Raw genomic sequence first — 144,179 nt, 5'->3', positions numbered from 1 at the left:
TGCAGTGGTGCCAATAAGTTGGAATCTAGGTGGGGCAAGTCATAGGGCCTCCAAGGGATAGCAGATAGCCTCCTGTTTGCTAGCACTCTCCAGTAAAAATATGATTTATTGCATATGGTCTATCACCTGCTCACTCTTCTGTGGTTGCTTTGCTGGTCAAGAGGATCCCTTTGAACCAAGAATAAGAAAAATGCACCCAATCACGACTGTCCGATCTGCACTATCGCTAGCCTTATGAACTCCCACCTTTCTCTTTTATGTTGTTATTTCTGCATCTCCTGTTGTTCTTGCCTCACTCTGTTTCACACACACACACACACATACACACTCTTTACCTTTACCTCATCTCAGCTAGCGGTGGCTAGCTGGGTTCCGTCTTGAAGTAAATCAGAAAGTGTGGGATAATTCTGTAACTAATAAAGAAAAAGGGATTGAGGGGGAGTGCTTTGATGGATCAGGCTGAAAAGATATTTCATGTTTTTTGTGAGCAATGTGTGATTCTATGGAGGCCGCGTGCACCCCTGCTGCTCCTCTCTGCCCACAGGCGGCCCCCCTCTGGCTAACGTTATGGAGAAAGGAAAGCATTTTATGGCGACCCCTCTCTCTCTCTCTCTCTCTCTCTCTCTCTCTCTCTCTAACTTCTCTCTCTCTCTCTCAATCTCTCTTGCCCCCCTCTGTCAGACCCCTTTCTTCTTTTGTTCCCCTTTGAAGAATGACTTTAGACATTGTATTTACATATTTAACCATGGATGAAAGAAAGGAGGGGTGAGGAGAAGAAGGCTTCCTGGGCCCTTTTGGGAATATAGTTAAGTTGAAATGAATGGAAATCTTATTAGTTATTTTTTCCTGAAGCATATGTTTTTTCCCTTTTTTGTGAAGTCTAAAATGATATGATGGAGAAGTTAAGAAAGAGATCAGAGATCACCTGGACGGAGACTCTGCCTTCTGTCTTCTGAACACTTCCCACATTATTAAAGGAAGAGTTTGGCGAAAAAAGGGAAAAAAAATGAAATCAAATCTCCAAAGTCAAATTTCCGCTTTACCCCAAATGCAGTCGATCAGTGAACATATTGGAGGGTCAGAAATCTCCTTTTTTTTCTCACATTCACACTAAATCTACGAGACAAGTAACAATAAATCCCCAGTATGAAACTATTAAAGCAAACCTCAGACACTATACATTAACTATATTTGGTGTAAGGGGGAAAAATTGGGTAAATCTGATTCAATACTTAAATTTCATACTTTCATTTTATCCTACGTGTCTCAAAAGTGAGGCAAATTCAATCTGGACACGGATGTGAGCTTTTGAGGGTTAAGTGTCTTGCTCAAGGACCTAACACTGGGTCTGGGGCCTTGTTCAAACCTGGCAGTTATCCATCTCACAAGTGGACAGGGTTAAATATAGGTGTGTCCAGAGCATTTCTGGAGACGCTGTGACTGGAGGCCTCTCTTGGAGATGGTCAGGAACCCATGCAGAAGCAACATTTGAAGGGTGAACGGTCACGTCCCAAAAAGGGAAGGTAGTTAAGTATCTAAAAAGTAAAGCACCAGGTTACTCGCTAGACAGAATTTTAACATTTTAAAATACCAAATAAACTGACAACCTTCTGGTCACCAGGTCATGACATTAAAGACTGATTTGTATGTATCTTTACTTATTATTCTCTCTCACCTAAGAAGTTTGACTTTTCTCTACTTTCTACTTGCTACTTTTTCAACCACTATATCACTACATTGCTCTATAAACATACACTTTTTACGTTATAAAGTGATTTTTAGCATCAGACAGCTTCAAAGAGTCGATCTAAATTCCTAACTAATCTAAACCAAAGCTAATGCTCAACACTGTAATCTATCTGCTGCTACGTACACTTTGTATCTATCACTGCAGTTCAGCACTCAAGTAGCTTGTATTAGCAGAGTTATCATGCTAGCTAACATTTGCGAGATTAGTGATAAAGAGAAGAGAGGAGAAGAGAAGCTGAAGCCTTTGTCACATATACATTACAGCACAGTGAAATTCTTTTCTTCGTATATCAGAGCACAGGGTCAGCCATGATACAGAGCCGCTGGAGCAGAGAGGGTTAAGGGCCTTGCTCAAGGGCCCAACAGTGGCAGCTTGGCAGTGCTGGGGCTTGTACTGATCTTCTGATCAGTAACCCAGAGCCTTAATCACTGAGCCACCACTGCCGAAAAAAAGTTAGTGAAATAGGCACTAATTTACTATTAGTAACTAAAAACATTCTTCTACTTTTATTTTTTTTGAGTTATTTATTTAGGTGAGTATTTTATTAGATGTGTATTTTCACTTTGCTTGTGTAACGACTTTTATCATCTCTGTGTATTTGTATTTTTATGCACTTTTCATTAGTCTGTATTGTTCTATTTTAAAACGTTGTCCTCTTTTACTTTTGTAGTAAATATTATTTTACTTTTGACACACACACACACACACACACACACACACTACTGACAAGTCAGTGGATCTTTTGCGCCAGACTTTCTGGCTATTGACTTTGCATACATGGGTTTTGAATGTGTGTGTGTGTGTGTGTGTGAGAGTGAGTGTGAGCGTGTGTGTAAAGGGGGCTGGTAGCAATGGTGGATTTTGGCCATGTTTCGTATTGTGCTCTCAGACTGAAAGGGCATGTTGATTAAATGTATGGGAGGGGCAGGAGCTTAATCTGCTTACCACGGGCCTCTTCTCTTCTCTTCTCTTCTCTTCTCAAGGAATCTTTGCGGATGCATTTTAGCATTTTAGCATTTTAGACAAGCGATGGAAAACCGGTCAGTCAAGTGGAGGAAACTCTCATGAGCTCCCTGATTAATCATTTAAGCCCTTGGCTACTTCAAACGTGTGCTGCGTTCAATGAGGACATGCGCTTTTAATGGTTCAATAACAGATCATTTATTAATGACTTCTAATTGTCCCTTTGTGTATCAGGCCAAACTTTATCAACTGTCTCTCTAAAGTATATATTTTTTTCTTTAAGCCTTTCATGCATGCCTGGTTTTAAGAAAACATTTTAAAAAAAAATCACCTCCAAATCCCTTGCTGTAATTTAGCACAAACCGCTGATTTCTCTCGCTCTGTAGACTATTTGCATTTCTCAGTGAAGCATGTCTCTGGTACCTGTCCAAACTTTCTACACAAAAGCCTAAATCAAATAAAAACACTTCTGTGACTCTTTTGAATGTTGTAGCCTTTTAAAATGAAAGATTTTTTTATTTAATCTCTGAAATCAGTTGCATTGTGCAACAAACTGCATACATTTTGTATATGTCAAGAATATTGCTGTATTTTGTAATTATGGTCATCAAAGTTAAATATTTCAGACCTGAATGTTAAGAAATGAGTGAAATGTGTTTATGATCGCACTGGAATTTCTCTTTATTTCTAGGTATAATGTTTTTACATCTTTTTACTGATGCATTGTACACAGAGACAGTCTATTTATTTATTTTCATTAACTACATGACAAAATGTATATGACATGCAAGTTTAAGTACTAAAAACCATCTATAGATTCTGGATATGTTTTTAAATAATTTGCACATGAAAGGGTTAATATTGGCTTTCATTGGGATCACTTGACTGCCACAAAACACGCCACTTAAACATTTAGTTACGTGCAATGAGCAACCCAAGCTGCCATCCCCATTTCTGAAATTATTTTTATATTTATTCTGTATTTGTTTCAGTTATTGTGTCAAGAATCCAATGAGAGAAACGCTTTAAATGTGACTGATCAACATTACAACATGTATTAAACATACATAACATATAAAAAAGTACAAAATGCTACCAATAGATGTTGTCACAAACTACATTTAGAACTAACTTTTTGTCGCACTATGTACTGTGTAAATGAGTAAGGGAAATAAATTTGAATTTAAAAAAATTGGAATAAGGTTGAATTGAATTGATAAATTAATGACCCATGTTTAAGTTATAACAGGTCTTGAAATTAACCAGTTAATATTAAATAAATGTTTGACTTTTTTCCAAATTTTAGGTGGCAAGATTATATGGTAATCGTGATCAATTACATCATGATACGCTTTTCTGAGAGCATCCGAGTTTTCCCTTTTCACCAAATATAGCTGATTAGCTGAGAGCTGAATGTGGTATTGCAAGTTTTTCTTTACTTTTGTACTGAAGCTACGAGGCTAATATAGTTAGCAAATAGTGGAAACTACATACCTAAATCATCACTAAAAGATCGTTTGGCTAGCTAATTTAATTTGTGCATAAAGTGTGACAAAATAGCAACAAACGTATGTTGTTAAAAACAATAAATATTCAAATATTGGAGTTTGCATAATGCTAAACTAGAGGCTGTTAGAGGCATAGAGCTTTCCTTACTCCTTAGCTACATTAGCCTCTTAGCTCTAGTAAAAAAATAAAGAAACAAACTTTGGATCACAAACACGTCTCGGCTGATCTGTTTGTGTTAAGGAGAGAATTGAGCACATTTCATGTTTGGCCAAATTGTTTCTTTGCAACCCTAATCACTGTAATCAAGTGTACATTTCTAGACACAACAACCGGTGATGTCACACTGTCAAACTACAGCTTCATAGTACCAAGTGTCTGAGTGGATATTAGACAATTATGCTATTATGCAATATTAGTTTGACATTTGTTTGATTTTATCTCGTTCATCTGGTTAATTTCTTGGTAAACCTTGCTTAGCTTTTGCTTGTACTCTATGTTTGTTAGAACACAATATGACATATTGTGATATACATCATCTATCATAGACGCCTTCTAGCATTACGATTATATTTTAAGCCTTAACTTTGTAAATTGATACACTTTTAATCACCCATTGAGCTACATCATGATCAAATGTTGGAAGATCAGAACGTTACAGCTTTTATGTGAATCCTGGTGCTTATAGTTGGCTTTAGTGGTTTATGTACAGCTTTTCCAGTTCATTTCTCATAGCGTAATAGAAACCGTCCACGTTGATGTAAACTGGATCACTCGACCAGGCCATAAACAGTGCAGCCACAATAACAGGGTTAAAACTGAGGAGCAGACGGATGAGCCTCTCCATCACACAGTATGTAAACACAGATGACTTCATGTGCTGTGTCTAACAACGTGCTGTCAGAAGCTTACACTTAACTACTGAGCTCCTCCAGCTTTCAACTAGCCATCATTCAGCATGGCTTTGAAAGCCAAAAATAGCTGAACAGCCAATGAAAGAGTAGAAACACGACGCATAGCGGAAGCTAGTGTGATGTAATACTGTGTTATATTCCTACTGATTATAAAATAATGTTGTTTCCAGTGTAGAAATGATATGCTCTCTATTACACAAGACAGTTTCCTTCTGAAGTCGGCTTCTTTAGAGTCGCACTAGAGCTACTGCACTAATCTCAATCTGGATTTACGCTGTCGAGGACAAAAAAAAAAAAAAAGTTGACACTAGCTACTATAGGTTTTGGGACGAGTTTGGGTTTACATGCTTTCTGACACCACATGGCACAGTGGTATCTATAGAAATGGATCACAGAGCTGAAAACAGTCTTGAAGCTTAATTACGTTCCTGCTCAGAGTTTTACAAAACTTTAAAGACGAAATTATATATTAGAAGTGATTTTGGTGATAATACAGTTCCAATTTGGACTCTAATTTCATATCGATTTTTAATGACATACTTATTCTTCTATTTTATAAAACTTTTCTTAAGTACAACTGGCAAAAATAAAGTAGCAAACTTCAGACATCAAGCACGTCTTGGCTGTGCAAATTTAATTTTCGGCCAAACTGTTCCTTTAAAGTCGTCCTCTTTGAAAACGTGAACTTTGATGTACTGAGGACCATGATATTGAATTTTTTATATCGCTTCAGCCCTAAGAAAGACATCCCACTCTTGGAATGAAGTGCTAGCTAAAGTTTGCTAAATGTTAAATTAAGAAGTTTGCAAACATATCGCATTGCACCAGATGGTAGAGGTGGTGCGGTCCTAGTGTGTCCGGATTACGGAGGTGACCAAAGGTTATAGGAGTGAATGAAACAAATAGATCACTTGTGTGTTCCTAAGAGATAATGAAGTGATTGAAAACTACCCGAGGTCCTTGTAAGGGCACTTGAGTGTGAATCACTAATCAGGAAGGAGTCTCTCTCTCTCTCTCTCTCTCTTTTCTCTAATCCGTCTTTGAGTGCCAGGACTGGATTCAGCAGTGTGTCTGATGGGGGGAAGGGAGTGAGGGATAGAAAGAGGAGAGAGAAAGAGAGAGAAAGAGAGAGGGATAGAAAAAAAGGGGATATGGGGACACCCCGCTGATTTTGGCTCCGGAGGATCCATTCATGCGGAGGGCCTTCACGTACTATTCCCACAGTTCACACAGACGCACACTCTCTCCACCTAAATTAGATTAGACTCCTCTTCATTCTCCTCAGTGAGAACGCTGGCCTTTCTCTGCCAGAGACCCCTCACTCTTCGGTCTTCTTCAATGCAACGAGAACTCAGACAACCCCAGTCAATACACTCTCATGTATACACACACATACACAACCCAAAGCTTTAAGTATAAACCTCTATTGTGTGTCACCCTACACACACACACACACACACACACACACACACACACAAACCTGCAAACTCCGTCATATGAATGCATCAAAACTCATAATTTAATCTCAAGTGCGAAAAAAAATGCACTGTCCCTGGTTAGTATTCAAACAATGCTGTTATCAGAAAATGAGAAAAAAAAAAAAACAATAGGGTGGACTGATAAAGAATGCTTTACTATTACTATTACTACCCTGAAGTTGATTATTTTCCTGCAACAGCACATTCTGAGGTGTTTTGTTCTTCTTACACTACAGCAACTTGCCAGCAATTAGAATTTTTTATTTATTAATAAACAACACATCATACTTTTTCTCCATTTATATTTATATTTAATGTTGTGGGACAAGGTAGCTCGTGTTATTACATTTTAGCAACCATAATCTGTCGTTCCCTCACCAGCCTCTCTTTTTCTTATTGATGTATAAATAATAAGGCATAAAATGAAAGCTTATCATGTTACCAAAGTCTTTTGCCCTGAAGACTTTTGCAGAAAACATACTATTACAAAGCGTTGACACTGGAGACTCCTTCCATAAACGTTAAACAAATACCTCCTTACAGAAATCTCCAACAATCTGTCTTTCTTTGTTAAATAACATTTTATACAAAACCCCATGACTGAGTGGGTATGATAGAAACTATGAAACTTTTGATTTGAATTATGGAACTACTGTCAGAACTGCAGTTATAGAAAATAAATCAACACACTGGGTCATGTTTCAACATATTCTAAATTGAGAATTCAGCGACGCTGTTCTTGTATTGAGATTAACTATGAGTAATGTTAACAAATTAAATTAACACGTTTATTAACTAACGCTAACGTTTATTTAAATGTTAACGAAATACACCTGCATTGACTAATGTTTATTTAATCCATGACAACTTACTGAACTCCAGGTGTAAATATTGGAACTTGCTTTATTGTCAGTTCTGAATTTTAACACAAACATGGCCATTAAAGTGTTGTTCAAGCTGGTCATGGTGCGCTTCACGGTCTTCACTAACGATATGAACATTGGTTATTGCAGATCTTGATTACTTGGCTTATTTGCTTTAGTATTTAAAAAATATCAATTAATACAAGTGTTAATTTGTCATTGCTAATGATGGTGTATAAACGTTGAAGCACATGGCACATTCATGTTAAATAAACCACTAAAAATATCAGTTTAAGAATTTTTTTTTACAAATCAGGTTTTTTAGTGTTTATATTGTGTGTGGTTTTTTTTATATAGTTTAGTGTTTATTATGATGCATGTTAGGCTATTTCTAACCAATCAATTGCAGACATTGCTGCTAGCCCCACCCCAAGCCGCATTCAGTCTTGACTGCTGATAGAAAAAGTACAGTTCCTGTTTTGTGGTGCTAAAAGTTTTGACACTTTGTGCACAGACATAAACACACACGCTTAAGCCAACCCCTATCAAATCTCACTACACAAAACCCAAAGTGTAAGTTCTAATTTAATTGAAAAACCACATGATTCTCAGTGCAGATGGCTCAGTGCCGCTGCTTTCTCTCTCTGTCTCTCTCTCTCTCGCTCTCTCTGTCAGATGGGACGAGGCCTTAGCGAGTGAGAAGGGGAAAGACAGGGCAGGAGAGATGGGGGGGGGTGTCAGTGAGAACTTCACCAGCTGTGCTGTGTGTCAACCTGTTGTGTCTCTGAAAACTGAAGAGCCGTGTCCAGAAATACGAGAGAGCAAGAGGAAGATAGAAAGAGAGAGAGAGAGAGAGAGAGAGAACCATCACTAGTGCTATTTTGAGGCAACTTGTACGTAAGGAATAGTTCAGCCAAAAATAAATTCCACATAATTTCCCTTCGCACTCAGTGTTGCTGAGTGTTGTTGAGTGCCTCGTAATTGTGTGCTAACTCTCCTGGTAATGCAGCTCAGCCACTGCAGCAAAGTTAGTATTTGTATAACGATATAAATTTGGGTTGCACATTTGGTCCACTGAGGCTTGAAAGCCCAGGATGATGCGCTTTCCTGAGCCAGCAAGCAGGACTAGTGTATGGGAATGTGTTTGTCTGGATGACTCACGCAGGATGCGGCACAGAAACCGAAAACATATTGGTGAATGGTTCACAAGCCACAACTGTCATCCATCTGCTGTGAGAAGAAAAGGATCATCAAATGCGATCCAGGTTCAGTGAGCAGGTTTGAGTCAGAAACGCTTGAAATGCTTGCTTTGCCACTTTGTGTCATGTACACGGAGGTCTCCTTCATTACAGAGAACGTTCAGCGTACACACACGATGCAGTAACAGATCGGAGAAAAGGCAAACCCTGAAATAAAAAGCAGTAATGTTCATATAATATAATATAATATAATATAATATAATATAATATAATATAATATAATGCAGTCTAGCAGAGCTAATATCATTAACCAGGGTTGCCAGGTTTCAGCAAAATTTCCAGCTAACTACAGCTCAAAAACCACACAAAAGACCTGAAACTAACCCCCCAAAAATGGTAATTGTTAAAATGGATACACATTTTTCTTCTTTTTCTCAGCCTTTGGGTAGGAAAGGAAGTCACCATGGTGCACATGCATTTCTGTTGCACCAACGGTATCCACTCCATAATTCCCCGTTCCCTGTCCCAATCTGTGCAAAATATCTTACAGTAGCAGTGACCCTGCACATGTTAGACACACTATCTGCGCTTACACTTTGCCTTTGTTTGCAGAAATGTATTCAATTTAATTGTGATTTATTTTGGATTTATTACAAAACAGCTTAGTGATGGACTAGCGTCAAAATCCAGGGTATATTAAAAAAAGGACAATTCTCAAGAAAATATTTAAACACAAATATCTGGGTTTAATAAAAGTTTAGAGCAGGATAATATATCTCATTTGTGTCCTTAAGAGCTCAAATGTGGTGATTTGGAGTCCCCTCAGTCCATCTTGAGCAAATTAAACAAGCAAAACTGATGGCATATTTGGAGGGGGTTATTCTGGTTTATTGCTGGAGCGAGAGACTGAGAAAAAGAGAGCGAGAAGATGAAAAGCGAGAGCTTGAGAAGATGAAAATCCGGTAGAAAGCCTTCCTCTCCAGTCATCATGGAGGAGAGAAGAAGATCCGTATACGGCAGCAAATTGAGATCAAAGCCAAATTAAAGCTGACTCGTTCAAAGGCAGATAAAACTGTGCGAGCCTGCAGCGAAATTTGCTCCATTGATTTCTTTCTCTCTCCTTCCTTCCTGGTCTCTCTGTTTCCCTCTCATTGCTTGGGATGTCTACTTCCTCCTGAGAGACACAATGATCCTACAGTTACAGATGGAGCGATGGAATAAAGACGCCGTCAAATCTCCTGTGCTAGTTCCAATAACAATCATGCGGGATGAGAATTATGACAGCAGTATTTACTTTGGCAAACAAGACCATTTTGATTCGGATAGTTTTGTATCATGATCAGAATTAGAGACACAAAAGCCATCAGTATGTATTAGTAAAGTCTTCCACTGACGTTTAGCTAAGCTTTCCGAAAAAACGTTTGAAAACACTCTACTTGCTGAAAGCTGTCATTACCATATTAGTCAGCTTAGCTATGATAGCTAGCTAGCTATACAGACAACAACTTCATGGATATCATTGCTAGATAAAGTAAGCTAGCATGTTCTTATCCTGCTAATAAAATAAACACATATATACTGACCACTGAAATTTTTTTTTTTTAGATAACTAGTTTCCACTGGATTTTTCTGTAACATCTCAGAGAGTTTTGTAGAACTCCTAAATGAAAACTACAGCATTTCTGGACGAAATCCTGTTTTGAATTTCTACCATACTGCAAGAACCGTAACACAGTGACACAGCAACAGAGCAAACATGGAGGAGGTTGAGACTGAAGTTGTCCTTAATTGCTTTTGGTTTGTTATGTGAGTATATTAACATTAATGGAGCTTTGTGAACAAGCTGAATACAGCATGTAGCAGTACCGTTTAGCCGTTGCTATGACTGCCTTGCCTTTACCAGCCTGTACAAAGAAACAATTGCATCGCTTTTGACTTGCCTGACAAAGCCTAGAGGAAATGATCCGTTTTACCGGATATGCTGCACCACCTCCGCTTGTTGGGTTTTTTTAAATGGCATGTAATAGGCTTGGTCAGTTTGTAAAGCTCAGTGGTGTACAGAAAACTCCACCTCACTCACTACAGGTCCCCAGAAAAAACACATCTTTGGAAGCAGGAACTAAAACAGTTACTAAAACTACAGTCAGGTAACTAAAACTGACCCTTGTTTCTTTGTATAAAAATGCTGGAAATATTTCTGAGGTAGAAATGCACCTAATATGATTAGAGAAGGAGTATAAATAAAGATAGCAAAATGTACTATTCCTCATCGCTGGAAAAGTTCATTGATCCTCTAAAAATACACTTTCCCAAGTAAAAGATACACACTAAAGGTACAAAAGTTACCCCAGCAACAAGGAAGTGTACAGATTGCTACTTCTGATAGTATTGTAGAACAAGGAGTGTTGTGGTGCATCCAAATGGTGACAAAAAGACATTTTCCATCAGGGCCATGGCTCTGTATGGTCTGTGAAATGTTGTTATAGTGGTGGAAATCATGACTCACCATTATCAACCATATTAAACTTATTATTGAATTCTTATAGTTATTAGCATTTTTGATTGCTCAGTCGAATTATTAGTCAGTGGGTTTAATCCAAACCCCAATAACTCAAAAACAAATGGGACTATAAAGTCAACTTGAATCTAATATAAATGTAAATGCACTTATATTCTGTAAATTGTGTTATGGCTTTGATAAATATGCAAAATATTATTATTATTATTGCAAAAAGTTTGAGAACCGCTGATTTAAGGCCCCTAGAAAGTTAGAACCAGCACTGCATTCAGATTAAGATTCTTAAACCGAACCTGCCGTGAAGCTCAGTGTGTGTAATTTATGCATTATAGACAGCCTTTCTTCTTTCACTCCCTCCAAAAAAACAGTGAATATTCTGATGATGTGATTCAAAGCATCAGCTAATCCTGCGGACGCCATAATTGACAGATTGTGTTTGGAAGCTGAAGAGTAGAGACAGGCGCTGCAGGCGTTTGCATAGACACACGAGCATTTTTTTTGCATTTTCCTGAAGTTCGGCATGGGCCGAGACACGGGGAGGTGTGCTGTGTTTTTTTTTCCTCCTTTTTTTTCTTCTCAGATGTTGTCTCTTCACCCGAGGCTTGCCGCTCCCTTTCATGCAGCCACATGCGGAGAGCTTCTCCCTCTGAAGTTGTGTTTGGATTAGCCAGAACAGATGAGCGCCACTGAGGTAGCTCACACATACACACACACAATTTCACTGTCACTCAGTGTTTACCCAAAACTGAACTGTGAAATGAGACAATGCTGTTGGGAAAAATAATGCAGTGGAGGAGAAAAAGCGGAAATGAAATACGAGCGAAACTGTGTGGCGGAACAGAAGAGAAATGGAAAAGAACTGACCAAGCTCTCGGTCCACCTCACGTCATCTCCTAGAAGGAAACAATGTGAATGAGTTCTTTCTAGGAGAACCAACCAAGTGTTCATTTGGCATATGCTTTTATTTTAATGTTGGCAGAATACAATCCAAGCACAGAGATCTGTGGTTGAGGGTCTTGGGATTGGGACACAATGCTTCGGAAGTGTTTGCCAGATGGAAACCAGGGTGCGAGTTGAGTGAAAGACCATGATGACAGAACGGGCGGTCATCCAGCACTGGGTTACGAAAACGTGTTGGACTTTTGTGATGTCCGTGCCAATAATATTCAATGCAATTCAAACAGATTTATGTGCAGCAGAACCCTAAGGTCTCGAGGAGTCCGCTTGCCAAACCACACTGTGATGCATCCTGCCAGGACAGTATGGTATAGTGGTAAAAATTGTGGTTAACAAATCTTCAATTAAGAGGAGAACTGCTGCTGAGAGCTGTCTCTGCCGTGTGTGAAGATGTGTGTAGTACATGAGTGTATTTGTGTGTGAGAGAGAGATAATCAGCTTCATTACACATCCAGGACAGCATTACAAATTTGACAGCTTTACTATCGTAATAAGCCTCAGTGAGTACGCTGTGTGAGACCTGTTTTCCTTTTAGCTACACAATAAAAAACCTTATAAGCTAAAATAAAATTAAAATAAAAGTTGTAACAACCATTAATGGACATACAGTACATCTCCCTCTTACCACACTGATCAGCTAAGCATGTTCATTGCTAATTTTTTAAAAAATTTGGACCCAACAATCTCACCCAGAATCTTTTCTGTAAATATCTGCCTCAATCTCTAACTCTGAAGCAGCTAGAGAGATCCACAGCACTGATTGTAGGAGCTATTCACAGGACAGCCAAAGCCTGAACACACCACAAAGCTGGGCTTGATGGAAGAGTGGCTAGACAAAAGGCAAACAAAGGTTCTGGTTTGATGAAGGCACAACTGACCTTTTTTGGCCTTCGCACAAAACACAGTGTTTGGTGGAAACCCAGCACTGCTCATCACTCTGAGAACACCATCATTATAGTGAAGCATGGTGGTGGTAGCATCCTGGTTGGTTGGTTCTCTGACCAATCCACACCTTACCCAGTCACTGATTTTTTTTTTGGTAGATGGCCTCCTCTAGGCAGAGTCACGGTCGTACAATATATTTCCATTTTTTTAAATAATGGATTTAATGTTGTTAATGTTGATTGATCCCGGACATGATTTGATGGCCCCTTGGTCTTCTTGAAACTGTTTGTTTAGGTATGTTCTCTAACAAACAAGTCCTGAAGAGTTGCCAGTATAGGAAAACTTTACAAAGAAAAAGTTATAGCTATAACTATAACTGTTACAAAGCTGACAAAAGAGACTCCTTTTATTAATGCTACATAAACTCCTCCTCACAGAAAACCTCACCTTCAGTAGTTGATAACTTCACCTTATCAACAATTACGTACTCAGAATCGAGAATTCAACATAACTGTGGTATAATAAGCTAGAGTTAATTATGAATAAACTGTACAACTGGAAGCAAAAGGGTCAGTTTCAGTCATTTCACACTTCACTATTAAGGTCAATACGAATTCATTTTTATCAAGCGTGTGTATTTGCACTTCCTTTGTAGCTATACTTTGCCAAAGCAAATAAAGCATTTCCTTGCGGCAGATACAGTTTTATCAGGAAGTAAACAGAATAAGTAAACGTTGAGCTTTGTACTTTGGTGAAATGGTTTTAAATGAGCTATAGATGTTTCACTGCAATGACACAAAGAATCTTTACAGAATATAACAAATATAAAAGAGTGAACTAATGAGTCACTTTTTATACCCAGATAATGTAGGTGTGCTTCCACTACCTCAGAGCGACACACACACACACACACACACACACACACACACACACACATGGAAAGAAACATCCAGGACTTAACACCTGGCTACGTTGAAAAGAGCAGAGGAAAATGCCTTTTAATCTGTCTCAGATATGGTTTCATAGCTGTGAGCGCTTACCTCATCGCTCCCCCTACACTCGCTCAGACACGCACACACATGTACACACACACACACATATATATATATATATACACACACCTGTGCACATTCCTCTGGCTCTCATATCAAAACACCCTCAAATCACCTTTACTCGCACACACTCACATATACACTGCAAGAAAGACCTAGCGGCTCATTCTTGAGGTGAGAGGAGGAATAGAGCCCCGTAGCCATGACACCTTAGAGAGGCTCAGCTATTCCTTTACGAGAAAAGTACACTGATGCAAAGAGGTTTCTAAAATCTACTAGGTATGAACAAATTGTGGACAATTGAGTTTTGTGAAATGTGGATTTGCTAAAGTGCTTACACAGGCAGACTTTAAGACTGATGAATAATACTGCTACATTTACAAATGTACGTTTTTTGTTAGTCCAATTTGTGTTTATATTTCAATTCGTAGAGGATTGTCTAATGCCACCTCACACCTTATGCAGTTTATACATTTTATAACTTGCTAGTTAGGTTAGTTAGCTAGCTAGCTATGCGTTTTTAGAGGTACTTATCTAATTTACTGTTTGTCAATGAATTAGCATGCAGTACTGAATAAACAAATGTCATTACATAGCATGCTGAATGTTATGACAAATGATGCCTGAAATGTTGCATAAGGTGTGGACAAATCATAAATTCATTAGCTAGCAAGTAAGTGTGCTGCTTAGTCACATGTTTTGGTGACCTGGAAACCTGATTGAAAATGGCAGCTAATATAATATATTAATAAGCTGTTAATATAGTGTAATATAATAGCATATGCTGAGCTCATTAGCTAGTTAATGCATTAATGCTGACTAAAGGAAACGAATAAGCTTATGATCATGTAGCACATTGTGTTTGCGTTCTCAACAAAAAGTCAGCAATGTTTCAGCTATGAAATGTGGTGTTCTCTTATTAGCGGTCATGTGATAAGTCAAAGCTAGCTAGCTGGAGAGAATTTACATTGACCATTAATTGACAATTAGAGGAAATGAGGTTAAAAAATGCAGGTGTTGCATTTCATCAGTGATAATTCATTATAAACTGAAACATAAGCGAAAATTCCTATTTTAGGACCCTAATTTCCTTGGAAGCATGTCATGATTATGTAGTCAATAGCCTAACTTCTGTCTTTTTTTTTTTTTTTTTTTTGAGAAACCAGTGCTGTCAAGGTTATTTCCATATGATATGAATGCAGAATGAGCACAACACACAACACACTGTCAGATAACACAGAAAACCTTTCAGCATGTTTGGTCTGGAATTGGAATTGACCTTACAAATTTTGCAATTTTTTGATCTTTTCTAAATAAATTTTGTTTCACTAATAAACACTAATAAAATGAAGATGAATGAATGAGTGTAGGTATACATGTTTTTATTTGTTTATAGAATGTATTTCTTTGTGTTCTACTATTTTTTAAATTGATATCTGTTGCATTAAAAAAACATCATCCATTTTCTGTTGTGCTTCCTTTATTAGATATGGCATATACAACACGCTGTTTTAATTCCTCCTCGCTCTTTCTTTCTGTCTTTTCCATTCTCCCTCCCCTTGTGTGAGTGCATCCTCGAGTGAGTCCTCTTTTCAGGAGAACAGCAGATTTATCCTGCGTTCTACACAAGCACCTTGTATAGAGAGACTCGAGTGGTGAACTGTGTGACACTGTCGAGTGAAGTCAGTGGCTCAGAGATTGAAAGAAAAGAGAAGAGTTTTTCAGATGTGTGCAAGCAACAGTAAAACAAATAGCAAGGCTAAAGAGCTGAGCGTCCTTTCCCCTTCAGTGAATTTTGTTTGCGTTTGTTTTGGCTGCTGCTTTAATCAATGTCTCCCTTATCGACGTAGCAAAGGGTCAAAAATTGTAAATAGCAAGTCAAAAGAGTTAAGCATCCTTTCCCCTTCAGTGAATTTTGTTTGCGTTTGTTTTGGCTGCTGCTTTAATCAATGTCTCCCTTATCGACGTAGCAAAGAGTCAAAACTTGTAAATAGCAAGTCAAAAGAGTTAAGCATCCTTTCCCCTTCAGTGAATTTTGTTTGCGTTTGTTTTGGCTGCTGCTTTAATCAATGTCTCCCGTATCGACGTAGCAAGGGGTCAAAAATTGTAAATGCTACACCTTAATGTTGGCACCACTGAGAAGAATATACCTTATGGATTATTTCTTACTTCCTATGTGTCTCTAATATACTAATGATTACTAATGTAATCAGTACACAGGGTGGGTGGGGCAATTTGGAGCACCATAAAATCCAACAGCTACTGGCTAAAATCATGTTTAGTGATATTTAAATTAAAATTTTTTGCCTGATTACAGCAATCTTTGACGTATCACATTGTATGAGAAGATCCCAATATTATCTTTATTAGCTGAATTTTATACCTGACTGTGTGATAAAGTGCGTTCTCTATGTCAGATTATCTTTACGAATGATTTTTCTTCTGCTACAGCAAAATCAGGCCAAAAATCACACAACGTAAACCGGTCTTAAGGTGGAAATAATTCCAATTCCACTTTCATTCAGGAGCTAATGGCCTCCATCAGTCCCCGCTTTGATTGACATCTGTGTGACACAAATCACACAGAGACAAAGACCAAAAAAATCAACAAACCACTCTTATCTGTCCGGAGCTGCTGACAGCGGAGTGCCACATCAAACAAAACGAGGGATGACACTCATTCACGGACGAGCAAAAGATGCCACTTGTTTGTGTCAAGATTGAACGAGAGAGGCTGGATCTCGCTCATGGAGGACAAAAAAAAGAGAGAGAGCGGGGATTTCTGTGAAAGTGTTTCCGCTGGCACCTTTGACTTGGCGTCTCTCCCGAGTGTTACTTTCTCTCTGATCTCCTGAGTGGTGTCTCTCTCTTTCTCTCTCTCTTTCTCTCTCTCTCTCTCACACACACACACACACAGAAAGCCGTTAACCCTGTGGGCAATTGTGTGTCTCTCAGAGCTAATTGCTCTGCTTGCAGGCCTTTGCTAGGTGTGTTTACCTGGTCTGAAAGACAAGCTGTAAAGAGCTTTATCCTCTTTGGTGTAAATGTAGCCGTATGTGAATGTTACACTTATAGAAGAACCATTTTTTTTGGTTCCCTAAAGAACCTTTCTTGATACTTGTTCCATATTGTTGCCACAATAAACAAAATAATAATTTTGTAACATATATAGTTGGATTTTTTTTTTTTTGCTAGAAATGATGACATGGATGACTTTCTCCAAGTCATTTTTACATAAGAAATTTTAAATCTTCTATTTTTTTAAATGGCCCATTTAATCCCTTTAACACTGAATGAGGACAAAATGTGCACACATCTGAGAAAGGCCCTAAAAGCTCGTGGTTAACCAAATTTGTCAAAACACCAGGCCATCAACTGAAGAGGAAGAACAGAACAAACGGAACAATATTGTTGTCACATCTGTGGTGGGGGCGTCAGAAATACCCAGGAGGATGTGCAGTAAACATTGTGTTCTGGTGAATTTCATTCACACAGAAAATCTAGACCGCAGCACATAATCAAATAAGTCAAGTTCCCAAGAATCCAGTAATGGGCTAATAGATCAACAAAGTGTGAAGCGAACGTTATGCCTGAATAAGGACATCCAGATGAAGTGACTAAAACACGTTAGAATGTAGTGCATTAGGAAAAATAATAGGAAATAATAACAGTAGGAAAATAATAACACATTTGTGTTAGTAACTTTGCCTTAGACACTTTTCCTTGTGTGCAATCATTTCTATAATTCTGTAGGTGTCTATTTACCATTTTGGGAAGGAGTCTCCAGTGTTAGTGCTTTGTAACAGTCAGAGGTAAGTTTTCTGGCACAGAAAAGTCTTCAAGATGGATGAATCTGTGATTTCTGGGTAACACGACAAGCTGCATTTTTTTGTATTTAAATGTAAACATAAGTGGACAAAAGTTATGTGTCATTTTTAATTCTTTTTTTTTTTTTTTTTTTTTGCTGTGGATGTGCTGTTACAGGAAGATAATCAATTTCTGGTAGTAACAGTAACTCTGCTTCGTCATACCACCCCATTGTTGATTATTTCCCATAACAGCACTAAATGTTTGTCTTTTATGGTGTGCAGGGCGTGATTAAAATGTCTGGCATTGTGGAAGTGGTTTCTCAGCGATTAAAGCTTTGTGCTAATGACCTGAGGGTTGTGAGTTCAAATCCCAGGACTGTCTGGAGGGTTGAGTTGGGGGTTGAGCTAGACCCTGAACTGCTGAATATTCAACTTGGTGCTTAGACAGGATGCTACCTCACAGATCAAATAAATAAATGTCATGATTTTTCACATCTAGACAATTAGATTAATTAAACTACTATAATTAGCAGGTGTTGATTTCTAATAGATGTACTTCTTATACACAACCAAAATAGAACCAAGCCTCTCCTGCATATACACATGTACACACAGGACAGTCTGTAAAGACTATGAGGTTAAAGGGCTTTAATTTTAGGTTATTTCCAGCCATACTGGATGAACCATATAGCAATCCCTTCCTCCACACTTTCCTTAAGCAGTGTATACATACATTTCCTTTCTTTTTCACAAGAGCTGTGGCTTCTCTTCAGCGCACGCTCTTGATGGCATCCTGGCCTGCACATGAAAGCCTTCCCCAATAAGAACCTTCTTCTTTTTTTCATATTCGAGCGATTGTGTTTAACGACCGACTGGAGAAAAGTCAAAGATGTCTGCCGCACTTTGGTTTTTATCCCGAGGAAGAAAGATAAAGAAGCCGGAGACTCTTTTTTTTTTTTTCCTGTGAACCCATATATCAGACAGGATGTGACATCACATGAGAACTGCTGTCATGTGTAATCAGTGGTGGCGACCAGGAAAAGCAATGAAAATGTATGATGAAGCATGGGGCGGAGATGAAACTGTTTCCTTCACCCCGCTGAGATCAGATCTGCTCATAAATTATGAGTAATGCTTTCTTTATTTAATTTTAACTAAAAATATTACCCTTTTCCTCAACTCTCATGGAGCTGGAGCATCCAATCTTGTCATTTCTGCATCTCTTCTCCAAAATCAAGGTTGTTAAAGAATTTCACTTAAATTCAAGTTCATCTGAATGCCACTTATGACAACAGACATTGTCACAAATCTACCAGATGTAGATTTAGATCACTAATGAGTGATAGTGCTGAGGAAAAACTCCCTGAGATGTCATAAGGAAAAAAACCTTGTGAGTAACCAGACTCAAAAGTCAATCCGAAGTAGAGCATCAGGATGAATCAGGTCGATCCGGAGGGTGAGAAGAGCCACAGCACTGAAAGTGTGTCAAGTTCATATCAGTCAACAGCTCTTATTTTAATCTTGTGTTGTCAAAGATTGTGGGGTTTTACTAGTGTTTCTTAGAAAAAGTCAACTTTAGTGCTATGACATCACCATGAACTGAGGGCACGGTTGATTTGATTGACAAGCTGTCAAACTCACCATGGTGCTCGTCTTTCACATACAATCTAATGCTCACGTGTCCAAACAACCAAAAAGAGATGGAGGGGAAAAAAAATCTAATTTCCATCTTTGGATAAAAACAGACAGCTCAGCTAAAGATCTGTTAGGTACAACCATAAAAATTATACAAGGAGTGTGTATATATATATATGTGTATATATATATATATATATACACACATACTGTATGTAAATGTGATCTCAGCGATTTTTGACCACTGTGCATATTTGTTGGTTACTGTGGGCTGGTTTAAGTATTTCAGAAACTGCTGATCACCAGTGGTTTTCTCTAGAGTTTACACACAGTGGTGCGAAAAACAATAAAACATCCAGTGAGTGTCAGACTTGCAGGCGGAAATGCCTTTTTGATGACAGAGAAAAATGGCCAGACTGGTTCGAGCTGACAGGAAGGCTACAGTAACCACTCTTTTATATCCAAGATGAGCAGAAAAGCATCTCAGAATGAAAACATATAACCAAAATTTTTAATGATGTCATTTTACTGCTTAATATTCAAAGTGAAAGTAATGAAAGGTTGCAAAGTAACGAATATATTTTTGCTTTGAAATGATTGACACTGATGAATCGTGTACAACATAACCCCATCAAGTGATATGAAAACTGAAGTAGAGATGCTCATTGAGTCTCTTTTTTTTAAAGCACACTATGGATTCATACTGTAACGGAAATTACAGCACTGACATGCTATTTTCAAAAAACTCTTTTTTGACTTCTTTTCATGGCAAAGAAATCAAATCACGAAAGAATTCAGAATAATATTTTACTCAATAAGTGAATACAGAATAGTATTTTACTCAACACGGTGATGAATACTTGATTATTTTAATAACAGATGCTGGAATGACTTTTAAAATCGCCGACCCCACCCTTTCAGTAATATAATACTTCATGTCAACTCCTCTGGAAAGCACATAATCAATCACTAAATCATCACTTTAATCTGAACCATGCTGAAAGTCCGTTTTAAATGCAACTCTAATGGAAATGTTATGTTTCTGCATCACAGTGCAAAATAGTATAGCCAAGAGCTCTCTGCACAACTCCATTATAGCCTTGCTGAAAACAATGTTTGGGGTTTTTTCTCCCTGAGAACAAATTATTCCTAGGATGAACATGTGTCCTTAATTTCAGCAAGGCTTTTGGCCATATGTTTTTGAACCCTGAGGTCGACGTTTGCCGCTGTGGACACACACGGGGACACAGATGCTGGGACTTGCTTTGATGATGCTTTAAGGGGGGCGTCGTTTAGGGTGACACACATCTGACTTATTGGGACGGCGGTAATGATACAGAGTTAACAAGGATATACGGACAAACACACATCAGGTACAAACACACACTCATGGTTCAAAAGAAGCAGGAAGGAAGCTCTGGCTGCACCACCATAGGCTTTAGCTGGCTCTTTTATGTCTTTGTGGCTTTATTATTTGTTGTCATTAGAGTTTTTATTGTCGCTATTTGCCCCGTTGTGTCTCCTGTTTATGAGCCATGGCTTTTGGGGCCAGCTTTTTTTTCTTTTCTTTTTTTTTTTTTATTGCGATATGATCCCTGTGTTGCCTGACTCTTTTCAATGAGCAGCTGTTCAGATTTGAACTCTCCTGAGACTCTCTGATGTCTTTTCTGTCGCTCTAAGGCCAGTAAACACTCTTCTGTCCCTCTCCGAATGGGAATAAATATGCTCTGTTTGTTTTTAGGGTAGGAATCTCCTCAGGGGACGGGTTGCTTTTGAAAAGGCGACTCCACCCAACAAAAATGAAGTTAAAGTTTGCATAAGCCCGAGATGAATAGAAGCCGGTGCAGAACGTTCTGTCATCATCCACATACACATCCGCATGACTAGGTGAATTCAAATGAATGTGTCTTTCAACAACATGGAATCATTCTGTCTTGTGAAGACTCAAAATATTGTCAGCCTTGGTGTGTGTTATGCAATCCTATATTGGTATTAAGCATGTGCAGACGATCACATTTATATCAAAATATCTAGCTGAAATCCTATTATGGTTTATGGTTTAACAGAAAATTACATGTTCACCTGTATTTGTTCTCACTGAGCTACATTAGCCACATAGACCAAGTACTAAAGAAATTATGAACAACTTTGGACACCAAACACATCATGGCTGAGTTTTTAATTAGATTTTTGACTGCGTCTGTCAACCAGTCATAAATAAGTATTTTTGTACAATGCAATAAGTTTTTTAACTGTTTATTGGCACATGCCCAATGGCCTTTAATCTTGTCTTTTTACTGATGAGTCACAATGTCAGAATAACTCCAAGAGGGTGAGTTAAGCATTAGCATATATTACAATGCTCTCTGTCCAGTGATTCTCTGGTAAAAGTGTGTGTCTGTAGGGGGGGAGTGTGTGTGTGTGTGTGTACGTGCCATCATGCTCACACTTCCAATAACGGCGGCGAACACAAAAGAGGACTTCTAGCAGTGTGTCATTCCAGAGCGAATACCAGGCCATAGCAACCTGCAGGAGAAAGAAACGGGGGAGTCGGAGTTAGCTTAGCCGCGCCGCAGTGATCGACCCCCATGTGACCCTTCAGCGCCTCAACAATCGCTCTCACCCAGCTGGAGATGAGGCCTGTGAGTGCGTGTGTGTGTGAGACAGAGTGTGTGTAGGGGGGTTATGGGTAGGCTAGTGAATGAAACCCAATCAGCTCAAGTTCCTGCTCAGCGTGAGTCCCGGACACAGAGAGAAAGAGAGCTGTGAGGGACTGAGCGCTAACGCTGCCATGACGAGACGAGAGGCCCTCTCACACTCTCACTGTTAAACACACACTTTCCCTCTCTGTCTCACACGCACACAATCACGGCAATCTGATTGATTGGTATGACAGTTTTTCAAAAAACAAATTGTTTTTACCTTATAACAAATGTAGAAAATCAACCAAGACATGTTTGACCTCTAAAGTTTCTTTAGTTTAGCACTGGAACTATGTGGCTAATGTTGCTAACAAGTACTGGAAGTAGCTACCTGTGTAGCCTTGTGCAAGCTGAATGCCTAAAAACTGAACAAGTGAAAACGCAAACTTAAGACTCCAAACATGGGAAATGACATAAAAACAGATTTTTCTTTCTCTTTTCCTGCAATTTTAATTTGTCTTATAATTATCACCATACATTTTTGCTAACTCACCTGAATTATGGTCATGTCTTACTGTACTGTTATCTGGATAACTGTAATGCTACATAGCAGCTGTATCTAAGCCAGCCTTCGCACTAGCAAGCAAGTGATATTTATTTCGCTTTTATTTCAGTTTGTGGCACAAAGATGATTCCAGCAATGAACAAAATCAGGCTTTTTGGCTACTTTTTGGCTACTACGGTTTCAATTTTTAAAAATAAAAAGCTAGACAGGCCACGCCCACAAAACATAACCATAGTGGTTATTACACGTACAATACAAACAAGCTGTTGCTTGTATGAATGCAATGTATGGAAGTAGAATAATTTCAAGGAAAGAGAAAAAAAGAGAAACCAAGAAAGAGAAACATTGAAATTATGATTATAATTATTATTCAAGTCATAGTTCAAGTTACTTTACTGCTGATATTACATTTGTGCGTGCTCGGCTATAGATTTAAACTTTAAAGCTTCTCCTTTCCATACTTTGGCAATATTGTACTTCATATAGTTATTCGAATAAAGCTATTTTGAACCGAACTGCTTTGAGAGAGAGAGAGAGAGAGAGAGAGAGAGAGAGTATTAAAGCGGCTGTGTGGGTATCGGGCTGTAACGCCCCGCTGATCTATTAGCATATCAGAATCGTCACGCAGCGTGAGGCTGCCGCGCATGCACACGCTGCTAGGTGGCACTTCTGAGAGATGCTACGCGCCCTTTGAAGGCGTGAGCAAGAGTGTGTTCTGAAACCCTTAGAACATCCAAAAAAAGCCACAAAGTTCAAACTCAAAAAAGAAAAAGGCATAAAAGTTTAGCTTTTTCTTTATATTATATTATATTATTTTTTCCTTATGTTTTTTCATGGCAAAGAAGAACCGTTTCATCTTTCGCTCTCTCGTCTTTTTAAACTAGTGATTTGAAAGTTGATGTTTAATAATTCTCTGTGATGCTGTTTATGGGGCTGTATTGATGAATCCTGCAGGATTCCCATTTGTAAAATATCCGAAGGGCATAAAAGTTCAGCTAATTTTCTTTAAAAAATTAAGCAATTACAAAGTGACCATTACTTTACATGAATCCCAGATGAAGTTAGAGCTAATTTATTCTGATTGGACGCTGCCAGAGATGCTATGAGTAGAGACAACATACCTGATGTATTACATAAGTTCTGTCCTCAGTAGAAACCGTCAATCATCTTTTTGCTTAAGACATTAACAAAAAACATCTAGCCTATCAGATTCTTACACCGATGCAGAGATAGGCCACTTTGGAGAAATTCACTTGCGCAGTAGACCTGAACTTTTTTTTTTGTGAGTAAAAGTCCAAGCATTTTCCCCTTTTTGGTCAGATTTTAAAATCCATTTCAAATCTATGTTTGGAACGGTTTATTTGCTTCTCCCTGTTCATGTAGACCGGAGCCTTGCCAAGATGGCTCCCGAGTAGACAGCGATGTGTAAAATGCACATTAGCATACACAAAAGTGCTAAATAGTCTGACAATATAAGACGAAACCATGCTTATAGGTTGTTCTTCCTTTTTTTTTTTTTTTTGCATCAGACAGTAAATGGAAACTAATTGCAGAAGGTTGTGAGTGGGGAACTGAAGAAACATCGGACCACTTGGTCTAAGGAATAGTTTGATTTGTTGCTTTACAGCTTTATACCTAATTTGCATAGAACTGAGAAAACCTAAAATCAAATGTCGCTTTGTCGATTTTGCCGAAATCGTAGCTACATGTTGCACATGTAGGTAGAAAACGAATGATCGTCTTGTGAACGGAGGGTGAAATAGACCCTCTCCACTAGGGGGTTTCATTGACAAAATGGCTGAACACCTAAAATAGTTAGCTAATGAATGACACCGAGAGATAAACAGCTTGGCGAAAAACATCACGCCACCTCACACTAACAAGCATCTTTATCAGGCTTACGGCCTAGGCCTTATTTGGTGAAAAACAGGTCAGGTTTCTCTCATCTCTCTTCGTTCACCCCCTCTTTTTCCCTCTCTTTTTTTTCAGGGTTAGCCTTGAAGTTGGTCTCCCATCAGTCACGAAGCGCGGCTCTATTGACGGACTCCGGGGTGGGTATTGACGGCTCCATAATTTGGGCAGGGGAGCACAAAAAAGCCGTGCCCCCTGCTGTGCCCAGCACGGCACCACGGGCAGCGGGAGCCCTCGCATTTTATTAGCCTGGGAGTGCAGCAAATAAAGCACATTCAGCCAGCTACTGATCTCTGTCACCGAAACAATACCGCCGTATCTCACAGCGCTCCCTCGCTCACTCTTTCACACACAGATGGAGAGAGAGAGAGAGAGAGAGAGAGAGAGAGAGAGACAGAGAGGGAGAGAGAAAGAGAGAGTTTGTGTAACTCTATTCTCAGCACTACTTTCACCCCGTTTTTTCTCCTCTTGTTCATCTGTCTTCTGTACATTACTTCAAATATTAATCAATCTCTATCTCAGGGTCTTTCTCTCATTCTGGCTACACCTTTCACTCCGTTGCTCAAACAGTCATTCTTCCCAGCATCTCTCATAGTTTCTTTTTCACTAGCTGTCCAGTGGCTTGGCTTAATATATTGCCGCTTGCCGAATTAGCCCGAAACTAGCTGATTCAAAAGCGCTCGTGTTAAAAAAAAAAAAAAACATAAAAAGGCAGACGTATTAATTTAGCTCTCCACCTACTCAACCCTCTGTGTGTTGTGTATAGGAGACAGAAATGAAGATTATTGCATGGGAAACTATATTTACACAATATACCATAAATCACGCTATCTCCTTTTAACAGTAATTTAGCTAACACCTTTCATGGATATTTTCTGTAGCTGAAAATGAAAGCTACACACTTTAATGCCATGTTCAGTGTCCAAAGTTTGTTTCTTTCCTTTTGCACTGGAGCTACAAACTAATATAGCTAGCAAAGTAAACAAATCTTACTAGTTTAGCATAGCTAGCATCAAACTGCTGGTGTAAATCATCATAATCCCATCATTTTACAGTAGTGATTTCTTAACCTCAAAAAAGATTAGCTATGTGTATTTTCTGACAAAACATTAACTATAAAAATGGACAAAAGGATCTCACAGAGCTAAAAACATATTTGTCAGAGCTCCAGCTTAAAGCTGAATCCCTTTTTCCCCCTCAGTTTATAGCTTGGGATCATTTAATACAGCATTATTGTGGCCTAAAGTTTGAAGGCAGTATTGTACATCATAAGTGATCTGGATGATAATTGCAGTTTGGTTTATATAGAGATTTTGTAAAACTATTTAGCCTCCTTGTGCTATTGAATATGAATCAGTTTATGTACAGATGATGTTTCTGAAAAAGATGACGTGATGATTCAGACTTGTAGTTTGCAAAATGCTAAACAGTTTGCAAAATGCTAAATGCTTTCCATTAATTGTTAGCAACTTAAGTCTACGTAGCTTTAGTGCACAACTGAAGAAGCACCAAACATGACCTCGCTGACTGACACAAATCACCAGGTTTTCTATGAACACGCATTTTTCAGTATTGTTTGATTTACTAACCCTGTAAAACAAGGATATATTTTCCAATGCAACAAAACCATCTGTTTAGTGTGGTTTATGATATTAGATTTTTTTTTTTAAAAAATTCACTGCTTAAAAATAGCTGTTCTGTTCACTATGCTTTTCAAACTGTTACTGAACTCTCATCCAGTGACCAGAAATAGGGTATTCCCCAAACACTTCTTCAAATTTGGTTGTGGTAAACAACATTAAAAGACATTATTGTGGTCCATAATCTGTCTTCTGAGTTGAACAGTATTTTATCAGAGAACTCATTGGAACCACTGAAGTCTGTTCCACACATGATTTTTTTGTACATGCATGGGGTACTGTGTGTTTATCTAAAGAGATCGCCTTCCTGCTTCTTCCTGCTGCAATTACACAGCTATCCTTGTGAGGACCTATTAATGCAAGAAACCATTGGGTCTTTTAGATTTTTTATAAAAGCTGCTAAAATAAAATAAAGAAGCAGTTTTCCTTTTGGGGACCAAGGATTGTTGCTACAAGGTCCTATCCTCGTGGGGGCATTTGGTCCCCACCAAGATATAAAAATGTGCTACACGCACACACACACACACACACACACACACACATATTGGGTGAAGTTACAGAGGTGAAGTGTGTCCCTATAACTCTGGCGTCTCTGAGTCCATTAAAAATAAAGATACAGACACACAGACAGAGGGCACGGGGCTCGATTTTTACACCACATGGCATCTTCCTAAAGTATTATTGGTAAAAGGATCCTGCCTATAACGCACTGTGTGTGTGTGTGTGTATGCATGCTCATGCTCACTGAAGTCCTACTCCACACACTGAGACAACTGAGCAAACAGTGACATGAAACTCCCCTTACGTGACCCGGGGGATTTATAACATGCACATGCTTGTTCGTGAATTATGAGCGGAGATGACATGTATCCTTTGTTTCCTGTTGTTCTCTGTATATTGTGTAGATCAGGTGTGTCTTTTCATGCTTATATTCAGTGTGTTTTTGATCTTTATTGGCCATAAAAATGTAAAGTAGCGTCTAATTATGTTGATGCTCCCCATAACCTGATTTAAAAACTTGTGTAATTGAAGGAAGGAGTCTCCAGTGTCACTGAAGCTGTAACTAAGTTTTCCAAAAGTTTGCTTCTCAGAGTTTCTCGGTAACATGTCAAGCTGTGTTGTTTTTTCCTATTAAATTCAAGAGCTGAGAAAAAGTATGATGTTTCCTTCTTTAATATTTTTTTTAAACATCAGAATATAGCCATACTTTCAGGAGGAAGCTGACATGTTTTAAAGAACAGCTGCCTTTTAACATTAAATTGGTTATATTTTGAAGGCAGCATAATTAGCTTCACTAGTTAAAGCCAAAAATGATGCAACAATTGGGCAAAAGTTCAAAGTCTAGGACTTTAAGGCAGTGAAGAACTGATTTACCTTTAATTATGGAGCAGGAGTGCAGAGTAATTACAGTAACTGGATAATTAGCATAAATAGATCATTTTCAGGTATTAAACCATCATAGTCAGTTAAGAATTTAAGAGCTTTTCACATACAATTAAAGAAAGGTATTACAATATTTATTATTACTTTAACTTGATAATAATATCAAATGTAGCCAATTCATCAGTCAGGTCCCCAAATGATTTCGGAAATATATATAATTATTTTATTATTTATTTTTGTTATATATATATATATATATATATATATATATATATATATATATATACACACACACACCTGTATAGGTATATACAGTATACCTGCCTTGTGTTATTCTAATCCATGTTTACTCTTGTTTCTTTAGTAATTTTATTGCTTTTAACTTCTAGTTAAAGGTATCAGAGTTCTTCCGCTTTAGCATATATATATTTAGCAAAATATGTATAGTTGTAAATATAACAGAGATATGAAAATGAGTCTTATTGTTGAAGGAACAAGAACTCTAATCTAATAAAACTCCAATTTTGCCAAGTGAGCTTTTCTGACATGGACTGAGAAGACATCACTGTGAGCGTTTGTGTGCTGTAGAGGGAGAGAAGAAGATGGCCTTCACAAAAGCACTCTTCCAAAGGTGCTTTAACCGCTAACAGTATACAGAGAAATTAAGAGAATACATTAAACAGAAATCAAAGTGACAGAGAACAAAGAAAGGTTAGGGCAAGAAAGATGGAGAGAAGTGGAGTACAAACGGGGGAGAGCGAGAGAAGAAAACATGAGGAAAGATTAAACAAGAGCTAGGGAGGTGTGAAGATAAAGAGGGAAGATGAATAAAAGACCTGGCTACTGTTTAATGAATAACTTACAGAATTAACAAAAAAGTGATGTGTGCAGAAATTCAAAGTCAGATACACAGTCATAATATTCTTGCTTTACAGCCATGTTATTCCTAGTAGGCATTTAAATCCTAGCGCACATTTTATTTCTAACAGGCATTTTACACCTAGTAGGCATTTATCTCCTAGCACACACTTTGCGTCAAACAGGCATTTTATGCCTAGAAGACATTGAAGTCCTAGCACACACTTTAAACTTCTAATAGCCATGTTAGTCCTAGTAGGCATTTAAATCCTAGCAGGTGCCTTTATGTCTAACACAGGAAATATTTTATTCCTAGCAGGCACTTTATTTCTAACTGAAATTATATTCCTAGAAGGCACTGAAATCCTAGCATACTCTTTAGTTCTAACAGGCATTATATTCTTAGTAGACATTTAAATCCTAGCAGACACTTTGTTTCTAAGAGGTGTTTTATTCCTAGCAGGCATTTAAATCCTTGCACACATTATTTTTAACAGGAATTCTATTCCTTGTAGGCGTTTAATTTGTAGAACATGTATTATTTAACAAGTATTTTATTCCTAATATGCATTTAAATCCCCAAACACACTTTATTTGCAACAGGAATTTTATTCCTAGTAGGCATTTACATTATAGTTCACACTTTGGTTCTAACAGGCATTTTAATCCTAGTCGGTTTAGATGCTAGCAGCCACCTTTGTTTCTATCAGGTGTTTTATTCACATGAAGTATTTTATTCCTAGTACACATTTCATTCCTAACAGGCACTTCAGTCCTAAAATGTAGTCTATTTGTAACAAATGTTACTCCTGTAAGGAACTTTAACAGTAATTTTCATTTACTGATCAGATGTACTGTGTTGTTTTCCTAGCAGTGTGTGCCTGCAGCTAACTGCAAAGCACAGCGCCCCTAGTGGAACCAGTGCAACCAAGAGACATTTAAAACAGATTTAAATCTGATCACTCAAACCAAATTAGTCTCAGAAGTCAGTGAACCTGTGAACCTGTACACCTTTATCGCCATCTAGTGGCCAAACTCTGTCAACAAATACCAGAGAAACAAACATCTGTGTATTGTTTCAGCATTTAGCTATTATTTACTCTATTTTTCTATTATTCTAGTTTTGATATGGCAAAGGTAGCAAAAATGATTATTATTATTATTATACCTTTCCTCTCAAAGTGCTTTTACTTCTTAGTTATTACTTTAATAGTACATTAGTTATTATTATTAGTAGTTATTATAACCTATAATCAGTGTAATAAAAAAGTTATTGTTTTCTTTTGTCGTTACCATTTAGTATAATGTCCAGCTTATGTTATGACAGTATATTTATTTAATGTAGCAAGTAGCATGTTCTACATGCTAGTCATACAAAATGGCATATTCTACATTGTTTTGATAAAGCAATGAATACAAATCTATTTTAAACATTAATGTGGAAGTGATCTGCAATGATGCGTAACATTTAAGATGTGTCTATGTCATAAACAGATATTGTATTGTAAGTTTGGGGGAAGTGGTGACTCTGTGGTTAAGGCTTTGGGGTAGTAACGGGAAGGTTGTGAGTACAAATTCCAGCCACAACAAGCTGCCCTTGACCCTCAACTGCTTGTATCATGTGATATTAGGCTGGGTGTTCATCATACCCTGTATTCATCATACTGATAACAGACGACAGATGACAGCTGAGCTTCCATGCACTTTCCCATGCACTGCAACATTCAAAACCGTAATCCTATGAGCAGTAACCATTAAACTGCACCAAAACTGGTTCTAATAAGATATCCAGAAGTGTATTATGATCCCTCTGATGGTTTACAGAATAAAACCCACAGAATGTACGTCACTTTTAGTGAGCAAGCATAAGCAGATAAATGTCTAATTTGCAACAGTGTTTAACTAAATATCAACAAACAACAGGCAACAACAAGCAACGGTGCTGGTGTAGTACACGGATCATTTCCTTTGTTTGCACATGTTACTTAATGTTGTTGATTTGGTTTTTATTGCTACAGGTATACTCCTCCTCCTCCTCCTCCTCCTGTACAAAGATGCATGCATCAGCTTTCTAAGTCGCAATATACAGTATATCTCCCCAAGTGTTAAATTACTGTATTTTCTGGACTGTAATTCCCATAAGACATAAGCCCATACAGTATATTGCATAAAGGTCACATTTACCTATATACAAGGCAATTGTTTACATAATGTTTATTTAAAAAGTAGCAGGAAGTGTGAGGGGTATGATTAACAATTAAAAGCATTAAACTTGCTAAATGATCTTTAGCAAAACTTTGGTTCCTTGTAGTCTTTCCCTGTCAGAATGGTTGGAAACTAAGAACCCTTAATTATCCAATGAACCTGTCACAAATTTCCTCCTCTTTTGTTTCTACTCTAGTCCTATCTCCACCTTGTCCTGCTATTGGTTGTTTACCCTAAAGTGTTCACCTGTTCTATGTTAAGCCTTGGATTAGTTTGTTTATTGTTTCTGTCCCTTGTTTTTGCCAATTCTTAACCTCACATTTGTCTTCTTTTGTGTTTCCTGGTTTTGACTCTTGCTCTTGTTTTCGTTTTCTGGCCTGTGGACTTTGACAATGATTCATGTATTTTTCCTTAATAAAACACACATTGAGTCTTGTCTCATCTAACCGGACTAAGTCGGTGCTCCTGCTACAGAGCAAAAAATAAAAATAAAAAATACGTGGTAATGCAGAATCGGCTTCAGATGATGAATATGTGCCACCTTTGTGCTGCCACCTTAACCCACTGCATTGGATTTTAAAATTAAAGAGCTTAACCTGATCATGCCACTAAACCTGTTAGACCTGAACAGAAGCGGATCTGTTCTCAGTTTGTCTGGCCAAATTCCATTTTAGATCATAATCGACATTAGCATCTAGTTGGCATTGAAGTAAAATTTGACTATCCATCACAACACCTTAAACATCTGAAATGGCAGTGTTTAAAATATGGTAAAGAAAATGCTATTGTAAAGAATCACACTTTTTTCATTTTTTTTGTATTTTCAGTATTATCTGTGTTATGGCATGACAAGAGCCTAAACCTGGGGAATCTTGACCTGGAATGTTGCCCTGATGCACCTTCCTCATTTGTGGTTGGGAAAAAAAACAAAAAAACAGCACCTTCAGGGAGGAGTTTGACTGTGGAAAGATGAAAAAAGATTGTTTTCATTTTTTTTCGCAGAGCTTTACAGTGTGTTGAGCACACAGGCAACATGAAGAGACTCTACGTTTTACTAAACCTTCTCACAGTTTTATCATCTGCCAACACAGGTATGTTCTCTTTCAAGTGAAATAAAATTTTAAATAAAAAATATATTTAAAAAACTCAATTTTAATTAAAAAAAAATAAATTTACATTTTTTTTAATTTAATACTGTCCTTGTGTGACTTTCAGAGTCTCAAACTTTTCATGAAACTCCATACAGCACTGAACCCTAAATGTTTGATGTATATTATATTTATCTTTATCACATTCAATATATTTACATCATAAAATGATAACATGTAATGCAAGAAAATATATGAAATACAAAAAAAAAAAAATTCTTAACAAATATTCACATACTTTTGAAAATAACCAACAGTTAAGTAAGGAATAAAACACTTCCAGGCACGCTGTTATAGGAAAATAATCAATGTTTCTACTGGAACCTCAGTATACTGTATACAGAATTGTTAACTAGTTATTGTGTTAACTAACAGGCTCATTTCAATGCATTCTGGGTCAATTTAGCTTAACACTGACCCAATTCACTGGGACTCTCATCTAACTAAGTATGAGCACATAGGGGGATAAGAAGAAGTCAATGAGTGCATGTCAGAAACAATATTTGAACGCAGCCCTGATCTCTGGTTCTCACAGGTTCCCACTCGCTGTGCTCGGTGGCGACGTTCATCATAGGAGAGACGCCTTTCCCCGAGTTCACCGTCCTGATGATGCTGGATGATATAATAGTCTCATACTATGATTCAGATAAGCAAAAGACAGTTATGAGAGTAGACAGAATGATAAATGATGAAGAGCAAGATTTTTCTGATTTGATATTTGGAGCACTACACAAAGAAATGCAGAAACGAGCACATCTTCTTAAGCAGCACTTTAACTGCTCTAATGGTAGGTGACATAACGTCAATATATATGATCTGTTTTGTGCCTCTGTATACTGATATAAACCAGTTTCCTCAGTTTTAACTTAATCATGAAACAGCCTGTAAAATATTGTAACATCTCTTAGGAAAAATATGCCACTGTAATAATTCTTTTTTCATAGGTGTCCATGTGGAACAAAGGCTGGAGTGTTGTGAATTGCTAAGCAATAATGTGCAAGGACAAATGAAGATGATTGATGCTTTCAATGGCTTAAGTGGATTTGTGATGGACTATAATATACACCAACATTTGCTCCACACCGTTGTAAAATGGCCAATAGGCTTTGACACGCTGAAGTATGAATATCACAAGGCACTTTACCTCCATTTTCTGCAACCTACATGCACTACAGCTTTACACATATTACTTAAAGATTTGAGGAATTATGCACTGAGAAAAGGTAAATTCACTCTCAGGAATTCTGTGTTTGTTTAATCTATGCTTTTTTAGAGTTTCATTATTGTGGTTTTATCTTGGCCAGTTATCTTGTATCATATACAGTATTTATATTTGATGGATATAGATTAGATTACATGTATTATTATCAGGATTTCTTCTTCTCTCCTATACCAGTGAAGCCCAGAGTGAGACTCATGAAGAAACTCAACTCGCGCTCCGGAGGGGCTCGTCTGACCTGCCTGGCCACTGGTTTTTACCCACGACACATTAACATGACCCTGCTGAAGGATGGCCAGGGCATACCCGAGCACCTCATCACTGTGAAGGATCGTCTGCCCAATGGAGATGGAACCTATCAAATGAGGAAGACTGTGGAGATCAGTGAGGAAGAGCTCCAACAGAAACACAACTACACCTGCACGGCTATGCACCTCATCCAGGACAACAAGATGGATGTCTACTGGGGTACGACAATATCGCTCTATTCAGTGGCTGTCAGTTCCCCATTAATTAGATCAGTCTTTGCTGTAAAAGCGCCTTATTTTCTTGCAGAAATGCTGCTCGCAGACGACAGACCAGGTCCAAACATTACTATCATCGCCATCAGTGCACTATTTGTGTGTGTGATCGCACCAACAGCTGCCTTCCTTATATGGAAGAGAAGGCGTGCAGGTAAGAACGCTGGTATCATGAATACGGTCATTTCACAGAATTACTATAAAGTGCTTTCTATAGGCTATAAAATGTAACAACTGACTTTTGCCTGCATTTTATCTTCCAGCTTCTCAAGCGTCCTCTCAGACGGACTACTCTGCTACCTCGAGTGAGTGCTGCATTCGTGTTTGCTAACATTACATAAAACCATGAATTATCAACATTTACACAACACTAATATTTTAAATCTTGGCTTTGAAATAAGAAATTTGATCATGCACCTGACACCACCATGCACACATACACAGTCTACTATTTAATTATCTGTCTCCAGGCTTCCAAAATGTGTAATAAAACAAAAAGTCCTTATAGTCTGTCCACTCGGCGGCCATCTTAGAAATGCTCCTGCATAGTTATTTTCAGTCCTACAGGACCAAGCTGACAAGATAATGTTTTAAACAGGGATTTCTTCAAATCTAACAATAGGTAAACTTGGCTCTAATAACACACACACACACACACACACACACAATTCAGGTTTGCCCCAGCTACTGTGTACACGTTTCTCCATAACTAACGGAGCAAAGTGTCTGCACATGTGATAGTGTACATAAATTTAGGTGGAAAATAGCACTAGTTTAAAAAAAAAATAGGCAAACTGCTTAAAAGCAATAGGTGCAATTTGCAAGTATAAAAACTATTAAATGAATATTTACCTGTAATGGAACTCCATGATAATTTCCATCCTGTCCTTTTTTATTATGTTGGTCTGAATGCAAATGTGGGTACATATATACGCTGAATGTTTTACTGTAGATTTTATAGATATTTACTGGCATCCTGGGTAAAATTTACAGTAAACAACTGTAAAACATTTACAGCAGAGTGCAGTAATATCTTACACAGTATAAAATAACACATAACCTAATATTTTTGCCTCATTTGGCTTATGCAAGATACAACCATGCTGAAGGTTAAGGGTCAAGGTTAAGGACACAGCCATGCACTGATTCAATGCAGTCATTTAGTGGAGTTAATTCAGGCATGGTTAAATCAGTGCAAGCTAGTTGAGCTAGAGGTTAAAGCACTGAGTTACAAATCAGAAGGTCATGTGTTTAAATCCCAGCACCACTAAACTGCATGGTTTGGTCCTTGAATGGTCCTTAGCCTTCAGCTCAGTTGTGTCCTGCATCAGCTGAATGATCAAATCTACTGGATTATGTGTTATTTGATACTGCGGAAGATATTACTGTGCTTTACTTTTAACATGCTTTACGGTTGTTTACTGTAAACTTTACAGTTCCCAGGTTGTCAGTAAATTACTGTAAAATGTACAGCATTTTTTGAACAATGCAATATAAAAATAAATTCCAATCAGTAACAGAACCAATCATACACATTTGTTTAACTTACAGAAAGTTTTAATTTTGGTTTTTACACATTTGTAAGTTTAAAACTTTGACGTTCATCCTTGTGTGTTTTTACATTTTTACATTTCAGCCACGGAGCAGTAGACCTGTGAAATGTAGGACAAGAACGTATGGGACACTGCAGTATATATCCTGTGTATGAAGTTGAAAATGAGTTTTGTATTCAATTATATTTTTTAGATATATACTTTTTATTTTTTTAATGAGTAGCATATAACTTTATGTGGAATCATGTACACTACCTTAACTTTCATTTGGTATTATGTGCTTGTTAATTTTTTTTTAATCAGTAATAGATTTAAGCATAAATTTGGCCAACAAGATTTGCACTAAACCATACTACAACTATTTTGTTTAGTTCCCTCTTTTCTTCCTTCAGCTGTCTTGCACTTGTATCTAGTCACTTGGTGGATATTTACGTCTGCAACACCTGTACTAGGGCTTCACAATATTGCTTGTGAATTGTTATCAATATTGGTGTTTGTAATCCTGATATTACAAACCACAGACACAGCACTTTTGTTTTACTTTGGTCCTTGAGCATCTTCACTTTAATTAATTATGTATATGTACAATGACAATAAAGTTTTTTTCACTTTAAAAAAAATGTAATCCAAATTGTTTGTCCTTCTAAAGCATCAGTATTTTACTTGCTGTTTCACATTTTAACAACAACAAAAAATAAGGATAATTAAAAAGAAAACTTTTTCTACTTCTGTAGATTTTAAGTCTTGCTTCTGACTGCGCGTCTGACTGTTGCCAAGCAACGGTCGCTGTTACCTAGGCTACGGGTATCCAGGTAGTTGGTTCGCTAAAACTAGTCAAGGTGTTAGCTTGTTAATAGCTGGGATAAGGTGTCAAAACAATACAGAAAACTGCTTAATAAATAAAAGACTCCTCTAAATCTTTGCATTCTTTTTTTTAAATTTTTGTCTTTTTTTGTATGTTTGTTTTTTAAGTAAGAGGCTAATTAGCATCTCCAAGTTTATAATCGTCCCCGAACTTCCGCCTTTCGATTCATATGATTGGTTAGAACGCTACAAAATGTCGTGACGTAGGCACTTTTTTTTTTGAGGTCGCCAGATTGATTAATTGGATGCGGCTCTGTTGCCTGGTATTGCCTGGTATCGTAGCAACGGTTTAACATCAGTTTAAATGTTTATATATATATATATATATATATATATATATATATATATATATATATATATATATATATATATATATATATATATATAAAACTCTATATAAATATATAAACTCTATATATTTAAAACTCATAATTCTCTTCAACTCAAACAATAATTTCCTGTATTAGATTATACAGTGATAGAAGGGATCAGTCCCAATCTGGCAACACCGGATGCAGCGTAATCGCAGGGTGAAGCACCTGTAAGGCGGGGCGCCAGGTGACTCCCACTTGTTGTGATGCAGGTTTATCCCTCGGGAGAAAGCAGAAGTCGCAACAATGAGCTCAAAAACAGCGACACGAATCGTTTATCTGTGTGTTTGTAAGGGGAAGAGTTTCATCTGAACGCGAAGCGGCTGTTAATAACAGTGTACAATGAGTGCAAATGATGAGCGACAGCGGCGAGAAGGAGGGAGATAACGGTAAGGGATGCTGTGATTCCGCCGCAGGCCTGGACCACTCCATTCAGCATGTTTACCGTCACTCTTCCGCTTAAATGTCGTCTAAAGACGGGCTATTATTACTTTTTTAATATACTGTTACACGGATAATAGATATAGAGTTTAATTTACAGTGTACATTCTTTAGTTTATTATCAAACCAACAGTTTATTCTGCAGTGAATAGCTGCATCTTGTAAGGTGTTAATGGTGTCGGCCATTTTTACCAGGCCTTAAGGTTTACACCTTTATTAGTGTCTCACAATTGTTTCATATTTAGGCTAATAGTAGGTTAAAATATTAGTATAAGGTTGGAGGGATACATCAAGAATACACCATAATAATATAATATAATATAATAAGGCTAATAATATCAAAAGTTTGGAGGAAATGCTTTTTATAATATTCATATTATCATGTTTTGCAGTGTTTTTTTTTTATCTAGTTTTGCAAACCTGCTAGCACTGCTTGCTAACTTCTTATCCTTTCTTCAGGCACTCAAAAAAGTTGTTATATTGTATACATTCAAATATACTATATATATATATATATATATATATATATATATATATATATATATATATATATAGTAAAATACTACAGGTCACTCAAGAATTAGAGTCCACTTGACTCCTAATTTAAGAGCTCGGGGGTTTCCTTCAGGTACTCCGGTTTCCTCCTCCAGTCCAAAGACATGCGTTGTAGGTATCTCTAAATTGTCCGTAGTGAGTGAATGAGTGTGTGATTGTGCCCTGTGATGGGCTGGCATCCCGTCCAGGGTGTCCCCCGCCTTGTGCCCCGAGTCCCCTGGGATAGGCTCCAGGCTCCCCCTGACCCGTACAGAGAAAGCATGGATGGATGTTCCAAGAGCAGAAATTGACTGGTCACCTAATACATTTTAATTAATAAGACTAATATTTGCTCCACCAAAGTTGAACAGTGAAATGTCCTGTATTTGGAGTTTTGGTTAGCGTATTGAGATTTAGCAGCATGTACACTGGTTAGCTGATAATTATCTCTGTTTGAATGGACAAAGGAAACAAAATTACATTCATGCACATCACAGCATCACAAATATCAAGTTATATGCTATGTGTTAACCAATTATTTAAATGCTAATGGAGACCAGAACAGTTCTACCCCTTGTTGCTTCGAACATCACCATGAAGTACATTATTGTTAACCATAGCTACACACTAAATGAAGAGTTTTGTTTTGGTTGTTGACTTGTCCGTCAGGCAGCTACAAATAAAATCACAAATACCCTGGACATGAAAAGTGTTTGTCCCAGGTTTCCGGGCTACTGATTTTTCCACCTCTGTCTTTCCAAGAAGGATTAAATCTGCTTTGGAGGCAAAGGGTAGCCCAGATAAAATATTATTACAGTTCAGTTTTAATAACAGTCTATTATTTTGTCCAACTCCTGTATGATCTGTCATCACAAAGAACATATTTAAGGTGTTACGGCCATCAACTTACAGCTGAATTCAGACAATCCTATTTATTGAATACTATTTTACTAAAGAAAGATTTTTTAATGTGACATCATCTTGTAATATTGATTGTATTAGTAGTTAATAACTGTTGTAGTAATAGTAATACTGTCAAGTCATCTCTTGTCTTATCGATCAGCATCAAAGTGAATATCTTGATTAAAACATTTCAGTAACCTTTTTTTTCCCCCAAATACAGAATGTGTTGAATTTGAAGTGGAAAGAGCACCGAACTGGAGCAGCTACAAACTGCTTGTTGATCCGCTGTTGGATGGTGGAAAGGAAAAGCTGTACCGCTATGATGGACTGCATTTCAGCGCACCTGTGAGTTTTAAGTGATGTTCCTAGTAGATGGCTTATTAAGGCTGTTTGCAAGAATGCAGCTGTTTCTAGAGCTTCCTGACCATCAGGGCTTTGAAAACACTATAATATTAATATGGCCATTGCAAATAGATGTAAATACAGAGACCATAAACGTCAAGCTGAGCTCAACAATCAAATCCATTCACTGCACACCATCACCATCAATTTCATGTCTAAATCCATGCCATATACGCTGTTTTTCCAACTGGAATAATCCAGAGGGAAAGCAGGAAATTACCTGAGCATCCCTGAACCATGACATCCCTCAGGTGCTAAACCGCACCGTTACGCTTATGCTTTAATTCATCCATACAGCAGAAGGCCATGGGACGAGGTATTTCCATTTACATTTATTCATTTGGCAGGTGGTGGTGTCGTAAATGACTTAGGCAAATCTAATCTAAACACAGGTTGACTGTGTATGAGTGACGCAAGGCTGAGTTTCCACCAACTGTCACAAAGCACTCAGTCAAACTTTTAATTCTGTATTCTTAATTGTGTATGAAGGCTAAGTGCAACTACACTGCTACATAGTTCACAAGCGTTGCTGTTTTTCCACAGGCATTGAGCCGATGATGACTCTCTGGAGATGAAACTTTAAGAAGCAACTTGTGTTTTTACTGGTTTAAGTCCAGGCCTAATAATAATAATAATAACCCTGAAGAATTTTTCCTCTGGTTTTGAGAACATATTTTACCATACAACATCAAATTGTATATTATCTGTTATGGCAGAGTCTGTTACAGTGTAGCTTTAATTCAACTTGCTGCAGTTGCTGGTAAAATTTGTTTGGTTGTTCTTTCAAATGACCAGTGATTAATTGTTTTAAAACTAATATTTTCAGAAATTCATTTTAATCCGTTTTAACAAGGGTGAACTCCTACTTAAATAACATTCGTTTAAATAAAATGAACTGTTCAACTTGATATTATTCAATGCCTAAATTGATTCAATACCTGCTTTTGTTAATATTACTAATGCCAGTTATTTTTATTTCAGCTCAAAAAAGTTCCACATGTGATGGATGTCACACTTAAAGTCATTGACTTGCAAAATACCTCACTGCCTAGCAAAAGGTCATGTGACCATGTCAGCACATAAACCAATATTCAAAACTAAGCTATTAATTGTTATATCTGTTGAATGCTCAAATCGGGATTGGTTAGAAGATGTTGATTAATTACAAGGCAAATCACTGTTTATTTTATTGCACTTGTTTGAATAAGTTATGGTCTCTATAGTAACAGCTAATTCACATGGAGCTGTATGGCAGTCTCTACGTGTAATAATAAATGAATTAAAAACACGTTATATAACAAAGAACAATGTGTGTAATTGTTGACAAGGTGAAGTTTTCTGATGAATATTTAACATTTATGGAAGGAGTCTCCAGTGTCAGAACAGCTATTTATATTTAAGTGATAACAGAAATGAACTTGGTTTGCAGATGTTTTACAGTGTTGAATGTAACTTTAAATGGATAAAAAATATGGTGTGTGGTTTCCTTAAAAAAAAACTGTATGGTATGAGATGAATAAGACACTTGGGGACATGCTGTTATAGGAAAATACACAAGCTCTGAAATTTAAAGACCTTTGGAGAAAACAGAGCAAATTAGTGAAGTAAGATTAAATATAGTTGGTGTATGTGTATACGTAAATGTAAATATGTTAATAATGGAAATCTGGTGTTATGACATGTCTGAAATATTTATTTACAGTAAAAGAATGTAGACCTAAATTTGTGTTCACATTTTTTCCATTGTAACGTTGATATTTGTATGGAATTTCCCATAGTCATATTTAATACGAATTTTAGTTTTCTTATTTACATTTGATATTTGTCATTTACAGTGAATTTAAAAAAATCCAATGCACAAGCCGGAGCAACTCAGTGAAATAATATCTGAAAATAACGCGCACTATTTTCCACAGAATCCTGGAATTCACCCGCCAGAAGTCAGAGACCCCAGAATTGCTCGCTTTTGGACCAAGTTTAAAGAGACGAATCTTCCAGTCCCCAAGTTCAAGGTTATAGCAGGAAATTTGTACCATTTTCTGGGTCATCACTATTATATTATTGGTATATTAATAATAAATGAGAATGAATGACCAATTCACCAGTACTTCTTTTTTTTTAGATTGATGAGAATTACGTTGGCCCACCAAAGGAGGTGACATTCGCCAGGCTGAATGACAACATCAAGGCCGGGTTCTTAACGGACATGTGCCGAAAGTTCGGAGAGGTCCAAGAGGTGGAGGTTTTGTTCAATCCCAAGAATAAGAAACATTTAGGGATAGCCAAAGTCATTTTTGAAACTGTCCGAGGGGCCAATGACGCGGTGCAAAAACTTCACAGTACTTCAGTTATGGGAAACCGCATTCACGTGGAGTTGGACCCAAGGGGTAAGAAAACCGTTCTTACACTCCTCAGTCTTCAGGTTCAGATTTTCTAAAGGAAAAGCTTAGCCAAAAATTACATTTTCACAATTTCCTTGTCAGCCAAAACACTTTTGCCATCCAGAGTTTGCTTCTTTAGTTTTGCATTGGAGTTCTGAGTGGTGTGTAGCAAATTAAAGGAAACCGTTACCAGCTACCAGGTTACCATCACGCAAATTGTATGCCTCAAACGTCACACACACCTTAAAATGACAAGTTGTCGAGTATCTTAAATAGAATTGTATATCTGGTTTCTGACAAAAGGACAGTGCGTATCTATACTATATGGCCAAATGTTTGTGGACACCTGACCATCACACCCATATGTGCTTTTTGAACATCCCATTCCAGATTTAGTTCCCATTTGCTGTTATAATAACCTCCACTCTTCTGGGAAGGATTTCCACTAGTTTCTGGAGTGCAGCAGGGGGGGAATTGCCCGTTCAGCCACAAGAGCATTAGTGAGGTCAGGCACTGATGTTGGGTGAGGAGGCCTGGGGTTCAGTCAGCATTCCAGTTCATCCCAAATGTCTTCATGGAGCCTGTTTTGTGCACAGCGGCATTGACATGCTGTAACAGCTTTGGGCCTCTTAGTTCCAGTGAAGGAAAATTGTAATGTTACAGCATACCAAGACATTCTATATAATTGTGTGCTTCCAACTTTGTGGCAACAGTTTGGGGAAGAACCACATACAGGTGTGATGATTAGCTGTTTGCAAACCTTTGGTCATATAGTGTATGTATAGCAGCTAAAATAATGAAAATAACCATACAGATAATACAGTGATACAGATGATAGTATAGTTCATTGATTTCATTTTTAGCTATGCAACCTCAGATGGTGTTATAATAATATAATTGTACCACAATCTCTGTTTCCAGGAGAGAAGAGGATGCAATATTTCCAGCTGCTTGTCAGTGGGCTATATACACCCTTTACTCTTCCTTTAGGGGAAGAGGCCTGGGGACCACAGTCACCCACCTACAGCTCTGACTCCCACAGTGTGAGTTTGACATGCATGGGTATCTAGCAGTGACGAGTTCTGTCAAAAAATGGCTGGAACATAAATGCAAAACATACAAAGTGTGGTGATGTATCTTACTTTAATGATGAAGTAGACAGAATTAAGGGACATATCTTATAATCCGGAGAGTCTTATGTGTTAGCCCTCACCCTCCCCGGTTGTTAGCTGTCGCATGTTAGGGGAAATAGCTACTGTTTGGGAATTGGCTAAGACCAAAATACCCCTGATTTTCCTCCATCATGATTAGGAATGAATTTCTGCACCAAGGAAATTAAGAAATTAAGCATCCTTAGTCCCACTGCTGACCCTTCACTCTCATTAGCCGTAACCACGTCCTTTGCTTCTCATTTGTATAAAATTAAACTATGCACAACTTTAATATGTCACTCGACCCCACCCACTTTCACTGAAAAGGAATTTTGTGTCACCGCCACTTTGAATGCAAGTTTAATGAGTTCATGCTCTCTGTTAACTAATTAATTGTTGGAGCTTTTCAACTATGCTTTATTCTATACAGGAGTATGACCCGGTAAAGCGCCTGTCTCACGGGTTGCTGTCTTCATCTTCTGCGCTCCTTGGCTCCACCCCATTTGATTGCTCCACCCCTATGTCCATGGACACAGCCTATTCCAGCATGCATCAGGACACTCCATGTAGTTTCTGGCAGGATACTCCACACGGCTCGCCTATGTCTCATAGTAACCCGGGAACCCCACCGCACTGCGAGGGTCTTACAAACACAACAGATACACACACTGACACACACGCCTCAAAAAACATCCCACATTCGACTCCATTCATCACCTCTGAATCCCAATACACCTATCACAATCCTCACCTGGTCCAACTAACGCCACCAACGCCAAATACGAGGCAGGGGTCTTTAATTAGCATTACTCAAATGTCCTGGACCTCTAAAGGGCACATGGTATCAGGAGGCCAGTCCCACAAAGTCGGCAGGGCTCCTCGAGGTGGGCACAGGGATCGTGCATGGGGCACTAAATACCAGAACGCATATAACCGTAGGCCGGAGCATCGCTACGTGCACAGACCTGGATTCAACAGATCACACTATCGCTCGGGATGCACAACCAATCTAGTGCCTTTAGTTACATTTCAAGGACCTTCAGCTGCTCAGACACAGCTAGATACGTCTCTGGCACCTCTTATCCAATGTAGTAGTAGCACAAATAAACCTACAGAACAAACAGCCATGGAAGCACCTATAGGAAATATGGACAAGGAACCAAGTCAGCCAGTATCCCAGATCGGTAACTTGCGTCAAATACAAACATTGTGCTCACAGCCATTGGGGAAAACATTGGATATTCCTCAAAAAACACCTCATAACATCTTTAACTCTCCTCCTCATGTGCCTGAGGTGCAACAGCAGGACACAGCTGTTATAAAAACCCCAGAACGGTGTGTCTCCCCTGAGCCACACAGAAGCCCCTCATTGGAGTCACTTCATCCAGAACCAGTGCCAAGCAGCCTGGATTCTCGTATCAAGATGCTCCTGGGCACTCAGAGTCCAGATTCAGAAGAGAATGTGGAGAATTCAAACTCAGAAGATTGGGTTTCCGCAGACATTCCTCAACTGTCCTCCAAATCTGGTCCCTCTTCTCCTCAATCCCCTGATGCCTCACGTACCCTGAATTTCCCTGCATCTCCCAGTCACTGTAGCTCCACACAGCAAACTTCACTTACATTGGGTTTTGAAGACGTGAGTCCTTTTCCACTGCCAGACTCAGCAGAGGAAGGAGAGGAACCTCAACCAAGTAACGAGAATCTGTCCAAGATACCCGTCATTTCAACCTTCTGTTCAATGATATGCCCAGCTCAGCAACCTTTTACGGTAAAAACTCCTTCATGGTTCTATCCCATATGTGCTTGTCAGTGTTGCCCGCTTTAAAAGTTTTACTAAAAAATGGAACTGGGGCTTTCACGACAATAGCATGGTAAACTACTGCTATTTTGGTGTTATTAGGCAGAAAAGATCATTACGTATAAAAGGTCATCACTGTAATACACAATGATTCAAAACAGTTTTCGTTACTTTTTCATCCTTCTCCATGGTTGGCTTGAAGTTCTTACTCTCAAGAAGCCAATTGGACATTTGAGAAGTAGCTCAACCATGAGATTTTTTGTCCCACCTGTATTTGTTACTTGTTGCTGAATATTTGTCTCAATTTAAAAAAATACAGAAGATTACCAAAACAACTTATTATTAAAGGTTTAATATGATTACGGTTACAGTGACAGCCCCAAGTGGAATGGTACTAAACATTAATCTTTCCACATGAAAGAATCTGAAAGAGCTGAAAATTCTATGGTGTTATCCTGTTATCCCTTATTCTTCTGGAGTCTCCAAGTGTGTCTTGGCATATGTTGATACAGTGTTTACAAGAGAATGTTTTTATATCTCTTACAGAATAAGCTGTCCCTAAGAGAAGGAGAAGCTTCGGAGGAGCCCACTGGACCTGGGACCTGCTCTTCACCTGCTCCTCCTGTATTCCCAGTGCTTCCTCCTCCTGTTCTCCTGCCTCCACCTCCACCTCGCTTTCCTACACTACCACCCCCAGTTTTGCCTCCTATGTGTGGACCTTCCCCTCCCTTACTGCCCCCTGTACCAGTTCGAATCACTTCTCCTCCTCCTAACTTCTCTGGATCTCCAGCACCTTTCTGTCTGCCACCGAAGCTCCCCATGGGACAAGTGAACAGGCCCCCAAGGTGGACTAACCCTCCTGCACCTCCTCCTTCTGCAGCTCTTCCTATCCCGACCAGAATAACCCAGGGGAAATCCCACACTGTTTTTCCACCTCCTTTTGCCATCCTTCCTCCCCCGACACCCTTTCCAGGTTTGGACGGAGTCAGACAGGCACCATGTCCGACTTTTAATTCAGCTGCTCTCCCTGGCTACAGAGCACCGTGGCCACCCGCACTCCTGCCTGTGTTTGACCCCTCTGTGCCGCCTCCGGGCTACTTACCTGTGAGTGAGTCGCTCCACAAGGCCACGGTGGATGGAGTGATGGCTGCTGTAGCTGCAGAACTCAAGGCTATAGTGAAAAAAGACATCCTTCGCAGGATGGTTGAAGGCGTTGCCTTTGCAGGATTTGATCAATGGTGGGATGAGAGGGAACACTCAGCTAAGGTAAAATATATATATTACCACAACACTGTTTAATTCTTGATTCTGAATGGTCAGATTAATTTTCTGTATTCTGTAGTTATACATTCCCCTCTCTAGTAACTATGTGCCTTTCCTATTAGTTTCTTCAACTTGTGAAATATATGTTTTAAATCAGTGATATTTGTCTTAAAAGTGAAGATATATTTTCCTCTCTCCGTTGTATGCCTACAGATATCGATGGTTCCTTTGAAATCTGGAGAGAGTAAAGAGAAAGGGCCTGTGAAGCTTAAGGTTTTCGAGCCATGGCAGACTGTGGAGAGTGTGGGGTCAGAGGGCACAATACTAGGCACAGGACTGGGTGTGGGCCTCCGCTCTGCCCTCAAACTGCCTTCATTTAAGGTACCACCAATCATACACACTTTTGTTTAAACTAATAATACACTAGCACACGACTAAAAAGACACCCTTTTTGGGTTGAACATCCAAACATAAATAACTAAATAGTGCACTATTTTGACCATCTAATTTATATAGTTGTATGCAATTGGGACACAGACTAAATACAGTAAGTGCTTGCAATAATCTGAGAAGCAAATGGGGAAAATGGATGAGAAAAAAGTGCCTTCAGCACCAGGAAGTATTAACACCAATGAAGAAATCTGTTCCCACAAAATACATTTTTACTTCAGTAGTTTTTCAATAGCTGCTGGTGGCTCAAGTTCATATAATCGATAAGAAGGGTTAATCCACTTTATTGCTATGTTTTTGCTGAACAGAAATGTGCCATGGAGTGATTTTGAGTGTTAACCATGGGGGAAAGTAAAAGTTTAGCAAAAACCATCTAAAATCTCAGGATTCTGCTGCCATCTGCTTCTTAGCTGTGTTTTTTGTGGTGGTGGTGGTGGTGGTGGTAGTGTGCACGCATGTGTATGGCTGTAATGTGTTTTGGGTTGCTGCATATCTGTTTAAGATGATCTCTGGTATCATTATTGCTATTATTATTATATTTAGGTGAAACGGAAGGATCCATCTGGTGAGGACCCTGTGGAGGCTAAAAAGTCATGTCCCTCCTCTTCGCCTGGTCACACACTCTCAGAGGAAGCAGGTCACTACTCTCAGTACAGTGTTGTTTGCAATAATACAGTAATATAGGAAAACAATTAAATGATCAATAATTTAATTATTTATAATTTGATTAAATCCTGTTGTACCAGTTAATTTTAGAAATATCATCTCTCATCAGCATTGTTAGAAATTTACAAATCCTGATTTCTTTAGTTCTATCACAAACTTGTCTGCGTTTTATCTTGTCATCTTCTGATGAGTGCGAATTGTTGCCATGTTCAGAAGCAGGGCGGGAGACACACATGCAGGATGAAGAAGTGGACGAGCCCCAAAAGGAACAGGGAGTCCCTGTGGTGAAACGGCGTCATGCCAGACCTCTGGAGCTGGACAGTGATGATGACGAGGAACAGGAGGAGGAGGAGGAGGAGGAGGAGATCTCTGGGAATATGGAGGAGTTGGTTTCTGAACAAGAGGAGAGAGATCAAGCAAAGATTTCAATTTCTGATCAGGTATAACCTAGCTGAGGTAAGAGTTTTTATTTCGTCAGATAACAGCACTCATACAAATTGCATTTCTTGTCCTGGTAGGAGGATGATGACGAGGGAGAAGAAGAAGGTGACAGAAAAGAGGGGAGGTTTTCAGCTGTGAAGGGAGAAGGGAGGCTTTCAGCTGTGAGAGAAGATGAAACTCACTCAGACAAAGGTAACAGAAATAGCTATTGCACAAACATATGTAAGAATTGTAGTTTGTGTAGAATGTATTAGTAAATGTCGTAGTAGTTAACATGTAGTAATTAATAATTAACTAGCTAGCATTAACACAGCTCTATCTGACAGGAGAGCAACTTTTATTTTTATTTAAAGTTATTAGTATGTTACATGTTAAGATCATAAAGTTATATGTGAAGTAAATTTGGTTGTATTGTTCCTCAGAGGTAATTAGCATAGCGTCATCAGAATCCTCCTCCATCGTGGATTATGAATCCACACTCTCCTCAAGATCTGACTTGAGCTCCTCTGATGAGAGTCATTACTCCTCTGAATGTGAGGAGTATGAGGAAGACGACGAGGATGATGGAGAAAGTCCGTCATCTGAAGCTCCTGAAGAGGAGAGAGCAGTGGAGGAGATTTGGATCTCATCAGATGAAGACGTTGAAGAATATGTATCTCGCACACCTGCTCGCTCTTCTGTGAACTCCTGGGAGGACGAGCTCGACCCACCTCTGACTCCGTCTGCTCCACTGTCTAATGATGGCGACCCAGACGACACACTGCTAGGTGAGAAAATCGAATTCACCGTTCACCGATGGCAAAAACATCTAATTTACACAGTGCAGTGTTCTCTGTTCACCAAATGTTGTCAACCAGCCAAGACATGTTTGGTGTCTGAAGTTTTTTTTTTCTGCTTTTTAGTTTTGTACTGGAGTTATAAGGCTAATGTAACTAACAAATATTGGAAGTATATTGTACCCATAATCTTCTCTGTAAATATCTGCCTCAGGAGAAATCCAAAGGTTAAGGACACTTTAGGAAACAGTGTTTTTTAATCATCTATAAACATGAACTAAACATGAGCTAAGCTGAATGCTGTAACAATCTAGAGGTGGTCATCTTGGACAAATGGAATTGCTGGAATTTGTTTTAGCACATTTAGGTATTATTAAATGCAAGATGGCAAGCATGCCTGACCTAGTACTGCACTAAAATTGGTTACTTAGTGGTGGCATTTACATCAGCCAAGGCCCTGCCTCCAAAAATTTAATGGCAGAATAATAACAGAAAGCTGGAAGTTAAGCGGATGAACTTATGGATGTAAAATGTGAACCACCACAGACGAGAGTCTTCAGGACAGAGGAGTTTATGCTTTGTTTTCTCAGAACATTTTCTTAATAACATCAAAAGAAAGTGACACATGAATGACATGTTTCTAACTGCTATAATGTAAATGATAATAGGAACTATATTGTATTGCAGATGTTCCACACCATTAAACATAACTAAAAACAAATTAAAAGTATGAAATGATGTTCTTTAATAAATAAAATATTTTTAGCATTGGCAAACTGTTGTGGTACAAGAGGAATAAAACACTTGCTGGTATAGGAAAATAGTCAACTTTGGGGCAGTTTCAGGAACTTGCGTTGGGCTGTATCACCCAGCCTGCCGTTGATTATTTTCCTTTAAACACATGCCCCAAATGTTGTATTCCTTACTGAAAAAACTACATCTATAGCATGTTACCGTTGCACTGAACATAATGATTATATTATGATTCTGTAGCAATTTGATTAAATAAACAAATTGAGAATGGACATTGTGTTTAAAGACGACCTGTGACTGAGGAATCTAATGATTAATCAATAATAATTGGGCTTACTCTGTTATTAGCCATACACACACCCATTATTAGGTGTTACACTGTATATAAAGAGTCACAGCAGGTCTCAGGTCAGATATGCAGTGTGTGATTTATTACATTTATTTATATCCTCTGCAGGCACTGATCCACAGGAAGAGCTGCGAGTGCAAGTGTTTCTGCACAGCTATGGCTGCCAGGATCCAGTCACACAGCACTTATCTAACAAACTCGAGCTGTCTGACCCTGCTCTGCTTTCTTCAGCCCACGAGCCGGAGCTGCAGCGTCCACCATCGCCAGCTTATAGAGAGCTCTCCTCTGGTATGATACACACGACTAACACTATGATAACACCATGAACCAACATGAAACTTGTTTCTGTAGTTAACGTACATTAACATTTTAATCATATTTATGATTATATTATATTTATTTTTATATCCAGAGATGTTCAGGATCATTTGACCCGACAGTAACAAAGAGAAATAAATTTTTAGAAATGTGTTGTTTTTAAACATGTGACTTTATATTGTTAATAATTGAGTTGATACTAAGATATACTGATATTTCAAAATAAATTTGGCCATCAACTTACATTATAATCTCAAGCTGTGAAATATTTCACCATAGTTAGTGCATTTCTTTTTAATATTCACAGATGAGGGGTTGGAGACAGACCTGGAGGATCCGGGTTACACAAATGAATTACTGGAGGATTCTGGGAACCTCAGACCCCCCACACCAACAGGGTCTCTGTCAGAAAGCGAGCCCGAGCTCGAGCTCAGGCACGGGTTAGCGCCCCCTGCTGCCGATGAGGTGGAACTGCCCTGTACTCCTGGAGGAGGTTTTGAAACAGAGACTGAAACTCTTGTTTTATCCCCAGCTCGTACTACTCCTCTCCCTCTTCCACCTTCTCCCACAGGCTTCCATCTTTTCCCATCTCCTCCACTGTACTTGTCTCCTCCTCCTCTCCCATCCTCTTATCCTGCCTATGAGGAAACTCCTAAAACTCCAGGCAGGAATAACAGAGAGGAGCAGAGACATCATACAGCAGCAATTACGCAAGATGCAGTACTCAGGATGGCAATGCACAGCCCGTTCTCGCCTTCCTTTCTGTCAGTATCACCTCACACAGGAAGCGGGGTTCCCAGAACTCCAGGACGAGACACGGATCCGTCCTCACCTCTTTCTGAGGACAGCGAGGCCAATTTTCAGCAGAGGCAGCATTGGCAAGGTCGGCGTCCACGCTATTTGCACCAATTTCACGTCCACAGCACCAGCTCCTCTCCTTACTCCTCTGATTCCTCAAGTTCACAGACAAGAGATTTGAGTTTCTCTACAAATCAGCTGGCAGGTTTTGATGTTGCACATCTCAGAAAGAGAAGAGAACGGATGCAGCGTAAAAGGAGAATGATCCTCTCGCAGAGAAACAGGCGAAACACGGATGATTTTCAGCACATGCCTGTGAGAAGTTCATTCACTAAATCATCATGTGATTCAGCTCCAGATTTGAGCATGGAATTGGCAGCTCAGGCCAAAAAGCCACTGCAGGGACTCGAGAACCGATTAGAAAACAGGCTTCACCAGGGGCCACTGGAGAGCCAGAGACTCCCCAAACCACTGTACCCGTGGAGAAAGAGAAAGTCGTGGCCTCACACTTCTTTGTTTGCCCCTCGGTCCAGACGGAGAGAAAGGCTGCTGATCGATGCTGTCTGGACTAAAGGAGTGAACATGGAGGAGATTGGCCACCTGAAGGCCACATATGAGAGGATGCTGCTGCAAAACAACACCTTCGACTGGCTCAGAAGCACACACTGGGTTCCCCATCCTCATATCCTTACCTAGGCTATCTAGCTGTGTGTCTTTTACTTCTGTTCACAGTAGGGTTTGTGAGAATGTGACTGAGCTGTCAAAATGAATTTTACTAGTTAAATACTATTTGAGGTCAACAATTATCCACATTTCAATATTTAAGATCCTGTATTCTATATTTTAGAAACATATTAAACTAAATGAACTAAAATTGACCTGCTAGTCATTTAAGGCAGCTGATTTTCACATTTTTTAAACTATCATTTTTATAATTATGTATAACACGGACGGTTCAGTGTGGCCCCAACTGCAGAGTGAAAACGACTGCTTACTTATAAATAAATGGGCAAGCAGGGTTTATATATAGGGAAGATGAAGGTTTAGGCAAGGGTTTGGGTGTGTTTTGTGCATGTTGAAAAACAGCCCCGTGCAAGGCTTGACCCGGAAATCTCCATGCTCAGAGACAATACAGAGATGGGAAAAAGGTGGGAAAAAGCAAAGGAGACACCAAAAATGATGTAACCAAGGAATCATATATGTATATTTCCAAAGATACTGTTAGTTGTCTTCTTTTCATCTGTGTCTTGTAACTTTGTCTTAGTCTCTTTTTTATTTTCCTGGCCATGCCTTAAATCTCTCTTGTACCTTGTTTCCTCCACTTTCTTTCTGCTTTACATTTCAGCTTCTGTTCAAATTCTTTTCTTCCTTTTCTTTTTCCTTTCCCTCTTACATCAGGCAAAGCTCTGACACACTGTACCGCTCACCCCTCTACAAAGGTGTGACAAAAGGCTGCGTCCAAGCCTGGCCTTAAGTGTCTTGCCTGGCAGGTGCAGGCAATCCAGATTAAACAACTCAGAGAATTCTGGGCAACTGAGTTCTCCTGCACTGCTCCTCTCACTGTGCGCAGCTGCTGCTCTCTGCTGGCTGCCGGTGGTGTAGCGCAGCCTCTTACATGAACAAATATTACATACAACTGTTTATTTTCAGTAGAAGTTATTATAAATTTGTATTATTTTTTTCTGTATCAGAATCTCAATGGTATTTTATTGGGAATAAATACCCATAGCCATTATGTTATACTCTGTGTAGTGGGAATATATCTTGAATAGTAGCAAGCCGTTTGGGAGTTGATTTAAGTGTGTTGGACGGCACAGATATTAACATGGATCCTGCAAATGGACAAAGAAATTTTTTAAAAAGAATCTGACATGTTAAATTATTGTTTAAATTCAATTATGCTCAGAACCAATTGGAGCAAAGTAGGAATAGAACCTGGACAAAGGCATCAGTCTGTAGCAGGGCATTGCACACACACACACACACACACACACACATACATATACATATATTCATTCAGTTTGAGTAGCTTTAATTTATAAAGTGGCTTCTGAATGATACAATTTTGTTATCACCTCTTTGTGATTTATTAGGCTTTAAAAGCCTATGTATAAAATTAAAGGCTTGTTCATATTCAAATGCATTTTCTTTTAGTGACTGAAATTCAAAAGCAGTATTTGTAAGCAATTTGACAGCCGTAATGTGTGTTCCTTGACTTCACCTCACCGAGCAGCGTTCCTCTGGAATGGCCACCAAAATTGCCGGGTGGCGTTCGCTATCACATGACTGGGTCTGCACGCACAGAGGGATTTTACATCATCAGCAAGGGGGATAAACTGCACTACCTCCGACACACACACGCTGCCTCGGGAGAACTGACTGCAGACACTCAGGTGGGAGTCGTGAGTGAAGGCAATTTGTGAAATTACTGAAGGCATCCAAAGTTTCTCTTTGCACTAACAAAAGAAACGTATAGATGGACAGAAGGAGAAAAAAAATCCTTTAATAATACCAGCAAAACGTAATCATTTTACACAAGCTACTGTAATGTACCATATACCATACATCTTTAGAACAAATATTAAGTGTTCAAAACTGTGATTTTGATTCATTTTATGAATTTTATATCCATGTAGTATAAGAACGCTCCAGCTCAGCTTCCCTCGTCATCTCGTTCCGGATCAGATTTCCGAGCTGAACAACGGCGCCTGCTCTCCTCCTTCAGCTGTGACAGCGACCTGCTCAAGTTTAACCAACTGAAGGTGCGACTCACACCTCAAAACTCCGAGTCCTCTACTACAAATCTTATCATGAATATAACAATTGCTTATTTTTTACACAATACACTGGACTGGTTTCCATCCAGGGTGTATTCCCTCCTCGCTGTTCCCGGAATAGGCTCTGATGTATTTTATAACTGACACATATACATGGCTAGTTTATTTATTATTATTAATTTCAAGTGTACATTTGCTGTGTTGCTGAATTCAGTTCCGTAAGAAGAGGCTGCGCTTCAGCAGGAGTCGCATCCACGACTGGGGATTGTTTGCAGAGGAGCCGATAGCTGCTGATGAGATGGTGATCGAATACGTGGGCCAGAGCATACGGCAGGTGAGATGAATGATGCTGTACACGAGCTCACGTGTCAAACTTTATTCCTGTCTGCCACCAACGTGGATTCTCTAATTTATCAGATATTTGATGACCTGACGTGAAAAACGTACACCCTTACTACAAATGTCTGGGACTTTCTACATTTCCTTTATATCCCCTTTCAAGAACAGCTTTTTTCTGGAATTTATATGCACGTAGGCCACTTGGTTTTGTGCCTCTTGGAACATGTAATGGCTAATAAATCAATTTTACTGACCCGGTAAAGTCCTAGCTAGTTCTCAAGCTACATGCAAGACATCTTGCTACCATAGTCTGGAAAAAAACTGCTGAATGAGATTTCAGAAAGCAAAGGTTCTCCAACAAACCAAATAAATGTAGTGAAATAAATGTATTAAATGTAGCAAATGTAATCTTTAAAGTACTTCTCTTTGCACTAACAAATGGGGAGCACTTTGGAGGTATTCTTTTGCCTTAAACATCTTGATTTTTTTTAAAACATCTTTTTAATTTTATCTCCAATTATGCATATTTAGAAGTGCTATTTTTCCCAAACATTCAGTTTAAAGCAAAACTAGTTTACTCACCCTAATCCTATTCCCATAACACTTTTCCTCCTTTGTGATAACATTTCTATTCAAGTCTTGTATAAAAGAAAGTGGCCTTGTTTCGGAGCTGCTGTCGTTTGAACACTGTCTTCAGGTGATAGCAGACATGCGTGAGAGACGCTACGAGCAGGAAGGCATCGGCAGCAGCTACCTGTTCCGGGTCGACCAGGACACCATCATCGACGCTACCAAGTGCGGCAACCTGGCCAGGTTCATCAACCACAGCTGTAACGTGAGCAGTGATTAGTACTTTGTAGTACTTTGTGCTTTGGTTAAGAATGAATGTGAAATCAAAGGTTGGCTATTCAATTTATCTAACAGCCACAAATATAAACCTTGTTTAAAAAAAAATCATTTTAATTTTACAGTAAACTTAGTTGTAATCCTGTTGCTCTATTAGTTGTCAGTAAATTTCATTTAGGGATTCAGTTTTATTATGCAACAGAGATGTTTTAAATTTTCAAGAATACAGCATATAGAGATTTTGCTTTTTATTTTTTAAAAGTTTTTACTCAATAACTAAGAACAAAAATAGATGATGATTGAGCTCAAGAATATCATTGTTGCTGCATTAGTTTTTGACTTAACAGTCCATCATGGTGGACAGTTAGAAGTAATTCCCAGTTAGGGTTTTAATCTGGTATTAATGTTTTAATCAGAGCTTAAAATTTCAATCAAAACTGAAAGTTTTGCTGATTTGCAGAATTATTAAGGCATTTTTTAAAAATGTGGTGCAACACAGTTTGTCTAAATTATAATTGTTGTTTTTTTATATCATCTTTTTATTTTCTCCTGTTTACCTTCAGCCAAACTGCTATGCTAAAGTCATCACTGTAGAAGCCAAAAAGAAAATAGTCATCTATTCTCGGCAGCCGATCAGCGTCAACGAAGAGATCACGTATGATTATAAATTCCCCATCGAGGACGAGAAGATCCCCTGCCTGTGTGGAGCCGAGAACTGCAGAAGAACCCTCAACTAGACAGCGACTGATTGTGCCGTGCAACATGATGTCATTGTTTTATTAGCACCTGACTTCCTCCAGCATGGTGCACTAACCCTTCGTGACTCATAAAGACATTGCGATGCTATTTTAATTACCACAAGTGATGTAAGTATATACACAGTCCATCAGCTACAGTACTCGAGGGACTCGTAATGATGTGGTTACTTCTTTTAAGTAGATAAATTTAATAATTGACACAGTGTGAGTCACATCTTCAGAGATAAACATCCTAACAAAGAGATGGTTATCATTTAATTAGAAAACTTAACCAAACGTCTGTCTCGGGCTTTAAATCCAGAGGTCGTGTGTACACAATTTATTGTACAGCGCTGTACAGTTGGTTTTCTTTAACACGCATAAAACATTTGAATTCAGAACATCACACATCAGTCTGTGTGGTATTACACTTCAGCATGCAGGACAAATAAAGTATATTTTCTTGCAGGAAGTGAGTTCATGTCATTTCCTTATATAATTATTATTATTATTATTATTTAATTCAGATGTTTTATAAAAAAAAAGAAATAAAAAAAGAAACGTCACTCCATTCATTCATCTCAAACAGTCATGTTATCCAAGGCACCAGACAGACACACACACATTCAGAGCCAGGGGAAATTTAGAGCTTCCATTCCACCTACTGGCATGTTTACAGGAGTTGAGAGGAAACCGGAGAACCTGGAGGAAACCTACACACACACGAGGAGAGCATGTGAAACGCCACACAGAGAGTAACCCGCTCAGTAACAAGCTCAGGATGAAACCTGGGATCCTGGAGCTGTGAGGAGGCAGCTAGTACTGCTGAAGATTTTTGTGGGTTAGAAGAACTGGTGTGTGTTATGTGTTTGTTGCTTAAAAACTGCAGCAATTATTTGTGATGAAAATAATGAGAAAAAATGTTCAGTGGAGAATGCGGGCATCGATCCCGCTACCTCTCGCATGCTAAGCGAGCGCTCTACCATTTGAGCTAATTCCCCGGACGGACGCGAGTCGTTCTACCTCCTATACTAACCTTGGAACTTCTTTAATACCTAGCCCTATATGCATATTAATCTACTGAAACATCCATTATATTGCACTGAGTTTCACAGCTTGCTCACTTCGTCAGCCTAAGTATGTATTATCCTACAAACTCATCTACAATATACTAGCCTGCAGATACCTGTACTAGCCTACTAACTCACCTAGTGTACTACTGTAAAAAGAGCCTAATAACCTGCTGATTCTAGCCTAAGGCTGTTTTATTCCACTAATTTACATAATGTCTTTAGTTTAGGAATATATGAGCCTGCTTATTCACCTAGTAAATTAACGTATCCCAACAACTTACTTATTACTTAGCCTGAAGTATAGTAAAGTATCCCTTATTCATAGTATATTAGCCTAAGGGTGTGTTAGTGTACTCACTGGCTTAGGAATTATTTGTCATAAACAGTGAAAAACTGTTGCTTGGAGAATGCGGGCATCGATCCCGCTACCTCTCGCATGCTAAGCGAGCGCTCTACCATTTGAGCTAATTCCCCGGATGCACACTAACGCCTACTACATGCTACTGGGCAAACATACAAAAAAAAAAACAAACCCAACAAATTCTTATCTAAAGTGTTTGACATATAAAGATTAGAAAGAAGCCTAATCAAACCAGTGCATCTTTGAGCTTTGAGTCATATAATGCCTGGAGATGCAAAAATAAGCTGTTTGTGTGTGTGTGTGAACTGGTTGTTGATATGGACATTGTCAAGGCAACACTGGAGCTTTTATGCTGGATATAAAACCTAAAGGAGCTTTTTGTGATAGAGAGTCCTCTTAGACGTAACACTCATCACCTTAGCTACGTTGTTTGATTGTTCATAACTAATTAAAGATTCAGTAGGAAATATATCATAACTGTTTTGTTGTTTAGACGAACACTATAAGGGTCTTAACCGCTATAACTGTTAAAAACCAGCGGTTTGGAGAATGCGGGCATCGATCCCGCTACCTCTCGCATGCTAAGCGAGCGCTCTACCATTTGAGCTAATTCCCCGGATGCTTGCTTGGTGTCAGTACAGGGCTCACTAGTCTACTAACTTGTTCAGTATGCTGGTAAGTGTGTCATAATTTTCTTCTGTGACAATCTACTTAAAAATATTGTTACTGAGTCGGATATTTAGATGGCACATTTAGATTTTATATAAATATTCGAGATATTTATATAAAAGTTAGTAGAAATAAGTACTAACATTAGTCAAATTATGAGAATACATTTTCTTCAATTATTGAAACAAAGCCTAATTCATCCCAATGCTCAACTTCTGCTTGGAACCTCTGTACTACTGACTCGTCTTCAGCTGTAGTGGCTGGAGATACCCTAAAGATAGGCACTTCCCAAAAAACATCTTATGTCCAAAAACACACCCTTGCTTCAGTGGATAGTCTTCCCTGGATATTCTTGATTTTCACCTGAGAGCTGCTGCTGTAATCATAAAGACTGTCTTGCTGCTCATCCCAGGACTCCTTTTCACAATCACAATAACACTACTGTTTGTTTTTAATCTTCTACAGATGTATATTGTAATGATTTATAATCCCACTATCTGGTGTCACCCAGAAGAGGACTATGGTTCATGTCAAGGTTTCTTCCTCATGTCATCTCAAGGACTTTTTCATTGCCACGGTCATCTCCGGCTTGGTCATTAAGGAGCTAAATCTACATAAGGATTTCTTCAAAGCTAAAGCTGCTTTGTGACAGTGATTATTGCTAAAAGTGCCATACAAATAAAATGAATTGAAAAAATTTAATTTAGAAGGTCAGATGAACAAATTAATGAATAATTCATGTTTTATTGCTCTGTTACATTTTTCTTACATAACTTCATTACTGAAGATCAGGAAGTATGATTATTCAAGGTCAACATAAATTTATTTTTACTGTTTGCTTTTTATTACATGCTTTTTAAAAAAAGCAGCCAGGTATCTGGACTGCTGGAAGCTCGAATAAACAGATGGAGACACAAGGACTTACAATCCCCAGAGATAACACATGCACTGCTAATAAGACACAAATGAATACCTAATTTGGTTTCTCACACTAGCCATAAGGAGCTTATGTTATCACTGGCAATGTTCAAAAACAGCTGTTTGGTAAAAGAGACAGTTTCATGGATAATCTAAAAAGCATAACCTCAGTGATACTACAAAACATTTACAGAATACAGCACTATTCTTAAAAAAAAATCACAGCTTTCATATATAAAAAGATGAGTGGATATGTTGGTAAATAAAGCCTGTTTCAGATTTTTTCTGATGTCCCGTTGGGCATGAGGACAGTGAGGTTCCCCCTGGCTTGCTGGTCTGCCTCGATAGCCTCAAACAGAGACTTGAAGTTCCCTGCACCGAAGCCCTGTAACAATAAAGTGGGATGTTGTGAGACATTACATTATAGCAGTTCTCTCTCTCTCTCTCTCTCTCACCAGCATTTCTTTCTCTCTCTTGAATTTAACAAGCCAAAAAAAAAACAGCTGTCATTTAACAGAGAAACCTCAAAGCGTAAACTCATCTGTCCTGAAGACAAGACGATTAAAGTTACAGCTTTACCTCTGACTCCTACACAGTGTGGACACTGGAGACTCCTTCCATAAATGCTAAATAAACCTCCCTTCACAGAAAACATCACTATGTAAGTTGTTGTCGTCGTCTGTCTAAGTTGTTACGATAGAAACAAAATGCATTAGAAACAATGCATTAATATAAACCTGTGATTTGCCTTGTAACCAGAGCTACCGTCAGAGCTGCTGTTATAGAAGATTAATCAACATCCTGTGGTATAAATGCAAATAATAGATTATATAATAATAATAATAATAATAATAATAATAGATAATAGGCTATATGTCCACAAAGACAGTTTTAGTGAACATTGTAGAATAGTATATATAATATATGTTTAATTAGGTATATCTTTGTCAGTTCGGATTGTACAGACCTGGTGGTTGTTCCTCTGAATAACCTCCAGGAACACAGTGGGTCGATCCTGGACTGGTTTGGTGAAGATCTGGAGGAGGTAACCTTTATCATCGTAGTCCACCAAAATTTGCAGCTCCTAGATGAACAACATGTAGTCATTTGTTGCACTGTGAATGTGTTCACTGGTGTCAAGAGCAAATAATTCTTCGTTCATTTCCTGTTTTGTCAGAGGAAAGAAAAGAGGAGAATGAGAGGAGAAACAGACCTCTAGGATGCTCAAGTCCTCATTGATTTTGACCTTTGAGTCTTTTAGTTTCTCACGGAGCTGCTGGTAGTAGGCATTTGGCACAGTCATGAACTCCATGCCACGTTCCTTTAGATTACGGATCTGCACACACACACACACACACACACACATACACACACGCTCATAAACATGGAAGGAGTATGTACATGTATATATGAATATACAGTTAGATGACAATTTAAAGCACAAAATCTAAAAGTAAGTGTGTTAATAAGGTGTTTGGTCACCACGAGCTACCAGAACAGCTTCTGTGCTGCTTGGCATAGATTCTATACGTCTCTGGAAGTGTCCTGGAGCACTGAAGATTTTCTCTAAGGTGGTGTTTTGATGATGGTGATGAAGAGTGCTGGTCTCAATGCAAATGCCACCCAATGTTTTTTCCTTTAATTTGCCACCCATCTGTATATATCTAGGTATGCTCTTGTTGGTCGCATGGTTACATTTTGAGGCAAACTTGTCATTTGTTAAGGTCATTGTGGAAATGTTTAATAGAATAATCAATTAGCAAAAAGAGTATGGAATAATTAACTAAAAAAAATCATTCGTTGATGCACTAGTTGAATTACACTGTTAGTTTGGTATAGTCGCCTTTTATAGATATGTGATATGTTATATGTGTGTTCTAGCCCTAGTTTTTAAATAGTTTTGGATTAAGAAATCCTTTTTTTGGAGCACATCCTAGGCCTGGATGTCTGATAAACGCAGTTTACTCACAGCTTTGATAATGTTCGAGGTGTTCATGGCAATGTGCTGGACTCCCGGGCCACCGTAATACTCCACATACTCCTACACACAAACACACACAGATACTGATTAAAACATGACTGTCTTTTTAGCTGCTTCCGTGTAACTGATAACAAGGACTAACTTGGGATGGTACTATTGCAGGAAAATAATTAACGTCGTGGTGGTAACAGCAACTCCGAGTGTGTGTGTGTATGTGTGTGTGTGTGTGTGTGTATCGCTGCTTGCCTGGATCTGGGACTTGCGTTTACCAAAGGCAGGTTCATTGATAGGCATCTTCACTGTCTCCTCGTAGTTAGCCACCACAATGGAGCGCAGAGCGCTGAAGTCCGTCTGCAGCTGTTTATCATCTACAGACCAGAAACGGTGGAACAGGAGGTTCCTCTGGTACCTGCACACACACACACACACACACACACACAGACACTGTGTGAAGGCAGAGTTGTCACTGTCAGTTAACTAAAAGGAAGGTTTGTGAATTATTTATGACACACTGATAGGAGCTGAATAAACCAAAGCTCGCTCTCTCTCTCTCTCTCTCTCTCTCTGTGTGTGTGCTTAGAAAATTTCTGTTTGTGTGATAACTGGTGTAAATGGGGTGTGTTGGCCCCAGTGCTCTCCTTCATCCCACCCCCCTCTCAGTCCTCACCCCTTTAACTGCTTCCAGGTGCAGATTGAGACCCTCAGGTTTTTGCTCAGTCAGAGCTTGATTTAGACTCGCCCCTTTCTGGAGCCGCAGAGGCAGCCACAAAAACGTAACCACCACCTCTTTCTCGTTCTTTCCATTCATCATCATTCTGCAATGTGCATTACCTCAAATCTTTCTGTTATCAATATTCTAATGCATTTTATTACACAACAGTTTTCAATTAACATTTAATATATGCTTACATTGAGTAAGCAGTTACACACAACACAAGGTGCATTTAAACATATACATATGAACATATGAACGGACTTCTTACTCTCTATTTATTATATTACATGCACAACGCTGTCAGTACTGAGAAGATTTGAGCCTAGGGAAGGAGCACGAGCTGCACTCTGATTGGTCAGGAGCATAGAGGTAAGTCTCTGCCCTCTACTGAAACCCTGCTTTCATTTATGGTTTTACTACATTTTGCTTTCTGATCTGGCGCTTAACACATCACTTTCCTCTCTGAAGGAGGTGTGGCCTTTGTGTCTGCCAGTCCCAGTGAATAAGGCGTGGTCTTTGATGAGGCCACTTCTCAACAGTAACCCATTTTTTTAATTACACAATACTCAATAACATTATTTTGCACCAAAACCGCTTTAAAACACTGGCTGATTTGAATATATTTTACACACTGGTTTGAAAATAAAGTATTGAGATACCTAAAAACAGACACACTCCTACATGTCATGTGGAAGAACCTTCCTGAACAGTAAATAAATGATAAAATATAAGTGAATCAGAAAAGCAAGGTGAAACAGCAGGAGGAAGTAACTCTCATGTTAGACAAATCTACTTTCTCACCATTCCACCACAGGCACCATCTCATCATCTGGCTGATTTCCCACCACATGATCAATAAAATCTAGATGGCCACTCGGCCTGTGAAAGAAGAAAAAACAATTTCAAAATTCTCCCTTCTCACTTACACCTTATGCAAACGATGTAAAAATTAGAGAGAACAACTGGCAAACATAACACCACTATATGTCATGTTTTTAATGCTTCCTCACGCACAGCTGAGCCAGGAGAGGATCACGGAAGAGCGGAGTGTGGAATCCTGGGAGGAAAAGTCCTGTGTATCCATTTCTTTCCACTAGTGTATGAGTCGTGTCTCCATACTGAAAACAAGAAAATAAGAAACCGGGACTAAAAAGAGAATTCAGGTTTGGCAGATAGCAGTGATGTTCATATGGCTCAGTTCTTCTGCACTAATTAATTATTGAACATTTGTCAAATCCCAGGACTGCTAGAGCGTCACCATAGAGCAAACACCTTAACTATCATCTGCTCAGCTGTATAGATTGCCTGCGTAATTCCTTACTTGTAAGCTGGTCTGTATGTTTTCCAAACTAATAAATGTAAATAATTTTAATGGAAGTCTTATCACTGTAAGGCTGATGGTTTAGAAATAGATAATAAAACTATCTTCTGAAAGACATGAATCCATACGTACTGTCTGCAGCACAGCCAATTTCACGCTGCCAAACTCGTCCTCCAGCACATGAGGTTCCTTGAGGATGATGGCACCCTGCTCTCTGGCTTTCTGCACACACACACACACACACACACACACACACACACACACACACACACACACATACACAGCATGGAAAAGGACATTCATACACACTAAAAACTTTGCTGTACTTTCAGCTCTTTTTAGTGAGTCAGATCACCACTAAGAGTCGACTCCCAAATGACTCATTTCCATTTTTTCCCCCTAAAACCAAACAATGTTATTGGTCTTTGCCAATCAATCATAAATCTATACTTCGCATGCTTCCTCAGGCACATAAAGATGAGAAAGTACATCAAAAACCTCTTACTCTCATTAGAACCGAATGTAAATGATTATGCTGTCCCACACAACTCAGATGTTGATAAGATTCACTGGATGTGTTTCGGTTAAGGTCACACTGTATACAATTAATGGCATATTGAATACAGAATGTTGATGATTTTTCAGTGACAGCATCACGGGATCGTTTTGTCTTGTCCTCATATATATATATAAAATAGAAACAACTTTTTAGAAATGTGAGTCGACTCCCAACGCTCACTTAAAAAAGCAGACTCAAAGAGTTGGCTCGTTCGCAAATGACACATCACAAGTTTCCAGATGGGTGTTCAGGATCTTTTTCTAAGTCTCCTACTGGAAAATGTTTTTAAGGCTGTGCTCATCAGATAACTAAAATGACTGGATGAAGAAGTGAAGATGAAAAGTGATGCTGATCTTTACCTGCACTATGGATTCACAGTCCTCTACGGCAAAGGCGATGTCTTTGACTCCATCTCCGTGTTTCACCAGGTGCTCCCCCATCTCTGATTAGACAAAGCCAGGGTTTGTTTGATTTCACCAAGATAAAAGTCAGTTTCATTTCCAGACATATACATATTCCAGGAGCAAAAAATTACATCACAGGACAAATAAGAGCACAGAATCTAATACATCTCTCCTCTTATAAAAGAAATCCTGCTTTATGAATACGTAAATTAGAAATGCCCCACCCCATCATGGTCAACTCTATTTACCCTGATAAATTAGTGTAAGGTTTCATATACTGTTTATTGACTGTTTATAGCTGCTGTAACATCAGTGATAACAGAAACTAACTGTTAGTGTTGACAAAATTTCTGTGGAATAAGAGGAAAAAAATGCATCACAATATTCACTTATTGGAAAATAACTGGGGTTGATTATTTTCCTAAAGTAGCATTCCTGGTAGTGTTTTATTCCTTATGTGACACGTGACACTTGACGTTTGCAGATACATAAACCACAAGCAAGTATGAGTATGAGCTAACCTTTGTTACCAGGATTCAGTGCAGAGGAGAAGACATAAATAATCTGCAGTGGGGAAAAAAAAGAAATATAAATGAATGATGAAACAGTTTTCTAGACTTAAACACGGGAGTACAAATATGAGCAATAAGCACTGCTTTAACCAGGTGGCCTCATTCACAACACAGTACAGGAATGATGGTATGCTGATTGTCCACAATAAGAGTATTATGGATGCAAAACTTTGTGGTTTATCATTTAATATAGCACATGACTACGTTCCAGTTAGAATTAATGGAAAAGTGTATTAGTACTATAATTTAATTAACTCTCACAGTGTCGGCATCAATATAAATATACATTATAAATGTTCTTTCACCACTAGCAGGGTAAACATTTTATGTATGTGATCAGAATGCCCACCTTTCCCTGCTTAACCACATGAGAGACGATATCACGGCTGCCCGTCTCCAGACCGCGGTATGCCAGAGGCTCAAAACCCATCTTGTTGCAGTAAAAGGATGCGGCCTGGGACGAAAACACATGGCACAATGTCAAAATTCATTCATCTTTAGTAACTATCTGGTTAGAAAGAGTGTGTGAATGTGTGTGTGTGCATGGTCCCTGTGATGGACTGGCATCCCATATTTTTTATTTTTATTTTTTAACCAAATCCATTTAGTTTTCTTTTTTGTTATTGTCATCCCTCAGGGCACAAAACATGAACAGGTCAGCTTTTCAAAGACTTTGAAGAGAGCACCCTCGAGTGGTCAAAGGAGCCAAGGATGTGAGAAAAACTGCCAATATGGATCAAATTAGCCAGAGCATGGAGTTTTAACCCCAATCTCTCCTCCCCTCTAAAGAGCCAATAGCATCCTTCAGCACAGAAACTCCTCTGAGGTTCACTGAGTTTAAGGCACAATGAAGTAAAAACAAAACAGTTCCACCTTGTTATAAATAAATAGGCTTACCTGCTTGGCATTGCCAACCCAGAAAGTGAGGTGGTCAAAGCTGATGAACTTGCCCTGCTCGTGCTGACGGTGTGGCATGAAATAATCGAACACATCAGGGGAATAAATAAACAGTGATGCAGTCAGATAAAACATAATGAATGGGGATAGGGTTTAAGTGGCAAGTCTTCATTCAATAAACATGCAGGAGAATGAGTAACTGTAATTATTTAATAACACAAATATAAATAAACAGATCATTAGGCAGGGAAAAGTTAATGCACCTACCTTTTCACCTTTATCTGTGTAGGAAGTCTAGAAAAAAGAAGGAATAATACTTTTCAGCATCATTTTCAAGGCTGTATGTGATCATAGTCGTACATAACATCTGCAAAAAATTCAAAACAGAGAAAAAAGTTCAGCTTACCATTTTGGTGTATGCTGCAGCTGCTGATGTTTAAGATACAGCTTTTGTTCGCGTCCCAAATTTAAACAGAAGGAGGGTCTCGTAGCTCTGCCTCACAGAGGGTGGGTCAGAGGCAGAGATTATATAACAGCTTTATTACAACCCTGACCAAAGCAATATCTTAAATTTTGTTTTAATTTTTAAAAAATAGTCAGTTAAAATATTCCTGGATGACTCTAAAAGCATTAAAACATTAAGGCAACAAACAATTAGATTTGTACTTATTCATTAGAAAAAAATTTTACTACAGTACAAAAATGAAATAAATTAATAAAGCCAATGAACCATACTCAAGCATTTAAATAAAAAAACTATTAGATGATGATTTTAAAAAAGGCTAGAAGGCTATCTATCTTCCCATCCATTCATCCATCTATACATCCATCTATTTATTTATTACATCCATCTACCTTCATTGCAGCTACCTTGCATTAAACCAGTAAATAAGCAGTCACCACAATTTCATTGTCACTACATATAAATTCCTCTTATTATTATTGTAAATATGATTTTTTTTATATAAAGATAAGGTTAGAACTATGAAGAACCGCAATTCCCAGTGTAACTCAAACAGCAAATCTTTTAAAGGCATTTTCCTAGATGGAAAAATGAAAATGAGAAATGTTAAAAGAACCCAGAGGTTCAGTTTCATGTAAGTATCTAAATATTTAAATAAATTTGTTTAACACTTTTCTTCATCATTGGATAATACCATTATTACCGTTATTTCATAGTTGTAAGATCTACAGCATGATTCTCATATAGTAGGAAATAGTAAAAATAAACAACTATTGATATAAAAATAATTATTTACATACACTGTAATAAAAAATGCTCTGCATGAACATGTAACATTTATAAATCGTTTTCTTGAATGATCTGTAAGCATCTCAGAAAAAAAAATCACTTCAGTTTATTTTGAATATTTATAGTAGACCATGTGAAGACATTAAAGACATATCTGGATCTGACCTGTGATGATATAAAAGAAATGCTTTTCAGCCTACGTGTTTTAAAAGAAAATGTAGAGAGCGATGGCATTTTGATTAAAAAAACATGGATAGTGAAAAAACTCAGTATCTCTCTTTTCCTCCGTAAGAGCATTTACATGGGTTTTTATGGTCATCCAGCTGTTGGAGCGCAGAGAGAAGAGGAGGTGCAGCTGCTCTGGTTTCTTATTGGCTGGCTGGATTTACTGCTCTCTGGTTCTACATGCCAGAAAAGGGACATGTGATGCAGGCTATGGAGTAATCCTTTATGACATAACTTATTCTGCAAAATCTTTTATCTGAAAATGGATGACTGGTTCATCTTCGTTCTCCAGGCATAAACAAATTCAATTTCACAGATTACTAGAAGGAAGAAGCTTTGGGGGATCACTGATAACACTTCACAGAAAGTGCAAAGTCATTCTGAAGTCAAGCTCCTCCCAATCACACCACTCTCAGCTCCATATGTGTGTGTTTTTTTTTTCTTCTATACTTTCGGAGTGGATATACAATATAATAGTCTATAATGTCTCCATTTACATGGCATTCTGCTCTACCTGGACTCTCTTTCTCTCCCTATTCCTCAGTGCTGTTATTCCCAGAAGCGTTTTCACCCTTGTGCATCATGGGACTTCATTATGAGTGGTTAAGTACACTCATTTCACATGGTGTAACAGTAAAAAGTGGTTCTGCGTGTGCACTAATGAACCCAGCATCACTCTGGTTGTAGCATCATTTCTTCGTAATACCAATGCTCAGGGGTAAAAGCAAACAGTGATGTCCATGCTGATGCAGAAAAGATAATGACAACGTCGTCTATGGAGAGTAAACGTGGCTTATTACATAGTCCTTAGAGTTCAGATCCACAGAAACTTGTACGAAAGGCGGGCAGGTTCGATCTGCAGTTGAAATGTGTGTTTGTGTGTCTGTTTTGGGTAACAAGTGTTTAAGTGCATGTGATAATGGCGTATTTCCCCTGAGAAGAGTGTGTAAGTTTCTCAGAAGGGTGTTGGTTAGGTGGCAGCTCTGTGGGGAATAAGTCCCTGTTAGGTTACTCCAACTGTTTTATCCTATCACAAAGGCACTCGGGAAGAGAGAAGGGATCAGTGAACAACTCGAAAATAAGAGGAAAGAATAAAAGAGGATAAAGAACAGCTCATCATGAGTGAAAGGATGGCTGAAAATGAAGTGACAACCATCCCTGATCAGCTGAAAGAGGAGGAAAAAAACAGAGGAGAATGTGAAGGAGAAGAAAAGGTGCAAGCTAGAGAAGAGGAAAACGTCGCTGCTTTTTCTGCCCTCAAACCCGGCCAGATGCAGGAAGACAGTCAGGAAAGAGCGGAGTGTCAAGTTCCTGCTTCCAAGAACAAACCAGGGAGAGTACAGTCAGTTATCTGTCTAGTAAGAGATCAGATTCGAGGGCAGTCAGGTCGCGAGGCGAGCAGGACAGGAATGCTGCAGCTGGTGCAGCAAGTCACCAGGCAGCTGGACAGGACCAAAGTGGAGCAAGGAAGTTTTGAGGACACCTCACCTAGGAAGGAGGTCCAAGAAACTCTGGAAGTTCAAGAAGAGACTACAGTGGATTTGGAGAATGAACAGACAAAGGAGGAGAGCAAAAAAGATGAATGTGTGGTTCTTCTCCAGCAGATTCTGAACAGCATAGAGGGTCTAAGGAAGGAAGTGGGAGAGGGGCTAAACTTGCTCAGACAGGAGACTCGGAGCAACACGGATAAGATGCTTCAAGAACTGGCCAATGCTAACACGAACACGCCTGTTTCTGTCCCTCCACTTCCAGGCGCGCCCAGGAGACGCATCCTGAGACGCACCTTGACCACCATGGCTCCAAAGACCTCCACGACACAAGCATTCCGGCCTCGCTGCATGTCCGAGCCTGTGGGGGGCCAAAATGCGGAAATTGCGAGTGTTGCGAGCAGCACTTTACCGATGTCCAGTCTGGAGCTTCCGTCCCTTGTTGTTACTCAGCAAGGTAAGAAGCCTGTACGCTCTAAACCGCATATGAACAAACTTGCATCTTAACGTTAACCACAAGATCCTGCTGAGAATGCAACAAAAGAGCATGAAATCCCGTCAAATAGTCATACAAGACTTCATCTTAATTGTCCATGTCTAAGATCTAGGACCTGAAGCAGCCTACGGAGGACACGAGTGTGAATAAATGGACATAAATAAATAGAACAAGAAGCTAAAAACTGATGCACCACTTGCCGCTTGTGATTTTCAGAACATGCTCCATGCTGTGGAGAACATGCGCCTAACATGTGGATACGAACAAATACAGAATAAAGAGATTTAAGAGGTGTATTAGAGCTTTTTTCACTTTAAACTGTTGCACTATCGATGACAAAAGTTTACATGAAGATCAGCTCTAGATGGAAGATACTAAATCTTGTACGGCTAAATCATTGCACTGCAAAATACATTGCCTGATGTGTCTGTGATGATTTTGAGTCTTTGTGTTTGTGTACTGTTGAGCCTCCCCTAACACTAACTGTTTACTGATCATGATGCAATGTGTGCTGCCAGAGCCGTGTGTTTTCCCAGTAGCGCTGTAGCGTAAAGACACCTGTCATCAACAAAGCACTTATCAACACGTTTTTTTACGATGACTCATAAGTAACCATTACATCTACAAAAATTATAACTAATCTTTTAATTTATGCTTTAATATTTATCCGTGTAATTACTTAATTGTGATAACCGGCTTTACGAATGCAATTATTTTGTTTAGATTGATATCTGAACTCACCAGTAGTAGCTAATAGCTACCAGCTAATTATAGTTTCTTCACTAAAGACACCTATAAGGATGGATAAGTATTTGTTCGGAAAAGTCATTGACTGCATAGTGAAATCTTTGGATGTTTTTTTTGTCTTTACAGTGATTGGAGTAGCTGTAACTTTAATTGTAAACTAATTTTATTAATAATTGGTGAAGTTGTGCTGATAATAATCATATAGATTATTGATAGAAATGATAGAAATCATTAAGTCTGTTTGCAATAACTTTTGAAACACATTACTGTTTTGAAATATATTGGAAAGTAGGCAGCAGGTAAACAGTAGGTGCCTTCATTTTAATAAAACATATTTTATTGTCTATGTATACGTAGCTGTGTAGATTTCTTGATATTTCTACATTATTTACGGTTTTTTTTTTTTTTTTTTTTGCATTCTCATGTTTAACTGGATGATCTCCAGCTTGTAACAGATATTTTATTACAGTGCCTTGTTTGTTGATTTCATGTGGTGCAATAAACTGTTTGATCAGATATATGGATTTAAAAAAAAACTATTGTCAACTTCTTACATGGAAATAAACTGTTAGCATGACATTAAAGTTAACTTATAGCAGCCTGGAGACTTTATAATTTATATACTTTATATATCTATTTTGAATCCTAGCACAATGTATTTTACATTTGATGCTATTTAAGATATTATACTATAACTATAATGTTTTTGGTTCTACCATTCTGTTTGCAATCTGTGATTGTCTTAGTAACTAGTGAGCTAAATTAGCTAGCATGCATTGCTACCTGTGTTATGAGGATATATATTCTTTTGAAATAACTGGTCTCTGTAACTAAAAAACGCAAGTTTTGTTTTTTCCATCTAAGAAAAAACATATAAACAAATTTTATTCGAAATATCAAAGAAAAATAATGTATTCAGTATTGACGTTTGCTAAATATGTTTGCTAACTTTGCTAGATACCCGATGTAGAAAATAAACACGATCTTGACTAGCCTAAGAATGACGAAACGCCGAATAGCACCGGAAAACGCCGAAGAAGCGCCGAGTGATGCCGAAGAAAGCCGGAAAATACCGAAGAGCATGTTCACAATCGTGCAGAGATCCTATTGAAGCTTTTGTAGGTGGATCCTAATGAAACTATTTCCTCTGGTTTCGTGGTACTGGTTATTTTTGTGTGAAATTATTTCATAAAACATCCAGTGTATTGTCAGAGAAAATATAGAACTTATGGTAAACAAATATATATACATTTACATAGAAATAAACAAGCACATTTTCCTAGTGCTTGTACATAAGATACATAATTCTTAGGAATAAAAATTCAAAAGTTTATAATTCTCTGCCTTTTTTTTTTTTTTTTGTCTCCATAGTAAGAATTGGTAGAATTACTATCAGGCCTAATCTGACCTATAAGCACACAACAGCACATCTCTGTAGCTCAAGCTTATTGTTTGATCTTTACACAAGAATATTAATAAAAAGAGCAAACAGCCTTGAAAGGCAGTGTATATTAACCTACAGTCTACATATACATGGACTATACACCTTCAGGGGTTCTCCATGGACAGGAACACATGAATAAAACAGCATTTTCATGATGTGATTGCATTTTTCATTCTGCAGGTTGCCAATAAATGCACTTTTAATTATATTTAAAGCTTATCATTTGATTTAATATTAATTAAATAAAATAAAAATAAATAAACGTAATATCTGTAAGTGGTCCAATACTTGGTGGAGGAATCACTCTTAATTTCTAGAAACATCAAGTATCTATGCACACAAAAATGTTTGAACCATGTCAAAAATGGTCACATATATTAATTTTTTTCTGAGATACACAAATTTACTAATGGTCGGTCTTTATTCGGCTCCTCTGACCTGACTGCTACTGCTAAGGCATAACTATAGCATAAAGTCTTTTATGCTCTGAAAATATTTTCCCATCTCCCATTTGTGCATGCTTCATCCAGCCTGTGGCTTCTCTATCATATTTTTTTTTATGCCTGCTTGCCATAAGTTGCTCTTTGGAGACAATTAAAATTGTATTTAATTAAATGAATTATTGCTCATCCATCCGATTCCTGGTCAGTTTTAAACCATTCCAGACCATGTCTTGTCCTGCTGAAAGCTCTAAAATAAAAGCATAACAAGGAGCAATAGTGACAAAATAAAAGGAACAAAAAACACACTTTTCTGTATTGTGCAGCTTTTTAATACTGATAATGATGTGTGTTAAGTAGTCAAAAAAAAAAAAACAACACAAACATGAAACTGAAATTATCTGAACATTGTTGTTAACATATAACATTGTTAACTAACATTTCACATTGTTTACTAGCAATCAATAAAACAAACAAATATTGCACAGACCTGAACTGAAAGTTTTTTTTTTAGGGATGACTATGTTACAATAGTATATTACAATAGTAAGGCGGTTTGAGCTACATTCGATGCTAATGTGCAGTGGAATACCTGAAATTAGTCATTTGACTCCAACTAGCCCACAGCGCAGTGAAAGCATTCTTTATTGTACTGCTTAAACTGCATATTTATAAGCATACCGCATTTAGTTATTCTTCACTGTTGCTTCCGTGCACATTCTCTTAAAACTGTTATTGCTTTATTACTTAAAACTGCTGACTATTATGATAAATGCTTCATTGTTTAAGGCATTGTGAGAGACAGCTTGCTGGTGAGGATGAGGAGGGGGATGAAGAGTGTGTGCTGGCTCGGAGCGGCCCCTCTAGCTGAGCGGATCTTCACAGCAGAAGAAACAAAGATTTGGCGGTTCAACCTGGGCTGGATGAAACGATAGTTGTCCACCAAAAACTTCTTCACGGTGTCGTTTTTATCGGAGTAAAACAGATGTGTGATGAACGGAAAATACTGAAACAGACCATAAAGTAAAAGTCTTTCTCAATCATTTCTGACTGACAAGCAACCAGGCAGTATAATAAGTAAATAATAGGAGTGTAAATCTCAGGCTTCCACAAAATATGATAGAATTTCAATTCTTAAGGAAACAATTCAATATTTGACAATACCACCGCATCTGATATGTTACAATTCCACCCTTAATAAGTAAACCATATGTATAGCATATTGTGCATGTTGTGATATTCACACATGCACAATATCATTATCATGCCTAGGGTTGCCACAATACTTATACCAAGTATAGTAACATATTCAGTACGTTCTGAAATTACATGTCAGAGCCACACAGTGCTGACCAGTCAGAACTCTGGGTGCTGATGTCCAAGTGTAACTAAGGAATAAAACACTTCGGAGCATGCTGTTATAAGAAAACAATCAATGACAAAGTGGTGTGATGAAGCGGAAAATTACTGTTTTCCTATAACAACACAAGTGTTTTATTCCTCTTATACCCCAGTAATATGCCAATCATAAAAAATGTTGATTCTTTTTAAATGATACCGCATACTTTTTTCCCCCCATTTATAGTTAAAGTTACAGATTTACCTCTGACTGTTACAAACACTGACACTGGAGACTCCTTCCATAAATAATTGTCTCCTTATGGAAAGCTTCACCTTGTTTTTATTTCCTTCTCTTCCCCTGAGACAATGTGACAAGCACCTTAGCAAGGGAATATTTGAAAAAGTATGAAAGATACAGTAAATTTAAAGCAGGTAACGATCCGCGGCAATAATTTATAGCAGTTCTGATGTGATGTGATGTAACTGAGGCCACGCCCCTTTCACTGGGATTGTGCAATTTACAATTAACTCCGCTTCGATTGCTGGTATTTCCTAGCTGACTAAGTATAAACTTGTAATAGTTTTCAATATCTAATACAAAGTAAAGACATTCCTTGCTGCTGGATGTCAGTGTGTATTTTTCTGTTTGTTTGTTTGTTTGTTTGTTTTTACCTGCTCTCTGGAGATGAAAATGGGCTTCTCAAACACAATCCAAGTCACAGTCTGGAGGCAGGGCGGAGTTGTCTGGCCTCCATGATACTGATAGAATTTATAATTATCAGGAAGGAGGCGCGACAACGCTGGAGGAGTCACACTCACTGAATCGCCTGGAAAACAAAACAGGAAGTGGTTGGAGTGGACAGCGTGAACGACTGACACTGATGTGTGATTTACAAACTGTTTCAAATCACCTGGGTACGGCACGTTGAGCACAGCATGAGCTATGGCTTTAAATGCTTTATTCTCATCAGAGGCGATCTGAAAACAGAGCATGAGCAAACAAGTGCAGTCTACATGTTAACATTCAAGGGGATTTGAGCTCATAACCTTCTGATCACCATCACAGCAACTTAAAGCCCCAAGAAAACGTAAACTGTGACTACACAATGTTTGAATAATGCATGTTTTTTCAGTGTCTACATTTACTTCACCAGACTATCTCCCCTTTTTGATGAAGTGGGCGGGACTTATCATGTGTAAAGCTGCATAGCCCTCATTCACACCAATGATCAGGCTGATCCTGCTAGTCTGTCTGTCTAGCCCTGTCTGTCTGGCTGTGCCTGGTTCTCTGTATGTGCCTGAATAGTGCTCATTTGAATATTAAGCCACGCCCACACAATTATCAGATTAATCTGATCAGCAAGTTCAAAACATTCAAGTTTAAAACATTGCTGGGTCTTTAATATAGCATTAAGTTGGCATCATACTAATATTTGTAATATTTTACACCATACTCTCAAGGACTTTAGTGAATCAGTGAATGTTGTTCCTCCTCTATGTTCCATGATAAATAGTAAAAGATTATGATGTTACATCAACAAAGATTCCTATCATAAGCAGGCCTGACTGCACAAGAGAAGCGGCTTCCACATCAGAGAATCCAGGAGCAAGGCCCACAATCTGCATCTAATAACACACACACACACACAGGATGTAATCACTAAACAGTTTCAGAAAAATTAATAGACACTGAATTTGGGTTGTAAAATGGCATGTGTGTATGCATGTGCACCTCCATAGGAAACCTGCGATCGTCAAGTTTATGCTCTGATCCGTTGGTGGTATTTGAACCCCAGTGGAATCTCATCTCTACGATTTGGTAATCATGCTTTATACTGCCACCTTTCACAGTCATGCCTGCTTGAAACTTCACAGCAACTAAACACACACAATCACAAAATTAAATCTGTAATATATATATACATTTTCAGGGGCTCAAAGGTATTTAGACAAAGTGACGTAATTGTAAGTATAACCATAATTTTATTACTTGGATGAAAATCCTTTGCAGTCAATGATTGCCTGAAGTCTGGAGGCCATGTTCTCAAAACTCAAATTCTGAGTTTCCTCCCTGGAGATGCTTTGCCAGGCCTTCACTGCAGCCACCTTCAGTTGCTGCTTGTTTGTGGGTCTTTCTGCCTGCAGTCTTGTCTTCAGTAAGTGAAAAGCATGCTCTATTGGGTTGAGATCAGATGACTGACTTGGCCGTTGAAGAATATTCCATTTCTTTGCCTTCAAAAAGTCTTGAGTTGCTTTCGCAGTATGTTTAGGGTCATTATCCACCTGCGTCGTATCAGTTTTGTAGCATTTGGCTGAATGTGAGCAGAGAGTATAGCCCTATACACCTCAGAATTCATCTTGCTACTTCTGTCAGCAGTCACATCATCAATACTCACCAGTGAGCCCATTCCATTGGCAGCCATACATGCCCATGCCATAACACTGCCTCCACCATGTTTGACACATGATGTGGTATACTTTGGATCATGAGCTGTTCCTTTCTTTCACCATACTTTTCTCTTCCCATCATTCTGGTACAAGTTAATTTTGGTTTCATCAGTCCAAAGAATCTTATTCCAGAACATGGGTGGCTTTTTTAGATGTTTTCTGGCAAAGTCTAATCTGGCTTCCCTGTTCTTGAATGTTACCAGTGGTTTGCACCTTGTTGTAAACCCCTTGTATTTACATTCATGAAGGCGTCTCTTGATTGTAGATTTTAATAATGATACGCCTACCTTCTCCAGAGTATTCTTGACTTCTGTTGATGTTGTGAAGGGGTTTTTCTTCACCAAGGAAAGGATTCTGCGATCATCCACTTTAGTTGTCTTCCATGGTCTTCCAGGCCTTTCGATGTTGTTGAGCTCACCAGTGCTTTCTTTCTTTTTAAGAATGTACCCAACTGTTGATTTGGCCACACCTAAGGTCTTTGCTATCTCTCTTATAGATTTATGTTGTTTTTTCAGCCTAATGATGGCCTCCTTCACTTGCATTGAGATCTCCTTGGAGAGATTAACTTCTTGTCAATCAATTGTCCAAATACCTTTGAGCCCCTGAAAATGGAAGTACTTTTAAATGGTAAATGCCATATTTTTGTGGAACCTCTTAAAGCTGAAAATCTACACTTCGATCACATCTTGATTGTTTTATTTCAAATCCATTGTGGTGGTGTATAAAGGCAAAATCACAAAAACTCTGTCATTGTCCAAATACTTCCTGGCCTGACTGTGTGCGTGTGTACATACACACACATACACACACACACACACACACACACACACACCGACCAGCCATAACATTAAAACCACTGACAGGTGAAGTGAATAACATTGACTATCTTGTTACAATGGCACCGGTCAAGGGGTGGGATATATTACGCAGCAAATGAACAGTCAGTTCTCAAAGTTGATGTGTTGGAAGCAGGAAAAATGGGAAAACGTAAGGATCTGAGTGACAAGGGCCAAAGCAGTGGTTAGTACCAACAAAAAGTGGTCCAAGAACAGACTGTAGCACAAAAAACTTTGCTGAAAAAGTTAATGCTTGCTATGATAGAAAGGTGTCAGAACACACAGTGCATCGCAGCTTGCTGCGTATGGGGCTGCGTAGCCACAGAGTGGGCAGAGTGCCCATGCTGACCCCTGTCCACCACCGAAAGCGTCTACAATGGCCTACATGGAAGAAGGTGGTCTGGTCTGATGAATCACGTTTTCTTTTACATCATGTGTATGCTCAGGTGCGTGTGTGTTGCTTACCTAGGAAAGAGATGGCACCAGGATGCACTATGGGAAGAAGGCAAGCTGGCAGAGGCAGTGTGATGCTCTGGGCAATGTTCTGCTGGGAAACCTTGGGTCATGTGGATGTTACTTTGACACATACCACCTACCTAAAAATTGCTGCAGACCAAGTACACCCCTTCACTTTAATGTTATGGCTGATCAGTGTGTGTGTGTGTGTATGTATATATGTATACACACACACACATTTTATATATATATATATATATATATATATATATATATATATATATATATATATATATATATATATTATACCATTAAATGTTCTATTGCCATCACTTTCACTTTTTTTTTTTTTTAAATTAAAGTTTTTATTGATTTTTTTGGAAGGCTGATAAGTAACAGAAACACAACATTGCCATAATTATGCAAGGTTACAGATTTTTACAGGCACATTTTGACCATGTAATAAAATACAGTGCAAAATAGTAGTCTATTCAGTTTGAGACCTTACAGTAACCTTACAGAACTCTTCCCACGGAGACAACCCCTCCTCTCAAAACACCATTTACTCGATTAAGCACACTTTCAGTTTTTACTTCACTTAGCTGTACCATGTCTACACAGCTAAGACTAGAACCTAGCATAGACACTGCGTTATGATGTCGCTGTTACTGTCAGTGGAGCGTACCAGTGTCCCGGACATTGACTACAGTCCAGGACTTCTGAGGCACACCGAAGCCTCGCAGCTCCAGAGGATCAATGGAGTCATTCTTAATAACAATATGTTCCAGGTTGATGGGAGAGTGCAGCATTGTCTCTTTGGCGATGCAGGTTGGAAACGTTTTCACCCAGTTATATGGACCTGTGATACAAAACCAGTCATTTTATATTATTTGCATTAATTGAAGAATATTAAAAAAATAAGAAAGCGGGGGAAAACAAACCCACTAAATTAAGACAAATAAAACTAATCATTTAATTATGACAAAAGAAATGACGCCGTAAACAGAGAACGGGCCATTCTGTCTGCGCTTAGCCGTATTCCATAAACAAATGCCTCAGCTGATAGAAGATTTAGCGCTCACTTATTATTATTGATATATATTATTAAATATTTTTATTGGCATTGTCAAAATAACTTCCACTTCTGCATTTCAGGCTTTACCCTTAATCATTCATTTTGTGTCAAAATAACTTCCACTTCTGCCTTTTAGCCTTTACTCTAATAATTTTGTGGTCTGCCTCCAAAGGTGCCATGCTCTAAGCTGTTTAACACATCTAGATGTAAATACCAGGAAATGAAAGCTGAAATTCTGATCCATCACCCCATATTTATCTTTTGATCTCAAACCCAAATGTCTTCAGTGTGTAGCGGGGAGGAGAAAAAAAAAAAAGAAAAAAAAAAAAAAAAAGAATTGGCCTTGCAGTTCCAATACTTTTGGAGGGGACTTTATGCATGCAAGTAGGAAGAAAATCAGCATTTCCAAAAACTAAAATCTGGCTGAAGATTTTAGTTCAGTGTGGCTTATGCAAATATTTACACACAACTTTACTAAAAGACTGATGAATGAGGTCCAATATTGTTATTATCCGTAAAGGTCATGTGACTTTGTATGTTTCTGTATTTATTTTTGGTCTACATTCTGACCGAAAAAGCTCATCTGATTAAAAAAAAAGGAAAAGTTGTTGGGACTTACTACAGGTGTCTTCTGTGTAGCAGTAATTAAGGGGTGGCACTGAGATAACCAAGAGGACAGACAGAGTTAGCAGATTAAACAGCACATTAACATACAGATTAAGATTTGTTTTCAGTTGCACAAATCTATTTTGTCATTTTACTCCTTTATGTAAACATGACAATTTTCTACACGGGTTTGAAAAATAAAAAAATATCATCAAAAACAACTATAAATATTTTAGATTTATGTGAAATAATGCTGTTCTTTGGAGTAGACATGATATGTCTTTAAAAGTGTGTGAAGAGAATTCAGTAGCACTTTGGTATAAATACATTTATCAGTTCCTGCTGTTGAGCAATAAACCAAAATTGTGTATAAACCTTTAAGCGGCGAAGCACTGAGGGCATTTAGCGTTAGGACAGATATTAGAGCAGACATCCAGGACTGCATACTTCACCCATTCCTGAAAAAAAAAAAAAAAGAAAAAAGTCAACAACAGGAACATGTCAGTTATACTAGGGATGTACTAGGGAGGAGGGAAAAGTACTCTAGACATCCACCACACAGAACAGCACAAACACATTCACACACACACTAACACTTAGGGACAACTTAGACTTGTTGTAATGTATAATATAGAAGAAATAAAATAAAAATCTATAACAAAGTTAGTACTAAAAAATAGGGTTCCCAAGACTTTCCCTGCTGAAAAAAAACCCCAGCTAAAACCAGCTAAGACTGGTCACAGCTGGTTTTAGAGGTGTTTTGACCATTTTTTAGCTGTTTTTTTTCAGCAGGGTTTGGAAAGTACTGTATTTATATACACATGGGTTGTCAAGATAAATTAAAAACTGTCAGATAAGTAAAAAGACATTGCTGAACTTTGGGTTTCTAGCCTAGTTGAGGCCTGGTTTCTTTGCTAAAATATAAATGTCAAATAACTAAAGTTACTGTGAGCAAGGTGAAAAATGGGCAAGGAGAGTCTGTAAACATACATGCTGAAGTATATAACGAGTGAAGACTTTTTCACGGTTGTTTTAATGCTTTATAAATATAATCTATGGAGGATGCTAAGAGCTGTTTTCGGGTTAGTGCTAGGCACAGAAACATCAGGTGCTGCAGGCATTAGCTACTTTATATACAGAAAAAAAGCCAGGTTTCTATTAATACAACCACATAGCCTAGCTAGGGTTTAGTCTATCCATGCTTACGGAAATAAAGGAAAGACCATTTAAATGGAAATATGGATGGATATGAACTGTATTGCTAAATATCCGCAACCATCACAGCTACAAACCCAATATATTCAGGAGAACTTGCTTACTCCTGCTGCGCGTGCGCACAATAACAATAACAACAACAACAACAATAGCGTCTTGTGCACGTGCACTCCTCACAACAACAATATATTTTTCTGTATATAAAGTGCTAGCTTTTAGCGTAATTATTATCGCTTACATTCACGTATCAGGAGATCTGTCTTCAGTAGTTTTTGAGCGGGGGGTGCAAAAAAAAAAAAAAAAAAAAAGGTTATCACATGTAAAGGGACCGTCTGTTTTACGTTAAATCCTAAAGATGATCAAATTTTTAAGAAAGAAAGAAAGAAAGAAAGAAGAAGAAGCTTTATTGACTACGTTTACATGCACATCAATATTCCGATATTAATCAGAATGTGGCAATATTCTAATTAGTACTGAGGCATGTAAACACCACAAATTCGATTGCAATCCGATTCGGATTAAGACACTGGCTGTGTTTACATGCACATCAATATTCCATTTAAGGGCCATATTCGGGTTTCAGCCATATTGCAATATTTCTATGCATACAGGCACTGTATTTATAAATATTGCTGTGTACATTTTGTTGTAAGTATGCCTGAGTTGCCACCAGGAGGTTGCACTTGTGTCACTTTCTATTCAAATGTTTCAAAATCCACAAATGATTGCCAGGCAGAGTTGTGTATGTGACATAAAAACATATTTATAAATATTTTTTTTATTTGCAAATCTCATTTGATTTATTTGTGAATGTAATTCATTTTTGTGAAACTCCTAACATACATTCATGGATCTCATTCTGTTGTGAATTTGTTTCATTTTTGTGAATCTCTCTCCATTTATTTGTGGATCGTAATCAATTTATTTGGAATTCTGAAACAATTCTAACCCAATATTTTCCTCACTGAGTTGTCAGATAAAAGAAAATTGTGCGTGTTCACTATTTAAAACAAACCGGTCCATTCCTTTGTGGAATACAAAACTCTGACCAACAAACTACAAATGTTTACACACATTTTTCAATACTGAGTTCACTTTTTTTTTTTAATGCTTTGCATAGTTCTCTGCAGATTCACTAATATTCTCTAATATCAATCATAAATGGTTCACTGTGCATCATGTTTGTTAGGGTTTTTTTTCCATTGCATAGAGTAATTCTATTTGTACATACACTATACATAGTGTACATAAATATACACACATATAGCTTGATAAAGCTACGCTATATGGCCAAAAGTATGTGGACACTCAATCATCTCATTCCAGATTTAGTCCTCCCCTTTGCTGTTATAATAACCTCCACTCTTCTGGGAAGGCTTTCCACTAGATTTTGGATTTGTGTTCATTCAGCTACAAGAGCATTAGTGAAATCAGGCACTGATGCTGGACGAGGAGGTCTGAGGTGCAGTCGGTGTTCCAGTTCATCCCAAAGGTCTATAGTGGGGTTGAGGTCAGGGCTCTGTGCAGGACACTCGAGTTCTTCCACTCCAACCTTGGCGTACCATGTCTTCATGGAGCTTGCTTTGTTTACAGGGGCATTGTCATGCTGGTTTGGCTTCTCAGTTTCAGTGAAAGGAAATTGTATTGCTACAAAATGCGAAGACATTCTATGCATTTGTGCTCTTCCAACTTTGTGGCAACAGTTTGGCGAATAACCACATATGGGTGTAATGGTCAGGTGTCACAAAATTTTGGCCATTTGGTGTATACTGCAGACATGAAGTGATGCGCAGTAGCTGCTTTCTGGACCGCGTATGCGCAATATCATGACTCCTGAGAGCTCAAAGTTCTGTTATATCCTGGAGGCATAATATTATTAGTCAATCAGGGCGATTTGATAAAAATCCGTCCAGGAAACTCCTTAAAAACATTTGAGCTATTAAGTATAACTGTACTAATCTTTATTAGTGTAAATCCTAGCCAACATGAGTGCTTCTTCTGATGATGTATTTAGTGACGTTTATACGGTGGTAAACAGTTATAAAGTTAAATGAGCAGGATTCGTAGTTTGAAAACTTTTATACTTGAATAAAAGTAAGCAGGAACATAGAAGACATAATAATACTACTGTATTTATCAATGCACACATTTAATGCCTTGCTGTTTATATAATTTTTACATAGATTTTTAAAAAATTCTATAACAGCACACCTGTGAGTGTTTTATTCCTTAACTAATATAACAATGTTCTATATTACTGCATACAAGGCTGTTATTTTTGGTTTGCTTTGACAAATTGTAATAATAGTTTATAGATCTGAGGTCAGCAATTAGGTTTAGCAGCAGGGAGAAAGTATTTGTGTTTACCATGTTTGCCATTGTAGTTCAAAATTTGTCCAGGAGGTGGGAACATTGCATTATGCTAGGCAGGCCAACCAGTGATTAGAGCTAGATATCCCTGTCAGCCCCACTTTCATGAGGCAACAACTCTGGAGGTTGTCCTAGGCCCAGAGCAGGCTGAGACCCATGGGATTTTCTGATACTGATACTTTACTGATCAAACTATAGGCTTTATCCTGGTCCAGTCATGTACAGAGGGCCTGGAATAGCTGGGACTGGGCGAATAGTGAGTAAACCAATTCCTCTTGGTTGACATTCAGTCTTAATCTTAGTTCTTAATAGTCGTGGTCTCATAGAAATGAGGAAACACCTGAATGGCTTACGTCTTCATCCAATCCAATTAGAAGTTCTCTCCTAGTCTAGGGTGATAGCAATGTACTGTAACTAGCTGTCTATTTAGCCAACTCACAAACCATTAACAAAATAACTATAGCGATTTTATCTACTCCAACCTCCCAATCTGTGCTAGCATATAACACATTGTTGGCACAGTGTCTGTGAATGTTCTCCCCAGGTTCATGTGGATTTCTTCTGGCTTCTCCGGTTTCCTTCCACCTCCCAAAAAACAAGTCAGCAGGCTGATTTGCCCAAAGTGTGTGAATGTGTGTGTGGGCATGGTGCCCTCTAATGGACATCCCAGCCAGGATATATTTAAGCAATATCGCACAAGCAAGAGTGTGGTTATACTGAATATCTGAATATGTTACTTTTAATCGCATCCATAGACATACAAGACACGCATCTATAGTCATGAAAAAGTGCAACCATCTGTGTAAAGGTGTGCAAAGATGTTCAGGACGGTATTTATTCATTACCATATTGGTATGCTACCCTGGTACTCTAGATACTTTCTCTCTCTCTCTCTCTCTCTCTCTCTCTCACACGCACACACACACAACTTCCCCTCATTTTGTAGCTTTGATGGGGTGCCAGGCATCTCTCACACTGGAGGTCTTTTCATAGAGGCACCTGTCAGGAAGAGGGGAGGGAGGGGTTGTTGTTACAGGCAGAGGATTCACAGATGAGACAGGTGTGTGTGTGTGTGTGTGTTTCAGGATGTCTTAATAGGAAAGAGAACGAGCCATCCTTGCATGAGCCTCTGAGGCAGCATGGTTTAGCAGAAGTCCTCTATTCACACTAGCCTGTCATGCCTACACACATCTGTGTGTGTGCGCATGTGTGTTGTGTGTATGTGTAACATATTAATTGTACAATTTGTCACACATGAGAAAAGAGGATTGAGGAAAGTGCATGAAAACGGCAATGTCTGTGAGTGTGCGTGTGTGAGTGAGTGTGTGTGTGTGTGTGTGTGTGTGTGTATGTGTGTGATGAGCACCGGATCTGGATGCAAAAGGGACTCATCCTCCTCCACAGGGGCCACAAAGGGTCCGTTGATGCTGTGCTGAGAGACCAGCATTATGATCATTACAGGGCTAAATAAGTCTCCTGTCCATGTCTCAAACCCACTGCCAGTCCAGCTGCACACACACACGCACACACACACACACACACACACACACACACACACACACACACACACAGAGGAACGCACATCCTCCCGCCAAAACCATCGCTGGATGCGAGCACATCACAACCCAACAGAGTGGGATATGTGAATATAAAAGCGGGGTGATAGAGTGAGGAGGGATGGATGGAGGGATGCAGGAAGAGAGAAGAATCCTGCAGAGATTAGCATACGCACTGACTGGCCTTTTTGTGTCACATTAGTAGATACGTTGAAGGTTGAAGGACTGTTAAATAAACAGAAGTGTCTGTGTGTGAGCTTAACTGCTTCTAACTCCAGGTTTTAATCAATAGATACAATAGATTAAATAACGTTACCTAGCTTGCTGGCAAACTTAAATCACTAATAGTTTTCATCACACAATACAATAGTCTATCCATGTACAGGTGACAGGTTTAGGCTTATGTTAAATTTGATGAGCTAATTAAAACCTAACATTGGGTAGATTGCTTACAAACCTGGATAACTACTTAACTCAGGTAAACTACTGAGATTTAACGCTAATGTTAGCCAAACTAGTTAGCTGGCTAATGTTAAAGCTGCGCTGAGGTTAGGTAACTTGCTAGCTTAGCTAAATCGTCATACTGCGTAATTTTTTATGCTAAGCAGTATGTAAAGGTGCATTAGGTAAGATTAGTCTTTTTTCCCAGGATTAGGTCTTTAATGGTTAGCTGGGTTTGAGATTTGAATGATTCTCTTCCATGTTCATGAAGCCCCGCCCCAGGATCTACGATGGCCTATAAAATCTAGCATCTATAAAATGACTGACAGGAAGCGCATCCAAACACAAACAAGCATTCCGGACCGGAAATCAGTTTTCCAAATGGGTTTATTAAGAGATTTAAAACATTTTTGCTAAGGGCACAGTTTAATGCATTGTTTTTTTAAATCATGTTCTACATATTTTCCAGGTATATTGTACAAGTAATGAATAAAAAAATCAACTATTGCACCTTTAAGCCAAAAGTAAGTTTATGACTGGCTGATTATGTTTAAAGATCTGGAACACATAAACATATGGAATAAACATTCGTCAAGCTTCATCTCTGACTAAAAAAACAGCTAATGTTTTTTTTTTAATTTAGCTTTTAACTAGTATTTATTATTTGCTTTACATTTGCTGGCATGCTACCTTTATGTACATTTCCTTTATATTATTGTAGTTATTGTACTTATATTCTATTTTTTATGTTATTAAATATTTTATTATTTTCTCACTTACTTTTGTTAATTTATTTCTATGTTTTACTTCACAGTCTGAGCTGTATTTTAAATGTATGAAAAATGCTATATGAATAAAGTCTACTATATTATTATTATTATTATTATTATTATTATTAATGCACTGGAAGGATGGAGCACCATTTTATTAAAAGATATTCCCTCCATTGGTGTTTTGATTATGGTGATAGTGCTCTCACATCGATAGAAATGATTCATCATAGGTTAAATAAATTTGTATGTAGGTCTACATGTTACTGTGTAGTTTTTGAGTACCAGTGACATCTCAGAAAAACAGATGTGAGCAGAAAAAGTTGATGCCACTCAAATTTAAACATATCAACTTTTAAAAGCTACAAAAAACTTTTACTTAATGATTGAGAAGATTGAGAAGAACTACTGGTTTAGAGCACAAGCACATAATGAATGATTGTGTACTTTAGACTCACTATGTGGGACCCTTTGCAGCTGTGTGTGTGTGTGTGTGTGTGTGTGTATGGGTGTTACCTGTCCAGCACAAATGCCACAATCCTAACTGAGTTCATTCAGCCTGCAGGAAACTGCATGTCTAATCCATTAAGCAGCACAATGAGAGAGGAAGACCTGACCGTTCTCAGGGCAATCGGAGAGGGACCTCTCCCCATCTTAACTTACACTCACACACACAAATACACACAGACACACACACACTGTGGTTTGAAAGGTTAAGGGTGCCTTTGGCAACATGCTTCCTTATCTTAAACCACATTTAGCTGGACTGATGTTTAAAACCTGTTTCAGTATTTCATTAATCAAAAGAAATGGAACACATTTGAAAAGAAAAGTTTATTGCAGTGGTCCTGCAGAACCTCTGCACTGCATATTTTGTTGGTTTGCTGCCTGCTCTAGCACACCTGATCTCCTTCTGAGCAGAGAAAACACCAAAATAGGAAGAGTATGGTGTGGCTTTTAACATGGCCTCCAAGATGAGCGTAACTCTAGTGAAAAAATTGTAAAGTTTATGATGAACTGTAACTTGTACAAGTAGTTTTACAATATTATATAACTTACATAAATGTTACAATAGTTACAACTGTAGTTTATAATTTTTTTTTTTTGTACAAATCTAAAAATGATCAATTGTACCACCCATGTGTTAACCTATACTTAATCTTTAACATAAGGTGATCCTCATTGGGCTGTTTGGAAATTATCAAAAAAGATGCCTGTCTAGACTTTTATTAAAAATAAATACATAAACAAATAAAATAATTTATTTCAGTTAAATACAAAAACCTGATGTTTGATGATATCAATGTCTGCAAGATAAAGCATTAAATCATTATCCAACTATGAATGCCTATCCCAGACCACTATAACTACACTTTAACTTGAAAGATATTCATTAAAATACCTCAGAAATCGTATTATTTTTGCATTATCAATCCATTTTACATCTCATTCTTGAAGTATCCTTTTCCATGAAGCGTCCATTATAAGTAATGAAATGTGCATTTACTCAACCCTGTTATGGGAACATATTCAACCCTATGAAATATTTGGAATATTCCAGTAGTCACATGATTTCCTGAAGATCATGGGAAGAAGAAAAGTATGTTCTCTCAATCTTTTTCTTTATTTTCAGTGATATTGTGATATTGACTGATGAGGTCACTTTGAACATACAACCCCGTTAGACTGAATGTAAATTATTAATTAAAATAATGAATTCGCCCACGTCACAGCTCAGTTAGACAAAATAAAACAATTGCAATGCAGTATGTAAATGCAAACATTACTGATGATCACTGAAACCGTCAATCATCCAGGTCAGGTTTTTTAAAGTGACAGAAAACACATTCATCAACACATTCAAAAACATACCAAGATCAGTCCTCAGAGGCCCTGTATAACTCCTCAGGTAGTTTAAAACCCTTGATCCGCCAAGTCGGAAGTGACAAAGCAGTAAAAACCAAAAATATGCAGTGACTTTGAGAAACACTGCTTTAACACGACTGTCCTGCTGTGTTTGTGCCCCTGAGCAAGACATTTAACCCCAAAACCCAAGTCTGCTGCAACATGTTTCCTCTGCTCTTCTTGACAGGGAAGGATGCAGACTCATATATTTGATTAGTTTGACAGCTGGAGGTACAGCAAAGGGCAAAAGACCATGACTAGGCTGATAAAGATCTTTTCTGGAGCCAGAAGTGTACGTCGTTGATCATTAGAGGCACTAAATAGAACTATTTGTATATAGGATTTTCTGTATATATAAAATGAGAATCAAAGTGTTTTTACAGGATGTAGAAGTACCATGCCGGGTGAATTGCTGAGCCTGTGCTGTAGCCTCAGATTTCTGTCTGACAAGAGTGAAAGCCAAAGTGTTGTTCTGCTGTAGTATCCTATTCTCCTCAAGATTTAATGTGTATGCATTCTGAGATGCTTTTCTGCTCACCACAGTTGTAAAGAGTGGTTATTGAGTTACTGTAGCCTTCTGGTAGCACAAACCTTTCTGGTCATTCTCATCTGACCTTTCTCATCTACATGGCATTTCTGCAGAATTGATGCCACTGGATGTTTTTTGTTTGTTTTTTTTTTTTTTTTTGCACCATTCTGTGTAAACTCTATAGACTCTTGTGTGTGAAAATCCAAGGATATTTCTGAAATACTCAAACTAACCCTTCTGGCACCAACAACTGTACCATGATCAAAGGCACTGAGGTCACATGTTTCTGCATACTGATGTATGATGTGAACATTAACTGAAGCTCTTGACCTGTATCTGTATGATTTATGCATTTTGCAACTGCCACACGATTGGCTGATTGGACAATTACATGGATGTGCAGGTGTACAAAAGTGATCCTAATAATGTAGATGCTGTGTATATAAAATAAAATTGCATGAAAAATAATTTTTTTGGTAAAAAATAACTTTGGCCCATTTATTTTGCTTGTAAATATTCGTTTATTAAAGTAACATATTAAATAATAGAGCATTGTTCATGCTGTATTTTCATTTTTACAGCAATAAAAACAAACATTTTCTTTTTTGCCTTGACCTCTATTCTTCTATGCGCTCCTCTAACACACTCACATACACATTAATGTGGTTTGTTGGTTGTGTTTGTTAGTACAGATAGAGATCTGAACTGGAGATTAAACTTTAATGTAAAACATTTCCTCTGTCCACATCATGGTATAATCATGATGGATAAAACAAACCAAGCCGGTGAAAGTGAAAGGAGGGTGTTCACACCTTTCTCAGACGAGAAACGAATCAGTATGTCGAAAAAGACACTAAAATACTCACACATCACACACACCCGAATTGCAATCACTGCCTGAACTGGTTATTCATTCAAGTGTTTTGTCGCTGCTTGGCTTGGATTAATGGATCTATCAATAGATGTGTGTATTGGCACTCGGTTTCTTCTATTGTCATGGATGTGAGAGGGATAACAGATCAACGAGCTTTGTTTGACTCTAATGGCCTATCACAGGGCGAGTCCAACTGAGAACGAGAGCTGCCTCAAGGGAAGGGGGCAGCAGTAGGGGCAGGTGTGACCCCTCTGGCTCGCCATACAGGTCTGAACCCAAAATTGGAGTGGAAAAGGTTAATTTACGAGCGACATCTGACTCTGAGGGAGAGATAGCATATCAGGACACTCACGCTTCTCATTAAAATGGACCAGGCAGACACACACACACTGCGAATGTATCAATGGAGCCATTTCACAATTCTTCTGGTTATTTCGCAGGTGCCCCGTAACGGCCAAATCAAATCTTTAACAAGGTATACACCATGAAATTGCTGGAAAGTGATCTGGTTTCAGACTCTTAAATCTTCACCAGGGCTCATGGAGCATGTTTAACAGCGCTACACAGCGAAATTCTGGTCATTTTGTCTTTTCTCGTACCACTCTTTCTGCGTTCTTGTGGCTCGCAGTGCTGCTTGTCACTAGATTAGTGGTCTGGAAGCTCATTAGGGTGTAAAGAGAGGAGGTGGAGATCTCACATGAAACATCAAAAGAGAGCCTAACCACAGGGAAGAGAAAAGAAGGGGGGGAACAAGAGGTAGAAGCTGGAGGTGAGGGACATAAAGAATGATGGAAGAGATAGAGAAGGAGATAAATGTGACCAGACCTCTGAACATGATTATAATAAAATATAAAAGTATGATGATGACGATGTAAGCCTGACTCCCAGTTAAATCATTTGAAAACATATAAAATATTTGCTGATTCATTTAACTTTATGAAACTGTAGTGATGTTTTTCAGTTGGCAGTTAAGGGTTCTTAACTTTCTAGAATGGGATTCTAACTGAAAACCTCTACCAAAACAAAACCCTCTGTCAATATTTCCCCAGCGGGACAAACTTTTTCTAAGAGTACCTGGGTAGACATCACTTTTGGCCAGTTTTTCTACACTTCCAAGATAAAAGCTATGCCATTTAGAAGGCAGCTGCTCTCTAATAAACCTTTTCCACTGGCTAGTGTGTGTTGGCTTAGCAAATTACCCATAATCCTCCAAGTTGTTGCTATTTTCAGTGCTGTACTGTACTTAGGTACCTGTGATGAGTTTGGTTATGCTCCTTACCCAGGTACCATGGAGCTAAAAATAGCACTGTCCTGATTAATGTCTCACTGTTAATTCAATTTTAAGTGAAGAGGGAGAATAAGGCTGGTAACGGGATGACTGTTTATAGCTTTTGTAATGTAAGCGATAACCGGAATTATGTGTTCAGTATGTTTATAAAGACTGTCCACATGAAGAGCACACTCAGGTGATTTTAACAACCTCATAGGTCAAATTTTTTTATAAGCTCTGAGGTCACAAGGGTGAGACTCTACTCTGACTTTCTTCAATATGGCAGACCTCATGAGAGATAAGTTAGAAAGCTATACTAAGTGTAATTACAGGTAGTTTTTACAGGTAGTCTTTACCAGCACATCTGAGGGAAATGTTGATAGTCCTGATGGTTTTGTTTTGTCTCACTGTCACTCTGCCTTTGCATTGTCCAAATAAAAGACTTAATGGCTAGGTGCAAGCTTGTTTTATAGTCATTAATTATGCTTAGTCTTGCTCATTGCTAGCTACAGTGTTTGTATGACCTGAACAACGAGTGTATCGCTTATACTGAATGCATAAATTCACAAGTTTCATTTGAACCCACCCCTGACTGGGACTTTGAACACTATCAAGAAAACCTCATTCCGTGTGAAGAGCAGGGAAAGTGACAGTATTTCCAGCTGTCTATAAAAACAATAGCATGCGTGTTTAATATTAGCGTATATTGTATAACAGGTTATCAACACATGCTGATAGAGAGAGAGATGTTTTCAGTTGAGACGCCATTCTAATCTCTCTTATATAGACAGCTGTGTAACACACACTCACTGTATTTTTCTCTCAACCTGTTTTTCTTTCCATCTCTGTCAGTGTGTCTGTGTGTCCTTGAACAAACTTACTCTCCAGCCTGGCCTCTTTGTTTTGATGGATAAGGGGCGAGTCTACTCTATTGTCTAGACAAGTTTTCAGCTTGGGCACACACACACATACACACACACACACACACAGCACATTATGTTATGAACACGGTTATGTGACTCTTGGAGCGTGTGAGTGTGTAAAATGGAACCTGATGTCTGGATGTCTTTACAAGCAAAAGAGACAGCAGGATTGAGTCCATAACACTGTTAAAAGACTACACACATGCACACACACACACACACACACACACACAGTGTTTAAAACTTCCATCACTGCTTTTTAATTAACTCTCTCTCTCTCTCTCTCTCTGTCTCCACCCCCGAGTGAGAACAAATTGTTGCAGTAATGTGGTGTGTGTATCAGATGACAGTTTGCCACTCTTTGATGTTCAGACGTGTGTGAGCACAGAGGTTTGGGTTCTCTAAACACACACACGTGAAATATATATTATTTCTAACATTGTCTAACAGTGACATAGTCTAACATTGTAATTTGAAGCAAGTGTGTGAAGTGTTTTACGAAGACGTTTTGGCTGAGATAAATTTCTTGAGAATAACTACATTAGCTTCATCACTCCAGTGTAAAACTAAAGAAAAAACATCTTGGCACACATAGTTGACAATCCTCTTGGTGGAATACTGCTCCTGATAGCACACCTTATAAAAAGGGTGGGAGAGTAGGGAAGTGTGTGCAGTGAAGATGGAGGATATACACTTCTGGTTGTCATTATGAGGGTTTGCAGCTGTGGCACACACACACACACACACACACACACACATACATTCTGTGTGACATGGCAATCAGACTGTAATGAACCATGAAAACACACCTAACCAAGTTAAGTAAGTTCACAATAAAGGAGCTACTTGTTTTTAAAGACCCCTTTGTCCTCTTTGTGTGTGTTTCTTCAGATTTCAGCTGCCTAGCCTTAACTGAAACCTTCTCTCCCTTCTTTTTATCAAATGCACAGATAACGTAACAGAAACAGTAACTATCACACACACACACACACACATACATTCAGGCACAAGTAAGATAGCATGTTCCCATCCGTGCTTGGGTATCTGCGTGGTTTAGCCCAATGACCCAATGTTTATATATATACAATTTAATTTAATTTTCCCCTTATTCAAAATGAAGTCATGTTTGTGGTATGAAATTTGCTTTTTAAGTTTTGCACTCTAGCTAACAAGTAACTGAACCTTACAGTTTAGCACTGCACAAACTGTAAAAAAAAAAAAAAATCACTTGTCTAAATCATCACATACTTGCATCACAAGACATTATTTGGGTCTGTAATTCCATTTTCATATAACAGTTTCATTAAAACTGGGTGCAGAATAAGTATTAAAATTAAATTTACAAATAATTCAGGGACTTCATCAACTCTAACCTACAATTCTACCTTCAAATGTTGGCCAAGCCTCCTAACTGAGTCTGATACTGGTGTGGAATGACACCAGACTATGTGTTGAGTGTCAGAAACCACATAAACAAGTCTGTTTGAGATAGTAAACACAATTACACATTGTAGGTTGCACACTGCGTAAGTGTAAAACCACTGTATTACTAGTAATTCATGGCTATATTGTTGGGGTTTGCTGGTCTGTCATTTAGTCACATCTTTCTATATTTGATTGTTGAACACCCCAATCCAAAGTTGGTCCTGCCTTTGCTGCTAGAACAGCCTCCACTCTTCTGGGAAGGCTTTCCACTAGATTTTGGAGCGTGGCTGTGGGAAATTGTACTCATTTAGTCACAAGAGCATTAGTGAGGTTAGGCACTGATGTTGGGTGAGGAAGCCTGGAATGCAGTCGATGTTCCAATTTATCTCAAAGGTGTTCAGTGGGGTTGAGGTCAGGGCTCTGTGCAGGACACTCAAGTTCTTCCACTCCAACCCTGACACACCGTCTTCATGGAGTTTGCCTTGTGCACAGGGGCATTGTCATGCTAGAACAGGCTTGGGCCTCTTCAGTCCAGTGAAGGGAAATCTTAAATCTACAGCATACCAAGACATCCTATACAATTGTGTGCTTTCAATTTTGTAGCAACAGTTTGGGGAAGAACCACATGCGGGTGTGATGGTCAGGTGTGCACATACTTTTGGCCATGTAGTGTATAAGTAAGGCAAAATACAAAGTTTATGTGGGAGCAGCTGAGGAGTAAAGATAACCTGACATTAAAACTGGACTTTTTGTCTTTGTTAGTTCATATTCTAGTCTGTGTTGTGCACAGTTCAACACTTAATGCATAAAAAAGACAAATGACAAAAATGAAAGTTCATTCTTTTCACAATCTTCCATCGAAATGCAATGTCCTAAGAACTGTCTTATGCTCAGCTGAACATCCTTTCAACACCCTTAGTACTGTTTGCCTTTACAGAATACAACTGTAGAAGAGTAATCATTTATAATCCCACTGTCCAGCGTCCAGTGTCAACCAGAAGAAAACGGTTTCCTTTTGAGTCTTGTTCCTCCCAAGAGGTCTCATTTATCAAGCTGCATAATCATTTGCAGGAGCATTTACACAAAAAATGCGGTATTCTTAAAAATCCAGTTAGTTTGGAAAAAATGTTTGCATTCTATGCTCCTGAGTTTGTGTAAATTTACACAAGTAAGTAGACTCACTAATGTAAACCTTGATTGATTGGCTATAATTAGCAATGAGCTACTGCAATTTTATGTATGGATTATGCTTTCAGTTTAGAAAGTTTAAATCGCTCATTAATTTCAGTAACATGAATTTAGTGAACATTTTGTGAAAGCAATCCAAATAAATCAACAAATTCAGACAAATGAGACTAGCCATTCAATTAAGACAATAGTAATGTAATTTAAAAAGAAAGCAATATAAAAAGAAGAAGAGTTTATTTATGGTCGTCAAGTCGCTGCAGTGGCTAAGCTGCATTGCTGGAAGATTACCGAATACCACATTTACGAAGTGCTCTTTCACCGTTTAGTTGTCATTTTGTCACTTTCAGCTCTCTGTGAGCTTTGCCTTTTATGGGGTTTTGTCACCATCACTACATATAAATCAGCTGTGCCATGACCACGCCTGGTAATACACTTGCGTGTATGAAGAAAATCATCAAACTTTTGTAAATCTGGTGGAAATTTTTACTTTGGTTTGACCTAGTAAAATATTAAAAACTTTACTTAAAGATTGATAAATAAGGTCCAAGGGTTATTTCTCATGTCATCTCAGGGAGTTTTTCCTCACCTCTGTCTTGTTCTTGAGATCTTGGGGATCTAAATCTACATGGTCTGATTTTTGACTACATCACCATGCTCACACTGGAAAGGAAGAAAATAACACTACCTAATATCATTATGTCATCCCGAACCATCCTCAAGTAAAAGCTTGTTTCACTTGAATGTGTGTCAGAGGATCTGTGGTGATATTGTATTTGAACTTATAGCCTTATAATCACTGGGAAAAGACCTTAATCACTGGGCTATCATGGCCACGGTCATTAAGCCAGTTGCTCAGTGTGAAAGTTAGCGGATTAGCCCCTCACTGAGCTCAATATTAAGGCTTGTTTTCTCAGATGACATCACTGACCAAATTTCTCAACCGATCAGATTTCCTGGCTACATCTTTGTCTCCCAGATCGCGTGTGTATACGTGTGCTCCTCAGACAAATTGGCCAAAAACAATCCAGAGATGTTTATCTTGGGATTACCACGTCTCACCAAGGCCAAGTTCAGTGACATAGGCGAAAAGCATTCAGGGTTTCTCCCTCATCACTTTGATCTGCATTTGATGCCATATCTGCTTCAGTAGAGAGACAAGCTTGCTGAGTATGCTTTTAGAGGGTGTGTGTGTGTGTGTGTGTGTGTTTATTTCACCCCACCCCCTTTCTGTGCTGGTCATTCATCTTCCCAGGAAACAAATACTCAGTGTTTCTCAATATGCATTCTTGTTTGTTCTTGTGTTCTCACGTACTTGCTTAAACACCATTTTCAACTACACAAGTTTGTTTCCAATACTGAAGCACGTAAATACCTTAAAGAAACAAAAAATGATGCTTTGACTTGCCACTGAGTTAAAATCTATGGTGATAGCAGAGTAAGCAGTTTGTTATTTTATTTTAACTAATGCATTAAAATCTGATCTGAAGTCAGAAATAGTTAATACAGCCATCAGATATTTACTGATGTAATTCAAACAAAGGCTAATGGAAGTTTGTTCCTGCTTTTAGCAGGCGCAAGTTCCATTTAGCTAAGTTAGCTAGCTAGCAAGCCCTCTTGTAGTAAAATTAGCTAGCTAGTAAAAGCCTTCTGTTCTAAAATTAGATAGTTAGTCATAAGCTTCTGTGGCGAAATTAGCTAGTTAGTGATAAACCCCTGTGGTAAAATTAGCTAGTAATAAAGTCCAGTGGTACAACTGGCTAGTTACAAACTTATGTTTCAAAATTAGCTAGTTAGTCACAACCTCATGTGATACAATTAGCTAGCTAGTAATATCCTCTTGTGATAAAGCTAGCCTGTAATAAGCTCCTATGGTAAAATTGGCTAGTAATAATCTTCTGTGGTAATATTAGCTAGCTATTAATAACCTCCTCTGGTAAATTAACAAGTAATAACCTCCTGTGGTAATATTAGCTAGCTAGTAATAATCTCCTGTGGTAAAATTACAAGTAATAACCTCCTGTGGTAAAATGATCAAGCTAGCAATAACCTCGTATGGTACAATTATCACACTAGCAATAACCTTGTGTGGTAAAGCTAGTTAGTAAAAAAAAAAAAACCCTGTGCTAAAATTAACTAGCTAGCAATAACCTTCTGTACTAAATTAGCTAGCAAATTTAGCAGATTTTAGCTACTTAGCTCAAGTTACCATAGGATGCGCTTGCTAGCTAACTAACGTTGCTAACCAAAGCCTCCTCCTCTCCTAAGGAAAGCCTATGTATATATTAGACATTACTTGTACCAAAAATTCAAGTCAGTTCTTAGTATTCTTGGTATTGAGAAACAGCTGAGAAACACACACACACACACACACACACACAAAGACAAGGTTCATCCCAGTTCATTTCTTTAGAGTTTTAGTATGGGTGAAATGAATCACCATCTTCTTGACCACATGCTTTGTAAGTGTGTGTGTGTGTGTATCTGCGTTCTTGTTGGACCTGATCTTGAACTGGAGTCTCTGGAGAAGCAGGCCCACTCCACCCGTAAAGTTTCGTCTCTGTCGTAGACGGGACGGGAGCGGTTTCTTAGCTACACTAGAACACACACACATCAGACAAATTCTAATCATAACTTTTAGAAATCAGTGACAGAAAAAAAAACCCTCCCCTTGAACACTAAAGTACATAAAAGTGACTAAAACACCTGCTACTGTCTCAGTTAGCATGCTTTGCTATGCAGTGTGTTATCGTCCGCTAGTGGTTTCAGTCAATATGTGAAGGTTGAGGTAATCTTGTCTGAGAAATCTTATTTCTAACATAATCATTGCGTACATTACATTGCAAATGCACGCAAACATTTGCACTGCCCTGCATTAACTTACATGGAGCTCTAGTCTAATTAAACCTAATAACCCGGTTAGATCAGAAGTAGTCCAACAAATAATCTAAAATATACTTTACTGATTACGTCTCTAATCATGTAATCATCTGGCATTGGTACTTTCAGTCATTTGACCATTGACACTGCGGATGATCTCTGCTTACTTTTCCTATTTTGCATTTACATTTCGCCGAATTTAACAACAAACCTTAAATGTAACGTGTACCAACAACTGTTATCTCTTTTGTAATTTCATTACGAATGTGTTTATGTATAGAAGAGACCCAAAGTGATGTCTCAGCACTTTTAAAGAATGCGTGTGTTTGCAGGACCCGATTTGAGGGGGATGCGAGAGGACGGTTAAAACAAATGACAAAAACCATCCCCCTTGTAAAACTGCCTTTCTCTCAGAATGAATGCTGAAAGATGTCTGGCATTAATAACACAGTAAATGTGATCATTTTATAACCTTGGGGATTGCTTTCATATACAATTATGCATATATCACATTAATTAGGCTAACTATCTAATTCAGGTGGGTTTTTTTATGTCTACCAGGAAATATTACATGCTAGTCATATAATTACATGCTAACCAAACCTTTTCCCTAGTTTTCCTAACCTAAAAAAAAAAAAAAGAATTTAATTATAGCTACACCCCATTATTAGAACTTACTTGCTATCACCTCTGAACATTTTTAACAATTCAACCACTGTATGCCTGTGGTTTATAAACGTTTTCGCATATGTGTGTGTCTGATAAATAGCCTTCCCAACGTCTTTAACTGAAACATTAACTGATGATTCTAAACACCCAACACAAACACACACACACACACACACACACACACAGGACACATAGATGTCCTTTATATGTAAAAGCACAAGACACAAAAATTTGCTTTGCTTCATAATATCTTTAATACAGTAGTTAGTTACAGAAAGATCAGCAAAAATAAAACATTTCATGAGCCCTACTTTATCTGGAGTGCACCACCACCCTGACCCCCTCCTCCTCCCTTCCTCACCTCCCTCCCTTTCCAAGAGACATTTGTCAGCTGCCATCTGTCTGTCTGCCCCGTCTCCTCCTCCTCCCATGTCTCTGACCACTCTTTAAACTATCTAATTAAGCTGCAACACCTTTACTTTAGTTACTTGCCCCCCCTGCACTACACACACACACACACACACATGCTTTGAAGCTTTCATCAGCAAACACACGAGCACAGCCAGGAAGAAGGGCTCATTATACAAACTCATACATTTATATCTTCATTTTACACAAGTGCTACAGATGCTAAACATGTTTTTGAAGTATGAAAATACTGTACAATTTGTAGTCTTAGACCAGTGTACATACACACACACACACACACATTCAGAGAGATTCACATACAAGCCATAGGTTTCTCTGTTATCACCTCGATGGAGTTGAAAATTGAAGCAGGATGCAAAAATAAAAATTCCTCAAAATTCCTCCTCATACAGTTCTCATACACACACTCATACACCATTATTCATACAGTAGAATACACAACCCTGGGAGTATTATTTACACACTGTACATATAATGGACCATTTCTTGACAGAGACACAGAGAGAGACTCAAAAGTCCTTTATCTTTTCAGTCAAAATAATGTTCATGTTTGAGGCTCAGCCTGGATGAGTCAAGCCACCAGAATGGACCAGCCGTCTGGTTGCTCCCCACTTCTCCTCTCACCTCCACTTTTTATCCTTCCTCTTGTCTCCTTCTGCTCTCCTTCGCCTCACACTTTGGTGGCAAGTGAGTGCAACTCGGACTTCTGGGTCTGTGCACTGAGTGTGGACGAGGCAGAGCTGACGTGACCGTGCACAACCTTCTTCAGGCTGAGCAGGCAGAGGCAGCGCGAGCGGAAACGCAGGTCGAAGAAGGCATAGAGGAACGGGTTGAGGCAGCTGTTGATGTACGCCAGGCAGGTGGCATACGGGTGCGCCAGCAGCAGGAAGTGCAGGAAACCACAGGACGTTGGAGCCAGTCCCAGGTATGACAGTGCGTCCATGCTCTTCAGCACATGGAAAGGCGTCCAGCAGAGGGCGAACACCACCACCAGAGTGGTGATGATCTTCAGGAGGCGCCTCTTCTTCTGGTCCTCCTTGCGCAGGTGGCCAAAGTGGCGTGCCACCGTGCAGCCAATCAAGCAGTAGCACACAGTCATGGCCATAAAGGGGAGCAAGAAGCCAAGAGCTGAGGATGACAAGCTCAAACCGGCGATCCAAAGTGACTCGTGGCGCTGATTAAGGGTCACCAGGCTGAAGTCCATGGCACAGGTGGTGCGGTTGCTGACTGCATCATCCACCGTGGTACGAAAGAGCAGAGTAGGTGCAGCGAGAGTCCCGGAAAGCAGCCAAATGGCACCAAGTGATACCATCACGGTGCCTCGGGATCGAAGACGGTTGCTGCTCAGTGAATGCACAATGGCCAGGTAGCGATCAAAGCTCAAGCAGGTGAGGCAAAAGACACTGGCATACATGTTCACCAGCACCACGTAGCTGCTGATCTTGCAAAGTGCCACACCGAAAGGCCAGTGGTACCCAAGTGCCGTGTACGCAGCCCACAGTGGCAGGGTCACCACAAAGGTCAGGTCGGCCAAAGCCAGGTTTCCGATGTAGACGTCTGCGGCACGGCGCTTGGACTTGGCCGAACGCCACATGGTGAAGATGACCATCCCATTCCCGGACAGACCAAGGATGAAGATGAGCATGTAGAGGACAGGGATGAGCGAGTAGGATGGCTCCCACTCTGAGTAGTCGCACGCCGTCTCGTTGTCTTCATAATAATCGTAGCTGTCTGGGTATTCCGTGGGATCCATTGGATAAAGGTGAAGGTGTCTGGGTTCCACAAAGTTTTAAAAAAGTCCTATTTGAAGAGGTCTTCCTTTAGTCCAGGTGTGCTTTTAAAACTGCAGAACCAAAAGTTGCTAGACTGTAAAAGGGCAACTTCTTGGCTTTCCTCTGTTAACAGAAGTTTCTCTGTGAAGTTCTGCACCATGCACACATGGGCAGCAGGAGAGAGAGCAAGAGAGAGAGTGTGTTTAAATGAAGGGGGGAGAGCCACCCAGCCTATTTAACCTCCGTCCCCTCCTCATCCCTCCATCTCCGCCCCTCAGACCCCCCTGTTTTTCTAAAGCACAGCCCCCTATATCCCAGTAACCCACCCCCGAGCCTCTGAATCTCTGCCAGCGTGGAGTGGGTCAACACAGCAGGAATTAACTCTTGTTTTTCTTCTTAATGAAAAAGTAATGGCCCGTGCTTCTTTCGAGTCAGGCTTGAAATGAGGGCTGACCAAAGATCCCTGGGACACTTTAATATAGGCTGAATCACTTGATTGCAGTCTAACTATATTAGGTGTCTCTCAGGATTGGATTAAGCTATCACGATGCTCACAGGAGTGGTTTTTTATTACTTTGGGTCATTTTAAAAAAAATTAGGCAGTGTCAGATTTTAATATTGTGTTTTTTTTTTTTATATAAAATGGGGGACTCAACTGGTACCTGTTCTTGCTGAAATGAATGAATGAATGAATGAGTGTGTGAGTCTTGTGTATAAATGAGAAAAATGCATTAATGATGAATCAATAACCAAATAAGTAAATTAATAAATATAGCAGTAACTCCAGGGCTCTACTAAAGCACGCCTGGACAGGTTTCTATATCGAAACCGCCCTTATTTGAACGTAAAAGGTTTTGGTGGCCCCTGCTCATTTCCTGTACTGGCCTTTACCTTTCACTTACACACTTCAGACTAATCTGATTCAGGCTTCTTGACCAATAATAATGATAATAATAATAACTAATTTAAAAAATTGTCAATTATTCCATACAAGTCATTGCATACACATTCCCCTTTACACTTATCCAGTATATTAATGTTGTAAACTATCTTGTAAAGCAGTATTTTAAAATAGTATACTTTCTTAATGAACAGTACAGTAAAATAGTAAACTATCTTACCAAACACAACACTCCTACAGTTCCTACACGCATACTTTCGTACTAAATAGTATATATAAACAATAACCTACATTCACCTGCCATTACATACAGTGATGTCACCTAGCCTACTGTTTAGTACAGTAGTATGCAAGGACACGACCCAGTTCACCCAGGCTTCTGTTTTAACATGTTTTTTTTTCCTGTTCTTTAACACTGCTGAAAAAAAGGGCAGAAACGCTTTTAAAAGTTCGGGTCTAAATGTTAGCATGGCGTGTGAACGCTGTAGCAGGGATTAATTAGCATTAGAAAGTGAGACACAAACTTACACAGTCACCTCACAGTTAAACTAAAGGAAACGACACATCGGAGCTCAACAGCCGTTAACGCCATGGAGCTCACGCGCCACACCCAAGCAGCAGAATATACAGAAACCAATCAGCTGTGAATATGACAGGTTTAAGCTTCATCTATCTATCTATCTATCTATCTATCTATCTATCTATCTATCTATTCATTCCATTTAATTTCCCCAGGCGGAGGCTGTGGTTATCTATCTATCTATCTATCTATCTATCTATCTATCTATTTATTTATTTATTTATTTATTTTAATTTCACCAGGTGGAGTCAATGGTGATCTATCTATCTATCTATCTATCTATCTATCTATCTATCTATTCATTCCATTTAATTTCCCCAGGCGGAGGCTGTGGTTATCTATCTATCTATCTATCTATCTATCTATCTATCTATCTATCTATTTATTTATTTATTTATTTATTTTAATTTCACCAGGTGGAGTCAATGGTGATCTATCTATCTATCTATCTATCTATCTATCTATCTATCTATCTGTTCATTCATTCCATTTAATTTCCCCAGGCGGAGGCTGTGGTTATCTATCTATCTATCTATCTATCTATCTATCTATCTATCTATCTGTTCATTCATTCCTTTATTCCTTTTAGTTTCACCAGGTGGAGTCAATGGTGATCTATCTATCTATCTATCTATCTATCTATCTATCTATCTATTCATTCATTCCATTTAATTTCCCCAGGTGGAGGCTGTGGTTATCTATCTATCTATCTATCTATCTATCTATCTATCTATCTATCTATTAATTTATTCTTTTTAATTTCACCAGGTGGAGTCAATGGTGATCTATCTATCTATCTATCTATCTATCTATCCTGGTGGGGGATGTGCTTATTTATTTATTTATTTATTTGCTTGCTTTCTTGTAAGTATGTTTGATAGGTACTGTTCTTCCTATAGATGTTGTGTTTATTTATTTATTTATTGTGATTATTAACAGAATAGTTATCTTTTTTTAATTATTCAAGCCTACAGCGATCATCTATATTCTAGCGTCACATCTATAATCCCCCGAGAGCTCATTACAGTCCCATAAGGGTGATGAGATCATCTTTATATCGTCTTAACCCAGTCCTGATCCTCTCTGATCCTCTTCATGTGGTGCAAGGACTCAAGGCTCTTTTTCTAATGGCACGTCCATGGGAAGTGCATTGCCTTACCATAACACTTCATGGCATTACAAATTATGGTCTCAGTTAGAATAAACAAGATATTAACTAACTAATTAACCAAAGAAATACATGCAAAGAGACAGCGATTCAGCTGGAAATTCATATTTTGACATTAGCCCTAGCCGTGTGACCAGAAACAGTCAGTAAGAGTTTACTGAAAGGAAGGCAACAAAGCTGCTTTTTGTAACTTTAAAATCCCAGTTGGGAATTCCTGAAACCGCGACCCCACATTTAGCCCTATGTTTCTAACTGAGAGCCTGATAAACTTACATAACCTTCATTTAAACAAGGATCAGTTCCAGGTTTCCAGCTGCACAATTACAGCTAGAAAGCAGAACTCATGATTATTAGTTATTAAGATTATTTAGACAATATAGAAACGAAACTGATTTACTGTACTAAATAAACAGTGAATATTGAATTTAGATTGTACATTATAAGCAAGTACAGTATTCATTTAATTTCTTATTAAAATCAGACCAGACCTTAGTCACATGAAGTGACTGAACGAGCCTCAATGTAAAGACAAATAAATAATCCACTACAGCATGCAGCTAAAACCTATGGACAGGGAGCTCATAATGTACCGCACCAAAGTCAATAAACATGCCTGAAATATAATAAATTACAGTTAATTATGCCACCCTACTATATATTTATAATATCATATATCACTGGTGAGTAAAAACCTTGGTTATAACCTAACTGTATAACCTTATGTATGAGTTATTTACGAGTTACCAAAATGTGCCAAACTTAGAAATGTTTGCATCTTTATTGCACTGGCAAAAAATCACGATGTAACTTGTAGCACATAAACATACAGTATATTTGTATTATAATTGGTACTTACAGACAGTGAGTGCTATATGGAACAAGTGCTTTAATAAAGCACTCATTTCGACTTTCATTGCAGTCTGAGAGTGAATGCAGAAGTCCTTATATAGATTTAGGGAATTGATGGATTGCTTTGTAGTTTGTATGCTTTTTGGGCCAATTTTCCTGTCACACATCGTACAAGAATTCTTTGGTCGTGAGTTGCGATCAGTGGTTGTAAAGCGTATGATGTGACATGGTCACCAAAAGCCAATTTACTGCAATTGCAATCATACACAGCCAAAGTTCTGACAGTGTCCAAATTTTTTTTTTTAAATCTCAGAGTGTCACTGGTAAAAGTCACAGGACAGCTACATACACGGTTGTAGCGATGGTAATGCGTAAACAAAACATGCTAATGGACAGAAAAAATATTCTTATTACCTCAGGTTCACTTTGAGGAATGTTTCTATTAAAGCAAATGATTTCTGCACGAGTGTGGATCACACGGGTTGACAACGTACTGTAAGCAGAATGTAGTAATTTCTTAAATCACAGGTCTATCATTAGAGGATCTTCCCTGTACAATCTGACATGGAGAACACACGTTATTACGCCATCTGTTACAGAATACAGCCAAGATTTTATTGTGATCGTCTTAAAAAATGCGACAAGTAATAATCCTGTCAGTAATCGCACAGTCTTAAGCCGCGTTTACATGTTGATTCTTGTATTTATCATATGCACTATTTGATTGTTATGTAAATCCGTAACAGCCATTTTCATGAATTGTACTCAAAGTGATTTCCCTTACTGAATCAATCAGGTATCTACCCAGATCACCGAGATGTTCCTGCTTCTTTTTAAATGCGCAGTATGAATTACGGGTTGGTCTCGTTTATGATCAACTCTCGAGTGGACCAGTTCCGGTTGGATTCGGATTCAAATGATGCTCTATTGTGGCTGAACTGCTCAGGTGGGGGGATGCATAACCGGATCGTACGTGCGAACGACCTGGTGTGTATCAGAATTGAGCAGAGCACAAAGTAAGGTGTATTGGTTAAATGTTCTGGCCTGAACTTGTTCCTAAGTGTTTTCTTCCTTCTGTATAAAATAAGACAGCGTTATGCACTAAGTAGCTACTCTATAACATAACTAGCAAGCTTTAACACTTTAACCTGGGAGGTCCTCAAGGGTCTGCCTTAAACAGTAGCAGTGCTCATTAAATGTAGCAAAAAAAATCAGTGTGTGTTATAAATCATGTCAGTCATTTTGAAACCTGTGTAAAGTCAGTGGAGGTTTTCGGGTGGCTTACACCCAGTGACCCCATTATCCTTTACTCTGGCCCTGTGTGCAACCCCCTTTCCCATGCATTTTGTTTTTGTTGGATCTCAGTACTCCATATCAGGAGAAAATAAAACACACACACACAGAGTAGACAGCCTGGCAAAAACAACACAGCGCTTCCTGCTCCAGTGGGGTTGGCAGAGTGCCAGGACAGAGAACCCCCTCTAGTGGAGGGACATGCTAACATTCTCAAACATACACACACAAACACACACACACATGTAGTGGATTACAATCTCAGGATTTTATACACACATAGTCCCACACCACACAATGACACACACTGGTGACACACACACACACACATGTAGGTGGCTTCTGGTGCTATCTAACTCCCTGCAGTGTGGAGAGGACGCCTGCTGCTCACAGGGATCCTTTGAGCAAATAAATAAATTTGCAAATTTAAAAAAATAAAAGGAGACCTGATAAGAAACAGATGGTCAGATTAGCCAGACGACTCTCTCTCTCTCTCACACACACACACACCTCTAACTGCCAGATTAAGCAGATGAATTTGAAATCTCAAAATCTCACTATTTACTAAAGTATCAGAGAAGAAACTGTAACACACTCCACCACACTTGCAAGTCCACTGCCTCTGGAGCTAAAAATCACTTAAGCGCCGCTGAAATCTCTGCAATGTGCTTCTAATTTTAGTGGTTGAAAACCAAACAACAGTTTCAGGTAGATTACAGTATGTAGGTTCTACAGAAAATGACCAATATACAGAAATATTACATGATGCAGTTCCACTCTGTAAAAGAAGAAATAAGTTTCTATAATGCTCACAACCCATATTTGAATTCTAATAAGTTAAAATGTTTGATATGTTTAATTAAAAATCACAGTAAAAGTGCACTTCAACCTATGTGACATGCTGTATGTAAGGAATAAAACACTTATAGGATGTGCTGTTACAGGAAAATAATCAACGTCAAGGTGGTGTGATGCGTCCTAGTGCATAGCAGAGTTACTTTTCCCATCCAAAAGTTGACTATTTTCCAGTAACTGCACTTTCCAAAGTGTTTTATTCCTCTTATACCTCAGAAATTTGCCAATGATTACAATTTTATATTAATTAAGGAATGACATAACAAACTTTTTATCTGTTTATAGTTACATTTAATGTTGTGGAATCTCCACAAAGCAAGTTAGTTCCTGTTATCACTTAGCAGTCATTCTGTCATTCATTTTCTCTTTTGGAGTTAATAATAATAATAATAATTAAAAAAAAAAAAAAAACTGCAGCTTGTCATGTTACCAAGAAATCGGGAGATGCAAACTCCTCTGTCCTGAAGACTTTCCCGTGGTGGAAAACTACCTCTGACACTGGAAACTCCTTCCATAAAATGTTACATAAACGTCTCCTTAGAGAAAACGTCACCATTTCAATTAATAAAATAGCCATCAGAAAATTAATTCTTCATGCAGTTGCTTATTTAATTTAGTACATCCAGAATTGTTAGCAAACCTCAAGAAATATATATATATATATATATATATATATATATATATATATATATATATATATATATATGTGTGTGTGTATATTGTGTAATTCATTGTGTAACTACTTTATAAGTCTTCAATGCATTGGCAACACCAAAATATTGAATCTAAAGGGTCTGTCCTCAGAAATACGAGACAGGGGTTTCTCGCTTCTGTGTCTCCATGTGTTTTGTCTAGTCTTTTCAAACCCCATTTCTCCTGTTCAAGTGTGTTCCACTACAAAGGGTGTGTGTGTCGATTTCCTCTCCATCGTAAAGCTAAATCGGCCGGTGTGATGAGGCTAATGGTGTTTTGTTTTTTCCCCCGCATCACTTAAGAGCCTCTATATTGAGAGTGAGACCACACAAGTGAGAGAAACTGAAGTGTGTGTGTGTGTGTGTGGGAGAGAGAGATGGGGGTGTTCAGAGCAGCTGTCTGTTATTTACTTCCAAGTAATCAAAGAAGGTCTACATGCTACAAAACAGTGTTGAAACGTGTGTTATTTAGTTTGAGTGGCAGTTGAGTTCCACCAGCACACACAAACACACACACAGATACACACACTCGGGTTCAGGTTCCGAGCGGAGTGACCCGTATGAGTTCAGGCATGCTAGGTTGAGTCGGGGTTAAGTGACCTGTAGCTCTGAGGCTACTCGAAATGTAAAGCTGTCAGATGGAGCTGATCAGCCGTCGTTGCTTGATTTGTGAGATCCAGAAGCCTTGGATCAACCAGCAGCTTCTGAGAAGGTGTGTGTGTGTGTGTGTGTGTGTATGGGTGTGTTTCCCCAGGTAACACCTGAGTAGGCCTGGGGTGGGGTGAGGCTCAGGGCACCTGAAGGATCTTGGGGTTGAAAGATGCTCTACTGACAGGGAACCTTGAGCTCGTGTGTGTGTGTGTGTGTGTGTGTGTGTGTGTGTTTGAGATGGGGGGTTGTTTTAGTCTGCGGTCCCCGAGATGGTAACCAGCATGTGTGTGTAGAGGTACACTGATGTTAGAAAGATAAATTTGACTCGTTCAAAAATATTTTATTCACTTAAAATGTAATATAATAAATATGCAGCCAAGGTGATGTTTCCTACTGTTGTTTTTATCCTATAATTGTTGCTTTTAAAAAACCAAGCACGCATATACATGTATCATGTAGAGTAATATGACATGCCAACTAAATCTCGTTTCCTCAAAAATGTTGAAAAATGTGACTTCACTACATCACCCGACCCCTAACCAATCAGGACCCCTTTAACCGTCAAAAATTTAATTACGAATCTAAATCATTGCTCCTAATAGTACAAAGGTCGTTGGAATGTAACCATGACAACAATCATGAATAATGGTTTAGGCTAAGTAATAATTGTGCTAATAAATCACACAAGAAAGTACATGACATATGATAACAGTTACAATAAGACACAACCAAAGCAAAAATTTCAAAAGAACAGCTATTTTTAATGAAAATATATAAAGAAGTACATCACAGAGATAGCAATTAACAGTTTGTGAGACTCGGGGTAAGAAAGTGAAGGCTTTTGGGGTTGTAAAGATCCTCAGCTGATGGAGAAGCTCACGAAAAATGTGTGTATTCCACAAACCAGCTTCATGTGAATGAAAGAAAGTGTGTAATTTTTTTAATTGTGTGCAGCGATTTAATATTTAGCCTAGCTATTTATTAGGGTTCATATGGCTAAAATGTCACTACCAACATTTGTGCTTTTAATGGAGAATAAAAAACTTAGAGAGACAGGAGCTGGTTTGAACAATCCCTGATCAGGAAATAAAAGGATGTTATGAACTGAGTGAAGCTAGCTAGCTAGCTGACTAATATATTCTATTTTCATATTGTAAAGTGACCTTGAGTTTGCAGAAAGGCGCTATATAAAATAAACTTATTATTATTATTATTATTATTATTATTATTATATAAAATACATAAAGAATTTAGAACATGTCTCAGAAATTGTTCATTTCTATTTAATGCTTTGTCTTTGACTTTTAAAAGGAAACTTTTCCCTCATCAGAATACATTATCCTAACTAGCTGTTAGCTAGGTCAGCATCTAGCTATTAGTATTGTGCCTATGAAGCTTTGTTATGGCTAGCTAACTGTGACGTTAGCTAGATGTAGGAAAGGAAAGAAGACTATAAATTTAAAAAAAAAAAAAAAAAAAAAAAAAAAAAAAAAAAGCTCAACTGCTGACCTCAGAAATTTTTTGTGTGTGTGTGTGTGTGTGTGTGTGTGTGTGTGGTGGGGGATTTAATCAGACTTTGAGATGGGAATGCTAAATACCAAGGCCGGTCTTCTTAGATAAAAATCACACCCATGTGCTACTCTATAACCTCCCACCCTTTATACACACACACACACACACGGCTCACCCTCTGATTGTTAGCTTATGCGAGTAGTCTAATTCCCTGAGATTTAAAAGGCAGTGATTTGAGCTTTATGGCGATCTGGCTTCAGATTAGCATTAGCACACTGATAACGACTCTTTGATGTCGTTGATCCTGATCATCTGGGTCTCTAAAAGTTATCTAGAACTGCTGAAAAATGGAGACAGACAGTTTGTTAAGTAGACTATTAGCTTACAAACACTGAAACTGATTTAATGAACACAGTCATGGCAGTCCCAGAACTACTTTAAGCTAATCGTTTAGCTGCTGCTCACAAACACAGGTCTTTCCTAGAATGTTCTGGATTTTATGATCGATATCAAATGATATCAAGAATTGAAAATTAACCTCAAATGGAGTCGATCAGCCAAGACATGTTTGCTATCTGATGTTAGCCTTATTAGTTTTGAACTGGAGCTATGAGGCTAATGTAGCTAGCAAACCTCAAACACAAACAAACTTCAAAACACCTTGTTCGGCTCAGTAACGTCATTAAACCGTATAAAAAATCCAACTGGAATAATTTTATCATTTTGATTATATGACTCTGTTAATGCAGAGTGATTTAATGTGAAGATGGCCGCTGCAAATACTCCGTTTTAAAAGAGGGTTGTAGAGTTTCTGATGCAGCGTATTCATGATTTTTAGCAACCGTATGTTTTTCAGGGTGCGTGTGTGATGATTTAGCTAAACACTAGCCTATATGCTACATGTGATTTTTGTTTACAGATGATTCATTTATTTTTACATGTGATTCATTTATTTTGATTTTTTAAAATAAATGATTCACTTATTTTTACATAATTTTTTTTACAGACGATTCACTTATGTAATTTTTTTTTATTTTTTACAAATGATTCACTTATTTTTACATGTGATTTTTTTTTTTTACAGATAAGTCACTTATTTTTACATGTGATTCATTTATTTTCATGTGATTTTTTTTAACAGAAGATTCACTTATGTGATTTTTATTTATTTATTTATTTATTTTTTACAAATGATTCACTTATTTTTGTTATTTTTTAACAGATGATTCAATTATTTTAACATGCAATTTTTTTTATACAAATGATTCATTTATTTTCAAATGTGATTTTTTTAAAGTAAATGATTCACTTATTTTTACATGATTTTTTTTACAGATAATTCGCTTATCAAGTGATTTTTTTTTTTTTTTTACAAATCATTCACTTATTTTTACATGATTTTTTTTTACAGACGATTCACTTATTTTCACAAGTCTTTTTTTTTTTTTTTTTTTTTACGGATGATTCATTTGTTTTCATGTGATTTATATTACAGATGATTCCTTTATTCTCGTGTGAGTTTTTTTTTTTTTTACAGATGATTCTTTTTTGACACGTGATCCACTACATGTGAGTGTAAAGTGAGAAGTGGTTTCAATTTTGTCTCAACTGTTACTTTAGGAATTAAAATAAAACTGGTAGACGAACAGTCACACAAACGCTACTCACTACTGCAAATACACAGCCATGTACATATGTAAAGCTTGGCACAGTGTGTGTGTGTGCTGGGTATATCTGGTCTAATCAGCATGAACAATAGGAAAGTGTCTAACACAACCCAAACATCACGTATTCAGGACTCTTGTTTCTGTTACTAAGGGATACATTCATGTGTTTACGTCTTATCCGTCTTCCTCACAGGATGGCCATGAAGACAATACGATATTCAGACTCTTGGCTTTTATCTCAACTTTATTGTGACTCTGAGCTCTTTTTTGACCTTAATCAGCAGATGATTAAGTCATGGTCACAACTTTTGGTTTCCTCAGTCAATTAGCTGGCCGAGATTAGATGCTGCCTGTTATATGACAGTGCTGTTGAATTCTCGTAATTGTGTAATTGTTGATATGGTGAAGCTTTCTATGACAAGATGTTTATTTAGCATTTTTGGAAGGAGTCTCCAGTGTCAGCGCTTTGTAGCAGTCAGAGGTAAAGCTGTAACCTTAAGTTTTGCAATACAGGAAAGCCATAGAACAGAAGGCCACTTTTTTTTTTTTTTTTTTTTTTTAAGCTTATTGACTTATTAACTTTAAGAGAGAGAGAAAAAAGAGAGGCAGGTGATGGAAACACTGTTTATAGCTGCTATAACATAAATGATCACACGAAATAACTTGTTTCATGGACGTTCCACAACATTAAATCTAACTCTATACAGATGAAAATTACAGCATGTTCTTTAATAAATAAAAAATGTAATCGTTGGCAGATCACTGTTGTATAAGGTTTGCTTTACGTTCCTATAATTTGCAAGTATTTCATTCTTAATTATTTACATATTGGCTCTAGCACATTTAATCTACATCTGTATGTTTTAACTGTCTACTTGGTTGTGTATAGAGGTGGCATTTATTTATTTAATTAGAAATTTAATGTGTAGTTAAGGGTTATATAATTAGCATTTGGATTAAATTTAAATTGAGTTCCTACTTAGCATTAGATTCGATTCATGTAAGAATAGAGGAATTATATCTACATAGGATTTACATGATATGTGAAGGTTTTTAGGTTTATCATGTAAAAGCAAATTGCTGTTTTTTGCTTGCTTAACATGATAAAATAAACACTTAAGTACTATTTTGTTCCTAATCTGGCTGAATAATTGTGATTTTCATAACAATTACTGCTACTGAACTCAGACTGATTTTTAGTCTTGTATGCTCCCTTGCGTGTGTGTGTGTGTGTTTTAATTCAGCAGCAGTGTGTAGAAAACCGCTAAGAAAAGCAATATTTCTTTGCACCGCTTGCTTTCCTCACACACCCCACTCTCCGTCTCTGTCTCTCTCATCAGTACTGGGGTTCCTTCCTGTAGTAGTGCATTGTGCGTGACCATGTGTTTGTGTTTTTCTAAGTGTGTGTGTGCATGTGTTTGAAAATTCAGGAAGAACGCAGGGGTTCACAAGGTGTTTTCCCGCTCACACCGAGGACCCGCTGACATTTGACCTCACTTTTCCCTCGCCTGACCTCTCTGCTCTTTAAGTGGTCAAAGCAGCAGGATGAAGGCTCAGGACTAAACACAGCGAGACACACTTTCTGAGTGTGTGACTGTTTGGATAGGTGATTTTTTTTTTTTTACTCTAGCAAGTTTTGAGCTTTGTTTCGAGACAAGAGGTTGTTATACTAGCATTTTATAAAAATATTTGCAATTTTAGCATATGTTTACATGTTTAAGCACTTATGTACAACGTATACACTTTCGCATGAATAATTACAGTTATGTTAACCTTCATATTTTATAAAGGATACAATCACATATTAAAAAACACTCAAACCTTTCAATGAATATGACTTTTAATGAATGAGCTGTACAAGTGGTTATAGGCAGAACTAACATACATTGAGTCACAGTTCAATTAATTTTGTATTAGGAAATGTATGACTCGTTTTCAAAATGCATAATTAGATCCTTGTGTGGGTTTGTTTAATATTTTTTTGCATATGTAAATAGCATTCTGATTAGAATTAAGTCTAAAGACTACGTCAAGAGAGCATCATAATTTTACAAGTACTATTTTATCCTACGCTGTAGCTAGCTAGTTGTCCTATTAGTAGGTCACATGACTATGAACACATGCAGTCTGTAGGCTGTACCTGTGCTAGGATCTCATGAAACGCTGAAAGTGCTGCTCCTCTGATATGCCCTGTTAAACGTTGTCTATATTTTATTCTGTTCTGCTTTAAACTCAGTGAGTATCTGGTTTCAGTTTGGTTTTGGCGAGAGACGAGAAAAAGCGAGCACTTTCCGGAGTATCTTTACACTGAAGAAAAAGTGCAAACTTCTTTTCCATCAGGACATAATGAAATCTTTACCAACATGTAATTTCAGATGGGATATAAATTACCTGGGGTTATTTCTACTCGTCATTTTATGGAAGGTAAAATACGGCATACTAATTCCAGGTACATGTACCTGCAGTCCATAAGAAAATTACTGATATGATGATATGATGGATTTAGGCACGACCAATCTCTACACGTGAAAACAATCCAATCCGAATAGGGCTTAAGTTATAAAGTTTGAGCTGTTTCTTAAAATGGCCACCACTCTTGCAAAACCACTAAAGGACACAAGATTTGACTTACAAAGTACAAGAAATTCTGACAGAAAGACAGAAATGAGTCATGAATCACTCCTACACCTGCCACGTAGGTAAAATAGAACATTATAGTTGAAAGCTTTTTTCAATACAACGGATTAAAGCAGAACTACGAGAAGCACTGTTTACACTGCTGAGGGTTTATGTGCAGCCCTGAAGGAAGGATAGACAAAATGACAAATGAGAGGAAACAGGAGGGAAAATGTGAGACAGCAAACCACAGAGAAGGAAAAAGAGGTAAAAGATAAAGGTGATGAGAGGCTGGAAAGGATAATGAAAGGGATTAGAGAGCAAGGATTGGCACACACAGGAGGGATAAGGGCTGAAAGCCACCTACCTACCACCTTTTCCTGGGGGGCCAGACAGGAATTTGGTGACATCTGGACCCAAAGCCCACTGAAAACAAAAGTTCTGCCAAAGCTTTGCAACACACACTCAAACACACACACACACAGAGTAAATATAACAGAGCTGTACAAGGTTCTGACCAAAAGATCACGCTACCTGGAATACATCACAACACTCATGAAGAGATTTATTACCCAAAGCATAATTTAGAACCACTATCCCTCGTCCTGCTCTGAAACTGTTTCTAATACACACTCCATCCATCCTGGTTCAGTACTTTATTAGCTTAAGTGAAGTTTGTTAGATGACTCCCTGGAGGCCTGAGGGATGAGGAGAACACGTAACTGTAGACGTCCAGCGCAGGATTTATCCAGAGGGCATTTCAATCCGATACTCCTTCCTTTAAAAAAAGGGGTTAAAAAGCAAATTAAAACAGAAGCCATGATTTAGGCTAAAGGCAGTTTTAAAATTATTTAACTCTATAACAGACAGCGCATGTAACTCCATTCCTTTTATCTTCTAGCTCGATTGCTATCTAAATAGCTAAGCAGCTAGGAACTAGCTATCAGAAGCTATCAAAAGTTATTAATTACAGAGTAAATACAACATACAAGGTTGATTTAAATAGCAAGGTGCTTATCTAACTTTATGTACACAACTACTCAATGTATACAGAACAAACAGAACACTGGTACATTCTTTGGCTAGGTAGCTAGCAAACATGGCAGCTAAGTGCCCTAGGTAGTTTGTACATGTTAGCCAGCTAGCTAGACTTAAATTTGGGATTTAATGATCACAAACTGATGGCAGCTGATGTGAAGCAATGATATTAATCCGCTATCTTGATCATTTGGTATCTAAGATACTTAACCTATAGTTAAAGTATCTTATAGCTATAGTTAGATAACTAACATAAAAATAGAGCTTTAGTGGTTTATATGGGACAGCTAATGGAAGTCTACTATTTAAGTATGCTAATTATATTGTAGCTAGTTGGTGAAATAGCCAGTTACAAGCTGATATGATTGCTAAGTACAGTTAAAGTTGTTTCAATTACATCGCTCTTTGCTATACAAAAAAATTCCACTCCTGCTCTTGTGCTATCTAATAATCGCTTCACCTGAGGAAATGACTTGAGGTATTTCTGATATTTAAAGATATATAAAGCATGTGTTGGCCATGTGTTTCAAATCACATATAAAAAGGATCAGATGAGTGAAGCGTTTGAAACTGAAACACCTTGCACCCATATGGTTCAGCAAAAGAATTCAACGCTTCTCCACAGTTCTGCTTTATCAAGTGCATTAGTGCGTCGCTAAAAGGTTTTACACTTTAGACTGTGTGTTAGCAGTGAAATATTTGGCAACACAATTGGGCAAATTTAAGCAAGGATATTTCAGTTTCATTCCCAGCTTAAATGATTTAAATATGATATCTATGTGTGTTGTTACTAATACACTGCAAACTCGTCTTGAAGACTTTCCAGTATCAGAAAACTTTATTGTTACAAAGCACTGACACTGGAGACTCCTTCCAAAAATGCTCCTAGAAAGTCTAGAATGAAGGCGTTAATATAAACCTTGCAGCCATTTAATCAACACCTCAGAATCACAACTTCAACAGCAGTACAACACATTTCACCTCAGGGAAGTATTGTATTACGAATGAAATAAAGAAAAAGCTGCCCGTTTATCAGGTTCACTTTCCATATAGGTCACATGGCTGGTGTACAGATACTGACTGTGGCCCCCATGATGCTATGCACAATGTATTGGCCCCCTCTACCACATCCATCAATGACTCAGGACCACTTTAGGACCACCAGTGATATTATTTGTCTGGGGAACCAGACAGAGACAGATAGCTATAGATATGCCAACACGTAGCTCATATTAAAATACCAGAGTGATGACAGACAAGAATCCCCCTGGGAATGATGTACTTCATAACCACTGCTTATTCCCACCAAAGATTCCCTAAACTCTGTGTGTGTGCGTGTGTGCATTGCTCCCACAAAGGGTCGTGTCTATTAAAAGGAAATGGTAGCTCAGGAATGTTTTTGCACTCTGTCAAAACTCTGTTCACCATATGGTTTACAATCCTAAACGTGGCTACTATTTTGTGTGTGTGTGTGTGTGTGTGTGTGTTCAGTTAGACCCCTGTTGTGAAGCTTCAGTGTGAGGTAGCTGTCTAACTGTTTGAGTGACAGACATGTGGTCCAAACCTAAACTGTGTCAGGAGGTGGGATAACACAAAGATGCACACAAAAAGATTAAATCTAGAACGTTTAGGGGTTCTTGAGTTGTCCCTCTGGGTAGAAAGCACTAAAGTGTTCTTTGTACATCCATAAAACTGAATGTTTACATACCAAAAACGGGTCTAAGAACCTGGAACTAGCTGAAGAACCTAATGCAGGTTTAGTGTTATTATTATTGCACTATTATTAGTGAAGAACTAAGACACAAAATAATACACAATTAAACCTGTAATGGCCAGAGCCACTACAGCGAATTGCCACTTTAATTTAACTTTAACGTACATCTGCAATCTTAGAAAAAAAAAAAAAGGGTTCTTCAAGGGTTCTTTAAGGGTCACTGGATAATTAAGGGGACTTAGCTTCCTAAAAGGTTTCTACTTTGAAACACTCTGTTGTCAAGGTCTACATATAACCTTTACAGGTTCCCCCAGAAGGCCAACCGATTTTCTAAGAGTGTATATTTTACCAAAAGGTCAAACCCGATGTATAAGTTTCCAGGTAAGAAACACTCTCTTTTCTCAGATGTCTGTTTTAAAGCATGTTGTTAAAGGCTATGACCAACACTGCTGTTTATTTGGTGGACAGTTTTATCCGTAGTCACTCAGAAGTGAGACACAATCTAATCCATGCTCAGAGCCGAGCAATTGAGAGCCCAACAGTGGTGATCCGACAGTTGATTTCCAGACTCTGTGCAGCGGAGACTGTTTTATAGAGGATCAACATGGTATAATATAGTAGCAGTATTGGATCCCATGCTAAAAAAAAAAAGTCAGTGTGTATCTTAACAGGTGTAACTGGACATTAAAGCTTGACCATTTGGTTGGGTTATCATGTTACACAAGAAGTACAGTGAGCTAAGTTGACATTTCCTGTGTAATTATATTGTACAAACATTGCTAACAAGAAATTCCTAGCAGGCACAGAATTTTACCACACAAACGCCTAGCATGTGTCAGTGGATGAGATGGCATTTTTTTTTCTCAGATGTGCACTAACTAACAGTAAGAAACAGCAAGGTAAAGGTATACGGCAGCTTTCAATTATGTGTTCATATATGATTCCTGAAATTCACAAATTCAAATTTCTTACAATCTGAGTTCACACACAGACAGCTAACAGCTGCATTAATCTCTGAAGCTACAGTTATACTTGTTTTTAAGTAGGAGTACATGTATGCAAGATGGCTGCCATGTACGGCAAAATGTTTAATGACCATCTACATTGGTGCAGCTGCCACAGCTTCATCACTATCAAAGCCACCTCAAATCCTGCCTTCTTTTGCAAAATCAGGGAACAGGATTAAAGAAGGTACGTCGATGCTGGTGAGGAATGATTCTTTGCTGATCTGCAACCGAGTGGACAGAACTTTTAAACCTCCAGCTGTAAGAAAGGTATGCAGGTGAGTATGTATACAAAGTTGCTTGAGATGCTACGCATGTGGTGTTTGATTTATACTGCTATATCCTGGTCGAGGCCATTTGGGTTTAAATTTCTTGAGAGAGAGAGAGAGAGAGAGAGAGTTTGTGTGTGTGTGTGTGTGTGTGTGTGTGTGTGTGTGTTTTCAATCCCTCAGCAGGCAGCCTGAAGCTGTGAAAGCTTAAAAACTCCATCAGCACATTTTGGTGACAGCAGCTTTGCCCGTGTGTGTGTGTGTGTGTGTGTGTGAGCACCCTATCAGTGCACACACGCATGCGCGCACACACAATTTGAATGTTTTCTTTCTCTTTGTTTCTTTGCCCCTTCCTGTCCTTGCGTGCTACTTAGTGCTCTTGGTTTTCAGAAGCAGGGGATGGAGAGTCCCTCTGTCCCTCTCTGTATCTATTTCTCTCGTAAACGTTCTATGTACATAAATAAAATAAATAAATAACTTTCATTCACTGCAGCTTTATTAGTGTAGCTGCGTTTAGTACATCACCAAGGCATCAGAAATGCAGATTACAATTATAGAGGTAATAAAAACAAACAAACAATAAGAAAAGTAGTAACATTAAATGATAGTAACAACAATAATAATAAGGATTAAAAAAAAAAAATCAGAATAACCATAATAAAAAAAAACAATGACCATAGTACCAATAATAACACTAACAATAATAAGAAAAGTAACAATAATAGTAACAATAACAACGATAATTGTAACATTAACAACACATAACATACAACAATCTTCATCTGTTGTCACTGTTATTAGAATTTTAAGCACTGTTAATATAATTGTAATATTAATAACAATCTCTATTAATTTCTCTCTCTCTCTCTCTCTCTCTCTCACACACACACACACACACACACACACTCTCACACTACACCTCCTTAGTGTTTCCTGTTCAGCAGCTGAATCTCACATTAACGTCGTTATGGTTCACTTAAAATAATTACACACACACACACACACACAGAGTTCAACAACAGTCCACATATGTTTAGGTCATTAAGTGAGGTTATGATAATAATAATAATAATAATTATTATTATTATTATTATTACACCACTTAATTCTTTTTACAGGTGCACACCGAGGAAGTGGAAAACACACACACACACACTCTCTCTCTCTCTCTCTCTCTCTCTCTCTCAGTCTTCTGCAAACCATTAGCTTCCAGTCTGTGCATTTGAAAATGAGAAACAGTGGCACAACTAAAGATACACAGGACGGGGACACACACAAACACACACACCCAGATAACGACCTGAGGCAAAATATTTGGACAAAGCTCATGATGAGACTGTTGGCTTACACAAATTTCTCTCTGTCTCTGTCTCTCTCTCTCTCTCACACACACACACACACACACACACACACACACAATCATTTCAGATTTTTCTAGTGAATGACTGATCAAGACTCTGAGTTGTGTGTGTGTGTGTGTGAGACTCAAGTCAGTTTTTTGAGTTGATTCAGTTAAATGATTCTTTCAGAGATTCATTCAGTTTGTTACTGTCTACAGCAGACAACAAACATGTAACATTCAGTGATCATGCAATAAACAAGTGAGTGTGTTTAGTTGAGTTGTGTCGGTGTCCTTGGACAGACATTAGCAGTGTGTGCTGGTTTATGGAGTGTTGTCTCGTACAACTGCTAATTAGCTAATTAACCAATTAGCATGCAGCTATGACTGCTATCCACTTTCGTCTCAATGCAGTGTCTACGTGCACCGTCCCAAACCAGACATTCTTTAAAGTTTTCTCAACTAGTGTTACATTAGAATTAATTCTCTAATAAACCCAAGGTGAAATTCATGATTTAATATTTACATTTTAAAGCGTTAAGTAGCAACTAGCACCTTTAATTATAAATGAAGAACTTTTTTAAGAAATTATTTATACTATTCAGTAGCACCATGGGAAGCAAATCACATTCACACATCTGTCTCGCCCTCACTCTTGTTCTTTTCATCTGTGCGTGTGTCTTAGGTCTGTGGGAGTTTCCTGAAGTGGCTCTGTGTGATTACCCTGACCTCCCCGCTCTCTCGCTATAAAACTGAGGTCTTGGGGTTTTAACAAAAGATGCTGCTCCACCTTTCCTTCTCTCTCTCTCTCTCTCTCTCACGTATATATAAACACACGAGTATACAAACTTGCACACATCTAAACAAACACACACCCATATATGTGATCTCTGTCTCACATGCACTAATTTTCACAGAACAAATGGCAACACACACAGATTAACAATCTAATGCATGCAAACCCACACACACAGACAAACACACACACACACACACACACACACACTCACACTCAGTAATCAGTATATCTCTGGTCATTAGCACAATAGCAGGATGGGCACTGACACATGGTGCTTTGTTTTGGCTAGTTGTGGGTGCGGCTGGTAGTGGTGGTGTGTGTGTGTGTGTGTGTGTGTGTGTGTGTGTGTGTGGTGTGTGTGTAATTTGCAAATGCACAGAAATGAAAACGGCAAGAATACCACTAGCTAAATACTGTGCTAGCCAGCTTAACCTCATCGCTAATAAAGCTGACAGGAATAACACCACTTTCTTCAGGTGTGTGTGTAAATACTCAAATTCTCTACGACTAAAATTCCGCCATGTTGAGAAACATTGACAACTCGTGACCTCAGTCCTGTCGGAAAAGTCTGAAGTCATAAATGCCAAGAGTGAGTCATTTATATAGCATTCTCACAAACATGGTGAACACATGACCCCTAATAAACGCAGAAACGATCTCATTCTGAATGACAGCTGCCTTCTAAAACTGGATACACTTTTTTCCTCAAACTGAATTACATTTAATACTGATTCAAACTGAATACTGACTCATAGTGAGTCATTAAATAGTGTCATATTGAATCATTATGCCACTATTTAATGACTGAATCAGATTCAGCATTTAAATCACATTTGACACTGAATCGTGAGTCATACCGAGTAATTGAATCTATCTGTTCTATTCAAATACTGTTTCCTGTGATGCTAATCAAATAACCACACGATTGAGGAATTTTTAGAAGCTGGAAAAACATTATTCTAGGGTCCAACCCTCTTTAATTTCATATTTCATTTTGTATACATCTAACGTCATTTGATTTTTGGCTGAAATGTTACTTTAAGTTTTTAGAACTGTGTGTTTATACCAGCATGTGTGGTGATGGGGTGTTTATTTAAAGAGCCACTAGTGCATTTGCCGCTAAAAGGTCTTTAATTGTGCGTTTGAGTAAAGTGATCTTTAAGCACTGCAGGTTGAGACCTGCACTCATCTTTTCTCCCCATTCCCTCGTTCTGTCAGCTTAACACACACCTTCAATGGAGCAGAAAGATGGAGCGAGGCTCAGCCTAACCTCTGACACCCTGTCTGACTCTCTGCGAGACGGTGCCTGCAGCTTACAGGCTAATCAACACACACACACACACACACACACACACACACACACACACACACAGTAAAGGCGATGCATTCTTTCCCCCAGCGTTAACCCTTCACCTGCAGGCTAATCTGTAAAGAGAGGTCAGACAGAGACAAGCCTCAGCAACACACCTGCTTTACACACACACACACGTTGGCGTGAGCTACTCATGAAAGGCGCCATGAACGTGTGTGTACAGAACATGATTACCTGATGACAAAACTAATGCATTAGAATGATTAATGAGTCTTTCCTATATATTCTGACAACTGGCTATTATCTACTATGCAACACACACACACACACACACACACATACACACACAGATGGGGGACTTCTGCTTGACAATCCTGTCATCAAGCCACACACTGTATCGCCTAAAAGCATGCACACCCACGCGCACACAAACACACACCTCCTTTAAAAAGGAGTCCTCTGAACGCCAGGTTACAATTTCCTGTTCAGAGTAAGAGACAGAGATAGTGTGATAGAGAGAGACCAAGTGAGAGAGCCAGATGGAGAAACAGACAGAGAGACAGAGTGAGAGACCGATAGAGAGATAGAGAGTGAGAGAGAGAGCGCGAGCGAGAGAGGTAGACAGAGAGAGATTGAGAGGCGATTTGTACACAGATAGAAGGACATAGGGGGCAGAGAGTAAGAGACAGAACAATAGAAAGAGAGACAGCCAGATAGAGAGAACAAATGAGTGACGGATTATTTTTGGATCTGCAACAACGATCCCCTGCCAAAGGAAGGCCTCACACCAAACAAGGGGTCTGTGTGTGTGTGCGCGTGTGCTAGTGCTAGGATGGACCAAAATTGACAAATGGTACTTTAGTGGGAAAAGCCAATGAAATTCAACAGAAATGAATTTGAAACCTGAAAATGAAACTTTATGGTCCTGTTTTCAGAAGAGAGAGTAAAGTGCATACAACACACACACACACACACACACACACAGAGACAGCAGCATGAGGAGAGAGTGACATAGCGAGTACATGATACTGGATGAGAGTGGAAACAGCAGTACCTTTATTACGCTACAGTGATCGAGGTCCACAGTTATCACTTTCCTGTTTGTGAGCAGCAGCATACGAATAGTCTAGAGCCTCATTATCTTTAGCATCTGCAGAATTGCAAGTGAGTAGTGAGCGGGACTGAGGAGAACTCCTGCAGTATGGCGCTTCCCTGCAAGATACTTGAGCATGGGTGTGAGAGAGAGAGAGAGAGAGAGAGTTATTGATTATGAAGCAAATTGTGCCTTTCCTTTGCCTACAGCGCAGTTCGGTGTGTTCGATCCTGCCCAAGTCTGAAACAGAACACACAGCGTTCACGCACGGTATTACACCAAGTTTTATAAATAAATATCCAGCCAAGCACTGCGGCGTTCATCAGCTCCTGCTAATTTAATACATTCTTACAATCCAAAACAGTGTCTCCTTCCTTCCTCTTTCTTTCTTACAATCTCATCTCTTACAATCAAAGAAAGTCTATATTCATTCTTTCCACATTCTTACTTTTCTTTCTTCTTTCCAATAATTTCTCACAAAGAACGTTTATTCTTTCATTCTTCCTTCATTCTTTTTTTTAAAATCATGTCTTACTTTCTTCCTCTTAATTTCTTACAGTCTTTCTGCCTTCGTACTTCTTTCTTTATTCTTCCTAAGAATTTGTCACAACCAAAAGAAGGTTTTTGTTCTTTCTGCATTTATTCTTCCTAATTTCTTATTTTTAAGAAAGGAAAGAAGTTTCTTATAAACAAAAGAAAGTTTTTCTTTCTTTCTTCATAACTTCTATCTTTCTTCTATGTTTAAGCATTTATTCAGTGAGATTGTGGGATCAGGTGATTCATGAAACAGCACAGAATCATTTCTGTAATAAAACTGAAAGAACGAAGGCGCTGTTATTAGGTTTTTGTGCCAAATTAAACGCTGAACTCAGGCAGGACGTAGTGAGAGTACCGGATTAGGAGCCTACCGGATTAGGCTGTTCAGTAGCCACAAGCTAATCGCCAGTCTCCGTTGCTTTATCGTGACATCAAACATCACTTCTCAATCACAGAAATTTCACAAACTTTTACAGGAAATAAATGCTCACCTGTCGCTCTGCTCAAAAATGCTGGATTGTACTGTGGGTGCAGACCCAGATGTTGTGCTTGCTGTCTCTACTGTGAGCCAGTACAACATCTGGATCCTGTGCAAGACCAGAGTCAGACTGCCACTGTACACTTAAATCCTCACACACATGCTCGGAGGTAATTATTTTTCATCTGTAGTTAGGCCACATGTTAGTGTGTGCAGGGCTAAGGGCAATAATAGGGGGTCTTATATAGAGAAATCACCAGAGTCCCGTGCGTGTGCGTGTCTGCCTAAAGAGACGGAAAATGGTGCTGCAGTAACAGACAAATCTTTGGTCTTTGTTCTGCTGATTACAGTCTGTGTGTGTGTGTGTGTGTGTGTGTGTGTGTGTGTGTAGATAAGTGTGTGAACTAGTGTAGTTTGCTCTACTTCTGAACACCAGATGACTTCACTTTATGGTCAGCTGAACACAGGGGCTTAATCATACCCACTGAAACCTATAATCAAGCTCTCTCTCACTCACTCACACACACACACACACACACCATAACAGTTTACAGATAGCGGCCTATATGCCGCATATGTCTAGCATGTGTGTGTAATCAGGAGGAGAGAACAAATTAAGCACGTGAGAAGAATAAATACAGGTAATGCTGAAAGTGTGTGTGTGTGTGTGTGTGTGTGTGTGTGTGTGTGTGTGTGTGTGTGTGTGTGAGAGAGAGAGAGAGAGAGAGAGAGACACACACACACACACAGACTGTGGGAATGCACCTGTTAGAAGTTTATGCTGATCTCCATATCACAGATCTTCCTCCGAGGATAAAGGATGCATCTTGAATTAAATAATTATTCAGCATCTGTGTGCACACATGGGAGTGTTGGAAAGATGCTAACAGGAAACACCTTCTCCTGTCTCATCATTAATGCTATTATTCAAGGGTGACACACACCCACACACCAGATCATGGCTAAATTTGTTAACAAATAATGACAGACTATAGCTTGCAGTTTAGCACTGTCCAAACTGCCTCAGTAACACAATCATGGTTTCATAAAATAGTGTGTATGTGTACACTATAAGCCATTAAATACTGTATACAGATTAAATTGGAACATGTGATAACTACACAGTCAAGCACGAAGGTACAAGAACTGCTTTAGCATTCAGTTTGAGAAATGAGTATAACGTAAATACAGCTAGCAGAACACACAGCACTTTGCCTGCACAAATGATTAGAGTTTATTTATTAAAGAATGCCACTTCATCTGTTATTAATTTAGTTTTACATTTAATGACGTGGAACGTCCGTGAAACAAGTTCCTGTCATCATTTACATTAAAACAGCTGCGAACAGCTGCTCCCTCACCAGCATTTCTTTTTTTAATGCTCAAAGTTAAGATGAAAAAACCGACTTGAAGATTCGACTGTGACACTGGAGACTCCTTCCATAAATGTTCAATAGAAATCTACAGAAAACTTCACCATATGAGATTACACACACTTTTTTTTTTCTTTTTGTGACCAATACAATTGCACGTTGTTACTGTAGGAACAATAACATGAGGACGAGCAAGCGTCTGTTAAAAATAAAAAAAAAATCAGTTAGTTAACCACTTCTGACCAATCAGAATCAAGCATTCAAGAGCACTGTGGTATAAGAGAGTTTAGCGACTTGATACGTGATTGTTTTAAGTCCTCGAACCTCAACTCGCAGCTACAAGCTTCCATCACTTCTTAGCCACATTAGCGTCAGAGCTCCACACCAATCATGTCTTGGATGATCGACTACAACAGGTGCTCTATAAACACACCATTATAGTAACACGCTTTAAAACACAACACGCAATAACAGGATGTTCCCACTGCTTCATCATTAACAGAGACAAAAGCATCTTCATAAAGAAGACTCCTTGCCAATGGTCACCAATCACTGCCGTTCACCGCGTGCAAGCTGTTTCCTATTGTCTTTGCTTATTGTCCTGCCTCACAACATACACAACACGCCATCTCACTGCCCATTCTATATCCGTTCTGTAATCCTTCACAATGCCACCAGGATGACCTCTGACCCTGATCTGTTTGTGCTCATCTCCGGTGCGATGGAGTTTGATGCGACCGGTAGAAACATCTCTCTCTCTGGGCACCAACTGAATGGTTAAGTTAGGAAAAGGGAAAGACACGCATCCTGCAGGAAGAAGCTTTGAAATGTGTGACAACCTTTCACACTTTCACCACACACACACACACACACACACACACAAACTCACACACCCCTTTGAGTGTAATATTTATATTAAACTATAGAGCCATAAATCAGGTAACAAACTCCAAAAAACAGCGGAAGAAGGAGATGAGAGGAAGGAGTAATGAGATGAGCAGATTGAGGGAAACTCCTTGCCGGATGTTTCTCAAAAAATCTGCTCACGCTCCGGCCACATCCTCTGATTAAACTCATGCTGCCAATTTAGATGAGCACGGTGCGTTAAACATGTTAAATACCAAAAATATTTATTTAAAAAAATTTCTTTACAGCATTTCAAATGAGCCACCCAAACTAACGCAAGGTGACCCTATTCTGGATTTTTTATTTTTTTTTAACTAGTTCCACACATTCCACGTATGTCTCATATGCATTTCAAACCCTGATGTATTCAATTCCGACCAGACAAACTCTAAATAATGGCATAAATATCCGCTGGCTCTCTCACTAACAAACACTCAGATGCTAAGTTCATTTGTGTGCTGTGAGTCGAATCATTTTCAATACGTGTACAATAATGGAGTCCAAAGCTTGGGGGTTGACTCAGTTTTCAAAGCCTGTAATCAGTGCATAAACTCTTTTTTGGGATCAACTTTGGTTTGTATTTGTGTGTCAAGTCAATCAGCTATAACATTAAAACCACTGACAGACAAAGTGAGTAACATTGATTAGAAAAGAAAAAAAAAAATATATGGGCAAGAGCAACTTTGACAAGGGTCAAACTGTGATGGCTAGATGACTGGGTCAGAGCATCTCCAAAACGGCAGGTCTTGGGTGGTCTTGGGTGGTCTTGCCAGTATGCAGTGGTTAGTACCCATCAAAAGTGGTCCAAGGAAGGACAACTGGTGAACCAGTGACAGGGTCATGGGCGCCCAAGGCTCACTGATGCGCATGGGGAGCGAAGGCTAGTGTGATGCTCTGGGCAATGTTCTGCAGGGAAACCTTGGGTCGCGGCATTCATGTGGATGTTGCTTTGACACATACCACCTACCTAAACATTGTTGCAGAACAAGTACACCCCTTCATGGCAACAGTACTCCCTAATGGCAGTGGCCTCTTTCAGCAGGATAATGCACCCTGCCGCACTGCAGAAATTGTTCAGGAATGGTTTGAGGAACATGACAAAAAGAGTTCAAGGTGTTGACTGGCCTCCAGATTCCCCAGATCTCAATCCGATAGAGTATCTGTGGGATGTGCTGGACAAACAAGTCCGATCCATGAAGGGCCCCACCTCACAACTTACACGACTTAAAGGATCTGCTGCTAACATCCTGGTGGCAGATACCACAGCACACTTTCAGAGGTCTTGTGGAGTCCATGCCTCGATGGATCAGAGCTATTCTCGTGGCACAAGTGGGACCTACACAATATTAGGCAGGTGGTTTTTTTTGTTATGGCTGATCAGTGTATGTCATCATAAACTAGGTGATAAGACAAACTCAAAAAAGATATAAAGTGCTGTATAAAGAGCCTGTGTACTGTATAAAGAGCCTGGGGAAACACCATTCCTGGTGCACTGTGGTAAATAAATCCTTTCATTAGTTCCTCAAACAAACATGGAAAGTTCTGTGTTATCACGTGTGCTTGAGAGTTCGTTCCTACAAGATAACTTGTCAAGAACATTCTGCTCAGGAAGCAAGTCCAATCTTCACGGTATGAAGATTACACACACTGATATACTCGCAGTACTTCAATTACCCACAATCCTCCAGACCAGAACAAATTGCGCGCACACACACACGCACTGATGTCCCAGATACCATCACTGTACAGGATGTAAATCATCTCGCCTAAAGCGTTGTGTTATAAAAAGGTACGATACCTGGCTGCTGAAAGCTGCTAAGAAAGACAAATTCCCTCATCGGCTCTTTTCCGCTCGTTTATATGCTTTCAACCTCGGTTCCTCCATCTGATTCTACTTAGGCCTCACTGCAGGATCTTGATTAACCCAATCAGGTGTGTTTGTGTAGGGAGCGAGCCAGAGCCTTCACCGATGCCTTTTCCGGAAAAACATAACAGTGATATCATAGAGCAAAACCTTCCTGTGACCAAGAGGTTGGTTTTTAAAAAAATGCCAATGTCAGGCACTGGACAAAAAGAGTGCAAACACTCACACCTTCAACTCTAGATGACCCTCATGATTGCAGGAGAGGCAGATTAAGAACATGCAGAGATGCTGGAGGGAGAGAAGTAAGCTGCAGGAGCTTGGTCAATAACGTACATCTGAGGTTTGAATATAAAGCCATAGATCAGAGCTCAGCTAGTCAGGCCAGAAGAAAACATGGAGAAACAGCTTTTCGCTTTTATGCTTCCTACAGCTGGAACCAGCTGCCAGATGATTGAAGGTATACCTCCACAAGTGTCATTTTTAAGACCAGGCTAAAACACACACCAGTTCTCTGTTCACCTTCTATTAAACTACATGTTCAAGATGTCACTTGAACCCACTGCCACCTCTGAGAGTAACTAATGACTAGGGATGCATCAGTGTCAACACTGGTATCGTTCAGATACTGTACTCATTTACTCATACCCGTAAAAATATGAATATGAATGCAGCAATATGAATGCATTTCACAATTAATGATCAAAGCAGACTGCAAATATTTGACCCTTTTTCTATTTACAAAAATAAATTTAATGTAACGTTCACTGGTTGGTTGTTATTGGTCACCCAGTAGTCAATCAGAGTGGAGCTTTGCCCTAAACATTTACTCTTGTAGCATAACCAGTCAAAAGTATAACAAGGATTTTGAAATGTATTTTGTTCTATGTATTCCTTGGGCTTTAAAAAAAATAAGTTTGAAGATCTTAAACACTCGACTGCTTTTCCGATCAAATTGCATTCAACATAACGCTAGTAACGTGTGTAAATGTGGATCTATGAACATCAGATAACCATTAGGAATGGTGACTAACACCTGGATATGGTCCTGTGAGCGTGCACGCGCACACATACTGAAATAACATGACAGTATTTAATATAAAGACAGTATTTCCACTTGTTATACAGTGTTCATGGAATCACAGTTACATAAATAACTAGTGTTTTATTTCACCCCCACAATCCCTGACGTTGTGGCATGCATCCTCAAGGTGAATATCATGTCAATGACATATGCCACAGCGCCAGGGGGAAATGGCCTTCAAGCTGTCTCAAGCTGTTATGCAGATAACTCCAGGTCCAAAGCAGTGAAAAGAAGCAAAAAAATAAAACCTGAAACGACTGCAATGTCAGTGGGCTTTTATTTTAGTTTTATTTTATTACTGTATGAAATGAGCGCAATAAAATCTTGTGTGAATTCTCTAACAGGCTGCGCAACAACATGCTCTCCGTATTTATCATATATGATAAAGATCCTCTAATGATAGACTTGCATTTATAGAAGATTAATAATCTTCTGTCGTCAAATCAGCATGAACCAGGCTCGTGCAGAAAATGGGATCAAAACACAAACATTCTTCAAAGTGAGCTTGATTTAAACAAGGATTTTTCTGGTGGCTTTTAGGATGAGCATCATAGCAGCACTCGCACACTGTAAAAGAAATTTAGTAAAAAAAAAAAAATCGCACATTGCCAGAACTTTGTTGTTGCCTGTCTCCTAAAATCAGCAACTGGTGTGCAGGTCACGTTATTCGTTCAAAGGCTGCCAAGCTCAAATCTCAAAAACAAATTCTTGATTTGCGAGGATTTGCAATTTTTGCCTGTGACAAGAAACATCCAAGGCCACAACTCATACAGCGTAAAGCTAAAGGGAAACAATAAATACAATACACCCCCAACAACTTAATGCTAAAATCCACTGGAAAACCACAGCAGGGTGTTTGTGTGTGTAACTGTTCAATCTGACAACGTGAGGCATGCAGGGACAACATTGTGCCCTTCATCGGCTGCGTTTTTTGAAGGCTTACATAAACATAAATGAGGCTAAACACAGCACCGTCTGCAGAAGCAGTCATATTAATAGCCACGATGTTAATATTACTGCTAATGAAAACAGAATTAAATGGCAGCTACTGTCCTGAAGGTTTGGGAAAACGCAAACCAGACGTCTGGGAACAGTAACGGGCTTAAAGGAGGTGTTTACATTAGAGTATAGCAAGTCGAAAACACACTTAAATATAGCAGTAAGTGGTGATGTGCGGGGCCCAAGCACCCTTCGCAAAATAGCACCACCAAAAGCCAGTTTGTGACAAGTTACACAGAACGAGAGACCAGAGATGAAGATACTGGTCAAGGTTCATGACAGGAGCTTAGTGCTAACCCTGTGAAATGCCTGCTAAAATCTGATTGGCTAATGGCAGTTTTTTGAAGTCATTATTAGAAATACACTTACAGAACTCAGACTTGTGCTTCCTGAGGTATTTTTGGTGCCACCCACTATGGACTGACTGTTAACGCTAGGTCACTAGGCACAGTGCCGGACAAAAATGAAGCATCTACCTGAGTGGAAGACGGACTCGTCCATGGACATGAGGTCTTGATCGTTCCCCTGCACCGGTGTGTGTTACAGGAGACTGAGGCACTGAAGTACGTAGACACCTGCATGAAAACAAACACATGGTGTTAGAGTACATGACAAGTAAACACCCACACATTTTTACTGTAGTAAAGCATTTTTCCTGTAGCACCCATTTGATTTGAGGTTTGTTTTTTAAAGAAAGATCACCAGTACCAGGTTGTTTGTTTTGAGTGTATAAGGATCACCAGTAACCGTTTGTTCACAGTTTTTGTTTATAGATTATCAGTACCACCTGTTTGTTTAAAGATCACCCATACATTTATACCCAGAGGTGTTTGAGGAGAATATGTACCTGTTTGTGGGCGTGGCTGTGGCCCAGCTCTGAAGCTCTGACTGAGGGCACAGGTGTGGAGGTGTTGCTGGATGCCAAGGACATGGTGGCTCATGAGAATAAATTCTGCTGGTGACGTTCCCTCTTGCTGACAACGACTTAAACTGTTTCACACTTCACACACAGGAAGTCATCACCTGCAGAGGTAAAAAAAAAAAAAATTACTTAAGAAAAAGATTTGTTATTAAAAAAATTTAAAAAAAAAAATCTAATCTTATCACATGGACAACACAGTGAATTCTCTGAACCTACAAGAAAACCAAGACGACAGGTTCATGTATTAAGCAAGGAATAAAATTATAATGGGGTGTGCCATTATAGAAAAATAATCAACTGCTTGAAAATTTTTTGAAAAAATTACCACTGCAATTTGCCAACACTAAATAATTTAGTTTATAAGCATGCCACAATGTGTTTTTATCCATTTATAGTTACATTTAGTTTTATGGAATGTATTAGATCTCATTTTAGTACCTTTGTGTCTTCTCCTGAAGGTCCTGGTCTTTTGGGGATGATGACCTTGACCTTGTCAGCTAAATTTATTCTTGGGATTTGGGTGCTGGTGTTGCTGAATGCTTCACTCTGACTCTCCACACACCACTGACTGCCATCCTGAGACATAAACATTCACAAAAACAAAGAAACAACCATTTCTAATTCTAATTCCACTAATTCCATTAAACAATCAGCTACAGTAAAGATCTGGTATGACGGCTTTTTCTGGGCCAACAATTTTTTGAATAACGTTTTCATAAATAAGCATTAAGCGAGTAAAAGGTGGAGGTGAAACTGTCTAAATGCAGTCTAATTGCATTTGTAGTGTAAGAAACACACTCTGGAGCTACTCTACCTGAACAGGCTAGAGACAATGTGTGTGGAGCTCTGCATTTCTCTGTCTCCAGCTGTCAGGGGCAGGGTGTTATACACCTGCACCACAAAACTCTTACTTTTGGGAACTTGGGAGGAAAGCGGCTGAGCCTGGGCCTGCAGCAGGTATGACACTGCACAGAGCATTCTCAGATTGGTCTGTGAAATATATTTTTTAAAACAGTGGTCAAAACTATTCAACATCAGTTATCAATAATTTTCCAAAAACACTGCTGATATATACATGTTGAAGCAGCAAGTGAGGTGGCCAGCATTCTTGCAACATCCTGTGATAAAAGCTTATATTAGACAATATAATACTTGCACTTACTTATCGTACAAATAAGCCAGACCAGCAATACTCAAAGCAAAAATACTTCGAATTGTTGTCTATTAACAATAATAAAGTGATTGGTATAGGGTAGAAATAAAGTAGCAAAGCCATTTATTACTAAAGCATTGGGCAGTGGTGGTTGAACGGCTAAGGATCTGGGTTACTGATCAGAAAGCAGCTTCCTAACAAGCTATGTGAAGAAAAGAATTTCACTGTGCTATAATGTGACAAAGGCTGCTTCTTCTTCTTCTTCTTCTGCAAAACGTGACAGAACACAACACTTAACTGAGCTGGACAAATGCTGAGCTGAACGCTGAGATGGCAGACATGAGGACCTCGCCGCTCACCAGAACATTCCCACGCGCCGGTGTGTGTTTTACAGGAGACTGAGGCACTGTGATGGACGTTAGAGTGATGTCATGTACTCCAACACCCAGGAAAACACAAACACCGGGTGTTAGAGTACATGAAAAGTAAACACCCACACATTTTTACATTTTAGATTTTACACATCAAAAATGTAAAAATGCTATTTGTTTGATTACAGTTTTTTTAAAGACCACCAGCATCTGATTGAGTTTTTTTTTTCTTTTTTAAAGAAAGACCACCCGTACCCATTTATTTGAGGTTTTTAAGATCACCAGTGCCCATTTGTTCAGTTTTTTTTTTAAATGCTCACCAGAACCCATTTGTTTTGAGCTTTGTATTTTTAAAGATCACCAGTACCTGTTCACATTGAGTTTTGCTTAAAGACCAACAGTAACCATTTTTGTTTTCAGTTTTTGTTGAGATCACCAGTACCAGTTTTTCTTCAAAGATCACCAGCAGCCATTTTATTTGAGGCTTGTTTTTAAAACAGCAGCAATCCATGTTTGGTTTGGGGTTTGATTTAATTGATCACCTGTACCTGTATTTTGGAAAAATGTCTATGAAGCTCACACCTAGCTGCATGTTCCTCAGCATTCCTCAGCATTCTTCAGCTGTCTCTGGCGTTCTTCAGCATTCCTCAATGCTTAAAAAAAATAAATGCTTAACCTCTACCCGTGTGTGTTTGCAAGTGTGTACAAAAATAACCTTTAGCACTTGTTTTTGCTCTCAGGTGTGTTTAAGGATCACCTGTATCTGTTTTGGAAAACTGTATGAACCTCATCTGTACCTGCATGTTTTCAGATTTGTTTAAAGATCACAAGTACTCAGTTGTTTACAGTTTTCTTGTGTCAGGAACACCAGCACCTGTTTGTTCAGTGTATAAGGATCATCAGTACCCATTTGTTTACAGTTCTTAAGGAGCACCAGTACACGTTTGTTTATAGTTTTTGTTTCAGGATCATCAGTACCCATTTGTTTGTTCACAGTGCATAAGGACCACCAGAACCCATTTGTTTTGAGGTTTGTTTTTTAAAGATCACCAGTACCTGTTCACATTAAGTTTTGCTTAAAGATCAGCAGTAACCATTTTTTTCATTTTTTGTTGAAATCACCAGTACCCATTTGTTTACAGTTTAAGTATCACCAGGTTTTTGTTTAAGGAACACCTGTACCCATTTGTTTGTTTCCAGTTTTTGTTTCAGGAACACCAGTACCCATTTGTTTACAGTTTTTAAGGATCACCTGTACCCATTTGTTTGTTCACAGTATTTATGGATCACCAGTACTCATTTGTTTACAGTTTGTGTCAGGAACACCAGTACCTGTTTGTTCACAGTGTATAAAAATCAGTACCCGTTTGTTTACAGTTGTTTCAGGATCACCAGTAGCCATTTGTTTGTTTACAGTTTTTGTTGAAGGATCACCAGTACCCATTAGTTTACAGTTTGTTTAAGGATCACCTGTACCCATTTGTTCAGTTTTTGTTTAAAGATCATCAGTAGCACCTGTTTGTATAAAGATCACCCATACACATTTATACCCGGGTGTTTGAGGAGAATATGTACCTGTTTGTGGGTGTGGCACAGCTTTGAAGCTCTGACTGAGAGCACAGGTGTGGAGGTGTTGCTGGATGGCAAGCATAATAATCATAGACTTGAAGCGGAGGGCCGTTACTGCTCTGAAGTTGGTAAACCCTAGTTCATAAGGCTAAAGAACTTTTGCTAAATTAAAGCACACGTCATATTTATCTGTTCATAGTTACATTTAAAACTGAAATATGCATAAAATAAGTTCCTGTCAGCACTTGCGTTATAGCCGCTATAAAAGGAGAGGCTGGTGAGGGAAAGACTTCTCTCCAAGTTAAGAATACAAAAAAAAAAAAAACAGGGGGAAAGAGGGGTGAAAAAAACCTGAACACACACCACAGCTTGTCATGTTACCAAGAAACTGCAACACGTACACTGAAAACTGTCCAGTCCCGGAAAACACTGGAGACTCCTTCCATAAATGTTCAATAATTGTCTCCTCACAGAAAACTTTAACATGTAAACAATTACATTTTTAAATTTATTTGTGTAGCGTATCCGCCATACAAGTCCCTGTGAATTAGCCGTAACAGGACAAACCATCAGTCCTCCAAACTACAGAAACTAAATTCTATGAATAACATTTTTTTTTTTAATTATTGTAATTAAAAAAATAAACAAAAATAATAAACAAGCGCAATTTTTTTTTTTCCAGGGTGAGTTTATACCTGCCAATCCAAATGCACTAAATGTTATTTTGGAAATTTGTGTTTTGTTATTTTTCCGAAAACAACAAAACACAAATTTCCAAAATATTACCCAAAAAAAAAAAAAAAGCTGGGAAAATAAACTTAAATTGAACAAGTTACACATACAAAACCCATTTTATTATTCCTACAAACTACAGCAACTACATTAATATTTTTTATTTAAATTGATCAACATTAAAAAGTTTCACCAAAAACAAACGAAAAAAGAAAAGGGAAAAAAAAAATAAATCAATATTTTTCTTACTGTAGGAGTTACACACATAGAAACAAATGCAATACATGACTGCATTATTATTATCATTTTTGAAGCATGTTTTTAATCTGACAATTCACTTTAACTGTGACGAGCGAATGTAAAACCAAAAACAAAACCTTTTTACAACTTACAAGTAAATACAAAATCCTTTCTTTAAATGTCTGAATTATACAAATGAACATTAAAGATGTTGCTCATCCCCCAAAATTCAAAAGACACTTAAATGTAAAAGTTAAACACATTACATAATGACTTACTATTAATACAAACTAGAAAACTACAATATGATAAGTTATTGATTTTCTTTTTTCTTTGTTTTCCCAAACAAAACTATTAATAAAAAAAAAAAAAAAATTAAAAAATAAATAAATAAATAAATAAATAAAAAATTTTAAAAAAATCTAGTTTCTAGTTGGTAGAAACAATAGCATGCATTTATATTCTTAAATGCATTATTGCATAAACTTATATTCTTCCCTTCTTTTTGGGAGGGAAGAGAGAAAAAAAAAAAAGCACTAATTGCACACAAAATGAACTTGCTGTAGTTTCTAAAATTAATAAATCACCCTTCAGTGAATTTTATTTTGTGTGTTTATCTTGTTCACTTACAGATTTTTTTTTTTTTGTAGATTTATTTATTTACCAAAAATGTAACGGAACATGACTTGCCCAAAATAAATAAATAAAATAAAAATGTAGCTGTTGTAGTAGGTAGAAATAATAAAATGTTAAATAGTGCTATGAAAATATTTCATTTGGGGATTTTTTTTTTTTAAATCTAGCTGCTCTAGTTGAAATAAAATAAAATTACATTGTTTAGTACATGTGCAACTGAAAAAGAAAAATTTAAATAAATCATTAAAATGCAACAAAACACTACTTTTCAAAAACTGTCTTTAGTAAGAAGAGTAGATTCTATATTTTATATGCATAACATTCAGTTAAATTTTTTATTTTCTTTTAAAAAATTCTTAGCTTGAAAATCTAGTTGCTGTAGTTAGTAAATTGTTTTATTGTGCATTAAGTTTTACATGTACAATTTATACAGTTGAAAAAAAAAATACAATTTATCTAAACATGTATTAAATCTAGCTATTGTATTAGGTAGAAACAATAGAATGTTAAATTGTGTGTTGATTTTACATGTCCTACATTCAAAAAATAAAACTGTTGAATTTAAAAAAAAAAAAAAAAAACATTAAAAGCATTTAATTTTACACACTTCAGTTAAAAACTGTTTTGTTTTTTTAAAAAAAAGACTAAAAAGATTCAGTGAATTCACCAAATCTTATTCAAAATAGACACTGCAGTTAGTTTTATGAGTCACTCCTACAGTTTAAAACAGCCATTTGGTTATTTTAAAAACAAACAAACAAACAAACAAATAAATAACCACATTACATAAAAAACACTTTTTTTGGTAGCAAATCAAGTTGTAATAATAACAGAATCTTATGATGCTTTAGTTTTTTTTATGTGGTTTTTTTTTATGTGAATTTTTTTGTTTTAGATTGTTGCAAAAAATTATTACTACATAACTTTTTTTTTTTAAAAAAAAAATTGAATGTTACTGAATTTAGTAGGCACATGCAAGACTTTTTGCTTTATATACGTAACTCCTACAAAATGCTCTCTCAGGAAAAAAAAACTTGAATTTTTAACAACAAAAATCAGCTACAATATACAGATTTAAATAATAAACATTGTTTGTTTGTTTGTTTGTTTGTTTACAGGTGCTGTTTTTTTGGTCTCTGTAAACACTTGTTTTTAGAGGAAAAGCTAAACACACACAGATTTCAAATGATATTAAAGGTGTAAAGTTTAAAAAAGATAAGCAATACCTTCTCACCTCTCAAAAATCACCTGCAGCAAGATGGCGGCGTCTCTCCAGGTGAGCGGCAACGCCGTTAAAGCTCTTCTTCTTCGCTTTTATTTGCTCCTCGTCCTCCTCCTCTTCTTCTTCAGTGCTCAACTGTACATTACCGCCACCTAGTGACCAGGTGTTGTAACGACGATTGACCGCAGTGTCGCCTCCATTTGTACTACGCATGCGCAATGCCAATTCAGGCGCTCAGGTAGAGACGATGTTGCTGGATCTGTATCGCGCATGCGCAAAGGATTGTACTATAGAAAGACCACACAAACCCTGCAAGATGAACTTGCATTATATAAAAAACTCTTTTATTATAACAGATTAAAAAATAATTAAATAAAAGTCTGTTATTATTAATAGTAGTTATGATGGACTACAATCTTTATATGAAATGACATAATATGAAAAATACCAATTAAGCTATCTAATTTGCATAAACAAATGATTTTAGTCCTGATCTATAAATCTAACTTGAGTTACATAATATAACCAAGATAATCAATATAAAAAAGACATCTGTATTACAAAATTGGTTTAATAAGAACATTTTATTAGTTAAGAGAGAATTTGCTGTGGTAAATGATGCTAGTTCTAATAGTGTACTGTAATTAAATGTCATAAAATGTGCTAGAATGTCATGAAATGGCACACATGTGGTACTGATTCTAACAGCATTGTGATGCATAATACACGTAACAATGGAGTGCAACGTGCAGTGCAAATCTGACAGAGGTGGTAGATTGGATAGCTATCTGTCGCACATGCGTCAACAACGTCACTTGTTACAAAACTCCAAGTGTATTTTTTTACTTTTGTACAGTAGTGTTACAATAACAGGTCCCAATAATGTTCAATTTGTTACATGAAAGAAATATGGCCTCAAGCCTCAATGTGTGGGGTCCAAGCACCATTCGCCCATAGCGCCTACAGTTTCAGTTCTTGCCAAGTTACATAGAAAACTAATGAGACCACGATGAATATACTTTTGCTTTGTGACAGTAGCTCGATTCTAATTATATGAAATCCCTCCTGAAACCTCATTTGCTGATGGTGGCCATGTTTCGAGGTAACTCAGTCATCACTAGAAATTAGCACACTGACGGAGTACGCCAAATTTCAGCCCGAACAGACTTACACTGTCTGAGAAGAACTTAATCCTGCCACCATGGATGACCACACTGCAACCTTTCCAGCTTTGTGCGAATTTATCAATCAGTTACTAGGGGTGTAACGATACACTCCGGTCATGTTTTGATTCGATTCACGATATTGGCTTCACAAATTGATTCAATTCAATTCTCAGAATATTTTGTAACATATTTGACTTAAGAAAAATTATGAAAAGCCTCATTTTCATATTTCTGAATCATAAACAATGGATGTTAATATTTGTCTGTATAAAACTAAATAAATCAAAAAGTGCTAGAGAGGTTTAATATTGTAAACAAAATGTACTACAGGCTCAACATATCTTAAAAAGATATTATTTTCCAAAAAAAATAAATAAATAAATAAACAATAAAAATGAATAAACAAAATCTCTGACCTGGGGAAAATGATCACCTGAAATGTAATGAACTCCGTAGCAGCTCATGAGTCATTTTAACAGGAAGTAGAGCTCCAAAGTTGGCTAAAATGCCCGATTTCTGTAACCTCTTTCTGGGTCACTGTAGATCACAGAGGTGCGGGTTGGTGCCAGTTGAAATTACTGAAATGCTCTTTCAAACTGTTCTAACATGATTGTGTAACCGTATAACGTATCATCGGTGTTGGTCAATTGTGATCCGGATCTATCGCTCACCCATTGCTCGCTCATTATACTTTAAATCTATGGATTTATCTGGTGTTTAAACAGTGCAATTGTATTAGATGCATAATTAATAGGATGCTGATTCCCACCATGTCAATCACATTCCTACATTTACCATAGAAATGATAATGTATTAGAACGAGTGTGTTAATATAAAACTGTGTGATTTGCCCTGTAGCTGCAATATTGTCAGAGCTGCTGTTATAGGAAATCAATCAACACCTTCTGACCAATCATAAACAAGAATAAAATAGTGGTGTAGTATAAAATTTCTCAAAGTTATTTACCGTCAATAATGGATTTATCCAATACACCTTGAACAGGGTGTGAAATTTGTGCTAATCTTCTTTTTCCCCTGTGGGCAGACCCCTGACCACCAACCCCCCCAAACACAAACACACACACACCCCTCTCACTGTTACCTGAAACTCAAAGGCAAGCAGACTAAAGTTCCCTCTAATTTTCCGCTGTGTGAATAAAATTGCAGTTAACCCTGTGACCTTCTGACTCTCATCATTTCCCACAACGAGCACAGCGTTAAACTGATGAACACAAACACTTCCTAACACACACTCAGACAACAAAAAAACAATCACTTCTGTCTGGTTATTGTTTTTATTAGGAGGCATCTGATTGTACAACATCTACAGAATGACAGATTTGTAGATTAGACATAATATAATCCTTATAATGTTATTGTGAACATCTCCCGAATATTCAGATACCACCCTTCCTGGGTAGTCAGCATTTCTGCTCCTGAGATGAAGTCTGTTGTACAAAAGGATAAAAGGACAACCTCCTTATACTTTCAACAAAGTCCGTTAGTTTGTCCCACGCAGCATCTCAAGAGTCCTTCTCGAAGAAGACAACCCCAGAATTCCACTTATAAGTAAAGTTTCTCTGATACAGTATATAATAATATGCAAATCATTAAAGGTTTAGCAATTATGGTAGTGAACGTAATAACAGCACATGCTCAGGTTTGACAAAAATGTAAGAAAATTGACCCGAAGCTTTAGGAATATTTACAAAATAATGTTCAGTTTTTGAGTAGTAAATTTAGAAGTAAATTCTTATAATTATTTCATAAAATTGGTTGTAATTGTGTGTTCTCTGAAAAAAAAAACTACACAAACTAGTGTCACAAAGCTCCAGCTATTAAAAATATATATACAAATAAAGTAACAGCTTCCATTAATGAGTTATTATGTAAAAATGAGTGTAACTGGATGTAGCTGAAGGTGAACAAAACAGTCTACAAACAGATTTATTTGGCAGATTTTTTTTTTTTCCTCAAGGCATCTTAACACGTGAACCCGAATCCAGAACAAACTGAGTAGCAGTTGAGGGTTGGAGGTTTTATTCAGGATTGATCCCAACATCTCTGGCACTCCTGGGATTTAAACTTACAAAATGATCATCCAGATATTACAGCTTTCAACTTAGCACTCCTAGAAAACCATTTAAAAAAGCAAACGTAACTGTTTCCGTCGTGTAAAATTGCATTTTAATATCGAGCAGCTTGTGATGTTACAACGTCCAATGACAGAAAACTTATTGCGCTGACACTGGAGACTCCTTCCGTAAATTTGAAATACCACACTGATGATTATACGTTTTTCTTTGTTAAACAACAAGATGTTTATCGTTACTATCAGATTATGTAGATCGTCCACCATACAATTCCCTGTGTAAATTGTTACTATAGAAACAATAACTTATTAGAGTGTATTAGAGAGAATTCGACAGTGATGTGGTACAAAGTAAATCAGCAATAAAGTTCTCAGCTTGAGTTGTTTTGTTTACGCATAAAGTATACAGGACATGCCAAGATAAAGTAGATATTTCATTGAGATTATGTTAATGAAAATTGTACGGCTATTATATAGGATTGTTGTGATAATCATGCAGCTCTTGTATAAATGATGATGAAATGGTAAAATGTGGTAAGGATGCGAAATACAAATACAAAGAAGCGGTGGTTGCTTTGGATAAAGAAAAAAAAATCTGCCAAATTAATACACGTGCATAAGTGTAATATAAAGAAGTGTTTGTGATTCTTGTGAGATTCTTTCAAGAGCGAATCTGTGGGCAGGTTATGAAGTTTCCCTTCTCAAGGCTGTAGCGAGGAAAGACTCCTCGGGCATTTCTGTGGAGAGAGTGTACATTTTTGGACAAAGTCTGCCCTCTAGTAACTGAAACAAGAAAAACAGCCATGAGTTTCTCCCTTTCTCAGATTGTTTGCAGTTACACCTGAGTAACCTGTAACACATACAAGACCTTTTCGATCCTTGCTAATCAGTAGACATGTGCCAATAATCAATTCTACAACATATCACACTGTTTAACACACACGGTAAAAAAAATAATTGAACTATACCCCTGTATTCGGTTCAGAAAGTGGCGGTGTAGATAGCAGCGGTGGAAGATTACGGAAAAAATATATCACAATACATGAGGCAAGACATGTACGTGCATGACGAACCTATTACCTAATTCTGAATACGTGAATGAGTGAATAAACATAAGGAATGAACTGAATGTAGCATTACTGTCTAGCATTAGTGCCATGACATGTTTAAATATCTGATGATTAACCTATGAATTGAGACTTTTGGCATTTCCAGAATGAAATTAAACAAAATCAGGGAGAGTAAAAAATTTTTTAAAAAATCAACTGGTATAAAATAGCTAAAATAAGATAACACACTGTACAGTCAACCAATTAAAAAAAAAAAAAAAAAAAAGATCCAACTGTCTCAAAATTACGAAACATCACATTGTTAAAAATACAGTTGCTCCATGTTTTAGATGCTCCCTCATGATACCATACTGACTTAAAAGTGACGTGATTAATTAAAATAACAATAGGATATTATTTTATTCGCCCAGCCCTACTAGGTAGGCCACATTTTTTAAGCTGAGCTTCTAAGTAATTGTCACATTTGGAAAGTTTCAAGAATGTCATCAATGTCAATTAGACTAAAGAAGGATTTTTAAAATAATTTAGCAGTGTTCCATATAATGTGCCAAATACAGTAGTGATACAAGAAGTGATATGAAAATATTGGCACATGCCCACTGTGCAGTTCTGACCAATCCCATTAATGTACAAACATGTTAAAATGACCTCGTTTGTGTTAGAATGACATCACACGAACCAAATAAGACAGTAACAGAAAGCAGACTCCGAGGAAGAGCCTCAGACGTACAGCCTTAGGTGCAGAGCCTCAGACAGACTGTCCCCACACCTAGAGCCTCAGACGTTGTTAGTCAGATGTAGAGCCTCAAACACAGATCCTCAGATGTACAGCCCCAGACATAGAGCTTCAGAGGTAGATCCTCAGATGTATAGCCTCAGACGAAGAGCCTCAAATGCACTGACTCAGACATAGGTCCTCGGAGGTAGATCCTCAGACACAGAGCATCAGACGTAGAGCCTAGGGTATTTAGCCTCAGATGCAGAGCCTCAAACATAGATCCTCAGATGCTCAGCCTCAGATGTACAGCCTCAGAGACACAGCCTCAGACATACAGTTTCAGAGGTAGATCCTCAGAGGTATAGCCTCAGACGCACAGCCTCAGATGCAGAACCTCACACATACGGCCTCAGATGTAGAGACTCAGACGTAAAAACGTCAGAACCTCAAATACTGCTCTGGATCTGAGAGTTAAGAATTGGTCCTAAAGTAGTGTGACTCTCCACTTCCCTTGAGATTTAGGGACTCACATGTCAAAGCTCCAGGAATTTATTTTGTTTACCATTTGTACGGTCTCATATGGCAAGTCTGAGTATAAATCTACATTACTGAAGTATACTCTGGCAGGTTTATCCTTTTTTAGAAATATAACTGACTGAAGCTCATCTGTCAGCCGTTCTCTACACCATCCATTAATGGAAAGGAAACCTGATTAGGCCATTGCCGAGTAGATTCATTAGGGTAGTGGATCATTCTCAGCTCCGCAGTGACACCAAGATGGCAGCGTGTGAGACGCTCATGATACAGTATTCTTCCAGGATTTTCTCTGACATCACTGAACCTTAACTGACCTCTCAGAGTTTCTTTCCCTAATGAAATAGACATTTCTTAATAAAAAAATAAATTAAAAAAAACAAAAAAACAAAAATTGTCAGTCAAATTTGCACCATTTTCCCCTCATCCCAAATTTAGTAAATCAGCCAAGGCATGTTTGGTGTCTGACTCTCCAGTACGAAGCTAAAGAAACACACTTTAGACACCTATCTTGGCTGCCTCTGGGGTGAATTGTGTAAATTAGATTTTAAGACAAATCATTTGTTTAAGAGTGAATAAATGTGTAAATTATCACACTCAAATTAGCTACTGAACGTAAAAATTTTTCCCAACGCTGCAGCTTCCTGTTCCTCCAAGCCACCAGGTGGCGACAGTGAGCGAGTTACAAGTAGGTGTCCTCTGAGCTGTTGATGCTCCCTGTAGAGTTGCGTGAAGCGCCGTTTTTGTCCTCATAAGCAGCAGTCGAGTCTTCGTTGGCAGGTACGTTGTGCGTAAGCAGAGGGCTTGAGTCTGTAGATGGATTCAAAATGGCGGCTGAGTTTTCTGTATTATTAGGGACAGGTTCTGGGAATTGGACAGGAGGAGAGTCCAGCAGGTGAGGACGCCACTCTAGACGCGATTCGTGTGCAGGAGCAGTTAGGAGTGATAGATGCTGCAGAGGGAGAGATTCTGCCGGTTTCTTATTGATGGAGGAATTCGAGGACGACTGCACGAGTCGCTCTGTAGAAGTGTTCGTCTTTTTGACCCGATTTTCCTGCATTGTAGGGAGCGGGGGTGGATGTGCTGGTGGATTTGGAGGTACAACATCTTGATTTGCGTTGTTCAGAGGCTGTACTTCCAATATCTGACTAGGTTTAGACTCACTAGGTAGGGCGTAGGGGTTAGGAATGTTAGGAATGGGGGCTCTCTTTAGGGACCCTCTCTTTTTCCTGAGGCTCGGCTCAGACTTTTCCTCAGGGATTGATGGATACTGGACGATAATGGTGGGGTTTTGGCGGAGGTCTTGGCGTGTATGAGGCTCGTTGGCCATGATGGCGCGAGCACTGTGCATTCTCTGAGGGGGTTTGCGGGTGGGCTCGCCGCGCTTCTTCTTCCAGCGCTTCAGCTGCGTGCGGTGCTCGCGCTCCACATCCCGCGCCGAGACCTGCAACTCCAGAACCTACAACATAAATCGGCAGTCATTAAAAAAAAATACATACCATATAACAGATGATAATAAAAAATTAAGAATGATAATTTTGTAGAAATATGAAGTAGAAAAGGTGATAATGGATAAAACTCTGCTTGATCACCATGGCTTGATCACAGCTGGTTACAGTAATGACAGGACATGTTACAGTAATGAGAGACCAATAATCATCACCATCATCATCATCCTTCTCTCTGTTGTCTCCTGTTGTGTGTGTGTGTGTGTGTGTGTGTGTGTGTTACCTGGTGCACTAAGAAGGCCTCCTGCATGTACTTGGGTTCGATCGCACGGAGGACCTCCATGGTCTCATACTGACCCGGACAGGCCTTCAGCTTCTCCCGAGATCCCAGCATGGACTTCAACAACACCAAGCCCACACGGAATATAATCTTCACTCCTGCACAGAGAGAGAGAGAGAGAGAGAGAGAGAGTACATTGCAGTAGGACCAAATCCACACAGAAAGAAAAGAGGTACAAGTGTCTATTTGTGTGTGTGTGTCTGACCGTCACACAGGAACATGTCCCACACTCGGAGGACCGAGGCCCAGGGCAGAGTTCTGGAGAAAGCGCACATGAACCACTCCATCATGTAGAGCACCGGCTCGATCTTGTGCTTGTCCAGGTGTCGATACGCCAAAGGACACACTCGCTTCAACAGCGCATGCAGGATCTCTCCGTCCAGCTGAACCGCCTCCTGCACAGATATAACCGTTTACAATAAGGGTTATAACATTGTTAAAATAGCAAAACAACTGTATGAATATATTTAATTTAGCTCTCTTACACCGAGAATCCATGTTTCTAATAACACACTGTGCAGTGCAGAAAAAAAACCTTAAAATTGCACCCGAGAAACAACATTACCAAACAAAACTGAAGCTCAGACTAAAATACATAAAAACTGACAATAATATAAACCTTAAAGAAAAAACAAATCAAAACTGAAAGCCTAATAAACACAGCAACACACACACACACACACACACACACAAGATGGCAGTGTTGAGTCACCTCATACAGCAGAGCAGGGTGGGGTTTGTAGCTCATGTATAATTTTTTAACAGACCCTATGATTTGAGTGTCGTTTGAAAACAGCTAAGTACCGAGTGCGACTGTTTCCTCTCCCACTTCAGACGGAGCTGAACTGCATTTGCTTCAGTCAGATTTCAGTTACTTTTTCACTTCTCTCCCTGACCACCTGCAATCCACTGACACACAGCTTTACCCGTTTTAAAAACATGCATTCAATCTGGTTTCTTGTTTCTACTGTATTTCTATATTTGTATTCCAATTTATTTAACTAAGCCTTTCCCCTCACTTTGTAATTCAGCCTATGTTTCTTACTTTGTTTGTAAACTTGTGATATATTACTATTTTTATTATTATTGATTTGAATATATACAAATATCTCCATACCTCAATATCTCTTGTCCCAGACATACACGCATTTTACCCTTTTTTTTTATTTTTTATTTTTATTTGAAACAGAGCTACAGTTCTTTCAAAATGAAATCTGTAAGATCTGTAAAATGGAAAAAAAAACAAAACAAAACAAAACAAAAAAAAAACACTTCAGTCTTTCTATGTTGTGGTCTTTCAACAGGTTATTTTGTAGACCTTGATGTAGACCTTTGTATGATAATGAGCTTTGTTTCACTGGCTGGCTTAATGGAGGGCGGGGCCAGAACTCTCCCCCCCGCCCCACACCATGTCTTCTTCGCACTCTTTTTGATTATATTGTTCTGTTGGCTTTTCATGCATGACCATTTTCCTGTATTATTAAGGGAAAAAAGTGCATGTGCAAGAAGATGTACTACAAATATAAGCTATTATATAAACTAATACACACAATTTTAAACGCACAACCACACAGGCTGTCAAAATGGCTGACACTGTCAGTTTTATCCGTACTGGACAGAAGCGTAGATGGTTATCATAACCATAAAGCAAAGTGCAAATGAGAAAACAAGACAAAAAAAACAAAATGGGAATCTGATAATGCACTACTCACAGAGTAGCTGAAATCACTGATTCGACTGATTTGAAAACTTTCCAGGCTTATATTCTAAGAGCGCGCTTTCTGAGACTCACAGCCTGCTCTGCTACACGCAGAGAATCGGGATTGTTCAACTCCAGATGTGCCAGATGAACTCAACTCATCACCAATAGACTCCAGACACTAATTGATTGCGATGGCTGAATAAACCATCATTCACTGGAGGGAGTATGAGTCGATCAGCATCGCTTCTCCAGCTGCATTTAATAAAAGCTCTTACAAAGCCTTGGCAAGGTGAAGTCTTGCGTTGTGCAAGCTTGTGGACGAATTAGCATGGCTGCATTCCAGAGTATACATCTCATATTTGTGTTTCAGATGGGTTTTCTGGAACAGCTTTATCACACATCTTGTTGATTTAGCTGAAAGGAAGGTAAGGGTAGATGTTTTTTTTGTTAACAATATTTACAGTGTTTAAAAAGGGAAACAAGGCACCTCTAGAGACCAGGCCACTTAAATAGCCAAATATCATGCTGTACTGTATTTTCTGGACTATAAGATTTTCTGCCCTCTAGCAGGTGCTTTTATTTAAACAGATAAGGATGTTTTGCATACGTTTTGCACTACCTTAACAGTAATACAGCAATTTAAAAGTGCTCTTCTTTGGCAGTTATGTAAATTTGCCTATTTGTTAGTGTTTTAATAGCGAGCGTACTAATTCAGAAGTTACGGTAGTTAGACACGAACCTCGATCCAGGTTTATTACATAATGTTCATTTCATTAAAATAAACTGATGAATTAAGTGAACTAAAAATAGTTCAACATGTGTCACTAACTCACTCGGATACACGCTGATATTTATGTACGTACAATTTGCAAACCTGTTTCTGAATCAGTTGAACATTATTCTGTGGAAGAAACAGACACTAATTTTAATAAACAGTCCATATTTGTATCTGTTTAGGGCTTCAAACTTGCATTCAGAATTAATCCCAAAGAGGGCGTAGCTTAAATCAGGGATAGAAACGTCAGCATGGTGCGTGAATTCTGGCTCAGACAGTTCCTCGACCTCAGCTATATCACTCAAGTTAATATCTGATCTCAAATACAAATATATGTGCAAAACTTTTTAATCTTGCTAGTGCAGGTGTGTTTGTACCTGGCCATAATATTTTCCATCCAACCAATTCCATCTTTGGTTTTTGGTTCTAGTTCCCTGGTCTTTCTTTGTACCTGAATGAAAACTGTGTAATTATTTTTGCGTCCCGCAGAATCCCAGTCCTGAAGCCTACCTCTATTCACAACCACGTGATTCCCTGTGAATCTTTCTGGTAAGCTAGTGTGCCTCCTTCTTCAATCTGTATTAGTACTGCTTAAAACACTGCTCATTTTGAATAATATATTCATATTCAGTTACACCCTTACAGCATACCTATTGCTTTTTATAAGAAAACTATTTCAAGTGGTGCGTCTTCACCTTCCTACATAAAAAGAGCAGCAGAGTCATTCTGAAACCACTGTTCTTCTACGGAGCAAAATCTGTGCTGCTTTTCCTAGAGCTTGGACGCCACGCTCTGCTTGGATTTTCCGCTTTTTGCTGCTGTGTTCAATCATAGTTCAATCAAATTCAATTTTGATCCTGTTTGATCTTTGAAAACAACCAGTGAGATAATCTTTACAAACGAGCACAGGGCTGTAATTTAGGGTCATGCCTCGTGCAGAAGTGGAGCCATTTATATCACACTTACCAAGCCTGCGCTGTAGTAACCGGGAAGGTATTTCTCACAGATCTGAACAAGACCCCAAAATGCATCCTACACACAGACAGTGAGAGAAACAGATACAGTAAGATCATGAACTGGGAAAATTCCTAGAACATGAATAGAAAAGAATAAACATATATGAACAATTTAAAGAATGTTAATTTCTAACAAACATGAAAACATGTTGGAAATCTTGATGACAAAACTCTATAGAAATACAAAAAAGTTTTGCAAATGTTGTTTTCCTGCTCTGTTAAACCTACACGTGTGTGTAAAGTGTGTGAGGTGTGTGAAGTGTGAGACTGACCTCAGCAGGCATGTGCATGAGCAGCACTGCAGCGATAGGAGCCTGAGCCTGACAGTAACCTTCATCAGGCCTGTAGAGTGTGTAGGCCTTTAGCACCCGCAACAGATCCTGCTGCCTACACACACACACACACACACACACGACCACATCAGCTACATGTATAATAAATAATAAAAGGCATTATGAGAAATGTTTACTGAGGCTCTAAAATATCAGAATGGTGCTAAGCTGGACATGTCCACACACACACACACACACACACACACACACACACACACACACTTTAACAGACTTACCCATGTCCTCCTCGTGACACAAACATCTCATGGAAAGGGAACTGTCTGTGTAAATCTCTCTCAATCACATCTATCCACTTTGGATCGCCCTCCATGCTGTCCAGCTCCTGGAAACAACGACAAGGACAACACCACACACACACACACACACACACACACACACACACACAGACGCATACACACACGTTATAGCAGTTTTGTAGTGCTGTAATATAAGAGGAATACTACACTCTGGGATGTGCTGTTA

The 144,179-nt window shown here is 38.3% G+C and overlaps 6 protein-coding genes across 12 annotated transcripts in view; 2 read left to right on the top strand and 4 right to left on the bottom strand.

Moving 5' to 3' along the window:
- Positions 1-31,750: 31,750 nt before the first annotated feature.
- Positions 31,751-35,826, top strand: LOC113546036 (major histocompatibility complex class I-related gene protein). Its single transcript, XM_034306864.2, has 7 exons — positions 31,751-31,824; positions 32,417-32,668; positions 32,826-33,104; positions 33,278-33,568; positions 33,656-33,775; positions 33,885-33,926; positions 35,258-35,826. The coding sequence occupies exons 1-7, from the start codon at positions 31,767-31,769 to the stop codon at positions 35,269-35,271; spliced, it is 1,056 nt and encodes a 351-aa protein (XP_034162755.2). The 5' UTR covers positions 31,751-31,766; the 3' UTR covers positions 35,272-35,826.
- A 780-nt stretch (positions 35,827-36,606) lies between these two features.
- On the top strand, positions 36,607-54,972 carry setd1bb (SET domain containing 1B, histone lysine methyltransferase b). Its single transcript, XM_026945718.3, has 19 exons — positions 36,607-36,798; positions 38,508-38,632; positions 40,606-40,701; positions 40,812-41,076; positions 41,992-42,113; positions 42,652-43,989; positions 44,566-45,285; positions 45,496-45,663; positions 46,276-46,369; positions 46,612-46,838; positions 46,917-47,031; positions 47,262-47,606; positions 48,826-49,005; positions 49,343-50,515; positions 52,060-52,226; positions 52,470-52,595; positions 52,825-52,944; positions 53,647-53,784; positions 54,359-54,972. The coding sequence occupies exons 1-19, from the start codon at positions 36,762-36,764 to the stop codon at positions 54,530-54,532; spliced, it is 5,730 nt and encodes a 1,909-aa protein (XP_026801519.3). The 5' UTR covers positions 36,607-36,761; the 3' UTR covers positions 54,533-54,972.
- Positions 54,973-57,359: 2,387 nt separating this feature from the next.
- Positions 57,360-64,546, bottom strand: hpdb (4-hydroxyphenylpyruvate dioxygenase b). The gene is made up of 14 exons (XM_026945832.3): positions 64,409-64,546; positions 64,270-64,296; positions 64,003-64,065; positions 63,455-63,559; positions 63,055-63,097; positions 62,489-62,571; positions 61,703-61,792; positions 61,264-61,367; positions 61,051-61,128; positions 59,781-59,943; positions 59,523-59,594; positions 58,767-58,889; positions 58,521-58,637; positions 57,360-57,938 (listed from the first exon to the last, which is right to left on the bottom strand). Exons 1-14 carry the CDS (start codon positions 64,409-64,411, stop codon positions 57,828-57,830), a joined length of 1,182 nt encoding a protein of 393 aa, XP_026801633.3. The 5' UTR covers positions 64,412-64,546; the 3' UTR covers positions 57,360-57,827.
- A 5,882-nt stretch (positions 64,547-70,428) lies between these two features.
- On the bottom strand, positions 70,429-118,540 carry car15 (carbonic anhydrase 15). Of its 7 annotated transcripts, XR_004578635.1 has the most exons (10): positions 78,309-78,368; positions 77,231-77,313; positions 76,869-76,907; positions 75,860-76,033; positions 73,167-73,312; positions 72,968-73,060; positions 72,346-72,412; positions 72,107-72,261; positions 71,697-71,813; positions 70,983-71,099 (listed from the first exon to the last, which is right to left on the bottom strand). XR_004578635.1 is itself a non-coding variant. In XM_026945906.3 (9 exons), exons 2-9 carry the CDS (start codon positions 77,298-77,300, stop codon positions 70,878-70,880), a joined length of 966 nt encoding a protein of 321 aa, XP_026801707.1. In that variant the 5' UTR covers positions 77,301-77,313; positions 118,382-118,540; the 3' UTR covers positions 70,429-70,877. The 7 variants fall into 7 exon arrangements, 6 of the variants coding, with proteins under 6 accessions (XP_026801707.1, XP_026801712.1, XP_026801709.1 ...); XM_026945906.3 differs by lacking the exons at positions 71,697-71,813; positions 78,309-78,368 and adding an exon at positions 118,382-118,540 and having other exon boundaries at positions 70,429-71,099; XM_026945911.3 differs by lacking the exons at positions 71,697-71,813; positions 78,309-78,368 and adding an exon at positions 78,175-78,235 and having other exon boundaries at positions 70,429-71,099.
- On the bottom strand, positions 95,138-97,289 carry aplnra (apelin receptor a). The gene has a single exon (XM_026945904.3). It carries the CDS (start codon positions 97,047-97,049, stop codon positions 95,967-95,969), a length of 1,083 nt encoding a protein of 360 aa, XP_026801705.1. The 5' UTR covers positions 97,050-97,289; the 3' UTR covers positions 95,138-95,966.
- Positions 118,541-134,945: 16,405 nt separating the features above from the next.
- tbc1d10aa (TBC1 domain family, member 10Aa) overlaps positions 134,946-144,179 on the bottom strand; it is a 24,203-nt gene continuing 14,969 nt past the window's right edge. Inside the window, exons 5-10 of the mRNA XM_026945866.3 lie at positions 143,933-144,039; positions 143,637-143,751; positions 143,315-143,380; positions 140,077-140,266; positions 139,815-139,969; positions 134,946-139,542 (exon numbers count right to left, since the gene is read on the bottom strand). Coding sequence (XP_026801667.3) covers positions 138,766-139,542; positions 139,815-139,969; positions 140,077-140,266; positions 143,315-143,380; positions 143,637-143,751; positions 143,933-144,039 — 1,410 coding nt within the window. The 3' untranslated portion in view covers positions 134,946-138,765. The remainder of the gene's footprint in view (positions 139,543-139,814; positions 139,970-140,076; positions 140,267-143,314; positions 143,381-143,636; positions 143,752-143,932; positions 144,040-144,179) is intronic.

Source organism: Pangasianodon hypophthalmus, chromosome 8 (assembly GCF_027358585.1).
Source record: "Pangasianodon hypophthalmus isolate fPanHyp1 chromosome 8, fPanHyp1.pri, whole genome shotgun sequence".
Taxonomy (NCBI): domain Eukaryota; kingdom Metazoa; phylum Chordata; class Actinopteri; order Siluriformes; family Pangasiidae; genus Pangasianodon; species Pangasianodon hypophthalmus.
Note: the sequence above shows the minus strand (reverse complement) of the source record. Positions and strands in the feature narration are given on the sequence as shown.

What these genes read in the sequence shown, in the direction of transcription:
- LOC113546036 (XM_034306864.2), top strand. Translation starts at nt 31,767, where the DNA reads ATGAAGAGACTCTACGTTTTACTAAACCTTCTCACAGTTTTATCATCT. An exon ending in TTTATCATCTGCCAACACAG is followed by an intron (nt 31,825 to 32,416) that starts GTATGTTCTCTT and finishes TGGTTCTCACAG; the next exon opens with GTTCCCACTCGCTGTGCTCG. An exon ending in GCACTTTAACTGCTCTAATG is followed by an intron (nt 32,669 to 32,825) that starts GTAGGTGACATA and finishes CTTTTTTCATAG; the next exon opens with GTGTCCATGTGGAACAAAGG.
- setd1bb (XM_026945718.3), top strand. Translation starts at nt 36,762, where the DNA reads ATGATGAGCGACAGCGGCGAGAAGGAGGGAGATAACG. An exon ending in AGAGGGAACACTCAGCTAAG is followed by an intron (nt 45,286 to 45,495) that starts GTAAAATATATA and finishes GTATGCCTACAG; the next exon opens with ATATCGATGGTTCCTTTGAA. An exon ending in ACACTGGGTTCCCCATCCTC is followed by an intron (nt 50,516 to 52,059) that starts ATATCCTTACCT and finishes ACTTCACCTCAC; the next exon opens with CGAGCAGCGTTCCTCTGGAA.
- hpdb (XM_026945832.3), bottom strand. An exon ending in ATGGTGCCTGTGGTGGAATG is followed by an intron (nt 59,944 to 61,050) that starts GTGAGAAAGTAG and finishes GTGTGTGTGCAG; the next exon opens with GTACCAGAGGAACCTCCTGT. An exon ending in TTCAGAGGAACAACCACCAG is followed by an intron (nt 57,939 to 58,520) that starts GTCTGTACAATC and finishes TTATTGTTACAG; the next exon opens with GGCTTCGGTGCAGGGAACTT.
- car15 (XM_026945906.3), bottom strand. Translation starts at nt 77,300, where the DNA reads ATGCAGTCCTGGATGTCTGCTCTAATATCTGTCCTAACGCTAAATGCC. An exon ending in ATCGCAGGTTTCCTATGGAG is followed by an intron (nt 73,061 to 73,166) that starts GTGCACATGCAT and finishes GTGTGTTATTAG; the next exon opens with ATGCAGATTGTGGGCCTTGC. An exon ending in GCTCAACGTGCCGTACCCAG is followed by an intron (nt 72,262 to 72,345) that starts GTGATTTGAAAC and finishes TTTGTTTTCCAG; the next exon opens with GCGATTCAGTGAGTGTGACT.
- aplnra (XM_026945904.3), bottom strand. Translation starts at nt 97,049, where the DNA reads ATGGATCCCACGGAATACCCAGACAGCTACGATTATTATGAAGACAAC.